At 45.5% G+C, this 132,217-nt stretch overlaps 3 protein-coding genes across 3 annotated transcripts; all 3 read left to right on the forward strand.

The window, feature by feature from the left end:
• Positions 1-14,888: 14,888 nt before the first annotated feature.
• LOC143776980 (E3 ubiquitin-protein ligase TRIM39-like) lies at positions 14,889-16,997 on the forward strand. The gene has a single exon (XM_077266863.1). The coding sequence runs from the start codon at positions 14,897-14,899 to the stop codon at positions 16,700-16,702; it is 1,806 nt and encodes a 601-aa protein (XP_077122978.1). The 5' UTR covers positions 14,889-14,896; the 3' UTR covers positions 16,703-16,997.
• A 13,743-nt stretch (positions 16,998-30,740) lies between these two features.
• Positions 30,741-65,509, forward strand: LOC143775163 (uncharacterized). The gene is made up of 3 exons (XM_077263005.1): positions 30,741-32,847; positions 61,794-61,844; positions 61,919-65,509. Exons 1-3 carry the CDS (start codon positions 30,746-30,748, stop codon positions 63,552-63,554), a joined length of 3,789 nt encoding a protein of 1,262 aa, XP_077119120.1. The 5' UTR covers positions 30,741-30,745; the 3' UTR covers positions 63,555-65,509.
• On the forward strand, positions 50,187-52,726 carry LOC143776981 (uncharacterized). The gene is made up of 2 exons (XM_077266864.1): positions 50,187-51,328; positions 51,406-52,726. The coding sequence occupies exons 1-2, from the start codon at positions 50,827-50,829 to the stop codon at positions 51,444-51,446; spliced, it is 543 nt and encodes a 180-aa protein (XP_077122979.1). The 5' UTR covers positions 50,187-50,826; the 3' UTR covers positions 51,447-52,726.
• Positions 65,510-132,217: the final 66,708 nt, after the last annotated feature.

Consider the following 132,217-nt stretch of genomic DNA (forward strand, 5'->3'; position numbering starts at 1 on the left):
TCCTGCTATTTAACTCCATCTTGTGGCCAAATCACATCAAAACATTACACTCATCAGTATTCTGTTATTGTTTCCCATTCAGTCTCAATCATCCTGTGGTTACATCACACCATTGTATTATGTGCCGCCCTTTATCGCCATATTTTGGGTAATAAATCACATCTATCTATCATGTCCCCCAGTGAGTTTTGTATGTACGTATGTGCACCCTGTGTCCTGGCTTTGCCCCATTGTCTGTATCATTATGTGCCCTGTGAAGTCAAGTTACATGTTTCGTCATGTGTTCCTGATGTCGCAGTGAGTTTGTGTCCTCTTCTATGCGCATGCGTCAAATCATTTCCAGCCACCTCCTATTGGCCATCTCCACTTTTAAATCTGCAGCCTCTTGGGAGACGGCGCCTTCTAACAATGGCATTTTCCGAAACGCGCGTCGAGGTGGACGCCACTCAACCCAGGGAGCTCTTTTATGGTACACAGATCTTCTGGTGCACTGGCACAAACCTATCACTTGGCTGTATACTTGGGTGTGTCTTCCTAGATATCATCTGATACTTATACATCAGAGAGATGACCCAATAGTAATGTTTTATGGTCTATATGACTGCAGCATCTAGGTATACTGGTACTTATGGATTCTTCAATGTACTTTCATTTACTATTGGTTGTGTGCCCCTTTTTTCTTTGGTCTTCCCCTCTTGATCCTTAATACAGTATACATTGCATTTTCCATATTGGTGTGGTTATGTTACTGTAAAAGTCAGAAGGACGGTAAAACCTAGGATTTACCGGTCAATCTGGACATTCACCGAGGCCGTCGGTAAAAGCTCAAAATGAAAAGTAAAATTGGACTTTTACCGGTGAAGTCTTGGTAAATGTTAACATTTCTCAACAGCGTTGGTAAAAGTCAGAAATATCTGGTGTGAAGATGGAACATCTGACTTTAACCAAGCGCAGTTGGTAAATGTGGACATTTACCACGGCTTCTTGGTAAATGTAACTGAGAAGGGTGTTACTTTTACCAACACATGCTGGTAAATGTAAAGATTTACCAAATCGCCCAGGTAAAAGTCCAAAATCGTTCGTTTATATGGAATACATCTGACTTTTACCAACGCTGTTGAGAAATGTTAACATTTACCAAGACTTCACCGGTAAAAGTCCAATTTTACTTTTCATTTTGAGCTTTTACCGACGGCCTTGGTGAATGTCCAGATTGACCGGTAAATCCTAGGTTTTACCGTCCTTCTGACTATTACAGTAACAGTTTGTAACAGTTACATAGACTTTTTGGTTGGTTTTCTATAATTATAAGATGCAGATGATGGTAAAAGAAAATTCCGGATAGACACAGACATCCTTCTCCAAATATCTCTCCAGAGATTACGGTAAGTTTTCCTCTCTATGCAGATTATCCTTTTGAAAAGCGCCTGTATAAAACTTGATCTAATATTCACCCTTCGATTCAAGGTAATAAAGCAAATTAATGCAGTTATTAACATCTGCCTCATTGGGAATTTTTGCCTTCCTATGGATCAACATTTTAGGCCATCGTTAAAACTCGCTGGACTTGTGTCTACTTTCAACCTTAATTGCAATGAAAGGGATATGGTCTTTAAGAGAGGAATTGGTTTACAAAAAAGAAGACATTAATGCCCCACTTTAGCTGAAAAGGCTCCATGCTGAACACCCTGAACACTTCTAGGGCGTCCTAGAAGGAGGGTTCTTGTACTTAGCTGTCATTATGTCAGTGCTGAGCACTGGCTTTCTTCTTCTCGGGCTTTTCAGCCTTCTCTTCTGTGGCAGCGGAAAGGTGAGTACTTGCCGATTGTTATTTTAGGTATTTCACAGAGCTTGGAGCTCTTAGCGGTTCAAATAGTCATCATCCTGCCAAGAAGTTATCGTATTTTTTTGGATTATAAGACGCACTTTTTCCCCTCAAATTTCGGGGGAAAATGGGTGTGCGTCTAATAATGCAAATATACCTTACCAGCCGCGGTGGAACAGGGTCCCAGGGTCGCTGCTGGAGGAGGCAAGAGTGGAACGTTGCTGCAGGCCACAGGCTGGGATGAGGGGGTGTTCGGATGTGTGACACTGCAGGTGTTCGGTGGTGCGGGGGCTCCGGCGACATTTTGTGAAAGCCGGGAGATCCCGCACTTCCATGGTTTATTATGTGGTGGACCCCGGTAAAATGACTGTCGGGGGCGGCGCATGCGCAGATGGAGATCTCGGCGCCAAAATCTCAGGAGATTAGATCTCCGCGCCAAGATCTCTATCTGCGCATGAGCTGTCCGTGGCTGCCAGAGTCCACCGCATAGTAAACCATGGAAGTATGCTTTCACAAAATGTCAGCGGAGCCCCGCACTACCAAACACCTGCAGCATCGCACATCTGAACACCACTGTCTCCAAGTCTTGGGGTCCGCAGCAACCCTGGGACACCCCGCTTCACCACAGCCACCACACCCCGTTAAGCAATAAGACGCATGGATTGTAAGAAGCACCACCATTTTTTTTTAAAGTTTTTTTTTTTTTCCTATTTTTCTCTGCAAAATTTGGGGTGCGTCTTATAAACCACAAAATACTGGAAACCTCCTCTCTGCATCAACGCTGCTATTCCATCCCGGTACTGCTACATCAGTACTGTAACGCTGCTGTTTGGGGCATTGCTTTTCCAGCACTGCGGCATCAGCCATCGATGCTAAGCCAAACAACCCAACCAATGTTAATACCCTCCTTTGTTATGATTCTTTAATGACTCACTGACACATTGCTCATTTTTGAAGGACGGGATTGGACACAGCGTTTATTATTTATCTGGGCAAGTCCGTCTTCATCTCCATCTTTGATTCACCGTGTATACCTACACCGAGCCCCGACCCCCACTTAATAGAAAAAGAGCCTGCTCGACCCCAACCCGAAGACCTGATAAAAATATGTCCAAACCAACGTCATTTAAATGAACACCATCCTGGTCCATAAGACGATGGTTATCCCCTTCCCAAGTATCTGTGTCTTATCTTACCATCCCTGCTTTTGAGCGAATCAAAAGAAAAATGCGTCAATTGACTGTTCTGCGAGCTTTTTCAACTGCCACGGCTTCTCTGGCCCCTTGCCAGGTAATCCGTGGAATTATCTCCGACCACACTAATACCATCTCTCGGATCAAACCGGAAACTTGCTCTAAATCAGCGCGTATTAAAGTCATCATGAGCTCTGCCATTTTCAAAAAACCTAAATCATTGCCCATCGCGTGTGTTACCAGAGTGATCGGAGAGATCGCACTTCTGCTTATTTCCGTAGCTTCAGGAAACACTTGCAACCATTTGAGACCACAAATCCTTTTCCACACTGCTTCGATGTCTCAAAAACCTGAAGTCTTCCCTCCAGGTCTGCAAACAGCCCTCTGAGAGAATAATCTTGCGCCCAAAATGGAGTCTGTTGCAGCCCAACCGAGGCAACAAATTGCTGAACTTCAGACTTTTGGTACCACATACCAAGAAAAATTTTCTAAGTTGCAAACTCATCAGAATTATGATAAATTCCTTCACTCGTCAGATTGCCTAAGGTGTCATACACGTGATGCAGATTTTATCCACATGATCTGGAAGTGCCCTGTAGTCTCTCATTATTGGAAAGAGGTAACGACATTACTAACATCCTTATTATCGATTCCTGTTCCACTTGAGCCATTGACCTGGTTATTTGGAGTGTGGGATGTGGAAACTTGGGATCATTACACTGGGATTTTTCTACGAGAAGCACTTTTTACGGCACGGAAGGTGTTAGCATTAAGGTGGATGAGTGGTTCTCACCCGTCTCTCAGAGCTTGGGTGGATTTGGTGAACTCGATTATCCCGTATGAAAGAACACTGTACCAAAACAGAGAATGTCCAGGTAAATTTGAGAAGATTTGGGGTAGATGGAATTCTTCTCATCATACTCTATAGTCCACACTAATTTAACACTTATGCAAGTGGCTGGATTTATGGCTTCGGGGGCATCACTTAAGGGCGAGATTTGCGTAGAATTTTCTTTGGCGACTTATTATTCTTGGTAGTTAAAGTAGTTAATGTTATACAATAGGTAGTTTGTAAGTGCTAGTGATTTGACACAGTTTGCTATCCTCGTATTACTTGGGATGTGATGTTGCACTGCAATTATTTGTATTTCATGTTATAACTGATAGTAACAAATGCAAATGTGTGTATTGTTTGATTTATTCTGAATTAATAAACGAATTTAAAAAGAATTATGATAAATTACCACCTCAGTACCAGCATTTCTGTCGACAGTAAGAAGTAAGCAAATCAACTGCCTCCTCACCATCCTTACAACTGTCCCATTGAATTACTTCCTGGATAAAGATGTGCGGACACCTGGATGTTCGGGTCTAGCGGGTTCAGGTATCAGAACTGTACCCAGACCTGAACCCGGACCCCATTCACTTGAATGGGGGGCCCAAACATCCAGTGTTTGCTGCACTGTCATGTGCTTCTGATCGGTGGTGAAATGATCCCCGCCATCAGAGAGCCGGGGTTCCCACGCTGTCGAAAGACAGCAGGAGCACTCAGCTGTGATCGGAGGCATAAAGTTTACCTCCGGTCACTGGTGTCAGCTGATGGGACTACAGCTCCCATTATCCGACGCCTGCTGCCACTAATAACCAGCGAGAGCAGGAGCTGCTGATAGGTGTATTCGTGATGGAATATCTACTGAGTCTCCGAGAGAGAATGCAGAAAGCTGGCTCATGAGAATGTGACCCAGACCCAACTAGAAATCAACCAGAAGGTTTTGGATGTTGGTTTGTATGTGGCAGAACAAATTACAGGCAAGCATGGGATGGACCGTATCTGGTATCTAATTGTTTAAATGATGATAACTATGAGTTTTTTATTGACCTCAGTGTACACAATCATGCAACGTTTTGGCCATGCAGGGCCTTTATGCTGTACAGACATTTTAATGGCTTGATAAAGGTCCTGCGTGGCCGAAACGTTGCATGATTTTTCTTTTATTTGTACATAGAAAGTTTTTGTGAAGGAGGATCTTTGGTGCTTTGAATTTTTGGAGTGGACTACTGCCCATCAACGATGGATGATAAAAAGAAACATACAGAAGGTGTCAATGTTCTAGTGACTGGTGGCAGCACATACAAATGGAAATTTGCATTTCTTTAAAATGTTTCCACTTGAATTCCTTTTTGAAAATCGGCCTTGAAATCAGCAATTTCCTTTTTCACATACACAATATTAGTATTAGGGTTCCACTCTTGCACATTTCACCTGATTTCTCTGGTGTTTTCCACTTCATTAGAGGGTTGGTACATTCAGAGCCTTCACTTTGCCCAGACATGGAAACAACCCAAAATGTTTCTATAAAATCCTTCTTAAATATTTTTGTATTAAATTCATCAAGTGACATTATTCCTATGGAACGTAATAAATAATGGCTGATCACTATCTGATTCGTACTAAGGTTGTAGTTCCCTAAATGATCGAACATCAAAGGCACTATTTTATCAGCTTGTTTTCCTACAAAATTTTCAATTTTCCACCCTCCTATATTTGTTACATCCCTTGTGACCTCCTCATATGCGGCTAAGGGTAAACGGATTGTAACCTTTCTTCGCTGCTGTTGTTTTTGGATTTATCTCCTCACCACTAGTGTTGAGCATTCCGATGCTGCAAGTATCGGGTATCGGCCGATACTTGCTGTATCGGAATTCCGATACCGGGATTCCGATACTCTTGTGGTATCGGGTATCGGGTATCGCAACAACATTAATGTTAAAATGTGTAAAAGAGAGAATTAAAATAAAAAATATCGCTATACTCACCTCTCCGACGCAGCCGGGACTTCAGCGAGGGAACCGGCAGCGTTGTTTGTTTAAAATTCGCGCTATTACTTGGTTACGTGAATTCCCGGCTTGTGATTGGTCAGGTCGGCCACGTTGCCGGGACACGGACCAATCACAGCAAGCCGTGACGAAATTACGTCACGGCTTGCTGTGATTGGTCCGCGTCCCGGCAATATGGCCGCCCTGACCAATCACAAGCCGTGACGTCACGGGAGGCTGGACACGCGCCCATTTTAAAATGAGCGCGTCCAGCCTCCCGGCTTGTGATTGGTTGACCGCGGCGCAACCAATCACAAGCCGTGACGTCACGGGAGGCTGGACACGCGCCCATTTTAAAATGAGCGCGTCCAGCCTCCCGGCTTGTGATTGGTTGACCGCGGCGCAACCAATCACAAGCCGTGACGTCACGGGAGGCTGGACACGCGCCCATTTTAAAATGAGCGCGTCCAGCCTCCCGGCTTGTGATTGGTTGACCGCGGCGCAACCAATCACAAGCCGTGACGTCACGGGAGGCTGGACACGCGCCCATTTTAAAATGAGCGCGTGTCCAGCCTCCCGTGACGTCACGGCTTGTGATTGGTCAGGGCGGCCATATTGCCGGGACGCGGACCAATCACAGCAAGCCGTGACGTAATTTCGTCACGGCTTGCTGTGATTGGTCCGCGTCCCGGCAACATGGCCGACCTGACCAATCACAAGCCGGGAATTCACGTAACCAAGTAATAGCGCGAATTTTAAACAAACAACGCTGCCGGTTCCCTCGCTGAAGTCCCGGCTGCGTCGGACAGGTGAGTATAGCGATATTTTTTATTTTAATTCTTTCTTTTACACATTTATATGGTTCCCAGGGCCTGAAGGAGAGTTTCCTCTCCTTCAGACCCTGGGAACCATCAGGAATACCGTCCGATACCTGAGTCCCATTGACTTGTATTGGTATCGGGTATCGGTATCGGATTGGATCCGATACTTTGCCGGTATCGGCCGATACTTTCCGATACCGATACTTTCAAGTATCGGACGGTATCGCTCAACACTACTCACCACTGTTGCTAAGCTGTGAACTGGGACATCGTCTCCAAACAGACTCAGCCCACCATGGTTGCGCCACTGCATTCCCTGCTCTGGCTTTTATATGGGCTATGATATGCTGTGCTATACTATGTGATTGCCGCGCTCCAATGTCATGTGATTGCTTTATTGTTGGTATATACTTAATATTGCACACCACGAAGCCAGACACTCACAACACGCTGTCCCACATAGAAAACATCAAGTCCCCTTCTCCTTCAAGGGTGGTAGGGCTACATACTCTCCTTTCTCTAGCAAAACCACTGTTACCTGTTTTCAAAGCAGGGATAGCTGGTGGAGCAGGGATAGTTTTGGATTGTAGGTATATACGCAGGGTTTATTGTCTTACAGTCCTTCTATATGTATACTGCTGCTTCAACCTAAAAACAAAAAGTCCTTTTCAGGACTACATACTTTCTTTTCCCTATTAATATGAATGTGCAAAGCGTGCGGTAAGGGATGGGGAAGTGGACATAACTTTTAGAGGGTCATCAGGCAGCCCTCACTCATCATTTTTACAAAATGTTTGAGGTCTACCTCTACAGCTCTCCTACATATACAATCAAGGCCAAAAGTGTTGACACCCTTGCCATTTTTCCAAAAATTAAGTATTTCCCCCGGAAAATTATTGCTATTACACACATTTTATTGTCCACATGTTTATTTCCTTTGTTTGTATTGGAACAACACGAGAAAAAAAGCAAATTGGACATAATTTTACACAAAATCCACCAAATGGGCCAGACAAAATTGTGGGCACCCACAGCTGAATATTTTTGCTTGCACACTATTTGGAAAAAATAACTGCAATCAGCTGCTTCCTGTAACCATCAACAAACTTGTTACACCTCTCAAATGAAATCTAGGACCATTCTTCTTTTGCAAACTGCTCCAGGTCTCCAGTTGCCATTTCCCAACCGCAATTTTAAGATCTCTACACAGTTATTCAATGAGATTTAGATCCGGACTCATTGCTGCCACTTCAGAACTCTCCAGCACTTTGTTTCCATCCATTTCTGGAGGCTTCTTGAAATATGTTTGGGGTCATTGTCCTGTTGGAAGACCCATGATCTAGGATGCAAACCCAACCTTCTGACACTTGGCACTACATTGCCACCCAAAATCCTTTGGTAATCTTCAGATTTCATGATGACTTGCACACAGTCAAGGCACACAGTGACAGAGGCAGCAAAACAACCCCAAAACGTCTTTGAAACTCCACCATGTTTGACTGTAGGTACTGTGTTCTTTTTTTTTGTAAGCCTCTTTTGGCTTTCGGTAAACATTAGAATCATGTGCTTTGCCAAAAAGCTCTATCTTGGTCTCATGTGTCCACAAGATGCTTTCCCAGAAGGATTTTGACATTTTTGTCAAACTGCAGTCTATCCTTTTTATGTCTCTGTGTCATCAGTGGGGTCCTCCTGGGTCTCCTGCCATAGCGTTTCATTTTATTCACATGTGGATGGATAGTTCGTGCTAACACTGATGCACCCTGAGCCTGCAGGACAGCTTGAATTTCTTTAACTTGATTGGGACTGCTTAGCTATTCCATTTGAGCGCTGTTTCAATACATTTCAGTGATTTTCCTGCCCCCCCCTCCCCCGTCCTCCTGTTGGGGTCTTCTGGAAAAATACTTGAGTTTCCCATTGACTTCCATTATACTCCTTACTCGAGTTGAGTCCATCCGAGCGTCCGACCTGCTCAATTCGACTACCGAGCACTCGAGCATTTTAGTGCTCTCTCATTACTAACTAATGCTTTAGGTAACTTAAAGCTAGCTTACAAAAGCAATACAGCAATCTTATATACAGATATAGATAGATATTAGATATATAATACATGATAGATACAACCGCCCTACATATTATAAACTTGCACCCTTTAGTGCATTTCATGTGCCGTTTATTCTACAGCTTACATAAAAAGAGAGACATAGAAACAAGACAATGCCCCTCGTTCACAATTTTTTTATAAAATAAAGGTCCCACGCAGGTCTGACGTAGCTTTCCGTTCAAAGTGTATCAAGTATATAGGTTTGTGCAGATATACAGCACAGCCTTAATTGTCATTAATAATAATAATAATAATTTTATTTATATAGCGCCAACATATTCTGCAGTGCTTTACATTATAAAGGGGATTTGTACAGCCAATAGACATTACAGCATAACAATAAACACAGATCAAAACAGATACCAGGAGGAATGAGGGCCCTGCTCACAAGCTTACAAACTATGAGGAAAAGGGGAGACACGAGAGGTGGATGGTAACAATTGTTTTCGTTGTTCGGACCAGCCATATTGTAAGGCTCGGGTGTTCATGTAAAGCTGCATGAACCAGTTATCAGCCTAAGTATGTAGCAGTACAGACACAGAGGGCTATTAACTGCATAAAGTGTATGAGATCATGATGCGAGGAACCTGATTATGGTTTAAGTTTTTTGAATAGGCCACACAGGGATAGTTAGGTTATTGCATAGAGGCGGTAGGCCAGTCTGAATAAATGAGTTTTTAGGGCACGCTTAAAACTGTTGGGATTGGGGATTAATCGTATTAACCTGGGTAGTGCATTCCAAAGAATCGGCGCAGCACGTGTAAAGTCTTGGAGATGGGAGTGGGAGGTTCTGATTATTGAGGATGCTAACCTGAGGTCATTAGAGGAGCGGAGGGCACGGGTAGGGTGGTAGACTGAGACCAGAGAAGAGATGTAGGGTGGTGCTGAGCCATGGAGTGCTTTGTGGATGAGGGTAGTAGTTTTGTACTGGATTCTGGAGTGGATGGGTAGCCAGTGTAATGACTGGCACAAGGTAGAGGCATCGGTGTAACGGTTGGTGAGGAATATGATCCTGGCTGCAGCATTCAGGACAGACTGGAGAGGGGAGAGTTTGGTAAGAGGGAGGCCGATTAGTAGAGAGTTACAATAGTCCAGACGAGAATGAATAAGAGAAACAGTACGAGTTTTTGCAGAGTTGAAAGTAAGAAAAGAGCGAATTCTAGAAATGTTTTGTGATGCAAATAAGAAGAGCGAGCCAGTGATCAGATGTGGGGGGTGAATGAAAGCTCGGAATCAAGGATGACCCCAAGGCAGCGGGCATGTTGCTTTGGAGTAATGGTGGAACCATACACGGAGATGGCAATGTCAGGCAAAGGTAGGTTAGTAGAGGGAGAAAACACGAGTTCAGTTTTTGACAGGTTCAGTTTCAGATAAAGGGAGGACATGATGTTAGAGACAGCGGTAAGACAATCACTGGTGTGTTCTAAGAAGGTCGGCGTGATATCAGGAAAAGTGTATAATTGGGTGTCGTCAGCATAGAGATGGTACTGGAAACCAAATATACTGATTTTTTGTCCAATATGGGCAGTATACAAAGAAAAGAGGAGGGGCCTAGGGCTGATCCTTGAGGAACCCCAACAGAAAGGGGAAGGTGAGACTCAAAAGATACAGTGAAAGAGCGGTCAGAGAGATAGGAGAACCAGGAGAGGTCGGTGTCCTTGAGGCCGATGGAGTGTAGTATAGTGAGGAGGAGCTGATGATCCACAGTATCGAATGCTGCGGAGAGATCCAAGAGAATTAGCATGGAGTAGTGACCATTAGATTTAGCTGTTAGTAGATCATTAAAGACTTTAGTGAGGGCAGTTTCAGTAGCGTGTAAAGAGCGGAAAACAGATTGAAGAAGATCGAGGAGAGTTATCTGAGAGATAGCGGATAAGACGGGAGTGGACCAGGCGTTCGAGGAGTTTAGAGATGAAGGGAAGATTAGAGACAGGTCTATAGTTAGCGGCGCAGTTTTGGTCGAGGGAGGGTTTTTTAAGTAATGGATGTATGATGGCATGCTTAAATGAGGAGGGAAAGATACCGGAAGTGAGAGAGGTTGAATATTTGTCTTAGGTGAGAGGTGACAGCAGGGGAAAGGGACTGGAGGAGAAATGACAGAATGGGATCACTGGTGCAAGTGGTCAGGCGAGAAGATGCAAGGAGCCTGATTACTTCTTCTTCTGTAACTGGTTCAAAGTCAGAGAGTGAGCTAGATGCAGTGGGGAAGGAAAGACAGTGAGTGAGGGGATTGGGAGATAATTTCCTGTAGGATATGGTTATTTTTTTCTTTGAAGTAGTTGGGTAGTTGGCCAGATCGTCAGCGCGGAGATCCGTGGTTGGGGCCTACACTCTTGGGTTGAGTGGGGAACTAAAAGTGTCAAAGAGAAGTTTAGGGTTATTGGACAGTGAGGTGATGAGGGTGTTGAAATAGCTTTGTTTGGAGAGGTGAAGGGCAGAGTTGTATGTTTTCAGCATAAACTTATAATGGATGAAATCTTCGGGTAGGTTAGATTTTGTCCACAGACGTTCGGCGCACCTGGACCACCGCTGCAGGAAACGTGTTTGCAGCGTGTGCCACGGATGTTGCCATCTGTGCTGAGTTGTTCTATGTATAGGAGGTGCAATTTCATCCAGGTCACTTTGCAGGGTTTCATTGTAATGCTTCAGAGCAGAATCAGGACATGAGATGGAGGAGATAGGGGCCAATGATGACTGCAAGTTCTTCATAAGTTTCTGCATGTTAATGGCCTATATCTTTCTATAAGTGTGGAAAGTGGGGGGTGACCTGAGCGGGATTGCAGTTCTTGATAGAGAATGAAAGAAGGTGGTGGTCAGAGAGCGGGAGAGGGGAGTTTGTGAAATCGTCCACTGAGGCGGGAGAAGACCAAGTCGAGGGAGTTTCCATCTTCATGCGTTGGAGAGTTAGTATGCTGCGAGAGGCCAAAAGAGCAGGTTAGAGATAAAAGGTGAGAAGCAGATGGGGAGAGGGGAAAAGCAATGGGGATGTTGAAATCACCCATGATGAGGGTGGGGATGTCACAGGAAAGTGTGGAAGCCAGGTGGCAAAATGATCCAGTAACTGATGATACACCACCGCCACTCATATGGAGAAGGGGATGTAGAGTCTGACAGCATGGACCTCAAAAGATGGGAAGACAAGTGAGGGTACTTGGGGGATAGCTTGGAAGGTAGATTTGGTTGATAGGAGCAGACCAAAGCCTCCACCTGCTCTGTTGTCCGATCTTGGGGTATAACAAAAGTGTAGTCCACTATATGAAAGAGCAGCAGCAGCGGTGGTGTCTGACTTCTGGATCTAGGTTTCAGTGAGAGCCAGGAGGTTAAGAAAATTAGAAAGGAAAAGTCATGGATGAAGGGGAGTTTATTACACACTGAGCAAGAATTCCAAAGGGTACAATTAAGAGACAGAAGGCATGCAGGGAATATTAATAAGGATAGAGGAGTTTCTGAGTGTAGCAGTTGGGAGGTTTGACTGGCTATAACATGGGGGGCTGGGATTGGGAGAGATGTCTCCTGAGACTAGGAGAAGTTGGATAGAAAAAGTGAGCAGATGGTTAAGTGATTTGTGAGAGCGTCAGCTGCATATATATACATGAAAATGTAACACTCAGGTCGGGAGACCCGCCGGCCAGTCTGTGCATTGCATTCAGATCTCGCTCCGATTTATATGGCCATCCGACTGTGGCCTAAGGGCATTACTCTTTTGCCAGAAATGTGTGAGTCAGTCATGGCTATCATGTGAATTATATTTACCACATGGTTTTGATGGATTTTGTAACGCTATAAAGATATTGTGATTTTATTCCTATGGTTGGGCAGCATGGTGGCTCAGTGGATAGCACTGCAGCCTTGCAGCGCTGGAGTCCTGAGTTCAAACCCCACCAAGGACTACATCTGCAAAGAGTTTGTATGTTCTCTCAGTGTTTGCTTGGGTTTCCTCCGGGCACTCCGGTTTCCTCCCACATTCCAAAGACATACTGATAGGGAATTTAGATTGTGAGCCCCATTGGGGACAGTGATGATAATGTGTGCAAACTGTAAAGCGCTGCGGAATATGTTAGCGCTATATAAAAATAAAGATTATTATTATGGTTGTAATTGTCGTGGTTTCATGTCTGAGTGTGGTCTACGGACGCCTTGAGTGATAGCTCAGCTGCCCTATGGGATCTGAAGTGTGCTGGACTGTTTTGTGAGTGACGGTCCAGTCATCCAATCTGATCCTGGGCTTGCTGGGCTGTCAGCATGTGGATTGAGCAGCAGGGCGGTCAATCTGTTCTATCCTGCGGGCATTTCCCAAGGTACCTCCCATCTTTAATTATTTGCAAGCCATTTAGCTGGATTGCTGTCAGCAGTCCAGTGTCAGGTGTAGATTTGCTTAGTTAGATGTGTGCTTGCTCTGTTTCTGGATTTGTTACGACTATTCATATGGACTATCCTTTCTACGCTTGACCCTCTGACTTCAGGTATCTGACCCCGGACTTGGCCTCTGACTATCCATTTGTTGTTCTCCCTGGCCTTGACTTACCTTTCTTGCATTTGACCCCGGACTGTTAATTGACCATGCCCCTCTGTACTACGACCCCCCCTGATATCTGACCTTGGACATCCTGACTACCCTCTCTAAAGGCTTGCTTTAAGTAGTGACTCAGGGGCACAGTCCTGTTCTATCTTTATGATCATTGTGAAATAGACAGTCTACTAGAGAACCAATATTCTTTTATTCCAGATCAGTACTTACTATCCTATAGAGATGTCTGAATATATTTGAGGGGTATTGAATTGTACGTGAATATTACAAGAATTTGCATTTGCCAAAATGTGGATTTTTTTGTAATCTGTTTCCACGCAGATTCAGCAAAACTAATTTTTATGAATTGTACAAGTCCATCAAAATGTTAAAAAATAAGGCCCCTTTCACACATCAGTTTTTTGCTGTCAGTCACAATCCATTGGCTCAACGGATCCGTCACAGATTGTGAAAAACTGGTGTGACTGATCCGTTTTTTTTCAACGGATCCGACTAGAGGGGCTGGCTAAAGGATCCTAAAAAAATCGGAGCATGCTCAGTTAAAAAAAACGGAATCCGTCTCCGGATTCCGTCATTTGACGGATCCGGCGCCCATAGGCTTCCATTCTAGCAAACAACGGACGGCGCTGTCCATTTTTTCGACGCAGACAAAAAACATTACTTAGTCCATCATCTCCGGACACCGTACAAACAATTTTCAACGGAACCGGCAAACGATGGATGAAACGTGAGGCCATCCGTCGCAATCCGTCGCTAATACAAGTCTATGAGAAAAAAAACAACCCGGCGGCATCAGTTGCCGGATCCGTTTTTTTTTTCAAAATTCAACGGATTGCGACTGATAGCAAAAAACTGATGTGTGAAAGGGCCTAATCCTTATGCTCCCCTCACCGCTCACTTCTCCAAACCGTTCGGTCCTCAGGTGCATGAGCAGAACGCTCTCGGGCTTATCAAACCTGGAAGTCTCGGCCTAGTGTAAGAGGCCTGGTGATTCCAGCTCCGCTGATATGATCCAAAGATACAACAAGGACTAGACAGGTGCAGTGAGTAGCGTAGGAGCCGGAAAGGTAAGCAAAGAGGTGAGTATAAGGATTTTTTTAATTTTTTTTTAAGTATTAGAGTTATTATGCTCTGTGATCTAAAAGGACCCCAGGGCATAAGGGATATTCAATTCGAATAACTTCTCCACAAATTGAATTTCTCAGGAACAACCACGCGAACAGGTGAATTCAAAATTTGCCTAAACTGTTCAACTTTAATTCTGTATTATACAGTAGATGTGCTAAGTCCGGTTTAGAAGAGTGAAAGCTATGGAGGAAAAAACTATCATTGAAAATCTCACATCACTTGCGTGTTTTAGAGCTAATCCTGGTTATTGCTTATAAATACCGATGAATTCCAACTAAAATTGTTGATGTGTGACCAAAAGCTAAGGAGAGACAAAGTATAAATGTGGAGAAATCAACTTGATTCCCTGAAATTGTAAGCTGGAGACAGAACATTTGTTCCTATCTGGCTCATTAAAGGGTTAACACAGGGATCTCGGCTGTAGGTTGTGCAATGTGATATATGCAGACACTTTCAGTTTCTTTTCTTGAAAATCCTGAAGTCATGGCGTCTGCAGATGTGAGAGACGATCTGGACTGCGCCATCTGTCTCAACTTGTATAACGATCCTGTAACCCTGAGATGTGGACACAACTTCTGCCGGGTCTGTATTGATCGGTTCCTGAATACACAGGATGGGTCTGGAGCTTATTCCTGTCCTGAATGTAGAGCAAAGTACAAAAATCGGCCTTCACTGATACCGAACATAACTCTACGTAACGTAGCAGAACGTTTCCGGTCCACTCAGCCACATGAGGAGGAGATCATCGGGATCTGCTGCACTTACTGCATTCACGCTCCTGTACCTGCTGTGAAATCCTGTCTACACTGTGAGGCTTCTCTGTGTGATAATCACCTGAAAATTCACAGTAAAGGACCAGAACACGTCCTCACTGATCCTAGCACTTCTCTGGAGAACAAGAAATGTTCTGTCCATAAGGAACTTTTCAAATACTATTGTATTGAGGACGCTGTTTGTATCTGTGCATCCTGCAGTTTGGCTGGACAACATCGAGGACACTGGGTGGAGATGCTGGATGAGGCCTCTGAGAAGAAGAAGGAGAAACTGAAGAACTTTCTCCAGACCCTTATCACAAAGAGAATGAAGACCGAGCAAAGAGTCCGGAGTCTGGAAGAGCAGTGGAGAAAAGCTCAAGAAAAAGCAGATGGAGACTTTCAGAGAGCCACTGCCCTGTTTACAGACAGCAGGAGACGGCTGGATCACCTGGAGAAGAGGGTCCTGAGTGACATCTCCAGGCGGGAAGAGGAGGTGTCACTGTCACTGTCTGATGTGATCCAGAAACTGGAAATAAAGAAGGATGAGCTGTCCAAGAAGATGAGACACATTGAGGAGCTGTGTAACATGACTGATCCACAGACTGTCTTAGAGGAGCGAGACACTGGAGACTTTTGTGATCCGGAGGAGGTGGGAGGTGATGAGGACACAGGAGGACATGATGGAGGTGATGAGGGCAGCGGGGGACTTGATGGAGGTGATGAGGACATAGGTGGACATAAGTCACATGATGTAGATATAGATGTAATTACAGGGATGTTACATGCAGTTTTCTCTAATATAATCTCATATCTACAGAACATCTCATCTGCAAAACCTAAAGAAACGAGTCCTCAACCCACCAGCACCCGATCTCTGTCCAGTATCACACAAGATTTACCTTTATTAGGTGTAAAACATGGAGGTGATGAGGTAATAGTTGGTACTAGAGGGGCTAGAGGGATGGTAGCAGCTGCAAGAAATGGAGGGATGTGTGGGCAGGGCCCTGCAGACATATTAGTGGACGTAAATACAGCAGTTAATAAGTTAACATTAGAAGATCTGAAAACTGCATCCGGGGTGCAAATAAAGCAGAATCGTCCAGAAGCAGCAGAGATATTCCAGAAATATCAGGTGATAAGTGGGAGAAGATTTACCTCAGGACGTCATTACAGGGATGTGGAGATAGGTGGGTCAGAGTTGTGGAGTGTGGGGATGTGTTACCCCAGTATCGACAGGAGGGGAGATCACTCACATGTTGGATATAATAACAAGTCCTGGGGTTTATATGGAGGACAGGGGTCTAAGAAACTGAGTTCAGTGATCCATGACAGTAATCTTATCCCAATACCTCACCAGATCTCCAGTGATAGGTTCAGGATATATCTGGATTATGAGGCCGGGCAGTTGTCCTTTTATGAGCTGTGTGTCCCCATCAGACACTTACACACCTTCACTGCCACCTTCTCCGAGCCCCTTCATGTATTTCGTGGTGGTGTAGAGATATCAGGGGGAGCAACAGGTGGGACAAGTTAAAGAATCATATTGGTGGAGAATTTGAACTGTAGGATACAGCAGTGAGAGGGTTTCACGTTCATGCCCTCGTTACCGTTTTATTTTTTTTATATCAATTATGGGGGATTTCCTAAAATCAGAGTAGAATGATTTCTTCTATTGACATTGGCAATTTATCTTATATTTAGGATCAGGTTAGGTAATGATGATAAACTTTTTTTATGATTTCATGGAAAAGAATGGAACCTCCATAGGGTTCGTTTTTACAGCAGTGGAGGTGACGACATCTTTTGCTATAATTTAAAGGGAACCTGTCACCCCCAAAATGGAAGGTGAGCTAAGCCCACCGGCATCAGGGGCTTATCTACAGCATTCTGGAATGCTGTAGATAAGCCCCCGATGTATCCTAAAAGATGAGAAAAAGAGGTTAGATTATACTCAGGGGCGGTCCCAGTCCGGTCCTGGTCCGATGGGTGTCGCGGTCCGGTCTGGCGCCTCCTATCTTCATCAGATGACATCCTCTTCTTCTCTTCATGCTGCGGCTCTGGCGCAGGCGTACTTTGTCTGCCCTGCTGGTGACGCCCATCGGACCAGAACCGGATCGGACCGCCCCTGGGTGAGTATAATATAACCTCTTTTTATCATTCTTTAGGATACATCGGGGGCTTATCTACAGCATTCCAGAATGCTGTAGATATTCCCCTGATGCTGGTGGGCTTAGCTCATCTTCCATTTTGGGGGTGACAGGTTCCCTTTAAGCTACAACTAGCGAGCGACTTCCTAGCAGAAACTGTGAACGAATTTGCTACTTTTTTTAACCACTTTACGGTTTCCGTAACCTAAAATGGTTAAAATAATTAACAAAAAATCAAATTGTGCACAGCAACGTTGGTTTTACATTGCGGTGCATTATGATAATTTTTTGCTGTAGTTTCGCATCGCTTCTTCAGGTGGGTTCCTGAAATGCATGTGCATGTACCATTAATGGATCTGTCAATGGACTTTACAATACTGTGTATTTTATTGATTAGATCTCTTAGATTTGATGAAATTGGTGAATTTTACATTGACAAATCATTTCAGAATAGCTGAATAATTCAGTGTGAAAGTTTGAGTTCAGGAGGGAGTGAAAAAGCTCAAAAATCCAAATGTATAAATGACCTCAGCTCAAACTCTGCCCTCCAGGCCTGATTAACAAGCGCTCATGTCATTTAGTTGTTGGCCATTTTTAGTTTTGGGATTTGTAACACAAATTTATTTACGCCTGATTGTTCTACCTATAATTTTACTAATAATCATTTCCAACAAAATTGTTTAAAATAATCATATATTGGAAAATTAGATGATAAATTCATACGCTTAGTTTGTAAATTTAGCCTCTTAGAATTATTGCCAAAATTATTTTCAGTGTTTCAGGTTCCACCTCTGTCACCTCAAGAATCTACTAGAAAAGTTACAATGGAAAAGGAGTCGAAAATACAGGAATGCAGTTTGTCAACACATTTCGAATTGTCACACTTCTTCATTAGGGCAAACCACTGTCCTCATGAAGAACTGTGTGATGCTGGTCACTACTCACAGATAAGTCGTGAGGCTGAGTAGTCAAAAGAAGAGAGGAGCCTGGAGACTTCTTCTTCTGTGATTGGATCAAATGTGGTGAGTGAGCCAGAGGAGGTGCTGGGAGGGATGGAAGTCACATTACTTGGTGGCTGGGAGCGGATTTCCTCACGGATATTCTCTATTTTCTCTATAAAGTGGGAGGCCAGATCATCAGCACAAATGTCTGCCATAGGGGCCTATGCTTTCGGACTGAGGAGGGAGTGAAAGGTGTCAAAAAGTTTTATTTCTGTTGTTAGATAGTGAGGAGATCAGGGTGGTGTAGTAGGTCTGTTTGGCGAGGTGAAGGGCAGAGTTATAGGTTTTTAACATAAATTTGTAGTGGATGAAGTCTTCTGGTGTGCAAGTTTTCCTCCATAAGCGTTCAGCACACCTAGAGCATCGCTGGAGGAATCAAGTTTGCGATGTCAGCCAGGGCTGTTTTATTCTGTGTTTGGAGGTTCTGAGGATGAGGGGAGCTACTTGGTCCAGGGTTCTTCTGAGGGTGTCACTGTAGTGGTGTACAGCCAGATCAGGACAGGAAAAATAGCATATTGGGAACAGTGATGAGCGAAGGGTGTCTGTAAGTGAATGAGGGTTAGCGACTTGTAAATTTCTGCAGGAGTGGTAGGTAGGAGTGTGCTGGGATGGTCGAGGATTTGTGAGCATGAAGGAGAGAATGTTGTGGTCAGAGAGGGTTAGAGGTGAGTTAGGCTAGGTTCACATTGCGTTAGTGGGTGATCGCTAACGGACAGCGTTGCACGGCGAAAATGTCGCAATTAACGCCGTGCAACAGGTCCGTTAGCGCACCCATTGACAGCAATGTAAATTTCGCCTGTAGCGCATCACTAGCGCATGCCTTTTTCGGCTCGCACTAGCGATGTGCCGTTCTTTTGTAGCGCGCCTCGGACGCTGCTTGCAGCGTCCGCGGCGCGCCCGAGGTCCGTTCCCCGCTCTCGCAGATCGGGGATCTGCGAGAGCGGGGACGTTAGCGCGACCCCTAAACGCGGCCCCTACAAAAACATTGCGTTAGCGCAATCCGCAAGCGCTAGCGCTAAACGGATTGCCCTAACGCAATGTGAACCTAGCCTTATCGAGGTAGGAGATTGAACAGTAAAACAAAGACCAGATCAAGGGTGTTACCATCTTTGTGTGTCTGAGAGGTTGAGAGGTGTGAAAGGCCAAGAGAAGTGGTTAGAGATGGAAGATGTTGAAGTCTCCCAGGATAAGGGTCGGTAATTCTGAAGACATGAAGTGCGGCAGCCAGGCTGAGAAATTCCCACTTTCCCTTTTCCAGTTGAAAGTTAATTGTTATTGATGTTGCTGAAAAATTATTTTCCCATTGTTAAACTTAATAAAAATCAATTTAAGTAAAATATTTTCATGAAATTGTATAATTAACAATTTATGAGGTCATTATTTTTTATTTTCTCACTTCTATGTAATTAAATTAATTTCCCCCTACCGAGTCATGGTCATCAGGACTGTCCTTAAACCGGACAAATGCCTATCCAGAAATGTATTTTGTGGTCTTCTGTTAGACTTTAGTCTTTGTTTTTATACAAACATTCAGTTAATTTTCTTATATCTGGTAAAAAAATAGTTTTTCTTTTCCAAGTTTTATTTAGCGATCACCGCCCTTTTCCTTCTTGTGCTGTATCATTTTTCTAGATAAGACTCGAATGTCTTTATTTCTAATACGACCCGTCCTTCATCTATTCATTTTACTTGTTGCAGAATTTTGAAGTTTCTATCTTTCTGTTAAACATTATTTTTGCCTATTTTTGCTTGTTTTATATACTACTATTCAATTTCTGATTTCTGATAAATTTCTTTAAATTACGGTACTTTTATTGGGTGGGTGATTTGAAACTGCTTTATAATTCATAGGACTTTGGTTGAAAGTCACTTTATTGATGATTATTTATTTTTGATTCTTATTGCCCATTTGTCTGCTGCTTAATATTGCTCTTGCTCCATTCTTATTCTTGCCTCCCCCATTCTACCTATATTTCCCTTCCCTCCCCTCTAATTTTATTCTTATTCCTCCCATTATCATTTGCGTTTTCAATCCCTTTAAGAAAATGTAAGACCTTAAACTAAAAAGTTATTGGAATGAAAAAAAAAATGTAAGTACCCAAAAATGGCAGCAGTGAAAACTACAACTTGTCATGACAAAAAAAAATACACCTTGATACAACTCTATGGAAAAATAAAAAAAAAAGTTATGGATGTTGGAATAGGGTGAACACCTCCAAAAATATTTTTTTCATTAATTTTTTTTGTGTCAGAATTAAGAATTATTATTGGCAATAATAAATAATAATAATAATGTTAATATGTCAATTAAATTAAGTAGTGAAAAGTCTTTTAAAAGAAAAAAAATCCAGAATTGTTATTTTGAACATTCCACCTTCAAAAAAGTAATCAAATAGTCTTGTGCAGCAGAAAATGGTACCACTGAAAAGTAACGTATTTTTCGGACTATAAGATGCACTGGACCGTAAGACACACCCTAAATGTTGAGGAGGAAAATAGGAAAAAAAATTATGTGAAAAATGGGGGTCCATCTTATAGTCTGAATTTAGCTTACCTGGGGGGTGGGCGTCATTAAGCCGAGATCTAAATCTGCTCATGTGCCGGCTTCGGCGCGATTGTCCCATAGCCCACCACCGGAAGATCAATGTGCACAGTGGGGACGACGGTCCTACCTCACATCGTTGACATTTTTCTGAAGCCCACCACCAGGAAATCAATGGTTCCTGCCTTGCACGTATGGGACATCCCCTCCAACCATTAAAACGAGGGACCGCAGCATCGCCCCATTCCTCCCACCGCCAGTTTCCTGCAGTGGCGACCCCACTCCATCACCTCCTCCGGTAAGCTACATTCGGACTATAAGAGTCACCCCCATTTTCCACCCAACTTTTGGGGAAAAAAGGTGCATCTCATAGTCCAAAAAACCAAACCCTGTACATCTTTTCCTGCTAAAAGTTACAGAGAGACAAAATTGTAAAGCAATAACACAAAAATAAACTGTATAAATTGGGTATTGCCATACTCGTACCGACCCAGAGAATAAAGTCAACACCTTAATGTGCAGCACATGAACAACGGAAAACATAAAACATCATAAAAACAACAGCAGAGAGTTAATAAAAGATAGGTAATAAGTTATTTCATCTCTCAAAATGCTGCTAATGACAAATGTAACTCATCCTGAAGAAAACAAGCCGTCGTACGGCTGCATCAATGAATGGATAAAAATATTACAGCTCCTGAAATGTGACAGTGAAAAAAAATTAAAAACAATGTGTTTTGACCTACTCTGTGTTTGTTTCAAGAATGCATTATATTTTAATTAACTAGATGAAAGGTTACGTTTTATATACCACTCATTTACTATTTCACACAGCTGAATTTCCACGAGTCCCGCACCTCAGTTCACTTGTGTTGTCCCTTTCGTTTCGTTTTTTGTATGCGTCTTTGAAGCATGCGTTTGTCTCTCTTTGGTATGTTAATAAATGTGCAAACATATAGATGTGTGTGTGTGTGTGTGTGTGTGTATATGTGTGTATATATATATATATATATATATATATATAGTAAACAGATAGATAGAAGATAGCTAGATATCCGTGAGATATATAATTAGTGTCGTCTATGTGTAATTTACTGTACATGGATTAACCTAATAAATAAATGATCACACTTATTTTTGTTAGCCAGCCAAGGTAAAACAGACAGCGGTGGGCTTATATTAGGCTGGAAAGGTCGCTGTTTATTGGGCCTGCAGCCATCCCACAATTGGCACATCACATTAGATGCGTCAATTCTAGCGCTTTGCCCGACTCTTCCCGATTGCCCTGGTGCGGTGGCAATCGAGGTAATGGTAGTTAATGGTGGTTTGATGACAGGTGTGATTTGACAAAAAACGCAGCTGTCATCAACCCCTGGGTGTCTATTAAACCGTCATTACTAATGCGGTAATACAAAATAAAAAACCCTACAAAGAGAAAAAACATTGTATTTCAATAAAGACTCCCCCACACTATCCCTCTTTCACCAATTTATTGAAAAAAAACAAATCGAAAAATCCAATGCAGGTCCACAGTAAACCACCGATGTAGTTCTGACAAGGATAACTGAAAAACAAAAAAAGACAGAAATGAAGACCATAGACAGTCCCTCGTTCACCAAATTATTATCCAAAATGTCCCCACGCAGGTCCGATGTACTGCACGTTCCCCGATTCTGTCTACGGCATCTGTAAAGTGTCTGCTATTCACAGGGGCCAGGTAGTGATGCTCTGATCAGCATCGTAGTCACTACTTGGTGCCTGTGAATGGCCCAGCATTAGCTCACACACGGTATAATGGCCCCCACAATAGTCTGGCCCTGCCGCTGGGCATGCCAATACAGCTAAGAGTGGCAGTAGCTAGGGGTGGTCTCCTCTGAGTGGGGCCTGGGGTGACCGCAGCCTCTGGCACACGGTAGTTATGCTACCGCTCCTAGTCAGGGCCGTATTTAGAGTTTCTGCTGCCCTAGGCACTTTTAGTGCTGCCTCCCCCTTTGGTGAGTATGACACTGTTGGCAGTGACTTTAGCAAGAATCGCTGATGTGAAAGTCGCCTTTTGCAGCAGATCCGGCAGTTTTTCTGCATGTGCCGCGTAACGGATCACTTACGGCAACACTGCGTTCGGCCTCATTCATTCCCTATGGGATTTGTGGCACTTATGATCTGGCAAATGCGGTACCATACCTCCCAACTTTTGAAGAAGGTAAGGAGACAGAAAGTGTGCGGCGCGCGTAGCGCGCCGCGGCAAATTTTAGGCCACGCCTCTGACCACACCCATTTCACAACTGGTCACACCCATATCCACGTCCCAACCACAGCCATTTAGCACTGCTGATCACACTGTTTTATATACAATAATTATAAACGAAAAAATATGGCCACAGTGCTCCATTGTTATGACCCCAATGGCGAGGGTCTCAGAGGAACGTGGAAGTCTGCAGAATACAAAAATCCAGCTCATAGGGCAGTGGTAACTGGGTTGACCATATATCTACTCCTAACGCCAACACTAGAAGTAGCCGGGGATTATTCCTACGTTGATTCTAGATGACACGCGCCAGCCGGAGAATCTAGCTACCCCTAGTAGAGGAAAACAAAGACCTTTCTTGCCTCCAGAGAAGGGGACCCCAAAGCTGGATAGAAGCCCCCCACAAATAATGACGGTGAGGTAAGAGGAAATGACAAACACAGAAATGAACCAGGTTTAGCACAGAGAGGCCCGCTTACTGATAGCAGAATAAAGAAAGGTAACTTATATGGTCAACAAAAACCCTATCAAAATCCACACTGGAAATTCAAGAACCCCCGAACCGTCTAACGGTCCGGGGGGAGAACACCAGCCCCCTAGAGCTTCCAGCAAAGGTCAGGATATAGATTTGGAACAAGCTGGACAAAAATACAAAACCAAAACAAATAGCAAAAAGCAAAAGGCAGACTTAGCTGATATAACTGGAACCAGAATCAGTAGACAAGAGCACAGCAGACTAGCTCTGATAACTACGTTGCCAGGCATAGAACTGAAGGTCCAGGGAGCTTATATAGCAACACCCCTAACTAACGACCCAGGTGCGGATAAAAGGAATGACAGAAAAACCAGAGTCAAAAAACTAGTAACCACTAGAGGGAGCAAAAAGCAAATTCACAACAGTACCCCCCCCTTAGTGAGGGGTCACCGAACCCTCACCACGACCACCAGGGTGATCAGGATGAGCGGCATGAAAGGCACGAACTAAATCGGCCGCATGAACATCAGAGGCGACCACCCAGGAATTATCCTCCTGACCATAGCCCTTCCACTTGACCAGGTACTGAAGCCTCCGCCTGGAGAGGCGAGAATCCAAGATCTTCTCCACCACGTACTCCAACTCGCCCTCCACCAACACCGGAGCAGGAGGCTCAGCAGAAGGAACTACAGGCACAATGTACCGCCGCAACAAGGACCTATGAAATACATTGTGAATAGCAAACGACACAGGAAGATCCAGACGAAAAGATACAGGATTAAGGATTTCCAATATCTTGTAAGGCCCAATAAAACGAGGTTTAAATTTGGGAGAGGAGACCTTCATAGGAACAAAGCGGGAAGAAAGCCATACCAAATCCCCAACGCGTAGTCGGGGACCCACACCGCGGCGGCGGTTGGCAAAGCGCTGAGCCTTCTCCTGTGACAACTTCAAGTTGTCCACCACATGATTCCAGATCTGCTGCAACCTATCCACCACAGAATCCACCCCAGGACAGTCAGAAGGCTCCACATGACCCGAAGAAAAGCGAGGATGGAAACCAGAGTTGCAGAAAAAAGGCGAAACCAAGGTGGCGGAACTAGCCCGATTATTAAGGGCAAACTCAGCCAACGGCAAGAATGTCACCCAATCGTCCTGATCAGCAGAGACAAAACACCTCAAATAAGCCTCCAAAGTCTGATTGGTTCGCTCCGTCTGTCCATTAGTCTGAGGATGGAAAGCAGACGAAAACGACAAATCAATGCCCATCCTACTACAAAAGGATCGCCAGAACCTGGAAACGAACTGGGATCCTCTGTCTGACACAATATTCTCAGGGATGCCGTGCAAACGAACCACATTCTGGAAAAACACAGGAACCAGATCGGAAGAGGAAGGCAGCTTAGGCAAAGGAACCAAATGGACCATCTTGGAGAAGCGATCACATATCACCCAGATAACGGACATGCCCTGAGATAGCGGAAGATCAGAAATGAAATCCATGGAGATATGTGTCCAAGGTCTCTTCGGGACAGGCAAGGGCAAGAGCAAACCGCTGGCACGAGAACAGCAAGGCTTAGCTCGAGCACAAGTCCCACAGGACTGCACAAATGACCGCACATCCCTTGACAAGGAAGGCCACCAAAAGGACCTGGCCACCAGATCTCTGGTGCCAAAAATTCCCGGGTGACCTGCCAACACCGAGGAATGAACCTCGGAAATGACTCTGCTGGTCCACTTATCCGGGACAAACAGTCTGTCAGGTGGACAAGACTCAGGCCTATCAGCCTGAAATCTCTGCAACACACGTCGCAGATCCGGAGAAATAGCTGACAAGATAACTCCATCTTTAAGAATACCAACAGGATCAGCGACTCCAGGAGCATCAGGCACAAAGCTCCTAGAAAGAGCATCGGCCTTCACATTCTTTGAACCTGGTAAATACGAGACAACAAAATCAAAGCGGGAGAAAAACAATGACCAGCGGGCCTGTCTCGGATTAAGGCGTTTAGCAGACTCGAGATACATCAGATTTTTGTGATCAGTCAAGACCACCACACGATGCTTAGCACCCTCGAGCCAATGACGCCACTCCTCAAATGCCCATTTCATGGCCAACAACTCCCGATTGCCCACATCATAATTTCGCTCGGCAGGCGAAAACTTCCTAGAGAAAAAGGCACAAGGTTTCATAACAGAGCAACCAGGGCCTCTCTGCGACAAAACGGCCCCTGCCCCAATCTCCGAAGCATCCACCTCAACCTGAAAGGGAAGTGAGACGTCAGGCTGGCACAAAACAGGCGCCGAAGTAAACCGGCGTTTCAACTCCTGGAAAGCCTCCACGGCAGCAGGAGCCCAGTTAGCTACATCGGAGCCCTTCTTGGTCATATCCGTCAAAGGTTTCACAATGCTAGAAAAATTAGCGATAAAACGACGGTAGAAGTTAGCGAAGCCCAAGAACTTCTGAAGACTCTTAACTGACAAGGGCTGAGTCCAATCAAGAATAGCTCGGACCTTGACTGGGTCCATCTCCACAGCAGAAGGGGAAAAAATGAACCCCAAAAAGGGAACCTTCTGTACACCAAAGAGACACTTTGAGCCCTTGACAAACAAAGAATTTTCACGCAAAATTTTAAAGACCAACCTGACCTGCTCCACATGCGAATCCCAATCATCAGAAAAAACCAAAATATCATCCAGATAAACAATCAAAAATTTATCCAGATACTTCCGGAAAATGTCATGCATAAAGGACTGAAAAACTGAAGGCGCATTGGAGAGCCCAAAAGGCATCACCAAGTACTCAAAATGACCTTCGGGCGTATTGAATGCGGTTTTCCATTCATCACCTTGCTTAATGCGCACAAGGTTGTACGCACCACGAAGGTCTATCTTGGTGAACCACTTGGCACCCTTAATCCGGGCAAACAAGTCAGACAACAGCGGTAAAGGATACTGAAATTTGACAGTGATCTTATTTAAAAGCCGATAATCAATACAAGGTCTCAAAGATCCGTCCTTTTTTGCCACAAAAAAGAATCCCGCACCAAGAGGGGAAGAAGACGGACGAATATGTCCTTTCTCCAGAGACTCCTTGATATATGAACGCATAGCGGTATGTTCAGGTACCGACAGATTAAACAGTCTTCCCTTAGGAAATTTACTGCCTGGGATCAAATCTATAGCACAGTCACAGTCCCTATGAGGAGGCAGTGCACTGGACTCAGACTCACTGAAGACATCCTGATAATCAGACAAATACTCCGGAACTTCCGAAGGCGTAGAAGAAGCAATAGACACAGGCAGGGAATCCCCATGAATACCACGACAGCCCCAACTTGAGACTGACATAGCCTTCCAGTCCAGGACTGGATTATGGGTCTGTAACCATGGCAGCCCTAAAACAACCAAATCATGCATTTTATGTAAAACCAGGAAACGTATCACCTCGCGGTGTTCAGGAGTCATGCACATGGTAACCTGTGTCCAATACTGCGGTTTATTTGCTGCCAATGGTGTAGCATCAATACCCCTAAGAGGAATAGGATTTTCTAATGGTTCAAGAGTAAAACCACAGCGCTTAGCAAATGAGAGATCCATGAGACTCAGGGCAGCACCTGAATCTACAAACGCCATGACAGGATAAGATGACAGTGAGCAAATCAAAGTTACAGACAGAATAAATTTAGGTTGCAAATTACCAACGGTGACAGGACTAACAACCTTAGCTATACGTTTAGAGCATGCTGAGATAACATGTGTAGAATCACCACAGTAGTAGCACAAGCCATTCCGGCGTCTATGAATTTTCCGCTCATTTCTAGTCAGGATTCTATCACATTGCATTAAATCAGGTGTCTGTTCAGACAACACCATGAGGGAATTTGCGGTTTTTCTATCACATTGCACCGAATTAGGTGTCTGTTCAGACAACACCATGAGGGAATTTGCGGTTTTGCGCTCCTGCAACCGCCGGTCAATTTGAATAGCCAGTGCCATAGTATCATTCAGACCTGTGGGAATGGGAAAACCCACCATAACATTCTTAATGGCTTCAGAAAGGCCATTTCTAAAATTAGCGGCCAGTGCACACTCGTTCCAATGTGTCAGCACGGACCATTTCCGAAATTTTTGGCAATACACTTCAGCCTCGTCCTGCCCCTGAGACATAGCCAGCAAGGCCTTTTCTGCCTGAATCTCAAGATTGGGTTCCTCATAAAGTAAACCGAGCGCCAGAAAAAACGCATCAAGATCAGCCAATGCCGGATCTCCTGGCGCCAGCGAAAAAGCCCAATCCTGAGGGTCGCCCCGTAAGAACGAAATAACAATTTTTACTTGCTGAGCAGAATCTCCAGATGAACAGGGTCTCGGGGACAAAAACAATTTACAATTATTCACGAAATTCCTAAACTTAAACCTGTCTCCGGAAAACAGTTCAGGAATCGGTATTTTAGGTTCTGACCTAGGATTTCTGATAACATAGTCTTGTATGCCCTGCACACGAGTAGCCAGCTGGTCCACACTTGTAATCAAGGTCTGGACATTCATGTCTGCAGCAAGCATAGCCACTCTGAGGTAAAGGGGAAGAAGAAAAAAAAAAAAACTCAGAATCTTCTTTCTTATAATCCCTCTTCTGCAATGCATTAAACATTTAATACTGGCCTGGCAAACTGTTATGACCCCAATGGCGAGGGTCTCAGAGGAACGTGGAAGTCTGCAGAATACAAAAATCCAGCTCATAGGGCAGTGGTAACTGGGTTGACCATATATCTACTCCTAACGCCAACACTAGAAGTAGCCGGGGATTATTCCTACGTTGATTCTAGATGACACGCGCCAGCCGGAGAATCTAGCTACCCCTAGTAGAGGAAAACAAAGACCTTTCTTGCCTCCAGAGAAGGGGACCCCAAAGCTGGATAGAAGCCCCCCACAAATAATGACGGTGAGGTAAGAGGAAATGACAAACACAGAAATGAACCAGGTTTAGCACAGAGAGGCCCGCTTACTGATAGCAGAATAAAGAAAGGTAACTTATATGGTCAACAAAAACCCTATCAAAATCCACACTGGAAATTCAAGAACCCCCGAACCGTCTAACGGTCCGGGGGGAGAACACCAGCCCCCTAGAGCTTCCAGCAAAGGTCAGGATATAGATTTGGAACAAGCTGGACAAAAATACAAAACCAAAACAAATAGCAAAAAGCAAAAGGCAGACTTAGCTGATATAACTGGAACCAGGATCAGTAGACAAGAGCACAGCAGACTAGCTCTGATAACTACGTTGCCAGGCATAGAACTGAAGGTCCAGGGAGCTTATATAGCAACACCCCTAACTAACGACCCAGGTGCGGATAAAAGGAATGACAGAAAAACCAGAGTCAAAAAACTAGTAACCACTAGAGGGAGCAAAAAGCAAATTCACAACATCCATACTGTATAACGGCCACGCATGATGCTCCATACTGTATAACAGCCACACATGATGCTCCATACTGTATAACGGCCACACATGATGCTCCATACTGTATAACGGCCACACATGATGCTCCATACTGTATAACGGCCACGCATGATGCTCCATACTGTATAACGGCCACGCATGATGCTCAATACTGTATAACGGCCACGCATGATGCTCAATACTGTACAATGGCCACACATGATGCTCAATACTGTATAATGGCCACACAGTTCTCCATGATACTGTATAATGACCCCCCCCTCCTGTATGCATGGCTCATATTCCCCCCTGTATGCATGGCTCACACTCCCCCCCTGTATGCATGGCTCATACCCCCCCCGTATGCATGACTCATATTCACCCCCCCCGTATGCATGGCTCATATACACCCCCCCCCTGTATGCATGGCTCATATACACCCCCCCCCTGTATGCATGGCTCATATACACCCCCCCCTGTATGCATGGCTCATATACACCCCCCCTGTATGCATGGCTCATATACACCCCCCCCTGTATGCATGGCTCATATACACCCCCCCTGTATGTATGGCTCATATACACCCCCCCTGTATGTATGGCTCATATACACCCCCCCCCCTGTATGCATGGCTCATATTCACCCCCCCCCCCTGTATGCATGGCTCATATTCACCCCCCCCTGTATGCATGGCTCATATTCACCGCCCCCCCTTGTATGCATGGCTCATATTCACCCCCCCCCCTGTATGCATGGCTCATATTCACCCCCCCTGTATGCATGGCTCATATTCACCCCCCCTGTATGCATGGCTCATCTCCCCCCTCCCTCCCTGTATGCATGGTGGCTCTGACTTATCTCCCATCCCCCCCTGTATGCATGCATGCATGGTGGCATTGGTGGCTCTGGCTCGTCATCTCCCATCCCCCATGCGTGGCTCATCGGCAGCCTGCCCCGCCGCTCCCCATCTATCTTGTGGCTGCCGCCTGCTGGGCTCCCAGATCCTCCTCCTTCATCCTCCCCGGCTCCCCCCGTCCCTGCCTGTCATCATACTCACCTGGCTGTGTCACCTCACACCGCGCACGGCGCGCAGAAGAACGGGATCCTCCACCTCTGTGCTGTGTCCCGGCGCAGCACCCTCGTCGTCCTGTATGAGCGGTCAGGTGGTACCGCTGATTTAAGGTCATGACCTTAATCAGCGGTACCATGTGACCGCTCACACAGCGAGGGTGCAGTCACTGAGAGCAGACCAGGCGTCGCTGGAGCAGGTGAGGTGAGTATGCATCAATCATAGTGTGTATGGGCAAGGAGGCAGCGGCGGGGGGGCGGCGGTGGCGGCGAGGGGGGGGGGCGGCGAGGGGGGAGGGGCTTAAGCCTTTAGGTGACCCCAGCCGGACCGGACTTTGCATTAAAAAAAAATAATAATAATAAAAAAAGCACACACACCTGCTCAGGTGCCGCCCCCCCCCGCATGGCCCCGCCCTAGGCACGTGCCCTCAAGTGCCTAGTGGCAAATACGGCCCTGCTCCTAGTACTACACAATCAGGAAATCAAACAGAATCATAGGAATCAGGATATCAAACAGAAGTGATAGCTCTGCCCACAAGGAAAACATGGTGGTGTGTTTACCCTCAGTAGCAAACCAAAGAGCAAAGTCTATAATGATAAAGTGTATGCTGGTGCACACCCTGCTTTCTGTAACATTGGTCACACTTCTTTTCTCAGCCATGGCATCTATGGATCTGAGCAACGAGCTGGACTGCTGCATCTGTCTGGACATTTATACCGATCCTGTAACCCTAAAATGTGGACACAACTTCTGCCGGGTCTGTATTGATAAGGTCCTGAATATTCAGGAAGGGTCTAGACTTTATTCCTGCCCTGAATGTAGAGAGGAGTTTAAGAAGCGTCCTGCACTGAAGAGGAACATAGCTCTAAATAACGTAGCAGAACGTTTCCTGTCTACTCAGCCACATCAGGAGGAGAACACCGGGATCTGCTGCACTTACTGTGTGGACTTTCCTGCACCTGCTGTTAAAACCTGTCTGCTGTGTGAGGCTTCTCTGTGTGAGAAACACCTGAGGGTTCACAGCAAAGGACCAGAGCACGTCCTCACTGATCCCATCACTTCTCTGGAAAACAAGAAATGTTCTGTCCATAAGAAGATCCTGGAATATTACTGCACTGAGGACGCTGTTTGTATCTGTGCTTCCTGCAGTTTGGTTGGAGAACATTGGGGACATCGGGTGGAGATGATGAATGAAGCCTCAGAGAAGAAGAAGAAGAAACTGAGAAATGTTCTGCAGAAACTAGTCAAAAAGCGAGGAAAGACTGAAAGAAGAGTCCAGAGACTGGAGGAACGCAGGAGAAAAGGTCAAGAAAAATCATCTGGAGAAGCCGAGAGAGTCACTGCCCTGTTTATAGATATCAGGAGATGGGTGGTCGACCTAGAGAAGAGGATCCTGAGTGAGATCTCCAGGTGGGAAGAGCAGGTGTCATTGTCCCTGTCTGATGTGATCCAGAAGCTGGAAATAAAGAAGGACGAGCTGTCCAGGAAGATGAGACACATTGAGGAGCTGTGTAACATGACGGATCCACTGACTGTCTTACAAGATCCAGACACTGGTGACTTGTGTGATCCTGAGGAGGAGGAAGGTGATGAGACCACAGGAGGACATGGTGGAGGTGATGAGGACTCAGGTGGACATGATGGAGGTGATGAGGACACAGGAGAAAATGATGGAGGTGATGAGGACACAGGAAGACATGATGGAGGTGATGAGGACACAGGAAGACATGATGGAGGTGATGAGGACACAGGGGGACATGATGGAGGTGATGAGGTCACAGGAGAACATGATGGAGGTGATGAGGACACAGGGGGACATAAGGCTCATGGTGTAGATGTGGATGTGATTGCTGGGATATTAGATGCAGGTTTCTCTGATATAATGACATATCTACAAACAGTCTACCCTGCAAAACCAAAAGAAACTAGGCCACAACCCCCTAAGGTTCAATCTCTGCTCCATCACATGGAAGATTTGTCATTCTCAGATATAAAACATGGAGGAGATGATGTTATAGTCAGGACTTTGGGCACTGGAGGGAAGATAAAGGCTGCAGGTAAGGTAGAGGTCTATGGGGAGGGTCCTGAAGACATATTACTGGATGTAAACATGGCTGGTAATAATCTCCTTATATCCGGTGACATGAAAACTGCGACTTGGACAGAAGTAACACAGAATCGTCCAGATTCAGCAGAGAGATTCCTGTATAATCAGGTGATGAGCGGGAGGAGATTTACCTCAGGACGACATTACTGGGATGTGGAGATCAGTAGATCATGGGAGTGGCGAGTGGGGATGTGTTATCCCAGTATGGACAGGAGATGTCAGTCAAACATTGGAGATAATAACAAGTCCTGGTGTTTATATGGAGGACTGGGCTATAGTAATAAGTATTCAGTCAGACATAGCAATAAAGTGCTCAAGATACCTGACCAGACTTTCAGTGATAGACTCAGGCTATGTCTGAATTATGGGTCTGGGCTGCTGTTTAATAATCCGTACTCATCGAGACATGACAGTAAAGTGATCCCGTTACCTCACCAGATCTCCAGTGATCGGTTCAGGATATATCTGGATTATGAGGCCGGGCAGTTGTCCTTTTATGAGCTGTGTGACCCCATCAGACACTTACACACCTTCACTGCCGCCTTCTCCGAGCCCCTTCATGCTGTAATATATGTATGTGATGGTTCTATACAGATTTCAGGGTGGGGATCATGGAGGAACCAAAACCATAGCGGAAATCTACCCAGAAACTGGTGACAGCACAGGGAACAGATATAGAAGACCTTGATTCCAGCAAAGCGACACCTACTGTGCTGCTTGCTGTAATTTTGACACAATCAACAGGAGATTATCGCTAGAGGACTAGTAAACCTGCTTTCCGGTTGACCTTCATATACATGAGCTCTGTATAACCCCGCCCCTACCACTGATTGGCAGCTTTCTGCCTATGCATAGAGTACAATGAAAGCTGCCAATCAGTGGTGTGCGCAGGGATATTCATAATCAGTGGTTTGGTGTGGACGGATTATACACAATGTGGTGTGGGTGAAGTTACACATTTATACATAATTAATGGTTTGGACTAAATCAAATTTTGGGGGAAAATATGGCGGCGTTGGCAAACTCTAATTTCAAAAGACCAACTCATCTCTAGTTATAATGTTTTCTTCCAGACACAGCACCACCGCTGTCCATGGTCTGTATCTAATGTCTTTTATCATCATTTTTAAATAAATGGTTTTCTAATTCTGAACTAACATTTCACAATTTACAAAATAAATTATTGACTCTGCCCCGTCCTGCATTTTTGTTCCCCGTGTTTCCCAACCTTTGTTCACAATTTGTATACAATAATGTGACATCACACGACCTGGCCATCAAGGTTACGTGACATCATGGAATTACTTTTTTTTGTAAAGAGGAAGGCTCTTGAAATTGCAGGGTCAGTAATGTAGTGATACTATCAGAATAAGAGAAAACTCCAATCCCGGAATTTAGAACCCTTAGATCAGTGTTTCGCAAACTCCAGTCCTCAGGGGCCCCAACATATCATGTTCTTGGGATTTCTTTAGCAATGCACAGGCGGCAGAAGTATCATCCAGGCATTACTAATTCTCTTCCCTGTGCAATACTATGGAAATTCTGAAAATCTGACTTTTTGGGGGCCTTGAGGGCTGGAGTTTGGGAAACACTGCCCTAGATGCTGCGATTAATAACAACCCCTATGACAATGAGTCTTTTGAGGATCAAGAAGTTTTTGTACAACTGTACGATGTAAAAAGAGAATTCTTTATTAAATAGAATGATAGAAAACACATCTAAAATTTATAAAAAGGTGCCTGAAACCAAAAGGGTGCCGGCTCAAAGATCCTAATCATATCCCAATGTGTCAGAGAACATACATATAAGCCCTATCAATATAGCGAAAATATATTGTTATTCAATATTGCACTTAATCAATATAGTATACAGAGTCAAATCACTTATTGATCAGTAGTATATGCAAAAATGTATTTCATCAATATACAAAATCACACAATTTATGGGTCATAAGATAAGAATTGAATATCCACTTATCAGCAGAAGCCGTAGTAAAAGATTAATAAATAATCCACGGTAATAATAAATTATTTATGGTATAAATTATCCCTAAATTAATCATTCCACAATACCTACTGCTGACATATCATACCACAATATAATAGCTCAGTGGTAAGTATACTGGCCGAAGTTGAGAAAGGATCTGAGCCACGTCCCTTCACCCCTGGGGGGAACATTGGGATATGATTAGGATCTTTGAGCTGTACCCTTTTGGTTTGTGGAACCTTTTTAATAATTTTTTTGTATTATTATAAATAATTAATAAAGAATTCAGTTTTTACATCACATAGTTGTACAAACAGTTCTTTATCCTCAGAAGACTCATTGTCAGAGGGGTCATTATGGTTCTGATTATTGCGAAGTGATACCGTCTCTATACATGAGAGATGGTTTTTGTGTTTTAATATGTTTATCGATTAATAACAATACGCGGCATCTAAACGGTAAGACAGAGGGAGAGGGTCCATGTCCAGTCCATTATTCCTCAAACTTACAGTAATACGCTTCGATACAGAAGTGATCAAGTGATTGCGTGTTCAGGTCACCTGGTGGGAATCATGTCCACGTGGTTTAGTCTGGTACTGTAGCTCAGCTCCTTTCTCATGAATACCAAACACCAAGGAAGGGTGGCGCTACAGTAGATTTATTTTGTGATAAAAGCTACAGGGACAGAAGAAAGACCTGAGGAGCATCGCCTGCTGGCAGGGGAACATCAGATGATTGGTTGATCCCCCCCAAAAATGATGAGTATCGACAAGATTTATGGCAAAATACAATAACATTTTGGTCTACGAGCTTGATGCTCCATTCCTAAATTACCAAAATGGATGTTGGAAACGCATGAGGAACACGATGGAAAGTCTGAACCACATCTCCTGCTTCTCCGTTTTGTGGGAAGGACCGGTGGTATTGATGACGATGCTGAGTACAAGACTGATTCAAACGTTTCACTTTTTTGGCCATCTTGGTCATGGAGAAACAGATCACTGATCTCATCAGGGATGGTCCAGGTTTTGTCCATCTATTTCACCACCTCTCTAGTATTTTGCATACAAGTGTTGTCAGATCCGTTCCGATGACTGATGGAGAGTCCTTCGTTACTGTTTATCTTCATGTCTTTGATTTGTGTCGGCCATTAAAGGTTTTATATCAAATTCAAATTGAAAGGAACTTTATTGTTAGGACCAAATACACATTGGCATCTCCGAAACATGGAGGAAATAAGGAACGGAGGGCTGGGGATTCTGGGAATGAGTGACAGGAGACATCCAGGATCAAGGCCATAGACCTCCATTCTCACATATTGTACAGGAATGTCTCATCGTCCCATTGCAGAATGAAGATTTTCTTTTCATGATGCATGGAGAAAAGAAAAGACTGGAGAATCACCTTCGCGTTCCTCACTGCTGACTATTTGGTGCAGTGATGCAGGAAATGGGTCTTATTGTCGATGGCCTCCAAGTCGCCGTGTTGGCACAGGCGGTTCCATCTCGGCCTGATTTAATGACCTGCCTGTAGGCAATAATCTACATTATTATTAGCAATAAAGCAAATCTCTTCTAGACACAGGCAACATAGGAACACAGCACGAATACTGCCACCTAGTGGGTGCAAAGCAGATTCACAGAAAAGTTACTGAAACTTTCAAGGTCTTTATTCCTGACAGATGATTCATACACCACAGCATCCATTGTACCAGGCTAAAAAAAGCAGAAAACTGAACGAATAGAATAAAGCAAGTGTGAAAAGGTGTGAGCTGCTTTGACTGCTTCAAATATACACAAAACCATACAGCAGCCTATGTAAGCGCTAAAATGTCTGCAAACATTGAATATGTTGCATTTGGACATCCTTACAATAAAATATACTTAAAAATATGAAGGTACTTAGCGCATAAATTGGACAATTCATGAGCCCATCAACCACGGCAAGGTGACCATTTTTTTTATAGGAACCTAGCCTAATATTTATCACACATTCCTCTCCCAGGCTAAAAGCCTACAAATTTAATAGAGGATACTATGTACTAAGGAACGGTGCTATATATAACAGAGGACGCTATATAATATAGGACAGCATTATAATTAAAACAGGATGCTATATAATACGGGATGCATCGCTCAGTGCTCATAGTTTATTAGCCTATTTAAACAGACAGACTGCAGTAAACGACTACCGATTGGTAACGGTTTATCGATTGGTGGTCATCTAGTGTTGCTGTGTTAACGTACCCCTATACAGAATAAATATTTACATCCAGTATCTTACCGCTGTCTTCTCGTCTGATTACAGCTTCATCTTATCAAACCTTCATATCGATATGCTAATGCAAGGACTCAGACACTGCGCTGATTAATATATATATATATATATATATATATATATATATATACACACAGTATATATATGTTTCCTGAAATTCCCCACCCTGCGCCGCTGAATAGACATGCGCCAGACATTTATATATAATTAACTATTTTGCAACCCACTATTACAAATATAAATTGATCATCCACCACTGTGCCCCTTGTTAACTATAATTAGCCACTTTTCACCCACCCAATAAATATATAAATTAAATTAGCCACTGTACTCTTTCTCCCAATTCATTATCTATCAGTCAGTCTCCTGCGTACTCAACGTCACCCCAAAACTGTTCTCCTCCCGGTCCCCTGATTCATTATGTCTTGTCCTCTCTCCCACCCCCAATTCATTATGATATAATGTCCGCTCTCCCACCCTCCACCCTCAATTCATTATAATTACATCTCTATACGATCTTTTACGGCTCCATTTTTTCTTGTAGCCGGCATCTATATGCTGGCACAACACTAGCGTGATGATGTTATGGCGCACAGAAGGATTCAAGAGTACCCCTGGAGCTGCACTACCATTCCCCTGCCTGGGGATAAGCACTGCCAATCATGGAGTACAAAATATTATACTGAGGGCAATCTGGCCATGTGCCCCTGGAGCCATGGGCATTGGGCGGTAGCTCAAATTGCCCTTATTATAATCCGCCCATGAGTGTAAATGTAAAAGCAACACAGTGATCACCAGTGACATTATACAAATTCTCCACTGTTTCAGCTACCAGAGGTAGCTGAGACCCTGGAGAACATGATCAGGGCTGGTATTCACTGAATAACGGCGATCACGTACATAAAAAAGTGTGCCAGCTGTTAGAAACATATCTCTCTCTTCTGACATGATATACATATCAGAGGAGAGAGAAATTAGATCCCCCAAGCCCCTCCCCCGAATACCCGACTCCATCATCCCCCTCTCCTGCTCCATCTCAGGCCCTCACCAACTCTTCCTGGGAATAAGATGATGGACGCTCCCGACAACGGGGATTTTTCTTATTGGTTAATTTTGATCACTGTGATAGACTCTATCACAGTGATCAAAAGCCAATAATTAGTATTTCACCACCACTACCCCCTCTCCCATGTCATCTCTTAGTCAGATTACACAGCACTAAAGTGGCATAGTTTTCACCAGAGTAGAATAGTATAATGCTGCTCTGAGACTCCTGCCACTACAGGCAACACACAACACGGTGACCCGAAAAAAAAGTCTCCATTTACCAAAAATTTGACTTGTCGTGACTCAGGAGGATGCAAAAGGAATATGATGAATATTAAGTGTTTTAAATAAAACCAAAAAGAGATATTATAAAAGTAACAGCGCTGGACACACCTTCTGATTGTTGTGCCACCAAGGCACTTGTTATTAGCATCAGCAGCCACAGAAGCCACAGAAGCCATGACAAAGGTGTCACAGATGTCAATAACGCAAGATTATTGCAGGACCCTGAAAACTACTACATCGCCTAGTCTTCCCAGTCTGTGAAAGGGGTGCAAAAGTAATTGGAGATCCATGACTTGTTCATCTTGATGAAAGTTAGGCGGTCTACACTTTCAGCAGATAGCTGGATGTGCTTATCCGTCAGGACACCACTAGCAGTGCTGAAGACACGGTTTGAGAAAACGCTGGCTGCCGACCATGAAAAAAACTCCAAGGCGTGACAGGAAACCATTGCCCTAAATCTGCCTGGATAGCTGTCCATAATTCTTGATCTGTATAACTGATCTCCAAGGCATATTGATGTAATCACTGCCTGATTGTGGTGAGCCCTGGCTGTGAAATACAGACATGGGGGGATTCTCTGCACTGATAGCATGTGTCTCATTAAGGGAGAGGTTGAGGGTGCAGGTGGAGGCCCTAGAGGAGGTGGAGGAGGCAGAAGCAGTGGAGGAAGTGTTAGATACAAAAGTTTATCCAGCAAGTCTTGGAGATTTCAAGACTTGTGGAGCAGCGCCTGTCCCCACAGCCACCAGAGTCAGCGAGATGTAACGTCCCTGGCCATGCTTGCTCGTCCAAGTGTCAGTGGTGAAACACACCCTGTCAGACATATTTTTTTCAAGGAACGTGTGATGTCAGCGAAATGCTGGTATAGCACAGGCACAGCTTTCTTAGGGAAGTAGTGGCAAATTGGCAACCTTGTACTGAGGGACTGCGACAGCCATCAGCTTTTGGAAACAGTCTGTGTGTACCAGGCGAAAAGGCAGTATGTCTGTGGCCAACAGATTGGAGATGGTTGAGTTTAAGCTCTTAGCTTTGGTATGTATAGAAGGAAAAAAAATATTTTACTTGACCTAAACTGTGGGACTGAGGACTGGCTGCTATGCTGAGAGAGGGTGGGGTAGGGTGTACATGATAAACTACTGGACTGCTAGTGAGGTGCAGGTGGAAATGTTATGGTGGATTGAGAAAGATGTGGTGGGCTCAGTGTCTGAGATCAGACAAAAACAACAGGCATGTCCACTTCCGTAACAGTTGATGGGCTCTCACTCACCCTAACTGTAGTGGGTAAACAAGTGAAGGTTCTGCAGCCTGAGACCTATGTGAGAACACTTGCCCCGGTGATGGAGGAGAAAGAAGTAGCAGTTGCAGCTGATAGGGCAGTCGGTGGTTGGTGAGGCCCACTAGGCCGCATTTTAGTGCAGTGAGATTCCCACACTAACACATGTTGATCATGCATGTGCCGGTTCATGCATGTAGTACTCAAATTTTTGGAATTTTTGCCTCTGCTGAGTAATTTTAGAAAAAAGTAGGTAGATAATTTGAGTTGGGTCATCCTTTGCGATCTCCAAAAAGGCCCAGGCTATGCAACCCCTGCTGCTCCTGCAAACTGCAGACTCGCGACCACTGCTGTCCACAGCCAGAGTTGTGGCTGAGGATGCAGTGTTTGTTGTGGTAGCATCACTCCATGTCTTTGTGTAACCTCATCTTCCTCCTCCTCTGCTGAGCTACTCAGCTGCGTGCTTCTGGGTTCACACCAAGTGGGATATGCAACCTCATCGTCATCCTCTCTTTTCTCTCACTCCTTGCCCTGAGATTCACCCTCCTCTTCTTTCTGCCCTAACAGAACAGAACAGTCTGTGTGCAACACAGGTATCTGTGTCTCATCAGGATCCCCTCGACCACCGGGGTTAACGTCTAGTGATGAGGGTCTGGATTCTGCTATGAGGCTACTTCGTCCGGCCCCGGATCCAACTGAAAATAATTTTGGACATTGGTGCAGATGCTTTCCTCTTCTTGAGTCTATGAATCTTATGAGCAGACCTCTGATGCCGATGGAATAGAATATCTTATCTACTCTGCAGACTTGCCCATCTGTGGTTCCCCACAGTTAGTTGGGCGGTTGGAGAGTTGTGATGTGGGGGAAACAAGAGTAATTGGGGTGCCACCTGTAAGGGCTGTACTGTGTGATATGTTAAGGTGGAGGAGAAGGAGCCACTTGATTCAACATTTGCTATCCACTGAAGCACATGCTCTTTATGGCCCTCATCTACAAGGAGTACCACTGTTATACTGTGGCTGCCAAAGCAAGGGAGTAGCCCATCCAGTAACAAGTTGTCAGTTGTCTTTGGATAGGACGAACCGGTGTTTATTCAGTAGAGCTTTCAGTAACATTATCACGTACCCAACATACACCTTGAACAACAAGCCTATTCCGCCTTCCACCACGACCTCGCTTTTTCCCACTCATGTTGGATGTACCCTTCCCATCATTTAACCAGCCGTTCACAACCCTAGGCCCAGACCTTTCAGTCACCTGTCACTAAATTAACAATCACTATTTAATGCAAAAGAATACACCAGCGCTACCTCCCCAGAGTCACTGAGCCGCAGGAACCGAGACAGAAAGGGGCCTTTGCTGTCAGATAATGAATGCAAACAACATAAAAACAACTGGGTCCGCGCTACAGTGCTATTGAAACAAATGCAAATGTACACTAAGTGTGTACCGAAATGACTCCACGATACTTCGCTCAAACGATGCACAGTGTAACAGTCAAAATATTACAGAAGGATAAATGCTGCGCTGCCCAGCATAACTAAGGACCACCGTATACCGATCACCACTGATCAGAACTTGGACATGGACCAGGGATATTAGTATGCCTAGAAAGCCAGTGCCAGTAAATAAATTGCGCACTCACCGTGGTGTTGTAGTAGCCCGGTGTATAACGATGGATGTTTGTTGTGAATTCTGTTTTTGGCTCCCTCTGGTGGCTACTGGTACTAGCTTACTTTGGTCTTTTGCTCTCAGCGCACCTGTTTTCATCAGGCACTGGGAGTTTCCTACTTAGGCTGGCTTCCCAGTCATTCTGGCGCCGGCAATCAATGTTATCAGACCGTCTCTGATTTTGTTACCTGCTCCAAGTCTGCAATTCAGCTAAGTTGATCTTTTTGCATCTTGAGATTTGTTTTGTCCAGCTTGCATTTATATTTCCTGTGCGGCTGGAAGCTCTGGTGATCTGAAATTACCACTCCGGTATCATGAGTTGATAAACGGAGTTAAGGTAATTTCAGGATGGCTTTTCAGGGTTTTGAGGTAACCGCGAAGTCCTCTTTTGTATCTTTCGCTATTTAGCTTAGAGGGCCTCGCTTTGCTGAATCTATATTCATACTGCGTTTGTGTTTTCCTCTTACCTAACCGTTATTACATGTGGGGGGGCTACTATAACTTTTGGGGATTCCCTTGAGGCAAGCCAGGTCTGTGTATTCCTCTACTAGGGGTAGTTAGATCTCCGGCTGGCGCGAGGGGTCTAGAATCAACGTAGGTACCCCCCCTGGCTACTTTAAGTTGTGTGTTAGGTTCAGGGTCGCGGTTACCTAAGATACCATCTTCCCAGAGCTTGTCCGTTTTGTCCCTGTTTCCCTGCCATTGGGAAATCATGACAGTATTGCCGGCCATAATATATTAAACGTATTGGCTGAAGAAAGAGAGAAAAAAGAAGTTTCTGACATCATTTTTTTTTTTTTTTTTTTGCTCTGAGACTCTGTCAGCCAAAATTGCAATCTGCTGTGTTTTTTTTTTTTCTCTCCTCTTAACTCCTGAATGGCTTAGATCTCAAGTGCTGAGAGATGGATGTCCAGGGTTTAGCTTCAAACCTAAATGCTCTAGCTTCTAAAGTTCAAAATATCCAAGACTATGTTATACATGCTCCTATATCTGAACCCAAGATCCCTATACCCGAGTTCTTTTCTGGAGATAGATCTCGTTTTTTGAATTTTAAGCACAATTGTAAATTGTATCTATCTCTGAGATCTCGCTCCGCTGGAGACCCCACTCAGCAGGTTAAAATTGTTATTTCCTTGTTGCGGAGTGACCCCCAGAATTGGGCATTTGCATTGGCACCAGGGGATCCTGCGTTGCTCAGTGTGGATGCGTTTTTTCTGGCACTGGGGTTGCTCTATGAGGAACCTAATTTGGAAGTTCAGGCTGAAAAGGCCTTGATAGCCCTCTCTCAAGGGCATGATGAAGCTGAAATATATTGTCAAAAATTTCGAAAATGGTCAGTGCTTACTCAGTGGAATGAGTGCGCCCTGGCGGCGAATTTCAGAGAAGGTCTCTCTGACGCCGTTAAAGATGTCATGGTGGGGTTTCCTACGCCCACAGGTCTGAATGAGTCCATGACTATGGCGATTCAAATTGATCGGCGTTTGCGGGAGCGCAAACCTGTGCACCATTTGGCGGTGTCTTCTGAGCAGGCACCAGAAATTATGCAATGTGATAGAATTCTGTCCAGAAGTGAACGGCAGAATTATAGGCGTAAAAATGGGTTGTGCTTTTACTGCGGTGATTCTGCTCATTATATCAGCATGCTCTAAACGCACAAAAAAGGCTGATAACTCTTTTGCAATTGGCACCTTACAATCTAAGTTTATTTTGTCTGTAACTCTGATTTGTTCATTGTCATCTATTACTGTGGATGCCTATGTGGATTCTGGCGCTTCCTTGAGTCTTATGGATTGGTCCTTTGCCAGACAATGTGGGTTTAGCCTAGAGCCATTGGAAGTTCCTATCCCTCTGAAGGGTATTGATTCCACACCTTTGGCTAGGAATAAACCACAATTCTGGACACAAGTGACTATGTGCATGACTCCTGATCATCAGGAGGTCATTCGTTTCCTTGTGCTGCATAACTTGCATGATGTCTTAGTACTTGGACTGCCATGGTTGCAAACTCATAACCCAGTCCTGGACTGGAAGACAACGTCTGTACTAAGCTGGGGATGTCGGGGGGTTCATGGGGAAGCACCTTTGGTTTCTATTGCTTCATCTACTCCCTCTGAAATTCCAGCATTTTTGTCTGATTTTTCTGATGTTTTTGAGGAGCCGAAAATTGGTTCTCTTCCCCCCCACAGGGAGTGTGATTGTGCTATAGACTTGATTCCAGGCAGCAAGTTTCCCAAGGGTCGTTTGTTCAATCTGTCTGTGCCTGAGCATGCTGCTATGCGGGAATATATTAAGGAGTCCTTGGAAAAGGGACTTATACGTCCATCCTCATCCCCTTTAGGAGCAGGTTTTTTTTTTGTGGGTAAAAAGGATGGCTCCCTGAGGCCCTGTATTGATTATCGCCTGTTGAATAAGATTACAGTCAAATACCAGTATCCTTTGCCACTATTGACTGATTTATTTGCTCGTATTAAAGGGGCAAAGTGGTTCTCTAAGGTCGATCTTCGGGGTGCGTATAATTTGGTGCGGATTAAGCAGGGAGATGAGTGGAAAACCGCATTTAATACGCCCGAGGGCCATTTTGAGTATTTGGTAATGCCTTTTGGTCTTTCTAATGCTCCTTCAGTCTTTCAGTCCTTTATGCACGATATTTTCCGTGAATACCTGGATAAATTTATGATCGTGTATTTGGATGATATTTTGATTTTTTCGGATGACTGGGAGTCGCATGTTCAACAGGTTAAGAAGGTTTTTCAGGTTTTGCGGTCCAATTCTTTGTTTGTAAAGGGTTCAAAGTGTATCTTTGGGGTTCAGAAAATCTCCTTTTTGGGGTATATTTTTTCCCCTTCTTCTGTTGAGATGGATCCTGCTAAGGTTCGAGCTATTTGTGATTGGACGCAGCCTACTTCCCTGAAGAGTCTTCAGAAGTTCTTGGGCTTTGCTAATTTCTATCGTCGGTTTATAACTGGGTTCTCAAGTATTGCTAAACCTTTGACTGATTTGACTAAGAAGGGTGCTGATGTTGCCAATTGGTCCTCTGCGGCTGTGGAGGCCTTTCGGGAGCTTAAGCGCCGCTTTGCTTCTGCCCCTGTGTTGCGCCAGCCTGATGTTTCGCTTCCTTTTCAGGTGGAGGTTGATGCTTCCGAGATTGGAGCGGGAGCAGTTTTGTCGCAGAGAAGTCCCGATTGCTCAGTGATGAGACCATGTGCATTTTTCTCTCGAAAGTTTTCGCCCGCAGAGCGAAATTATGATGTCGGTAATCGGGAGCTCTTGGCCATGAAGTGGGCATTTGAGGAGTGGCGTCATTGGCTGGAGGGTGCTAGACATCAGGTGGTGGTCTTGACTGATCACAAGAATCTGATTTACCTGGAGTCTGCCAGGCGTCTGAATCCTAGACAGGCGCGCTGGTCGTTGTTTTTCTCCCGGTTTAATTTTGTGGTTTCATACTTGCCGGGTTCGAAAAATGTGAAGGCTGATGCGCTTTCTAGGAGTTTTGAGCCTGACTCCTCTGGTGATTCTGAGCCTACTGGGATCCTTAAGGATGGAGTGATTTTGTCTGCTGTCTCTCCAGACTTGCGACGTGCGTTGCAGGAGTTTCAGAATGATAGGCCTGATCGTTGTCCGTCTGGGAGATTGTTTGTTCCAGATGAGTGGACCAGTAGAGTCATCTCAGAGGTTCATTCTTCTGTGTTGGCAGGCCATCCTGGAATTTTTGGTACCAGAGATTTGGTGGCCAGGTCCTTCTGGTGGCCTTCCCTGTCTCGGGATGTGCGTGCCTTTGTACAGTCTTGTGATATTTGTGCTCGGGCCAAGCCTTGCTGTTCTCGGGCGAGTGGATTGTTGTTGTCCTTGCCTATTCCAAAGAGGCCGTGGACGCACATCTCCATGGACTTTATCTCGGATCTCCCGGTTTCTCAGAAGATGTCCGTCATTTGGGTGGTATGTGACCGTTTTTCTAAGATGGTTCATTTGGTACCCTTGCCCAAATTGCCTTCTTCATCGGAGTTGGTTCCTTTGTTTTTTCAGAATGTGGTTCGCTTACATGGTATTCCGGAGAACATCGTTTCTGACAGAGGATCTCAATTTGTGTCTAGGTTCTGGCGAGCATTTTGTGCCAGGATGGGCATTGATTTGTCGTTTTCGTCTGCCTTCCATCCTCAAACTAATGGCCAGACGGAGCGAACTAATCAGACCTTGGAGACTTATTTGAGGTGTTTTGTGTCTGCTGATCAGGATGATTGGGTCGCCTTTTTGCCGTTGGCCGAGTTTGCCCTCAATAATCGGGCCAGTTCTGCCACTCTGGTTTCTCCTTTCTTTTGCAATTCAGGGTTTCACCCCCATTTTTCATCTGGTCAGGTGGAATCTTCGGATTGTCCTGGAGTGGACACTGTGGTGGATAGATTGCACCAGATTTGGGGTCATGTGGTGGACAATTTGAAGTTGTCTCAGGAGAAGACTCAGCAGTTTGCTAATCGTCATCGTCGTGAGGGTCATCGTCTCCGTGTTGGGGACTTGGTGTGGTTGTCTTCTCGCTTTGTCCCTATGAAGGTCTCTTCTCCTAAGTTTAAGCCTCAGTTTATAGGTCCTTATAAGATTTTGGAGATTCTTAATCCGGTATCTTTTCGTTTGGACCTACCAGCGTCTTTCACTATTCATAATGTCTTCCATCGGTCATTGTTGCGGAGGTACGAGGTGCCGGTTGTTCCTTCTGTTGATCCTCCTGCTCCTGTGCTGGTGGAGGGTGAATTGGAGTATGTTGTGGAAAAGATTTTGGACTCTCGTATTTCCAGACGGAGACTTCAATATTTGGTTAAATGGAAGGGATACGGTCAGGAGGATAATTCTTGGGTGACTGCCTCTGATGTTCATGCCTCTGATTTGGTCCGTGCCTTTCATAGGGCGCATCCAGGTCGCCCTGGTGGTTCTCATGAGGGTTCGGTGCCCCCTCCTTAAGGGGGGGGGTACTGTTGTGAATTCTGTTTTTGGCTCCCTCTGGTGGCTACTGGTACTGGCTTACTTTGGTCTTTTGCTCTCAGCGCACCTGTTTTCATCAGGCACTGGGAGTTTCCTACTTAGGCTGGCTTCCCAGTCATTCTGGCGCCGGCAATCAATGTTATCAGACCGTCTCTGATTTTGTTACCTGCTCCAAGTCTGCAATTCAGCTAAGTTGATCTTTTTGCATCTTGAGATTTGTTTTGTCCAGCTTGCATTTATATTTCCTGTGCGGCTGGAAGCTCTGGTGATCTGAAATTACCACTCCGGTATCATGAGTTGATAAACAGAGTTAAGGTAATTTCAGGATGGCTTTTCAGGGTTTTGAGGTAACCGCGAAGTCCTCTTTTGTATCTTTCGCTATTTAGCTTAGAGGGCCTCGCTTTGCTGAATCTATATTCATACTGCGTTTGTGTTTTCCTCTTACCTAACCGTTATTACATGTGGGGGGGCTACTATAACTTTTGGGGATTCCCTTGAGGCAAGCCAGATCTGTGTATTCCTCTACTAGGGGTAGTTAGATCTCCGGCTGGCACGAGGGGTCTAGAATCAACGTAGGTACCCCCCCTGGCTACTTTAAGTTGTGTGTTAGGTTCAGGGTCGCGGTTACCTAAGATACCATCTTCCCAGAGCTTGTCCGTTTTGTCCCTGTTTCCCTGCCATTGGGAAATCATGACAGATGTTGGTCCGGTTTAGAAGGTGGTATCCGTCGGGCGGGTGTGCGGGCAGACAGGCAGGCGAGCAGGGAAGAACAACCGCAGAGCAGCGTACCCCCGTACTTTCCTCAAGCTCAGTGACGTCACACGCTGAGCCCTGTGCCAGCTAGCTCCTCCCTCTGTTGTTTCCCGCTCGTATCCAGGGACGCTACCGGCTGGAGCTGTCCCTGGCTCTACGCAGCTTCTGCACTGCACGCTGCTCTGCGGTTGTTCTTCCCTGCTCGCCTGCCTATCTGCCCGCACACCCGCCCGACGGATACCACCTTCTAAACCGGAACAACATCCATCGTTATACACCGGGCTACTACAACACCACGGTGAGTGCGCAATTTATTTACTGGCACTGGCTTTCTAGGCATACTAATTTCCCTGGTCCATGTCTAGGTTCTGATCAGTGGTGATCGGTATACGGTGGTCCTTAGTTATGCTGGGCAGCGCAGCATTTATCCTTCTGTAATATTTTGACTGTTACACTGTGCATCGTTTGAGCGAAGTATCGTGGAGTCATTTCGGTACACACTTAGTGTACATTTGCATTTGTTTCAATAGCACTGTAGCGCGGACCCAGTTGTTTTTACGTTGTTAACAATCACTATTTATTTGCTGAGATAGTGTGTTTGGACCACAGAATTAGCACAAAAAATGTATATGCTGAAATGTGGATTGGTGGCTGAACCACACATTTAGCCTAAGAATTTATATTCTTCCGTAGAAAAAATGCGGCAGCACTCACCGATCCTGGAGTGATCAAAGTCCTTTATTCAAGCATGTGAAGAAACATCTTTGCGGCTCGGGGGTGTGCAGTGACAGCAATGGACCCGTAGAAGCTCTAGATACAGCGCGAAACGGCCGTCGTCGTCCCCCACACACTCCTGCTGTCACTGCATACCCCCGAGCCGCTAAGATGTTTCTTCACATGCTTGAATAAAGGACTTTGGTCACTCCACGATCGGTGAGTGCTGCTGCATTTTTTCTACGAAAGGATTGTTACACATTGTTTGTTGCATGTGAGCACCCGAAGTCAGCAGTCAGGATTTCAGCTGTTCAAGCACGTATCTTGCTCTATTCCCTTAATACCCAAGCTGTGCTGCTCTATACTTACATTTGCTTACCTTTGGTTTTCTAAGAATTTATATGCTGAAGTGGCGAATGGTTGCTGTTCCACAGAATCGGCAGCAGTATGGATTTATATAATGAAGTGGCGACTTGTCGCTGTTCCACAGAATCGGCAGCACTATGGATTTATATAATGAAGTGGTGACTTGTCGCTGTTCCACAGAATCGGCAGCACTATGGATTTATATAATGAAGTGGCGACTTGTCGCTGTTCCACAGAATCGGCAGCACTATGGATTTATATACTGAAGTGGCAACTTGTTGCTGCACTACAGAATTAGCATTCCAGATTTATATGCTGGAAGGTTGATCTGACACAGGATCCTATCTATCTGAGCTAGCTGAGAATAAACCGCTTAGCTAACTATCTGACTACTTGGAGCAGCAGCCTTACTAAACTATTACACTCCCAAAATGTCGCTGAAGCCATGTTTATATGGAGAGACATTTGACTTCGGCAGCCAATGCCACAACCCTTTGTATCTGGATGTTGTGGATGGTTTCTGAAACCTGGCTGCCGAAATCTCCACACATTAAGCTAATTAAAAAAAAGAATAACAGCCTGCTGCTCCTCTGACCTCTGCCCGGCCCCTTCCCTCATCAAACACGTCCCCCCGCTCATCATACAGCACCACTATCCTAGCCAAAGTCATAACAAAGGCATTAGTGGAAACTCGATCATTTATCAAACTTTGGCCAAATTTTGCCGATTTTGAGGAAACTGATCGTGAATCCGAACACGGATTCGAATGTGAAAGGTTCGTGCCGAATTTGAGATTGGCGAACGTTTTCCGAACAAGTTTGTTTATCTCTAGTTGTGACTGACATAATACTCCATATTTCTCCCACTGTGTGCTCTATTTTCATAACTTTAGTGCAATCTCACAACAGACACAATGGAGCCTTACACCATTGTATAACATTAGTTCTGCTCTATTTGGCTCTATTTGATGAAAAATAAAGTTTGCATAATTATTTATTGCATACAGTATATAAACATATATTCGTGCAGTATGTGTAAGTTTAATCAATATGTCATTTTTTTTCCTGTGAATCACCTAAAATGGTCATCACTGTTTTACACATTTCTGAAGATTGCATCGATCAGAAAAGGATCACATGACCTCAGTCGCAAGAGGACACGTTTCTCCATAATTTCTTGCAACTATCATATCACATTATATCGCAGAGACTATCAGGAGAGTCCACCACAGCTTGAATAAAGCAGAACACAGGATGCAGATGCCATTTTGTGGTAAATCTGGACAGTGAGAGGACGTCACAGCTCAAAGCTTAACCATAGAGATAGGGAGAGAAAGCCATAAAACATTGAAGAAACTGTACAGGTGGCTCATTTTAAAACACAAAGAGAAAGGAAAGTGACATATACAATGTAGTGCGCCACAATGAGTATGTTATTCTCACTCAATCTATTATATGTGCCCACACAGATATATTGCTCTTAGTAAAGCCTATTAGTATTCTAATATACAGTAGAATGGTACACTTTCGTGGCCCCCATAGTGCCCTCAACACACAGTGTGATGTCCCCACAGTACATTCCCCCAAATACAGTATGATGCCCAGAGTATATTCTCCCCCACACAGTATGATGTCCCCACAGTTCTTTCCAACACACGAAGTATGGTGTCTCACAGTACATTGCCCCACACACAGAATCATGTCCTCACACTACATTCCCCAAAACGCAGTATGATATCCTTACAATTCAGTCTCCAAAACACAAAATATCATGTCCACACAGTATATTCTCTCACACACAGAATTATGTCCTCATAGTACATTCCCCCACAAATAGACACATAGTATGACACCCAGAGTACATTCCCCCCCACACAGTATTATGTCACCACATTACATTTCCCCACACACAGTATAATTCCACAGTACTTTCCTCTAACAAATGACGGTGTCCCCACAGTTCATTCACCCACATACAGAACGATGCCTCCATATAGTATTCTCTCCCTCGCACAGTATGATACCCCCACAGTACATTATTCCCCACACACAACATGATGCCCCACAGTTCCCTCACAAAATAATGCACGTAGACAGTATGATGTTCCCACAGCCCCGTACACAATATGGAGTCCCCTTAAGTCCCTCCCACACATGCCCCCATTTAAGCACATCACTGCTCCTGTGTTACTTGCACTCTGCTGCCAGTCTAGATATTTCCTGAAAATGTACCAAGATCTTCAGGTCATGTGACATTTCGGGATCAGGTGATAAATGTCCTTGCAGGACCTTCAGGCTTTGCCTAGTCAGAATTGAAAAGAAGGACCTGTCGGTTCTCTGCAAGACCATTGTACTGGGGCTTAACTGGTACTTAACACAGGAGGATATTGTTACCTTCTGCACTTACACTTTCAGTTGAATCATTGAATTTTGATGGAGTACCTTATACTCAATAACGCCTGAATGCTCTAGCCATGGTCGTAGATTTAGTTGTGATGAATCCTGTTATCTCGGAATAGGGAAGTCTTTTTCACGTTGCCAGCCAACAAATCTTTTTCAGCGTGTAGGGTCTACAAGTCAAAAATGTCTCTCAATCAGTACATAAAGAGGCATTGAAATTACTTTTCTACTAAAAAAAAAAAGAAAATAAAATGTCAAAAGATTTCCTTCTTTCTACTAGAAGCTCTCAGCTGGGCATTGTGCTGTCATATGTGCTAAAACAATAACACACACTTTCACTTTCCTTGCAAATCTGGAAGCCATAGCGTGTGCTGATCTGAGACACGAGCTGCTCTGCTCCATCTGTATGAACATTTACACAGATCCTGTAACCCTAAAATGTGGACACAACTGCTGCCGGGTCTGTACTGATGGAGTGCTGGCTACAGAGGGCGGGTATGGAGAATATTCCTGTCCTGAGTGCAAAGCAACATTTCAGAAGTGGCCTCCATTACAGAGGAACATAACCCTGTGTAATGTCGTGGAGAAAGTCCTGTCTACTCAGCCACATTAGGAGATCATCGGGATCTGCTGCACTTACTGTGTGGACTCTCCCGTACCTGCTGTTAAATCCTGTCTGCTGTGTGAGGCTTCTCTGTGTGGGAAACACCTAAAAGTTCACATCAAAACAGCAGCAGATCACATCCTAACAGACCCCAGCACTTCTCTAGAGACTAGAAAATGTTCCATCCATAAGAAGAATATTCCTGGAATATTACTGTACTGAGGATGCTGCTTTTATCTGTGTGTCCTGTAGTTTAATTGGAGAACATCGGGGACACTGGGTGGAGATGCTGGATGAGGTCTCCGAGAAAAAGAAGACGAAACTGAGAAATGTTCTCCAGAAACTGATCAAAGAGGAAAAGAAGACTGAGGAAAGAGTCCAGAGTCTGAGGGAAAGTTGGAAAAAAGCTCAAGAAAAAACATCTGGAGAAGCCAAGATGGTCACTGGCCTGTTTGTAGAAATCAGGAGACAACTTGATGACCTGGAGAAGAAGGTCCTGAGTGAGAACTCCACGCGGGAAGAGAAGATGTCGCGGTCACTGTCTGATGTGATCCAGGAACTGGAAATAAAGAAGGACGAGCTGTCCAGGAAGATGAGGCACATTGAGGAGCTGTGTAACATGACTGATCCACTGACTGTCTTACAGGATCCAGACATCGGTGACTTGTGTGATCCTGAGGAGGAGGAGGGAGATGTGGACATAGGGGGACATGATGGAGGGGATGAGGACACACGGGGATGTGATGGAGGTGATGAGAGTACAGATGGACATGACGGAGATAATCAAGGTGCGGAGCTGATCTCACACATATCACACACATTATCTGCTATGATAAGAGATATAAATGTGATCTTCTCTGTGCAGGATCCCGCAGACATATTACTGGATGTAAACACAGCTGGTAATAATCTCTTTATATCAGACGACCTGAAAACAGCGACCTGGACAGAAATAACACAGAATCGTCCAGAAACAGCAGAGAGATTCCAGTATTATCAGGTGATGGGCGGGAGGAGATTTACCTCAGGACGACATTACTGGGATGTGGAGATCAGGGGGTCAGGAGATTGGATGGTGGGGATGTGTTACCCCAGTATAGACAGGAGGGGGTGGCAGTTACTCATTGGAAATAATAATAAGTCCTGGGGTTTATATAAAGGGCTGGTGAATAATTTTCAGTATTCAGTGATACATGACAGTAAAGTGATCCCATTACCTCACCAGATCTCCAGTGATCGGTTCAGGATATGTCTGGATTATGAGGCCGGGCGGTTGTCCTTTTATGAGCTGTGTGACCCCATCAGACACTTACACACCTTCACTGCCACCTTCTACGAGCCCCTAGATGCTGCGTTATATGTATATAATGGTTCTATAATGATATCAGAGAGCAGCTGTGAGGCACCATCGTCATAGAAGAAATCTACACAAGATCCGTTAGGTCTAGTATCGTACATGCTTTTTTTAGAGCTCTATAACTATAATGTTTTCTCATTCGGAAATTCAACTAATTTTTTTGTGATGCATGGGGCTTATGTTTATGTCATTTATGTAATGCTGTTTTACTACTGATAACAGGAGAATATGTAATGAAAAATAGGAAATACATGCATATTTCTAATTTTTATTCCTACGACCACAAAGGATCGCTATAAACATTGCTTGATTCTTTTTAGGATCGGAAATGTCTTCATTCTCACATGTTGACGTTAATAAGGTTTCAAGTGATATCATGACAGTAAGGATCTCTATCACTCCTCCACATATATTTTCGAAGCAATTACAAGCTCTCGAGTGTTGAGGTTTGTGCAAAGATTTGTGTTCTGCCCATCTTAATGTGCAGAAAGTTAATTATCCTGTTATTCAAGTTGTGGCCACTGGAGGTCATCAGTTGCCTACTTTTCATGTTGTTTACCAACTTTTTCCTCAAAAGAGCAATGTCTTCTGGGTAGGTTCCGCCCTCATTCTTCTTGTGGAAGACAAGAATCAGTAGCCATTTCTCCTCAGGTCTGAAGAAGAAGCACACATGCTCCTGTCTCACTTACATTCCTACCCCTGTCCTAACGGATCTCGGTACGTTTATAAAGGGTTAAATGCATCTTATGTTCGTGTTAGTATTTGAGCCTTATGTAGCTCCTATAGTCTGATATAGTTAGGCAGATTGTGCTCTGCAGCTTGCAGTTAGGTAATGTTTACTCTGCATGTAGATAGATGCATCTTTGTATAGAATAGGGCAGTGTTGTTAGAATTACTGTGTAATGCACTCTGTACAATTCTTGCTGTAATGTCCCAGTTATTTATGTGATTGCACCTTGTATGTGCATATACTGATATGCTGTTATTCTTTACAGTTTTTCACCAGTCATCCACTATGATTATTCACTGAACATTCACTTTGTACATCAACATCATTCACTATTCGATCATCTACTATGAATACTATCCACCATTGTTGTTCAACGTTATAGTTTATGTTATCATCACCCTAATAAATAAGACTTGAGCTTCAATACAGTCTGTTTAATTGGATGTGGATGAAGGTTTAGCCGTATGTTGGAATCCACACAGCATCCTACGTTGAGGAAGGCAGAACAATTTGCTTTTTTCCTGATCTCACTACAGGCTAAGCACCACTGACACCAATCTACTCCGGGGGTCAGTCTCTGTAGTTACCTGTAAGAAACAAGTAATCCCTTAGACCCCCGCTTAGCGATTTAGTCAGTGTCGATCAGCTTTCATTACTGCCCTGACATCGTCCAGAGGAAATGGACCATTAGAGTTAGTGACAGTGGCTAACGTCCCTGCAAGAGAAGTGAACACTAGAGTCAGTCCCTCCACACACACTATGATGCCTCCACACACAGTATAATGTCACCATATTACATTCCCTCACATACACTAAGGTGTCCGTACAGAACATTTCTCCACACAGAGTATAATGTCCCCCACAATTAATTTCTTCCACACACAGTATGAGATCTCACTACATTTCCCTAAACACAGTATAATAAACCCAACAGTTTGTTCCACCCACACTCAGTATGATCCCCCACAGTACATTTCCCCTCACACAGTATAATGACACCACAACTCATTCCCACATAATAGTATGAAGCCTCCATAGTACATTTCCCTACACATAGTATACTGCCCCCCACAGTAAATTCTTCCACACACAAGATGCCTCTGCAGAGGTTCTCACACAAAGTATTTTGCCCCGAAAGTACATTACTCCACACACATATAGCATAATGCCCCACAAATCCCTTTCATGTTATAATGCCCCTACACAATATGATGTCCCCCATAGTTCCTTTCACACAGTATGATGCACAAGCATCATAACTACACAAACATCACACTCGCCTGTTACATCCTTACTCGCTGCTATTGTGTTAATGGCTTCTGCTGCCAGTCAAGGTAGTGCTCGAAAACCTGCCAAGATCTTTAGATCTTTGAGCATTCAATGGTCAGGTGACCATAATGTCCTGGCAGGACCTCCAGACTTTACCTAGATGGAATATTGATCAAAGACCTGTCGTTTCACTGCGACACCAATATGTTCAACTCCATCGGTGTACTTAGGACAGAGATAAAGTTAAAGGCCAAAACTCCTAGGATAGCTCCCCAAATTCGGGACTATCCTGTTTGATCGAGAATGGTTGGAAGGTATGAGATAGTTTGTCTTACAACACAACAGTGAAGAAAAATTGTGAGAAAAATAAAACACAAATATTTTTGATATGGAGACAGAAGAGCAGCACACGTCAATAAGGCAGGGCCAGGTAGAGCCATATAGATGTCAACTGATGCTGCTTGGGTGGTCATTGTGGTTTTACTCCTGCTTCTGTTATTTTTTTTAATTATGCAGAAGCAAACCGCCAATATTGCTACAAGAATAAAAAAAACATTTCTTGATTGTTTTCTTTTAGGCCTCCTTCACATGTCCATATAAAACGCATAAAATAACGGTACTGGTGTCATCAGAGTGTCCGTTTTTACCATCAGTGTTTTTCCAGTATGGATAAAGAAAGAAAGAAATGACAAAGCTTCTCCTATACTTTGCAATATTAAACACGGGCAGCACACGTATGGCAGGCAGATGCCATTTGTGTGCTGTTCTTGTTTTTCACGATCCCATAGACTTGTAATGACCCTCGTCATCTTTATTAGTCAAATTTGATGTATGTCCATGCCATACTAATGGGTAAATGTACATAGGGATGGCAATAATAGAAAGCTGCTAATTGCAGTTTGCTACAAGCCTCCTAATATAGCTGAACAGGTAGAAGATGAAATGCTGCAACAAATTAAAAAGGCAGAAAACAGTAACAGGGTTCGTATAATGGGGGATTTTAACTATCCAGACATTCAATGGGATATAGAATCTTCTGGTTGTGCTAAAATCTACAATTTCTTATCCACAGTTCAAGACAAATACCTTTCTCAGCTTGTAGATGAACCACCCAGGGGAGGTAAGATGCTGGATCCGGTTCTGTCAAATAGACCAGATACAATTTCAGATGTACAGGTCAGGGAGCATTTGGGATGCAGTGACCATAACATGGTAAGTTTCATTGTAATTTTCAATGAAACATTAAAAAGGGGAAATGCCAAAACCTGGATCTTTAGGTAAGCTGATTTTAACAAATTAAGTGAAGAGCTTAATCATGTAGACTGAGACCACGTTATGGTAACTGGGGATACCAAATATAAATGGGACATTTTTAAGTATAATACTTCTAGAATCTTGCAGAAAACGTATACCCTCTAGTAATAAAATGTCAGGGAATTAAAAATCCTGATTATGGATAAATTAAATAGTACAAAGTTTAATAAGACAAAAACAAAGGGCATTCAGAATCTTGAAAGCCGAAAATACTGAAATAGAAATAGCATTTCAGGAGTATAAAGATCTTAATATGAAATGTATAAAAGAAATCAAGCTAGCAAAGTTATCTACAGAGAAACAAATCACCAAAGACATTAAAATAAATCCACCAAATTTTTTTAAATACATCAATGCCAAAAGAGAAAAAACAGATGGTATTGGCCCCTTAAAAGATGACAATAACAAAATAATCATAGAGGACAAAGGAAAGGCTGAGATATTTAAAGGCCCCGTCTCACATATCGATTTACCAACGATCACGACCAGCGATACGACCTGGCCGTGATCGTTGGTAAGTCGTTGTGTGGTCGCTGGGGAGCTGTCACACAGACAGCTCTCTCCAGCGACCAACGATCAGGGGAACGACTTCGGCATCGTTGAAACTGTCTTCAACGATGCCGAAGTCCCCCTGCAGCACCCGGGTAACCAGGGTAAACATCGGGTTACTAAGCGCAGGGCCGCGCTTAGTAACCCGATGTTTACCCTGGTTACCAAAAAAAACAAACACTACATACTCCATCTGATGCCCGTCAGGTCCCTTACCGTCTGCTTCCTGCTCTGACAGTGTCGCCGTACAGTGAGAGCAGAGCGCAGCGGTGACGTCACTGCTGTGATCTGCTCTCACTGTACGGCCGGATCTCAGTCAGAGCAGGAAGCAGACGGCAAGGGACCTGACGGACATCAGATGGTGAGTATGTACTGTTTTTTTTTTTTTTACATTTACGCTGGTAACCAGGGTAAACATCGGGTTACTAAGCGCGGCCCTGCGCTTAGTAACCCGATGTTTACCCTGGTTACCAGTGAAGACATCGCTGGATCGGTGTCACACACACCGATTCAGCGATGTCAGCGGGACCTCAACGACCAAAAAAAGGTCCAGGCCATTCCGACACGACCAGCGATCTAACAGCAGGGGCCTGGTCGCTGGTACGAGTCACATATAGCGAGATCGCTACTGAGGTCGCTGTTGCGTCACAAAACTTGTGACTCAGCAGCGATCTCGCTAGCGATCTCGCTATGTGAGACGGGGCCTTAACAGGCACTTTTTATCAGTGTGAATGAACTGTCCATTACAGGGAGCATTTAACAAGGCAAAAATCAAAGTTCACAACCTGATATAACTAGTTTAAAGGCCCCGTCTCACATAGCGAGATCGCTAGCGAGATCGCTGCTGAGTCACAAGTTTTGTGACGCAACAGCGACCTCAGTAGCGATCTCGCTATGTGTGACACGTACCAGCGACCAGGCCCCTGCTGTGAGATCGCTGGTCGTGTCGGAATGGCCTGGACCTTTTTTTGGTCGTTGAGGTCCCGCTGACATCGCTGAATCGGTGTGTGTGACACCGATCCAGCGATGTCTTCACTGGTAACCAGGGTAAATGTAAAAAAAAAAAAAAACAGTACATACTCACCATCTGATGTCCGTCAGGTCCCTTGCCGTCTGCTTCCTGCTCTGACTGAGATCCGGCCGTACAGTGAGAGCAGAGCGCAGCGGTGACGTCACCGCTGCGCTCTGCTCTCACTGTATGGCGGCACTCAGAGCAGGAAGCAGACGGCAAGGGACCTGACGGACATCAGATGGTGAGTATGTAGTGTTTGTTTTTTTTGGTAACCAGGGTAAACATCGGGTTACTAAGCGCGGCCCTGCGCTTAGTAACCCGATGTTTACCCTGGTTACCCGGGTGCTGCAGGGGGACTTCGGCATCGTTGAAGACAGTTTCAACGATGCCGAAGTCGTTCCCCTGATCGTTGGTCGCTGGAGAGAGCTGTCTGTGTGACAGCTCCCCAGCGACCACACAACGACTTACCAACGATCACGGCCAGGTCGTATCGCTGGTCGTGATCGTTGGTAAATCGCTATGTGAGACGGGGCCTTAACACAAAAAGAAGTACACCTACATCTGAGCAATTTACATATTGACAAATCCCCCCAGCCGAGATGGATTTCATCCATGGATACTGAGGGAAATGAGCTCAATAATTGATAGACCACTGTATCTCATAGGGCTCATTTCCACTTGCGAGGAAAACGGACGAGTGCAATCCGATAAAAAATCGGATTGTTATTCAACAGGTGTCTTTTCATTTGCGATTTTTTTCTCTGCCGAAATCGGACTACGATTTGCTGCGAGTCTCGGACGAGACAAGCCGTATTCCATCCGTTTTTTATGGATACCTGACCATTCTGTGGCCTAGAACACTGTAAATAGTCCTGTAAATGACTATAAAAATATTTGGCGAGAAAAAAACGGATTGCATACGAATGTCATACGGATGTAAAACGGATGGTGCAATTAAAAATCGCATTGCAATCGCATAACACTCGCATGACAACCGCATACGTTACATCCGTTTTTTCGGTCCAGATCACGGACCGTTTTTTGGCTCCCAAGTGGAAATGAGCCCTCACTCTTAGACTCTCTTGTACCAGGGGTGGTGCCACAGGATTGGAGAATGGACCACGTGGCACCGATATTTAAGAAAGGTAAGAAGATAGATCCAGGCAACTACCACCCAGTAAGCCTGACATCAGTAGTGTGTCAAATTTTTGAGGGCATTGTAAGAGATGACCTGCAGAAATATATTGTAGATAATATAATAATTGACAACCAGCATGGATTCATGAAGAATAAGTTGTGTCTAACTAACATGTTGGGTTTCTATGAGGAGGTAAGTGCAAATCTGGATGTTGGTAATGCAGCTGATGTGATTTATCTGGACTTTGCAAAGGCATTTGATACTGTGCCATATAACAGCCTTATACTGAAGGTCCAGAAGTAAGAACTGGGAGAAACTGTATGCAGATGGGTAATCAATTGGCTAAATGACTGGAAACAAAGAGTCGTCATAAATGGTACATTCTCTAAATGGGATATAGTCAGCAGTGGGGTACCACAGGGATCTGTGCTAGGACCAATTATTTTTATCCTCTTATTAATGACCTTGTGGATTGGATTGAGAGTAAAGTGTCAGTCTTTGTTGACGGCACCAAACTATGTAAGATATTATCTGACCTTCACCATACAATATTGCAAAACAATCTGAATAATATGACTGAATGGGTATAAACACTTGGCAAATGAGGTGTAATGTAGATAAATGTAAAGCAATGCAACCTGGACAGAGTGATCCTATTGCTGCATATACAATAAATGAGAGTATACTTGGGACCATAGAACAGAAGAAGGACGGAGGATTCTGTTTACTATTCAGCTAAGCAGCAGGACTCAATGTCAAGCAGCAGCCGCAAAAACAAACAAGATTTTAGGATACATAAAAATCCTTTGCTAGGTGAAGAGAATGGGGCATCAGACTGCGCTGCTCTCCTGTCAGGATAATGTACCAGAGAAGTCCAAGTAGATGTAACAGAAAATAGACTTTATTTCTACGCGTTTCGTGGTGATCACACCACTTCCTCAGGACAGTCTAGATAGATGCCCCATTCTCTTCACCTAGCAAAGGATCATCACATCGGGGCTTGCAGCAGCCGCCAATGCTAAGTGCAGTCGTTTTGTCTTACACAACCATAATAGGTGAGTGAATTCATACTATCTCTCACGAATATAACCTTTTTTCTCGGATAAGACCCTATTTGCGCTCTATATTCCCTCTAGCTATCCAGGATACATAAAAAGAGAGAGAAAATTTTGTGATCGCAATGTATTATTAACCCCTTATAAATCACTGGTGAGGCCATATCTAGAATATGGGATACGGTTTTGGGCTCCATATTTTAAAAAGGATATTCAGAAGTTACAATTAGTTCAACCACGGGCAACTAGATTATTACAAGGGATGGAGGCTGCTCATATGAGGAGAGGTTGGAAAAGTTGAGCTTGTTTAGCTTAGAAAAAAGACACCTCAGAGGGGATCTAATTTACTTGTGTGGTTAGTACAAAGGACGGCACATGACTTGTTCCTTCCAAAGACCGTACTAAGGACCAGGGGGCACTAATTACGGATGAAAGAAAGGTGATTCTGACAGCTAAATAGGAAAGGGTTCTTTACAGTTAGAGAAGTCAGATTGTGGAATGTCCGACCACAAGAGGTAGTAATGGCTGGCACTATAACAGCTTTTAAAAAAGGGCTGGATGATTTCCTTGATACACATAACATTGCTGGTTATAGTTAAATTAGTGACGAAATGTACAATTGGTAGAGAAAGGTTGAACTTGATGGATCTAGGTCTTTTTTCAATCTATTTAACTACAGTCATGGCCAAAAGTATTGACACCCCTGCAATTCTGTCAGATAATACTCAGTTTCTTCCTGAAAATGATTGCAAACACAAGTTCTTTGGTATTATTATCTTCATTTAATTTGTCTTAAATGAAAAAACACAAAAGAGAATGAAGCAAAAAGCAAAAACTGATCATTTCACACAAAACTCCAAAAATGGGCCAGACAAAAGTATTGGCACCCTCAGCCTAATACTTGGTTGCACAACCTTTAGCCAAAATAACTGCGACCAACCGCTTCCGGTAACCATCAATGAGTTTCTTACAATGCTCTGCTGGAATTTTAGACCATTCTTCTTTGGCAAACTGCTCCAGGTCCCTGATATTTGAAGGATGCCTTCTCCAAACTGCCATTTTTAGATCTCTCCACAGGCGTTCAGTGGGATTCAGGTCTGGACTCATTGCTGGCCATCTTAGAAGTCTCCAGTGCTTTCTCTCAAACCATTTTCTAGTGCTTTTTGAAGTGTGTTTTGGGTCTGACCCATGACCTCTGAGGGAGACCCAGCTTTCTCACACTGGGCCCTACATTATGCTACAAAATTTGTTGGTAGTCTTCAGACTTCATAATGCCATGCACACGGTCAAGCAGTCCAGTGCCAGAGGCAGCAAAGCAACCCCAAAACATCAGGGAACCTCTGCCATGTTTGACTGTAGGGACCGTGTTCTTTTCTTTGAATGCCTCTTTTTTTCTCCTGTAAACTCTATGTTGATGCCTTTGCCCAAAAAGCTCTACTTTTGTCTCATCTGACCAGAGAACATTCTTCCAAAACTTTTAGGCTATGTGCACACGTTCAGGATTTCTTGCAGAAAATTCTGGAGAATTCCGGACATTTTCTGCAAGAAATCCGCAAGAAAACCGCGTGCGTTTTTGCCGCGGTTTTGACGCGTTTTTGCCGCGGTTTTGACGCGTTTTTGCCGCGGGTTTTTCCGGACACTTCCCAATGCATTTTAAGTGGGAAATCCGCAAAAAAAACGCAAAATTAATGAACATGCTGCGTTTTTTACCGCGATGCGTTTTTACCGCGGAAAAAACCGCATCATGTGTACAAAAAGTGCAGAATTCATTAAAAATGATAGGATGCATAATATAAGCAGATTATTTGCGGTTTTATAGCGTTTTTATAGGGAAAAAACGCGAAAAAAACGCGAATAATCTGCATCGTGTGAACACAGCCTTAGGCTTTTTCAGGTAAGTTTTGGCAAACTCCAGCCTGGCTTTTTTATGTCTCGGGGTAAGAAGTGGGGTCTTCCTGGGTCCTACCATACAGTCCCTTTTCATTCAGATGCCGACGGATAGTAGGGGTTGGCACTGTTGTACCCTCGGACTGCAGGGCAGCTTGAACTTGTTTGGATGTTAGTCGAGGTTCTTTATCCAACATCCGCACAATCCTGTGTTGAAATCTCCTGTCAATTTTTCTTTTCCGTCTTTGGTGATGGACTTGTAGCCTTGAGATTGCTCATGCTTCCTCACAATTTGGTTCCTCAAGTCCTCAGACAGTTCTTTGGTCTTCTTTCTTTTCTCCATGCTCAATGTGGTGCACACAAGGACACAGGACAGAGGTCGAGTCAACTTTAATCCATGTCAACTGGCTGCAAGTGTGATTTAGTTATTGCCAACACCTGTTAGGTGCCACAGGTAACTTACAGGGGCTGTTAATTACAAAAATTAGAGAAGCATCACATGATTTTTCCAACAGCGCCAATACTTTTGTCCACCCCCTTTTTTATGTTTGGTGTGGAATTATATCCAATTTGGCTTTAGGACAATTTTTTTTTGTGTTTTTTCATTTAAGACAAATTAAATGAAGATAATAATAACAAATAATTTGTGTTTGCAATCATTTTCAGGAAGAAACTGAGTATTATCTGACAGAATTGCAGGGGTGTCAATACTTTTGGCCATGACTGTATGTAATTACTTCAAGAACACCATCCAATAAACTGTGTGATGATGCAGTATATATTAGGATTTGGGACCCTAGTTTTAATTTAACTAGGAGCACTAAACAGGCCACCATAATAGGCACACGAGGAAGGATAAGCATTTATTCATCAGCATAGTAAAAAGGCATATCGGCCTTCACAGTAAAGATATATTGCTGAAGTAATGATCCTGCCCTTAAGGAAAAACCAGGGAAATATGATGCAAGAAGACAAACAAGCAAAGGGCAAAGTGTATAATGATAAGGAAAATGCTGGAACACACCCTGCTGCCAGTAACATCCATCACATTTGATTTCTCTGCTCTGACTGATCTCAGCCATGGCGTCTGCTGATCTGAGACAGGAGCTAAACTGCTCCATCTGTATGAACATTTATACAGATCCTGTAACCCTGAAATGTGGACACAACTTCTGCCGGGTCTGTATTGATGGAGTGCGGGATACAGATGGCGGGTATGGAGATTATTCCTGTCCTGAATGTAGAGCAACATTTCAGAAGTGGCCTCCACTACAGAAGAACATAACTCTGTGTAATGTTGTGGAGAATGTCCAGTCTACTCAACTACATCATGAGGAGATCACCGGGATCTGCTGCACTTACTGTGTGGACTCTCCTGTACCTGCTGTTAAATCCTGTCTGGTGTGTGAGGCTTCTCTGTGTGAGAAACACCTAAAAGTTCACATCAAAACATCAGCAGATCACGTCCTAACAGAACCCAGCACTTCCCTGAAAAGCAGAAAATGTTCCATCCATAGGAAGATTCTGGAATATTACTGCACTGAGGACGCTGCTTGTATCTGTGTGTCCTGCAGTTCAGTTGGAGAACATAGGGGACACCGGGTGGAGATGCTGGATGAGGCCTCTGAGAAGAAAAAGAACAAACTGAAATACCTTGTTCGGAATCTGACCACAAAGAAAAATGAGACTGTGGAAAAAGTCCAGAGCCTGGAGGAACACAGGAGAAAATCTCAAGAAAAAGCATCTGGAGAAGCCAAGAGAGTCACTGCCCTGTGTACAGACATCAGGAGGCGGGTGGACGACCTGGAGAAGAAGGTCCTGAGTGAGATCTCCAGGCGGGAAGAGAAGATGTCATTGTCCCTGTCTAATGTGATCCAGAAGTTGGAAATAAAGAAGGACGAGCTGTCCAGGAAGATGAGGCACATTGAGGAGCTGTGTAACATGACGGATCCACTGACTGTCTTACAGGATCCAGACACCGGTGACTTGTGTGATCCTGAGGAGGAGGGAGATGAGGACACAGGGGTACATGATGGAGGTGATCGGGATGCTGAGCTGATCTCACACATATCACACACATTATCTGCTATGATAAGAGATATAAATGTGACCTTCTATGTGCAGGATCCTGCAGACATATTACTGGATGTAAACACGGCTGGTAATAATCTCCTTATATCAAACGACCTGAAAACTGCGACTTGGACAGAAATAAGACAGAATCGTCCAGAAACAGCAAAGAGATTCCAGTATTTTCAGGTGATGGACAGGAGGAGATTTACCTCAGGACGACATTACTGGGATGTGGAGATCAGTGAATCAAGTAACTGGATGGTGGGGATGTGTTATCCCAGTATGGACAGGAGGGGGCGTCAGTCATACCTTGGAAATAATAACAAGTCCTGGGGTTTATATAAAGGGCTGGGGAATATTAATCAGTATTCAGTGAAACATGACAGTAAAATGATCCGGTTATATCACCAGATCTCCAGTGATAGAGTCAGGATATGTCTGGATTATGAGGCCGGGCAGTTGTCCTTTTATGAGCTGTGTGACCCCATCAGACACTTACACACCTTCACTTTCACCTTCTCTGAGCCCCTTCATGCTGTGTTATATGTATGTAATGGTTCTGTAAAAATACCAGGAGGAGCAGCTGTGAGGAAACATCAACATAGAAGAAATCTATTCAGAGACTGGTAACATCATAGCGAGCGGAAAGTATGGTAGAACAATCAGCCACTGGGAGGATCCTCGTGACGGATCCGGTTACCTCTAGTATCGTACATGCGCTTTTTAATGTTCTATAATTTTGTCTCTTTCGAATATTCAAATAATCGTTTTTTTTTCTTAGGTATATGGGGCTTGTTTTTCATGTCCTTTTTATATTGCTTTTTTTTTTTACTGATATCGGGAAAATATATAAAAAAAAATAGAAAATATTTGTACATTTCTCACATTTTTTGATTTTTTTATTTTTACGACCTCAAGGGACCACTACAAACATTTACAATTGCATTCCCCTTTCCACAGAAATTATTTTGATGTATTGGACATTTTTGGGTGGAACTGGGCTAATCATAGCGATTTAGCCTGGCATTGCCTTTTTTATGCATTCTTTGATTTTATTATTGCTATTCTTTTTTCATATATTTTATACATTGTGCCCCCTTGCCCCTTGACTAAAACTTTGTGGGGGCATTTTAACATATCACTCCATTATTTTCTTTTGCTGATTTCCCATGTATCATAGGATGGTATGTTAGTTACAGCTACAAGGAAATATCTACCTCCTTGATGCATAGCAAAGATGACTGGGTTTCCTGGGACCCAGCAGCTCCTGTTCCCTCCCTACACCCAGTGATCACATGACCACAGGGTCTGGAGGAGGAAGCACTGTCAGTACTTCCTGATCTGTATACACAGCCCTAGTTCAGAGCTGTGTATACAGAGATGGAGAAGGTAGACATAATAATAAACCATGTTAATCTTCTCTCTGGGAAGTCTGGCTGTGTCTGAGGGCAGTTTTCCTCCCCACAGCTGCATGATCTTGTGAAAGCTGCTTAGACAGCATTTACATTTTAGAATAAGGGGTAAAGCCCGGATGTATAAAGAGTATGGGCAGTGCAGAAGTAGTTAAACTTTCTAACAAACTTCTAGTATTACACTTGTCAAAAGTAAAAGTGTATTAAAGCCAATTTGTCAACAGGTTTTTACCAATTAATCTGAGAGTATCGTAATGTAGGAGCAGAGACCCCGATTCGAGCGTTGTGTCTCTTTCTGGGCTGCTTTCTGTAATTGAAAAAAAAAACAGTTTTATCTTCAGGAGATTATCACTAGACGGCTAGTTTCCATTGCTTCCAGGTAATTCTCCATATGTATGAGCTCTATATAACCCCGCCCCTAGCACTGATTGGCTGCTTTCTACCTATGCACAGCGTATGCAGAAAGCTGTCAATCAGGAGTGTAGGTGGGGATATATAGATCTCAGAATTAGAGAACTGCTGGATCTGGAGCAGTGAAAACTGTGATTTTGTAAAAACTGCAACAAGAGCCCAGTAAGTGACAAATCGTTGAAATCATGGTCTTTGCCCCTACATCTTACTCCTCTCAGATTGGAAAGCAAAAACCTGGTGACAAATTCCTTTCAAAATGAGCAAATATCATTTTTTTTTTTAATTTCTGAGAAAATCCAGATTTGCACAAAACCCAAATATTTTATGATTTAATGAGTCTTATGAAGGGTCTGGTTATCGCTCTTCATATTTATGTGTTGTTTTTTCCATAATTCTTGTAAAATCGTCATAAAACACGACATCCTTACATCAGTCGGTTAATCTTCATCAGAAACTTCTGGTCATAGAACGGTCACAGCAAAATTGGATTAAAAATAGAAGGATTGCAGATTAGTGAATAAATTCGAGGATAATAAAATTTGTTTCGAGTTTCACTAAAATTCAGATTCACCAGAAACCCAATTTTTTTTTAGGATTTTGTTTGTTTTTAGGGCTCAGAATAGTTAAAAAGTAAAAAATAAAAACATTGCACTTACCTCATCCCTGACCTGTTCTGGCGCCGCATCTTCCTTTTTGGTCCTTTGTTGGCTCTAGTCTCCATCTTCCCTCTCCAGCACTGACTAGGCCACAAGTGACGTCATGAAGTGTGTAACCCTGCGACATCGTGCATCTCCTGAGGTAATCGGCAGCGTCCAATAGAAAAGCAGCTTTCCCGTGTGAGCTGTTCTTCTATTGGAGGAGGCAGATGGCCTGATCTGGTCACATGACCCTGCACCAGCAGCCATTTTATGGACAGACGTGCTGTACTGTCTGTGAGGAAAACTGCACTAACAAGAGGAAGCGGCCGAAGCTTCAATGTCCGGTATCAGAGCTCAGCTCCTATCACGTGAGAACCAGACACCTAAAGAGGGCGACCTTATAGATTCTTATTTTCTAGTAACATACAATAAGTCTGTATGATGTCAGCTACAGAGATGAGACCGGTGCTCCTCTTCTCAGTGACCAAAATGGCCGCTGCAGAGGCATGGGGAGAACGACGGAAAGTCTGACTTGTGCATTCCCTGCCTTTCTATTGGTGTGGGAAGGCTCGGCACAAGTGACGACTATTCTGTGCCCATCTGGAGACAGAGAACAAACAGGAGAGGTTTACACTTTCCACAGTTTTCTTCATGATTCTGCACCATCTTGGTCATGGAGAAACAGATCACTGTCCTTCCATTATACTAGCTATTGAGCCCATTCTACTCCCAGGTGGCTAACATTTTTATTGGTACATTTTTATTTTTACAGCATTTTTTGAAGACATTGTGTCTGTGAATTTGCATATACAGTGTCTGCAATAAAATGGCGGTATGCGCATTCGCTGACTCCGGACCCATTTTATTGAAGTAATATAGTATAACAGTGATGGCGAACCTTTTAGAGACTGAGTGCCCAAACTGCAACCGAAAACCCATTTATTTATTGCAAAGTGCCAACACGGCAATTTAACCTGAATACTGAGTTTTAGTTTAGAAAAAGCAACTCATACAGAGAGTGGCCAGGGGCAGCAGAGAGCAGGCAGGGGCAACAAAGTGCAGCCACAGACAGAAATAGGGGTACCAGACTACAGAAATAAGGAATATGCTCTTCCATCCAAGTATATGCTCCCCCCATCCTGCTGGCGCTGCTGTTATTCAATACATAGAAAAAAGAAACAAACATTAAACGCTCATACTCACCTTTCCTCCAGCTCCGGTAGCGTGTATAACCACGTACAGCCCTGGCTAGTTCGGGCGCTGCAAAATACTTCAGCTGCATGTGCATCTGAGGACACATCCGGCTGAAGTAGGGGCTGGTGCCGGCGGCATCTGCTGTACGGTGCTGTTTTACTGAAGACACTCTTTAATAAAATGGCGCCGTAGTACGTTGTGCATATGTTCTGACTACACCACCATACTGCGCAGGCATCGAGGCTTCGGACAGAAGGACACATTTCTGTTTCCATTTTGCTCTATCCAGAGGCGTAGCTGGGGTTTTGGTCCGGGGGGGCGAAGCTTCTGAGTGGGCCCCTAACCAGGTAACCTTGATTACAACTCGATGACGCACCCTAATAGTGGAGGAGACCTCAGCAGATGACCGCGCTATTACTGAAGATAATCTCTATATAACGACCAACATGGATATTACCGCCATATGGTCAGTGGTAAATACCAGCCCTTCAGAACATATACGAGATCACTGCACAGTTACAGATGGTGACTTACCATTGACGTTCTTTATGATGGAATCGTCACTTTTCCCGTCTTTTCCATCTGGCCCAGACCGACATGACAACTTCTTCCGGTAAGGACTCAGCTGCAGGAAATACAACAAAGACACATTTCTCTTCTCACATTCCAGCCATCACCATCTATTCCCAACCTGCACAAACTCCTCATCCTGCTGATATCCCAACACTGAGCCGCTGCTGCCGTATGTGTCCCTATTACTGCCCCTGATACCCCAATACTGAGCCGCTGCTGCCGTATGTGTCCTTATTACTGCACCTGATACCCCAATACTGAGCCACTGCTGCCGTATGTGTCCTTATTACTGCACCTGATACCCCAATACTGAGCCACTGCTGCCGTATGTGTCCTTATTACTGCACCTGATACCCCAATACTGAGCCTCTACTACTGTATCTGTCCCTATTACTGCACCTGATACCCCAATACTGAGCCGCTGATGCCATATGTGTCGCTATTACTGCACCTGATACCCCAGTACTGAGCCGCTGCTGCCGTATGTGTCGCTATTACTGCACCCGATACCCCAATACTGAGCCGCTGCTGCCATATGTGACCCTATTCCTGCACCTGATACCCCAATACTGAGCCGCTGCTGCCGTATGTGTCCTTATTACTGCACCTGATACCCCAATACTGAGCCGCTGCTGCCCTATGTGACCCTATTACTGCACCTACTCTGTGGTTCTCTGTACCCTCTAAATTCTAAAGCACCCCTCTATAATATAGTAATGCCGGGTGCAAGTGCCTTAGAAAACAGAGCCCACATTTTGCCCCCTAGAAAATAATAATGCCCTCTGTGTGCCCCTTTGATAGTCACAGTAACCTGAGTTCCCCTATTACAATAAGTGCCCACTTTACATTTAATAATGTCCTGAGTCTCCCCCCTGTACAGCTCCCCTATACACAGTATAATGCCCCCTAACTGTATAGTACCACCCACACAGTATACTGACCCGTTAGTAGCCTTCAAACTGATGGCTCCAACACTGTAATCCCCACACTGTATGATGGCCCCATAGATAACCTCCATATAGTATAATGTGCCAGATAGTCCTCAATATAGCACAAGGCAGCACCCCTATAGGCAGATCCTGTAGTATAAGGCAGCACCCCCCATAGGCAGATCCGATAGAATAAGGCAGCACACCCCAAAGGCAGATCCTGTAGAATAAGGCACCACTCCCCCCATAGGCAGATCCTGTAGAATAAGGCAGCACTCCCCCCATAAGCAGATCCTGTAGAATAAGGCAGCCCTCCCCCCATAGGCAGATCCTGTAGAATAAGGCAGCACTCCCCCCTATAGGCAGATCTTGTGTATAAGGCAGCACTCCCTCCCCATAGGCAGATACAGCAGAATAAGGCAGTACTCCCCCCTATAGGCAGATACTGTAGAATAAGGCAGCACTCTCCCCCATAGGCATATCCTGTATATAAGGCAGCACTCCCCCCCTATAGACAGATACTGTAGAATAAGGCAGCACTCCCCCCCTTATAGGCAAATCCTGTATATAAGGCAGCACTCCCCCCCTATAGGCAGATCCTGTGTATAAGGCAGCACTCCCCCATATAGGCAGATCCTGTGTATAAGGCAGCACTCCCCCTATAGGCAGATACTGTATATAAGGCAGCCCCCCCCTATAGGCAGATCCTGTAGATAAGGCAGCCCCCCCCCTATAGGCAGATCCTGTAGATAAGGCAGCACTCCCCCTATAGGCAGATCCTGTATATAAGGCAGCACACCCCCCCTATAGGCAGATACTGTATATAAGGCAGCACTCCCCCCCCTATAGGCAGATCATGTGTATAAGGCAGCACTCCCCCTTATAGGCAGATCCTGTAGAATAAGGCAGCCCCCCAGGCAGATCAAGCAGCCCCCCTCCCCCCTGGCAGATCAAGCAGCCCCCCTCCCCCCCTGGCAAATCAAGCAGCCCCCCTCCCCCCCTGCAGATCAAGCAGCCCCCATATAAAACAGTAAAGAAATACTCACCTCTCTTCCTCCTTGTTCCAGCGGCGCTCCCTACTCCTGCTCATCTGGCAGCGGGCGCTGGGCGGTGACGTCATTGCGCTCGCTGTCAGACGGTGTGGGGGATGATGGGAGGAGCGCAGCGCTCCTTCCCTCATCACTGCGGTGAGCTGTATCGGCTAGATGCCGATACAGCTCACCATGCAATGACAGGCGGGGGGCCCACTGCTGGCACCGGGCCCCCGCCGCCTGCTCAGGGGCCCCATAGCGGCAGAGCAGGGGATCGATTCTCCCTGCCGCAGAATGTAACTGCATCGGCGCGCTGCGAGCAGTACAGTTACAGTAGCGTAGCTCCGGGTGGGCCCCCTCAGAGCGCGGGGCCCGGGGCGATGGCCCCCTCTGCCCCCCCGGTAGCTACGCTACTGGCTCTATCTCTCTGTGTCTTTAGATCTGTTGCTCTGCCTGATGGAGGGTCCTATATTGCTTTTATCTTCATGTCTTCGGTTTGTGTCGGTCAATAAAAGGTTTTATTTCAAATTCAAATGAAAAGAATCTTTATTGACAGCACATAATACACATTACCATCGCCAAAACTAGAGAGGAAATAAGGAACGGAGGGCTGGGGATTCTGGGAATGAGAGACAAAGGCGTTTCCAGGGTGCAGGCAGGGCCGGCTCCAGGTTTTTGAGGGCCCTGGGCAAAAGAGTCTGAGTGGGCCCCCCCCCCCTTTAACACATACCACGATTCTTGATGCACAAATACAGCAGAGAAATATAGGTAGAGTACAATGCCAGATTTCACTTCTTACATGAGTAATAGCTATTGTAAATTCTACAATACCATACAGCAGAGGCTTTATATAAGTCAACCCTTTATATGCCAAATTTTGTAACCTACTCCCTCTTCCACAGTTACCAGTAGGCATTTTATTGTTAGCTGAACTTGCTGCAAAGAAAAAACTACATACATTGAATATATGACAATTTTTTAGTGAAAAACTTTTTAAAGTAAACATTAGAAAGTACTAACGTAGAACATTTGTAAAATGCAAAATTGGTAGCCCACGTAGTATATAACACAGCCCACATAGTATATAATATAGCCCACGTAGTATATAACACAGCCCACGTAGCATATAACACAGCTCACGTAGTATATAACACAACCCACATAGTATATAGCACAGCCAAGTAGTATATAACACAGCCCACGTAGCATATACTGTAACACAGCCATGTAGTATATAACACAGCCCACGTAGTATATAACACAGCCCATGTAGTATATAACACAGCCCATGTAGTATATAGCACAGCCACGAAGCATATAACACAGCCCACATAGTATATAACACATACGATGTAGTATATAGCACGGCCACGCAGTATATAACACAGCCCACGTAGCATATAACACAGCCCACATAGTATATAGCACAGCCACGTAGTATATAGCACAGCCACGTAGTATATAACACAGCCTATAATAGTATATAGCACAGCCACATAGCATATAACACAGCCCATGTAGCATATAACACAGCCCATGTAGTCACGTAGCATACAGCACAGCCATGTAGTATATAGCACAGCCCGCATCTCCTCCCCCGAGAATGGCCCCACAGTCCAGTACTCACTGTTATAGCAAACAAAAACACACTCCTCACCTCTCCTCATGCCCGCGCCCCGCTGCTCCCTGCTCCTGTCTCAGCGGCTGCACTGTCTGGCACACAGTGAGTGCGCGATGATGTCATCGCGCACCTGCAGTGTTAGAGGCAGAGGGAATGATGGAAGAGGGAGCTCAGCTGACGTTTTCTCCTCCATTGTTGCTTTGAACTGTACAGACGCCGGTATAGTTCAATGCGCAGGCGGCAGGCGGGCCCCCCTGTCTCACAGGGGCCCCATAGTGGCTGCGTGATGTGCCACTAGCTGAGCGCCCCTTGGGGAGCGGGGGCCCTAGGAAGCTGCCTGCCCCTAATGCCGGCCATGCCTGCAGGTGCCCCCCGGAGCCTCAGTGACCGTATCGTGAATGGGCCCCTTTGTCTCGCCAGGGCGCCAGCACTTGCCCGGGTGCGCCGGGTGCTGACGCCAGCCCTGGGTGCAGGTATAGAAATTCATAGCGTATCAGTCTATGGCCACATTCACACGGTTACTCCAAGGTGGTGTTTTCAGAAATACTGCCAGTGCCACGAGCGTCACTAGAGAGACGGGGGTCTTAGGGAAATAAATAAGTGGCTTAGAAATTGGTGCAGGAAGGAAGGTTTTGGGTTCCTGAAGAACTGGGCCAACTTTTCTGTCGACTACAGCCTCTATGGGGAGGGTGCAACTGTGTTTGGGTAAAAAATGGTAAGATGGATGGAGGAGCTCTTAAACTAGGATCTGGGAGGAGGAAGGGTAGTTGTGCTAATAAGGGGAAAAATAGAGGCAACAGAGAGAGTGAAGCAGTATGGGTAAATGAGGATTTAGGGGGCTGGGATATGTAAGGAAAGCAGGGAGCTGAGTATGAGTAACAAATATGCTAATATTATTAAATGTCTGCTGGCAAATGCAAGAAGTCTTGCAAACAAAATGAATGAACTGGAGACTCTTACGATGGTCACAGAATACGATGGGCAGGGCCGTATTTGCCACTAGGCACTTGAGGGCACGTGCCTAGGGCGCCAGGATGCGGGGGGTCACCGCCCGCCCATACAAGATGGGAGGAGGGGGAGCCGAGCCATGCATACAAGATGGGAGGGGGGAGCTGAGCCATGCATAAAAGGATGGGAGGAGGGGGAGCCGAGCCTTGCATACAAGATAGGAGGGAGGGAGCCATGCATATGCCGCGCCCCAGGGTCCTGGTCGTCACAGTGGTATTGCTTTCCTCTCGGGGAGAGTGATGCTACGTTTGGAGGAAAAAAAGGATAACTGCATCCAGGTATCACAAACATGCAAGACATTCACAGAGCTGTAGCTCCCAGAAAGAGACATTGAAAGGCAGAATTGTATTGCAGCAAGCATGAAGGAAAGCAAAGCAAAGGAGAGGATACCAGAAGGGGACCAGCCCTGTTGTGATTTTGCTTTTTGCTCCCTCTAGTGGTCATTAGTGATTTGACTCTGGAGCGTCTGTCTTTTCCTATATCCTCACCTGGGCCGTTAGTTCAGGGGCGTTGCTATATAAGCTCCCTGGACCTTCAGTTCTATGCCTGGCATCGTTGAAATCAGAGCTAATCTGCTGTGCTCTTGTCCTCTGATCCTGGTTCCTGTTTTTCAAGCTAAGTCTGCTTCTTTGCTTTTTGCTTTTGTTTTGTTTGGTATTTTTGTCCAGCTTGTTCCTATCTGTATCCTGACCTTTGCTGGAAGCTCTAGGGGGCTGGTGTTCTCCCCCCGGACCGTTAGACGGTTCGGGGGTTCTTGAATCTCCAGCGTGGATTTTTATAGGGTTTTTGTTGACCAGATAAGTTATCTTGCTATATTCTGCTATTAGTAAGCTGGCCTCTCTTTGCTGAACCTGGTTCATTTCTGTGTTTGTCATTTCCTCTTACCTCACCGTTATTATTTGTGGGGGGCTTGTATTTTGCTTTGGGGTCCCTTTCTCTGGAGGCAAGAGAGGTCTTTGTTTTCTTCTCCTAGGGGTAGTTAGATTCTCCGGCTGGCGCGAGTCATCTAGCGATCACCGTATGCATGATCCCCGGCTACTTCTAGTGTTGGCGTTAGGAGTAGCTATTTGGTCAACCCAGTTACCACAGCCCTATGAGCTGGATTTTTGTATCTTGCAGACTTACACGTTCCTCTGAGACCCTGTCCACTGGGGTCATAACAGTATGCCAGGCCAGTATTAAATGTTTAATGCATTGCAGAAGTGGGATTATAAGAAAGAAAATTTTGAGTTTTTTTTTTCCCTCTCTCATTTTTTTTTTTCTTTTCCCCTTTACCTCAGAGTGGCTTAAGCTTGCTGCAGACATGAATGTCCAGACCTTGATTACAAGTGTGGACCAGCTTGCCGCTCGTGTGCAGGGTATACAAGATTATGTTACCAGAAATCCTAGGTCTGAACCCAAGATTCCGATTCCTGAACTGTTTTCAGGAGACCGATTTAAGTTTAGGAATTTCAGGAATAATTGTAAATTATTTTTGTCCCTGAAACCTTGTTCGTCTGGAGACTCTGCTCAACAAGTAAAAATTGTTATTTCATTCTTACGGGGTGACCCTCAGGATTGGGCTTTTTCGTTGGCGCCAGGAGATCCGGCATTGGCTGATATTGATGCGTTTTTTCTGGCGCTCGGTTTACTTTATGAGGAACCCAATCTTGAGATTCAGGCAGAGAAAGCCTTGCTGGCTATGTCTCAGGGCCAGGACGAGGCTGAGGTGTATTGCCAAAAATTTCGGAAATGGTCCGTGCTGACACATTGGAACGAGTGTGCACTGGCCGCTAATTTTAGAAATGGCCTTTCTGAGGCCATTAAGAATGTTATGGTGGGTTTTCCCATTCCCACAGGTCTGAATGATACCATGTCCCTGGCTATTCAAATTGACCGGCGGTTGCGGGAGCGCAAAACCGCAAATTCCCTCATGTTGTTGTCTGAACAGACACCTGATGTGATGCAATGTGATAGAAAAACCGCAAATTCCCTCATGGTGTTGTCTGAACGGACACCTGATTTGATGCAATGTGATAGAATCCTGACTAGAAATGAGAGGAAAATTCATAGACGCCGGAATGGCTTGTGCTACTACTGTGGTGATTCTACACATGTTATCTCAGCATGCTCTAAACGTATATCTAAGGTTGTTAGTCCTGTCACCGTTGGTAATTTGCATCCTAAGTTTATTCTGTCTGTAACTTTGATTTGCTCACTGTCATCTTATCCTGTCATGGCGTTTGTAGATTCAGGTGCTGCCCTGAGTCTTATGGATCTCTCATTTGCTAAGCGCTGTGGTTTTATTCTTGAACCATTAGAAAATCCTATCCCTCTTAGGGGTATTGATGCTACGCCATTGGCAGAAAATAAGCCGCAGTATTGGACACAGGTTACCATGTGCATGACTCCTGAACACCGCGAGGTGATACGTTTTCTCGTTCTACATAAAATGCATGATTTGGTTGTTTTGGGGCTGCCATGGTTACAGACCCATAATCCAGTCCTTGACTGGAAGGCTATGTCAGTGTCTAGTTGGGGCTGTCGTGGTATTCATGAGGATTCCCTGCCTGTGTCTATTGCTTCTTCTACGCCTTCGGAAGTTCCGGAGTACTTGTCTGATTATCAGGATGTCTTTAGCGAGTCCAGGTCCAGTGCATTGCCTCCTCATAGGGAATGTGACTGTGCAATAGATTTGATTCCAGGCAGTAAATTTCCTAAGGGAAGACTGTTTAATCTGTCGATACCTGAACATACCGCTATGCGTTCATATATCAAGGAGTCTCTGGAGAAAGGACACATCCGTCCGTCTTCTTCCCCTCTTGGTGCGGGATTCTTTTTTGTGGCTAAAAAGGACGGATCTTTGAGGCCTTGTATTGACTATCGGCTTTTAAATAAGATCACTGTCAAATTTCTGTATCCTTTGCCGCTGTTGTCTGACTTGTTTGCCCGGATTAAAGGTGCCAAGTGGTTTACCAAGATAGACCTTCGTGGTGCGTACAACCTTGTGCGCATTAAGCAAGGGGATGAATGGAAAACCGCATTCAATACGCCCGAAGGTCATTGTGAGTACTTGGTGATGCCTTTTGGGCTCTCTAATGCCCCTTCAGTTTTTCAGTCCTTTATGCATGACATTTTCCGGAACTATCTGGATAAATTTCTGATCGTTTATCTGGATGATATTCTGGTTTTTTCTGATAATTGGGACTCGTGTCATGATTCTCAATGGCGAGAGAACATAGCCCAGCATATATGAGAACTAGCTCTTGGAAGATGGAAACTATACTGACCATGAACTAAACCTGCCGCACAACTAGAAGTGGCCGGGTAGCATGCCTACGTTTTTTATCCCTAGATGCCCAGCGCCAGCCGGAGAACTACCTAATCCTAGCAGAGGAAAAGACAGTCCTGGCTCACCTCTAGAGAAATTTTCCCAAAAGGCAGACAGAGGCCCCCACATATATTGGCGGTGATTTTAGATGAAATGACAAACGTAGTATGAAAATAGGTTTAGCAAAATCGAGGTCCGCTTACTAGATAGCATGAAGACAGAAAGGGCACTTTCATGGTCAGCAGAAAACCCTATCAAAACACCATCCAGAAATTACTTTAAGACTCTAGCATTAACTCATAACACCAGAGTGGCAATTTCCGCTCACAAGAGCTTTCCAGACACAGTAACGAAACAGCAGCTGTGAACAGGAACAAAATGCAAAAACACACAAGGACAAAAGTCCAACTTAGCTAGGAGTTGTCTGGTAGCAGGAACATGCACAGAAGGCTTCTGATTACATTGTTGACCGGCATGAAACTGACAGAGGAGCAAGGTTATATAGCGACTCCCACATCCTGATAGGAGCAGGTGAACAGAGGGGATGATGCACACAAGTACAATTCCACAAGTGGCCACCGGGGGAGCCCAGAATCCAATTTCACAACAGTACCCCCCCCTCAAGGAGGGGGCACCGAACCCTCACCAGAACCACCAGGGCGATCAGGATGAGCCCTATGAAAGGCACGGACAAGATCGGAGGCATGAACATCAGAGGCAGTGACCCAAGAATTATCCTCCTGACCGTATCCCTTCCATTTGACCAGATACTGGAGTTTCCGTCTGGAAACACGAGAGTCTAAGATCTTTTCCACAACGTACTCCAACTCACCCTCAACCAACACCGGAGCAGGAGGCTCAACGGAAGGCACAGCCGGTACCTCATACCTGCGCAACAATGACCGATGAAAAACATTATGAATCGAAAAGGATGCAGGGAGGTCCAAACGGAAGGACACAGGGTTAAGAATCTCCAATATCTTGTACGGGCCGATGAACCGAGGCTTAAACTTAGGAGAAGAAACCCTCATAGGGACAAAACGAGAAGACAACCACACCAAGTCCCCAACACAAAGCCGAGGACCAACACGACGACGGCGGTTGGCAAAAAACTGAGTCTTCTCCTGGGACAACTTCAAATTGTCCACCACCTGCCCCCAAATCTGATGCAACCTCTCCACCACAGCATCCACTCCAGGACAATCCGAAGATTCCACTTGACCGGAGGAAAATCGAGGATGAAACCCCGAATTACAGAAAAACGGGGACACCAAGGTGGCAGAGCTGGCCCGATTATTGAGGGCGAACTCCGCCAAAGGCAAAAAAGCAACCCAATCATCCTGATCCGCAGACACAAAACACCTCAAATATGTCTCCAAGGTCTGATTAGTCCGCTCGGTCTGGCCATTAGTCTGAGGATGGAAAGCAGACGAAAAAGACAAATCTATGCCCATCCTAGCACAGAATGCCCGCCAAAATCTAGACACGAATTGGGTCCCTCTGTCAGAAACGATATTCTCCGGAATACCATGCAAACGAACAACATTTTGAAAAAACAGAGGAACCAACTCGGAAGAAGAAGGCAACTTAGGCAAGGGAACCAGATGGACCATCTTAGAGAAACGGTCACACACCACCCAGATGACAGACATCTTCTGAGAAACAGGCAGATCCGAAATAAAATCCATCGAGATGTGCGTCCAAGGCCTCTTCGGGATAGGCAAGGGTAACAACAATCCACTAGCCCGAGAACAACAAGGCTTGGCCCGAGCACAAACGTCACAAGACTGCACAAAGCCTCGCACATCTCGTGACAGGGAAGGCCACCAGAAGGACCTTGCCACCAAATCCCTGGTACCAAAGATTCCAGGATGACCTGCCAACGCAGAAGAATGAACCTCAGAGATGACTCTACTGGTCCAATCATCAGGAACAAACAGTCTACCAGGTGGGCAACGATCAGGTCTATCCGCCTGAAACTCCTGCAAGGCCCGCCGCAGGTCTGGAGAAACGGCAGACAATATCACTCCATCTTTAAGGATACCTGTGGGCTCAGAATTACCAGGGGAGTCAGGCTCAAAACTCCTAGAAAGGGCATCCGCCTTAACATTCTTAGAACCCGGTAGGTAAGACACCACAAAATTAAACCGAGAGAAAAACAACGACCAGCGCGCCTGTCTAGGATTCAGGCGCCTGGCAGACTCAAGGTAAATTAAATTTTTGTGGTCAGTCAATACCACCACCTGATGTCTGGCCCCCTCAAGCCAGTGACGCCACTCCTCAAAAGCCTACTTCATGGCCAAAAGCTCCCGATTCCCAATATCATAATTCCGCTCGGCGGGCGAAAATTTACGGGAAAAAAAGGCACAAGGTCTCATCACGGAGCAGTCGGAACTTCTCTGCGACAACACCGCCCCAGCTCCGATTTCAGAAGCGTCGACCTCAACCTGAAAAGGAAGAGCAACATCAGGCTGACGCAACACTGGGGCGGAAGAAAAGCGGCGCTTGAGCTCCCGAAAGGCCTCCACAGCATCAGGGGACCAATCAGCAACATCAGCACCCTTCTTAGTCAAATCAGTCAATGGTTTGACAACATCAGAAAAACCAGCAATAAATCGACGATAAAAGTTAGCAAAGCCCAAAAATTTCTGAAGACTCTTAAGAGAAGAGGGTTGCGTCCAATCACCAATAGCCTGAACCTTGACAGGATCCATCTCGATGGAAGAGGGGGAAAAAATGTATCCCAAGAAGGAAATCTTTTGAACCCCAAAAACACACTTAGAACCCTTCACACACAAGGAATTAGACTGCAAAACCTGAAAAACCCTCCTGACCTGCTGGACATGAGAGTCCCAGTCATCCGAAAAAATCAGAATATCATCCAGATACACAATCATAAATTTATCCAAATAATCGCGGAAAATGTCATGCATAAAGGACTGGAAGACTGAAGGGGCATTTGAAAGACCAAAAGGCATCACCAAATACTCAAAATGGCCCTCGGGCGTATTAAATGCGGTTTTCCACTCATCCCCCTGCTTGATTCGCACCAAATTATACGCCCCACGGAGATCAATCTTAGAGAACCACTTGGCCCCCTTTATACGAGCAAACAAATCAGTAAGCAGTGGTAACGGATATTGATATTTAACCGTGATTTTATTCAAAAGTCGATAATCAATACACGGCCTCAAAGAGCCGTCTTTCTTAGACACAAAGAAAAAACCGGCTCCTAAGGGAGATGACGAAGGACGAATATGTCCCTTTTCCAAGGACTCCTTTATATATTCTCGCATAGCCGCGTGTTCAGGCACAGACAGATTAAATAAACGACCCTTAGGGTATTTACTACCCGGAATCAAGTCTATGGCACAATCGCACTCCCGGTGCGGAGGTAGTGAACCAACCTTGGGTTCTTCAAAAACGTCACGAAAGTCAGACAAGAATTCAGGAATCTCAGAGGGAATAGATGATGAAATGGAAACCAAAGGTACGTCTCCATGAGTTCCTTTACATCCCCAGCTTAACACAGACATAGCTCTCCAGTCGAGGACTGGGTTATGAGATTGCAGCCATGGCAATCCCAGCACCAAAACATCATGTAGATTATACAGCACCAGAAAGCGAATAACCTCCTGGTGATCCGGATTAACACGCATAGTCACTTGTGTCCAGTATTGTGGTTTATTACTAGCCAATGGGGTGGAGTCAATCCCTTTCAGAGGTATCGGAGCCTCCAATGGCTCCAAATCATACCCACAGCGTTTGGCAAAGGACCAATCCATAAGACTCAAAGCAGCGCCAGAGTCGACATAGGCGTCCGCGGTAATAGATGACAAAGAACAAATCAGGGTCACAGATAGAATAAACTTAGACTGTAAAGTGCTAATTGAAACAGACTTGTCAGGCTTCTTAGTACGCTTAAAGCATGCTGATATAACATGAGTTGAATCACCACAATAGAAGCACAACCCATTTTTTCGTCTAAAATTCTGCCGCTCGCTTCTGGACAGAATTCTATCACATTGCATATTTTCTGGCGTTTTCTCAGTAGACACCGCCAAATGGTGCACAGGTTTGCGCTCCCGCAGACGCCTATCGATCTGAATAGCCATCGTCATGGACTCATTCAGACTCGCAGGCACAGGGAACCCCACCATAACATCCTTAATGGCATCAGAGAGACCTTCTCTGAAAATCGCCGCCAGGGCGCACTCATTCCACTGAGTAAGCACAGACCATTTGCGGAATTTTTGGCAGTATATTTCAGCTTCATCTTGCCCCTGAGACAAGGACATCAAGGCCTTTTCCGCCTGAAGCTCTAAATGAGGTTCCTCATAAAGCAACCCCAAGGCCAGAAAAAACGCATCCACATTGAGCAACGCAGGATCCCCTGGTGCCAATGCAAAAGCCCAGTCCTGAGGGTCGCCCCGGAGCAAGGAAATTACAATCCTGACCTGCTGTGCAGGGTCTCCGGCAGAGCGAGACTTCAGGGACAAAAACAATTTGCAATTATTTTTAAAATTTTGAAAGTGAGATCTATTCCCCGAGAAGAATTCAGGCAAAGGAATTCTAGGCTCAGACATAGGTGCATGAACAACAAAATCTTGCAAATTTTGTACCTTTGTGGCGAGATTATTCAAACCTGTAGCTACACTCTGAAGATCCATTTGAAACAGGTGAACACAGAGCCATTCAAGGATTAGAAGGAGAGAAAGAGAGGAAGGCTGCAGCATAGGCAAACTAGCAAGTGATTCAATTAAGAGCACACTCAGAACTAGAGGGAAAAAAAAAAAAAAAATTGTAGCAGACTTCTTTTTTTTTCTCTCCTTTCTCAGCCAGTAATTTAACCCTTTTTTGGGCCGGTCAAACTGTCATGATTCTCAATGGCGAGAGAACATAGCCCAGCATATATGAGAACTAGCTCTTGGAAGATGGAAACTTGTTGTGAATTTGGATTCTGGGCTCCCCCGGTGGCTACTGGTGGAATTGAACTGGTGTTTTCATCTTCTCTGTTCACCTGTTCCCATCAAGATGTGGGAGTCGCTATATAACCTTGCTGCTCTGTTAGTTGCTTGCCGGTCAACAATGTTATCAGAAGCCTCTCTGTGCTTGTTCCTGCTCCTAGACAACTACTAGATAAGTTGGACTCTTGTCCATGTTTGTTTTTGCATTTTTGTTCCAGTTCACAGCTGTAGTTTCGTTACTGTGTCTGGAAAGCTCTTGTGAACAGGAATTGCCACTCTGGTGTTATGAGTTAATGCCAGAGTTTTAAAGTAATTTCTGGATGGTGTTTTGATAGGGTTTTCAGCTGACCATGAAAGTGCCCTTTCTGTCTTTCTGCTATGTAGTAAGTGGACCTCAAATTTGCTAAACCTATTTTCATACTACGTTTGTTATTTCATCTTGATTCACCGCCAATACATGTGGGGGGCCTCTGTCTCCTTTCGGGGTATTTCTCTAGAGGTGAGCTAGGACTAATATTTCCCTCTGCTAGCATTATTTAGTCCTCCGGCTGGTGCTGGGCATCTAGAATCAACGTAGGCATGCTACCCGGCCACTGCTAGTTGTGTGTTAGGTTTAGTTCATGGTCAGCTCAGTTCCCATCTTCCAAGAGCTAGTTCCTATATATGCTGATGCTATGTTCTCTTGCTATTGAGAACATGACAGTCCTATATATGCTGATGCTATGTTCTCTTGCCATTGAGAACATGACAGTTTGACCGGCCCACTAAAGGGTTAAAATCCTTGGCTGAGAAAGGAGAGAAATAAGAAGTCTGCTGAGAATTTTTTTTTTTTTTTTTTCTCCTTCTAATCTTTGAATGGCTCTGTGTCCACCTGTTTGTAATGGATCTTCAGAGTGTAACTGCAGGTTTGAATAATCTCGCCACGAAGGTACAAAATTTGCAAGACTTTGTTTGTCATGCACCTATATCTGAGCCGAGAATTCCTTTGCCGGAATTTTTCTCGGGGAATAGATCTGGGTTTCAGAATTTTCGAAATAATTGCAAATTATTTTTGTCCCTGAAATTTCGCTCTGCCGGAGACCCTGCACAGCAGGTCAGGATTGTGATTTCCTTGCTCCGGGGCGACCCTCAGGACTGGGCTTTTTCATTGACACCAGGGGATCCTGCGTTGCTCAATGTGGATGCGTTTTTTCTGGCCTTGGGGTTGCTTTATGACGAACCTCATTTGGAGCTTCAGGCAGAAAAAACTTTGATGTCCCTATCTCAGGGGCAAGAGGAAGCGGAAATTTACTGTCAAAGATTCCGTAAATGGTCTGTGCTTACTCAGTGGAATGAGTGCGCCCTGGCGGCGACTTTCAGAGAGGGTCTCTCTGATGCCATTAAGGATGTTATGGTGGGGTTCCCTGTGCCTGCGGGTCTGAATGAGTCCATGACAATGGCTATTCAGATCGATAGGCGTTTGCGGGAGCGCAAACCAGTGCACCATCTGGCGGTGTCCACTGAGAAGTCGCCAGAGAGTATGCAGTGTGATAGAATTCTGTCCCGAAGCGAGCGGCAGAATTTTAGACGGAAAAATGGGTTGTGTTTCTATTGTGGTGATTCTACTCATGTTATATCAGCATGCTCTAAGCGCACTAAAAAGCTTGATAAATCTGTTTCCATTTGCACCTTACCGTCTAAGTTTATTCTATCTGTGACCCTGATTTGCTCTTTGTCATCTATTACCACGGACGCCTATGTCGACTCTGGCGCCGCTTTGAGTCTTATGGATTGGTCCTTTGCCAAACGCTGTGGGTATGATTTAGAGCCTTTGGAGACTCTTATTCCTCTGAAGGGGATTGACTCCACCCCATTGGCTAATAATAAACCACAATACTGGACACAAGTAACTATGCGTATTAATCCGGATCACCAGGAGATTATTCGCTTTCTGGTGCTGTATAATCTACATGATGATTTGGTGCTAGGATTGCCTTGGCTGCAATCTCACAACCCAGTCCTCGACTGGAGAGCTATGTCTGTGTTGAGCTGGGGATGTAAGGGGGCTCATGGGGATGTACCTGTGGTTTCCATTTCATCATCTATTCCCTCTGAAATTCCTGAGTTCCTGTCTGACTATCGTGACGTATTTGAAGAATCCAAGCTTGGTTCATTACCTCCGCACCGAGAGTGCGATTGTGCCATAGATTTAATCCCGGGTAGTAAATACCCAAAGGGTCGTTTATTTAATCTGTCTGTGCCTGAACATGCTGCTATGCGAGAATATATAAAGGAGTCCTTGGAGAAGGGACATATTCGTCCATCGTCATCTCCCTTAGGAGCCGGTTTTTTCTTTGTGTCAAAAAAAGACGGCTCTTTGAGACCATGTATCGATTATCGGCTTTTGAATAAAATCACTGTAAAATATCAATACCCATTGCCGTTGCTGACTGATTTGTTTGCTCGCATAAAGGGGGCCAAGTGGTTCTCTAAGATTGACCTTCGTGGGGCGTATAATTTGGTGCGAATCAGGCAGGGGGATGAGTGGAAAACCGCATTTAATACGCCCGAGGGCCACTTTGAGTATTTAGTGATGCCTTTTGGTCTTTCTAATGCTCCGTCAGTTTTCCAGTCCTTTATGCATGATATTTTTCGCGATTATTTGGATAAATTTATGATTGTGTATCTGGATGATATTCTGATTTTTTCGGATGACTGGGACTCTCATGTCCAGCAAGTCAGGAGGGTTTTCCAGGTTTTGCGGTCTAATTCTTTGTGTGTGAAGGGTTCTAAGTGTGTTTTTGGGGTACAGAGGATTTCCTTTTTGGGATATATTTTTTCTCCCTCTTCCATTGAAATGGATCCTGTCAAGGTTCAAGCTATTTGTGATTGGACGCAGCCCTCTTCTCTTAAGAGTCTTCAGAAATTTTTGGGCTTTGCTAACTTTTATCGTCGATTTATTGCTGGTTTTTCGGATATTGCTAAGCCATTGACCGATTTGACTAAGAAGGGTGCTGATGTTGCTGATTGGTCCCCTGACGCTGTGGAGGCCTTTCGGGAGCTTAAGCGCCGTTTTTCCTCTGCCCCTGTGTTGCGTCAGCCTGATGTTGCTCTACCTTTTCAGGTTGAGGTCGACGCTTCTGAGATCGGAGCTGGGGCAGTGTTGTCGCAGAAAAGTTCTGACTGCTCCGTGATGAGGCCTTGTGCCTTCTTTTCCCGTAAATTTTCGCCCGCTGAGCGGAATTATGATGTTGGGAATCGGGAGCTTTTGGCCATGAAGTGGGCTTTTGAGGAGTGGCGCCATTGGCTTGAGGGGGCCAGACATCAGGTGGTGGTATTGACTGACCACAAAAACTTGATTTATCTTGAGACCGCCAGGCGCCTGAATCCTAGACAGGCGCGCTGGTCATTATTTTTCTCTCGGTTTAATTTTGTGGTGTCATACCTACCGGGTTCTAAGAATGTTAAGGCGGATGCCCTTTCTAGGAGTTTTGAGCCTGACTCGCCTGGTAACTCTGAGCCCACAGGTATCCTTAAGGATGGAGTGGTATTGTCAGCCGTTTCTCCAGACCTGCGGCGGGCCTTGCAGGAGTTTCAGGCGGATAGACCGGATCGTTGCCCACCTGATAAACTGTTTGTTCCTGATGATTGGACCAGTAGAGTCATCTCTGAGGTTCATTCTTCTGCGTTGGCAGGTCATCCTGGCATTTTTGGTACCAGGGATTTGGTGGCAAGGTCCTTCTGGTGGCCTTCCCTGTCACGAGATGTGCGAGGCTTTGTGCAGTCTTGTGACGTTTGTGCTCGGGCCAAGCCTTGTTGCTCTCGGGCTAGTGGATTATTGTTGCCCTTGCCTATTCCTAAGAGGCCTTGGACGCACATCTCGATGGATTTTATTTCTGATCTGCCTGTTTCTCAGAAGATGTCTGTCATTTGGGTGGTGTGTGACCGTTTCTCTAAGATGGTCCATTTGGTTCCTCTGCCCAAGTTGCCTTCTTCTTCCGAGTTGGTTCCTCTGTTTTTTCAAAATGTTGTTCGTTTGCATGGTATTCCTGAGAATATCATTTCTGACAGAGGGACCCAATTCGTGTCTAGATTTTGGCGGGCATTCTGTGCTAGGATGGGCATAGATTTGTCTTTTTCGTCCGCTTTCCATCCTCAGACGAATGGCCAGACCGAGCGGACTAATCAGACCCTGGAGACATATCTGAGGTGTTTTGTGTCTGCTGACCAGGATGATTGGGTTGCTTTTTTGCCATTGGCAGAGTTCGCTCTCAATAATCGGGCCAGCTCTGCCACTTTGGTGTCCCCGTTTTTCTGTAATTCGGGGTTTCATCCTCGATTTTCCTCTGGTCAGGTGGAATCTTCGGATTGTCCTGGAGTGGATGCTGTGGTGGAGAGATTGCATCAGATCTGGGGGCAGGTGGTGGACAATTTGAGGTTGTCCCAGGAGAAGACTCAGCTTTTTGCCAACCGCCACCGTCGTGTTGGTCCTCGGCTTTGTGTTGGGGATTTGGTGTGGTTGTCTTCTCGTTTTGTCCCTATGAGGGTCTCTTCTCCTAAGTTTAAGCCTCGGTTCATCGGCCCGTATAAGATATTGGAGATTCTTAACCCTGTTTCCTTCCGTTTGGACCTCCCTGCATCCTTTTCTATTCATAACGTTTTTCATCGGTCGTTATTGCGCAGGTATGAGGTACCGGTTGTGCCTTCCGTTGAGCCTCCTGCTCCGGTGTTGGTTGAGGGTGAGTTGGAGTACGTTGTGGAGAAAATCTTAGACTCTCGTGTTTCCAGACGGAGACTCCAGTATCTGGTCAAGTGGAAGGGATACGGCCAGGAGGATAATTCTTGGGTGAATGCATCTGATGTTCATGCCTCTGATCTGGTTCGTGCCTTTCATAGGGCCCATCCTGATCGCCCTGGTGGTTCTGGTGAGGGTTCGGTGCCCCCTCCTTGAGGGGGGGGTACTGTTGTGAATTTGGATTCTGGGCTCCCCCGGTGGCTACTGGTGGAATTGAACTGGTGTTTTCATCTTCTCTGTTCACCTGTTCCCATCAAGATGTGGGAGTCGCTATATAACCTTGCTGCTCTGTTAGTTGCTTGCCGGTCAACAATGTTATCAGAAGCCTCTCTGTGCTTGTTCCTGCTCCTAGACAACTACTAGATAAGTTGGACTCTTGTCCATGTTTGTTTTTGCATTTTTGTTCCAGTTCACAGCTGTAGTTTCGTTACTGTGTCTGGAAAGCTCTTGTGAACAGGAATTGCCACTCTGGTGTTATGAGTTAATGCCAGAGTTTTAAAGTAATTTCTGGATGGTGTTTTGATAGGGTTTTCAGCTGACCATGAAAGTGCCCTTTCTGTCTTTCTGCTATGTAGTAAGTGGACCTCAAATTTGCTAAACCTATTTTCATACTACGTTTGTTATTTCATCTTGATTCACCGCCAATACATGTGGGGGGCCTCTGTCTCCTTTCGGGGTATTTCTCTAGAGGTGAGCTAGGACTAATATTTCCCTCTGCTAGCATTATTTAGTCCTCCGGCTGGTGCTGGGCATCTAGAATCAACGTAGGCATGCTACCCGGCCACTGCTAGTTGTGTGTTAGGTTTAGTTCATGGTCAGCTCAGTTCCCATCTTCCAAGAGCTAGTTCCTATATATGCTGATGCTATGTTCTCTTGCTATTGAGAACATGACAGTCCTATATATGCTGATGCTATGTTCTCTTGCCATTGAGAACATGACAGAAACTATACTGACCATGAACTAAACCTGCCGCACAACTAGAAGTGGCCGGGTAGCATGCCTACGTTTTTTATCCCTAGATGCCCAGCGCCAGCCGGAGAACTACCCTAGCAGAGGAAAAGACAGTCCTGGCTCACCTCTAGAGAAATTTTCCCAAAAGGCAGACAGAGGCCCCCACATATATTGGCGGTGATTTTAGATGAAATGACAAACGTAGTATGAAAATAGGTTTAGCAAAATCGAGGTCCGCTTACTAGATAGCATGAAGACAGAAAGGGCACTTTCATGGTCAGCAGAAAACCCTATCAAAACACCATCCAGAAATTACTTTAAGACTCTAGCATTAACTCATAACACCAGAGTGGCAATTTCCGCTCACAAGAGCTTTCCAGACACAGTAACGAAACAGCAGCTGTGAACAGGAACAAAATGCAAAAACACACAAGGACAAAAATCCAACTTAGCTAGGAGTTGTCTGGTAGCAGGAACATGCACAGAAGGCTTCTGATTACATTGTTGACCGGCATGAAACTGACAGAGGAGCAAGGTTATATAGCGACTCCCACATCCTGATAGGAGCAGGTGAACAGAGGGGATGATGCACACAAGTACAATTCCACAAGTGGCCACCGGGGGAGCCCAGAATCCAATTTCACAACAGACTCGCATGTGGAGCAGGTCAGGATGGTCTTTAAAATTTTGCGTGAAAATTCTTTGTTTGTCAAGGGCTCAAAGTGTCTTTTTGGTGTACAGAAGGTTCCCTTTTTGGGGTTCATTTTTTCCCCTTCTGCTGTGGAGATGGACCCAGTCAAGGTCCGAGCTATTCTTGATTGGACTCAGCCCTCGTCAGTTAAGAGTCTTCAGAAGTTCTTGGGTTTCGCTAACTTCTACCGTCGTTTTATCGCTAACTTTTCTAGCATTGTGAAACCTTTGACGGATATGACCAAGAAGGGCTCCGATGTGGTTAATTGGGCTCCTGCTGCCGTGGAGGCTTTCCAGGAGTTGAAACGTCGGTTTACTTCGGCGCCTGTTTTGTGCCAGCCTGATGTCTCGCTTCCCTTTCAAGTTGAGGTGGATGCTTCAGAGATTGGAGCAGGGGCCGTTTTGTCGCAGAGAGGCCCTGGTTGCTCTGTTATGAGACCTTGCGCCTTTTTCTCTAGGAAGTTTTCGCCTGCGGAGCGAAATTATGATGTGGGCAATCGGGAGTTGTTGGCCATGAAATGGGCATTTGAGGAGTGGCGTCATTGGCTCGAGGGTGCTAAGCATCGTGTGGTGGTCTTGACTGATCACAAAAATCTGATGTATCTCGAGTCTGCTAAACGCCTGAATCCTAGACAGGCCCGCTGGTCATTGTTTTTCTCCCGTTTTGACTTTGTTGTCTCGTATTTACCAGGTTCAAAGAATGTGAAGGCCGATGCTCTTTCCAGGAGCTTTGTGCCTGATGCTTCTGGAGTCGCTGAACCTGTTGGTATTCTTAAGGATGGTATTATCTTGTCAGCTATTTCTCCTGATCTGCGACGTGTGTTGCAGAGATTTCAGGCTGATAGGCCTGATTCTTGTCCACCTGACAGACTGTTTGTGCCTGATAAGTGGACCAGCAGAGTCATTTCCAAGGTTCATTCCTCGGTGTTGGCAGGTCACCCAGGAATTTTTGGCACCAGAGATCTGGTGGCCAGATCCTTTTGGTGGCCTTCCTTGTCTAGGGATGTGCGGTCATTTGTACAGTCCTGTGGGACTTGTGCTCGAGCTAAGCCTTGCTGTTCTCGTGCCAGCGGGTTGCTCTTGCCCTTGCCTGTCCCTAAGAGACCTTGGACACATATCTCCATGGATTTCATTTCTGATCTTCCGGTGTCTCAGGGCATGTCTGTTATCTGGGTGATATGTGATCGCTTCTCCAAGATGGTCCATTTGGTTCCTTTGCCTAAACTGCCTTCCTCTTCCGATCTGGTTCCTGTGTTTTTCCAGAACGTGGTTCGTTTGCACGGCATCCCTGAGAATATTGTGTCAGACAGAGGATCCCAGTTCGTTTCCAGATTCTGGCGATCCTTTTGTAGTAGGATGGGCATTGACTTGTCGTTTTCGTCTGCTTTCCATCCTCAGACTAATGGACAGACGGAGCGAACTAATCAGACTTTGGAGGCTTATTTGAGGTGTTTTGTCTCTGCTGATCAGGACGATTGGGTGACCTTCTTGCCGTTAGCTGAGTTTGCCCTTAATAATCGGGCTAGTTCCGCCACCTTGGTTTCGCCGTTTTTCTGCAACTCTGGTTTCCACCCTCGTTTTTCTTCGGGTCATGTGGAACCTTCTGACTGCCCTGGGGTGGATTCTGTGGTGGATAGGTTGCAGCGGATCTGGAATCTTGTGGTGGACAACTTGAAGTTGCCACAGGAGAGGGCTTAGCGCTTTGCCAACCGCCGCCGCGGTGTGGGTCCCCGACTACGTGTTGGGGATTTGGTGTGGCTTTCTTCCCGCTTTGTTCCTATGAAGGTTTCCTCTCCCAAATTTAAACCTCGTTTTATTGGTCCTTACAAGATATTGGAAATTCTTAATCCTGTATCCTTTCGCCTGGATCTACCTGTGTCGTTTGCTATCCACAACGTGTTTCATAGGTCCTTGTTGCGGCGGTACGTTGTGCCTGTGGTTCCTTCTGCTGAGCCTCCTGCTCCGGTGTTGGTTGAGGGCGAGTTGGAGTACGTGGTGGAGAAGATCTTGGATTCTCGTCTCTCCAGGCGGAGGCTTCAGTACCTGGTCAAGTGGAAGGGCTATGGTCAGGAAGATAATTCCTGGGTAGTCGCCTCTGATGTTCATGCGGCCGATTTAGTTCGTGCCTTTCATGCCGCTCATCCTGATCGCCCTGGTGGTCGTGGTGAGGGTTCGGTGACCCCTCACTAAGGGGGGGGTACTGTTGTGATTTTGCTTTTTGCTCCCTCTAGTGGTCATTAGTGATTTGACTCTGGAGCGTCTGTCTTTTCCTATATCCTCACCTGGGCCGTTAGTTCAGGGGCGTTGCTATATAAGCTCCCTGGACCTTCAGTTCTATGCCTGGCATCATTGAAATCAGAGCTAATCTGCTGTGCTCTTGTCCTCTGATCCTGGTTCCTGTTTTTCAAGCTAAGTCTGCTTCTTTGCTTTTTGCTTTTGTTTTGTTTGGTATTTTTGTCCAGCTTGTTCCTATCTGTATCCTGACCTTTGCTGGAAGCTCTAGGGGGCTGGTGTTCTCCCCCCGGACCGTTAGACGGTTCGGGGGTTCTTGAATCTCCAGCGTGGATTTTTATAGGGTTTTTGTTGACCAGATAAGTTATCTTGCTATATTCTGCTATTAGTAAGCTGGCCTCTCTTTGCTGAACCTGGTTCATTTCTGTGTTTGTCATTTCCTCTTACCTCACCGTTATTATTTGTGGGGGGCTTGTATTTTGCTTTGGGGTCCCTTTCTCTGGAGGCAAGAGAGGTCTTTGTTTTCTTCTCCTAGGGGTAGTTAGATTCTCCGGCTGGCGCGAGTCATCTAGCGATCACCGTAGGCATGATCCCCGGCTACTTCTAGTGTTGGCGTTAGGAGTAGCTATTTGGTCAACCCAGTTACCACAGCCCTATGAGCCGGATTTTTGAATCTCGCAGACTTACACGTTCCTCTGAGACCCTGTCCACTGGGGTCATAACACAGCCCCACTCAGGCTGCCTCCTTCTGAGGCGCAAAATCCCGGTAGCCGGAACACCGAGGGAATAAGGACCTCTACACCTTATTTCAGAGACCGGCAGGACAGCTAATGGCAGGTTACCTGTCCACACCTACACCCAGGAGGCACGGTGACACCTACAGAGCTGGGTTATCTAAGAGACCCTATAAACAGGCTCAAGTCACCAGTCATACGGGTTTTGTCCTATCCTATATGGGGGACAGAGAGAACGAAACAGCACATCTGTAAGACTGTCAGGACTCTGAACATTTTTTACCTTTTGTGCATTACTGCCCTTTTCCAAGATGGTGTCTTTGGTCTCATGTGCACTGTGTCTTCCTGCTATAAAACTCCACCCCAGCCTTCAGTCTGTGCTAGAGTATTCTGCCTTGCATCCAGCTCCTGACCTCTGATTACTCCCTGGCTATACACCTGCTCCTGTTAACCTGTGTGGTGATCCTGCTACTCTGCTCTGAGTTCCTGCTGCATACACAAGTTTCCAGTAATCCTCCTTCATCTGCTGCTCGTGTTTACTTCCATCTGCACTTGCTAGACATGTAAGCTGTTTCTGCTTTGCAATAACCTGAGACTATTAACCAGGCCTCCCTGGTTGAGCTAAGATATGATTTGAACTGCCTAATAAGCATATCTATCTGTGTCTGGACTAAGACAAGGATTTATTCGTGTCAAGTATCCTCAAGAATAACTGTGCTTCATCTTCATAGACTTTCTGCTTGATTCCTCTGAAGTTTCCTATAGACTGCTAAGCTGCGTTTATTATTTGCACCTAGTGTTGTGGACTTGAGTTTCTCTCTGCACCTGTTTGAATCACCGTGTGATAATATAGACTTTACCACTTATAAAACTGTGTCCTGTAGTTGTCTTGTTCCATGCAAAGAGTCTCCTGAGTTATCCCCTATAATTATTACAGGATACTCTAGCCTAAAAAAAAAGGAGACTACTGGAACAATGATTGCCGAAAGCAGATTAGAGCAGGTGTTTTCCATAATTAGATCACTGCAGAAAGATGTGGAAGGTCTGCAAAAGAAGTTTGGAAGCCTTGAACACAATCAACAAGTGTTTGGACAAACTTTGCAGGACTTGAGCAACCGCATGGCAGCCCAGGAAAACAAACTTGCTGGCATAGAGTCCCAGTATGGACGGGCTTTTCAGGACATAAGCACGCAAATAGCTGCACAAGTGACTTTACCCTCTGGGCAACCGCCACCAGCTAGCCCACCTAAGTTGCCCCCATTCAGATTTAATGGTGATCGCGACAAATTTCGTGGCTTTGTGAATCAATGTATGCTATATTTTGATGTGCATGCTGACCGTTTTCCTACTGATAGATCCAAAGTATTGTGTGTAATAATGCTACTGACCTCACGAGCGCTCACCTGGGCGAATCAGATGATTGAGTCTCGTGACCCACGGTTAAATGATTTCTTGGCCGCTATGGCATTAATGTTTGATGACCCTAATTGCCGTGCAACCGCTGAATCTGCTTTGTTGTCTTTACGCCAGGCTAAACGTTCTGTTATTGAGTATGCCACTGAATTCAGGAGATTGGCCGTAGATACCAATTGGGACAGTTATGCACAATTGCCTATTTTTAAAAGGGGTCTGTCTAGTATTGTAAAAGATTAACTAGCCCGCTCTGAGTCACCACAAGAGCTAGAGACATCTATACAGCATTGTGTGCGCATAGACATTCGCCTTACTGAGCGTAGGCAGGAGAAATTTGCTGCATACAACCGTGTTTCTGACTTTTCACTTCCTTCCAAAGAGCCTGCAGGTAAAACCTCTCGGGAGGTGGAGGAGGTGCCCATGCAAATTGATTCCATTCAGAGGCGTGAGATCAATGAGCGCCGGGAGCATCGCCTTCGTGAAAGTCTATGTTTCTACAGTGGCCAGTCTGACCACTTCTTGATCAATTGTCCTAAGTGTACTAGACGGCCTAACAAGGTGCTAGCAGCAATAGGGGAGTATGACAACTGTGATGATGAATCTGACATCTCTGAATGTAGCCTGCCTTTAAACGCTGTATTCCATTCACTTTCTATGACTTCACCCCCCAAGGAGCTGAAGGAAAAGAACTCTCACTGCTGTTCTCTCCCTATTAAGATCCTGTGTTCAGGACAGTGGATTTCCAGTTCAGCTATGATTGACTCTGGTGCAGGTGGCAATTTCATGGATATCGCATTTGCCAAGGAACATGGTATTAAAATTCAGCAAAGAGCCTCTCCAATTACCATGGAAACAGTGGATGGGTCACCTTTAATCTCTGGGCCTGTGGATCAGGAGACCGTACCCCTTGAAATTTTGTTGGAGCCTAATCATCAGGAGCAACTTTCTTTCTTGCTAATTTCTTCTCATTTTCCTGTGATTTTAGGCATTCCTTGGTTGCGTTCTCAGAACCCAATTATCAACTGGGAGACCAAGGAGATTATCTTCCCAACAAGGAGCAACTCAGCGTTAACAGAAGCTGTCCCTGAGTCCACGGCTACGGAACCACATGTACAGGTATTTTCTTTACCTCCAGCTTATAAAGAGTTCTCTGACATCTGTGACAAGAAGAATGCAGATTAGCTTCCTCCACACAGGAATTATGACTGTCCCATTGAGCTGCTTCCCGGGGCAGCCATTCCTTTTGGTAACATATACCCTTTGGCGGCACCTGAGCTTCAAGCCTTAAAAGAGTATATTGATGAAAATCTGGCCAAAGGCTTCATACATCCTTCTTCCTCACCAGCAGGGGCACCTATCTTTTTTGTAAAGAAGAAGGATGGGACCCTGAGTTGACTATCGAGAACTCAATAAGGTAACCATACGAAACCGTTACCCTTTGCCTCTGATTCCCGAATTACTGGAGTCCGCCATGCTAAGGTGTTTTCTAAACTGGATCTTCGTGGGTCTTATAATTTGGTGAATATTCGTCCAGGGGATGAGTGGAAGACAGCATTAAGATGCCGGTATGGACACTTTGAATCTCTTGTGATGCCCTTCGGTCTTTGTAACGCCCCTGCAACATTTCAACACCTTGCTAATGACATTTTCTGAGATTTGTTGGACCAGTTTGTAGTGATCTATTTGAACGATATACTAATCTTTTCTGACTCTCTACAGGAACATGAAGAACATGTCAAAACTGGTTTAAGACGTCTGAAAGAGAACCATCTGTATATTAAGCCGGAGATATGCGAGTTCCATCGTTCTGAGATACAGTTCTTAGGTTATATCATCTCTCCCCAGGGGCTGAACATGGAATCTGGTAAGATTCAGGCTATCCTTGACTGGCCGGTACCCAAGAACGTTAAGGAGGTCCAATGTTTTATTGGTTTTGCAAATTTCTACAGACGCTTCATTCGAAATTTTTCTGATATTGTCCGTCCCATTACTTCCTTGACAAACAAGGAAAAGCCCTTTAAGTGGTCATCACAGGCTCAAGAAGCTTTTGATCAACTTAAGATCTGTTTCACATCAGCACCGTTGTTAATACACCCAGATCCAACACTTCCTTTCATTGTGGAGGTGGACGCTTCTGATAATGCTTTGGGGGCTATTCTCTCCCAAACAACTGGAGAGAAGGGTCTGCTACATCCTTGTGCTTTCTTTTCCCATAGACTAACCTCAGCAGAGAAGAATTACGACATGGGAGACAAGGAATTGCTGACTATTATTGCGGCTTTCAAAGAATGGAGGCATCATCTGCAAGGAGCTGCACAACAGATCATAGTGCTAACTGACCATCGCAATCTAGAGTTCCTTAGATCCGCTAGATGTCTTTCTCCTCGTCAGGCTCGTTGGAACTTATTTTTAAATCAATTTAACTTTGTTATCTCATACCGTCCAGGTTCTCGTAATGGGAAGGCTGATGCTTTATCCCGAATCCATGCTGCGGATTCCGTACCTGGAGCCCCGTCCAAGACCATTCTATCTGATGCCAATTTCATCGGAGTTATCCACGATCAGGACTTGTGGAAGGAGTGCAGGGAGGCCTATGAAGGTGATGTATTTCTGGCCAACCCACCTGTGGATATTAATCTTGTCTTTAAGGGTGGCATGTGGTTCAGAGATCGACGTATCTACGTGCCGGAGGTCGTCCGTCTGCAGATCCTCAAGTTGGTACATGACTCCAAGTTGGATGGTCACAGGGGGGTACAGAAGACACAGGAGTTCCTGAGCTGATTATTCTGGTGGCCAACTTGCCTGAAGGATACAATGTTGTCTCTTGCGAGGTATGTGCCCATTACAAGACTCCTCATGTGGCACCTACGGGTCTTCTACAACCAATACCTGTTCCGTCCCACCCTTGGGGGTCTATATCAATGGACTTTATTGTGGAGCTGCCTACATCGGGGGGCATGAATACAAACATGGTGATAGTTGATCGCCTGACTAAAGCTGCTCATTTTGTTCCGTGCACCGGCCTCCCCTCAGCTAAAGATACAGTGAACTTGGTAATACAGAATGTCTTTCGGTTGCACGGGGTTCCGATTGAGATCATCTCTGACCGTGGAGTACAGTTCACTTCAAGATTCTGGAAGGGGTTTTGCTCTGCACTCAATATTAATGTCTGTCTCTCTTCTGCTTACCATCCCCAGACAAATGGTCAGACTGAGCGTACCAACCAGACGCTGGAACAATATCTAAGATGCTATGTCAGCCATCTCCAGGATGATTGGTTGGAGTTGTTGCCGTTAGCCGAATTTTCATATAATAATTCTCAGAGCGCCTCCACTAAATTTACACCTTTCTTTGCCAATCTGGGTTATCATCCGTGCATTTTACCTAGGTCTCCAATTAATTCTCCGGTTCCGGCAGTGGAGGAAAGGCTGACTGCGATGAGACAAAATCTGGAGGTTCTGAAGGAATCCCTGACCACAGCTCAAGAACGTTATAAGTAGTGTTGAGCGATACCGTCCGATACTTGAAAGTATCGGTATCGTAAAGTATTGGCCGATACCGGCAAAGTATCGAATCTAATCCGATACCGATACCCGATACCAATACAAGTCAATGGGACTCAAGTATCGGACGGTATTCCTGATGGTTCCCAGGGTCTGAAGGAGAGGAAACTCTCCTTCAGGCCCTGGGATCCATATTAATGTGTAAAATAAAGAATTAAAATAAAAAATATTGCTATACTCACCTCTCCGACGCAGCCTGGACCTCACCGAGGGAACCGGCAGCGTTCTTTGCTTAAAATGCGCACGTTTCCTTCCTCCTGTGACGTCACGGCTTGTGATTGGTTGCGTGCCGCCCATGTGGCCGTGACGCGACCAATCACAGCAAGCCGTGACGTAATTTTCAGGTCCTGAATGCCGAATTCTAGGCATTCAGGATTTTAAAATTACGTTCCGGCTTGTGATTGGTCGCGTCGCGGTCACATGGGCGACGCGACCAATCACAAGCCGTGACGTCACGGGAGCCAGGAAACGCGCGCATTTTAAAATTACGTCACGGCTTGTGATTGGTTGCGTGCCGCCCATGTGGCCGCGACGCGACCAATCACAGCAAGCCGTGACGTAATTTTCAGCTCCTGAATGCAGAAATAGGCATTCAGGACCTGAAATTACGTCATGGCTTGCTGTGATTGGTCACGTCGCGGTCACATGGGTGGCACGCAACCAATCACAAGCCGTGACGTAATTTTAAAATGCGCGCGTTTCCTGCCTCCCGTGACGTCACGGCTTGGATTGGTCGCGTCGCCCATGTGACCGCGACGCGACCAATCACAAGCCGGAACGTAATTTTAAAATCCTGAATGCCTAGAATTCGGCATTCAGGACCTGAAAATTACGTCACGGCTTGCTGTGATTGGTCGCGTCGCGGCCACATGGGCGGCACGCGACCAATCATAAGCCGTGACGTCACGGGAGGAAGGAAACGCGTGCATTTTAAGCAAAGAACGCTGCCGGTTCCCTCGGTGAGGTCCAGGCTGCGTCAGAGAGGTGAGTATAGCAATATTTTTTATTTTAATTCTTTATTTTACACATTAATGTTGTTTCGATACCAATACCCGATACCACAAAAGTATCGGATCTCGGTATCGGAATTCCGATACCCGCAAGTATCGGCCGATACCCGATACTTGCGGTATCGGAATGCTCAACACTAGTTATAAGAGATCGGCTGATAGATTCCGTAAACCTGCACCCATGTGCAAGGTAGGAGATTCCGTGTGGCTAGCAACTAAGAATCTGAAGTTAAACATTCCTTCACAAAAACTTGGACAGAAATTCATTGGCCCTTTCAAGATCAACGGTATTGTGAGCTCTGTGGCCTGCCGGCTGAAGCTGCCTAGGACAATGAAGGTACACCCAGTTTTTCATGTATCTTTACTAAAGCCTGTATCTCCTAATACCTTCCAGGGACGTGTTGTGCCACCTCCGCAGCCTGTGGTGATTGATGGGCAAGAACAATTTGTGGTGGAGGAAATTATTGATTCCAGGATTCGCAGGAATCGGCTCCAATATCTGATAAGATGGCAGGGATATCCCCCTGAGGAAGACTCTTGGGAACCTGTGGAAAACATCAATACCCAACAGAAGATTTCTCGTTTTCATCAGAGATTCCCTGAGAAACCAGGTCCAGGATCGTCCTGAGGCCGCTTCTAAGGAGGGAGTAATGTCAGGACTCTGAACATTTTTTACCTTTTGTGCATTACTGCCCTTTTCCAAGATGGCGTCTTTGGTCTCATGTGCACTGTGTCTTCCTGCTATAAAACTCCACCCCAGCCTTCAGTCTGTGCTAGAGTATTCTGCCTTGCATCCAGCTCCTGACCTCTGATTACTCCCTGGCTATACACCTGCTCCTGTTAACCTGTGTGGTGATCCTGCAACTCTGCTCTGAGTTCCTGCTGCATACACAAGTTTCCAGTAATCCTCTTTCATCTGCTGCTCGTGTTTACTTCCATCTGCACTTGCTGGACATGTAAGCTGTTTCTGCTTTGCAATAACCTGAGACTATTAACCAGGCCTCCCTGGTTGAGCTAAGATATGATTTGAACTGCCTTATAAGCATATCTATCTGTGTCTGGAGTAAGACAAGGATTTATTCGTGTCAAGTATCCTCAAGAATAACTGTGCTTCATAGACTTTCTGCTTGATTCCTCTGAAGTTTCCTATAGACTGCTAAGCTGCGTTTATTATTTGCACCAAGTGTTGTGGACTTGAGTTTCTCTCTGCACCTGTTTGAATCACCGTGTGATAATATAGACTTTACCACTCATAAAACTGTGTCCTGTAGTTGTCTTGTTCCATGCAAACAGTCTCCTGAGTTATCCCCTATAATTATTACAAAGACCCTTATGTGAAGCCATAGGCACTAAGGGACTGCACCACCACAACGCAAGGGAAGGCTATTGATTTCCTCCTGGACAAGGGAACTCTGGACTTGCCTCCAAACCAGCCAGATTCTGCCTGCCCTGTGATCTGGTGCTCTGGACTGTGGATGCTGAAGCCTACAGTAAAGGTAAAGAGACTGCAACCTTGTGTCCTCGTTCTTCTCTGCGCCTCTCACCATACCACCATCTACACACCGGGAAGCTCTGGGGACATACTTCACCTGTGGGAAGGTATACCATCTAGCTGCCATAACATCACCCCAGCGGACCCCTTAAAGCAGCGTCGGTCACCCTGACCAAAAACCACAGGTGGCGTCACGAACATAAACTCTATCCCTTTAAAGACCTTTCCCTTTTACATGGGTGACCTGGGCCATGGACTGGGTCGTAGCCACCGTGACACCCCCTGTGAACAGTAGGACCCGGTACCGAGTACTTCTTGCCCGCGGGGCGACTCACATACAAGATGGGAGGGGGGAGCCATGCATACAAGATGGGACAGGGGAGCCATGCATACAAGATGGGACAGGGGAGCCATGCATACAACATGGGAAGGGGGGAGCCATGCATACAAGATGGGACAGGGTAGCCATGCATACAAGATGGGACAGGGGAGCCATGCATACAAGATGGGACAGGGGAGCCATGCATACAAGATAGGACAGGGGAGCCATGCATACAAGATGGGACCGAGGGAGCCATGCATACAAGATGGGAAAGGGGAGCCATGCATACAAGATGGGATGGGGGAGCCATGCATACAAGATGCTATGGGGGAGCCATGCATACAAGATGGGAAGGGATAGCCATGCATACAAGTATGGGAGGGGGAGCCGAGCCATGCATACAAGATGGGACGGGGGGAGCTATGCATACAAGATGGGACAGGGGAGCCATGCATACAAGATGGGCCGGGGGAGCCATGCATACAAGATAGGACAGGGGAACCATGCATACAAGATGGGATGGGGGTAGCCATGCATATAAGATGGGACGGGGTGAGCCATGCATACAAGATGGGACAGGAAAGCCATGCATACAAGGATGAGAGGGGGAGCCGAGCCATGCATACAAGATGGGACCGGGGGAGCCATGCATACAAGATGGGAGCGGGGGAACCATGCATGCAAGATAGGACAGGGGAGCCATGCATACAAGATGGGACCGAGGGAGCCATGCATACAAGATAGGACCGAGGGAGCCATGCATACAAGATGCGAAAGGGGAGCCATGCATACAAGATGGGATGGGGGAGCCGTGCATACAAGATGGGATGGGGGAGCCATGCATACAAGATGGGATGGGGGAGCCATGCATACAAGATGGGATGGGGGAGCCATGCATACAAGATAGGACAGGGGAACCATGCATACAAGATGGGATGGGGGTAGCCATGCATATAAGATGGGACGGGGTGAGCCATGCATACAAGATGGGACAGGATAGCCATGCATACAAGGATGGGAGGGGGAGCTGAGCCATGCATACAAGATGGGACCGGGGGAGCCATGCATACAAGATGGGAGCGGGGGAACCATGCATACAAGATGGGACAGGGGGAGCCATGAATACAAGGATGGGAGGGGGGAGCCGAGCCATGCATACAACAGGGGGAGCCATGCATACAAGATGGTACGGGGGGAGCCGAGCCATGCATATAACAGGGGGAGCCACACAGAGCAGGACAGGACGGGGGGAACCATACATACTGGGATAGGAATGAGGGGACAATGCATACCCGGCTTATACTCGAGTCAATAAGCTTACCTAGTTTTCTGTGGCAAAATTAGGTGCCTCGGCTTATACTTGGGTTGGCTTATACTCGAGTATATACAGTATGTAATATATACACATGTATGTGTGTGTGGCTATATACCAAATATATATAGCTTTGTCACCATAAAAGGAGGGGGCCCAGACACAGTTCTTGCACAGGGGCCCCAAGCTGTCAGTGTCCGCCCCTGCCCAGGGATCAATTGTACTCGCATTTTACAGAAGTGAGTACAATTGAGGCTCTGACTGCCGGGTCAGAGCGACGTGAACAGCATGATCAGATCATGTGCTCATACTGCTGACGTCGCTCACTCGCGCTGCAGAGGCGAACATTGGTGGTAAGTGCTTCAGTGGAGCAGAAGACACCAAAGATTAAGTGCACGGGGGGGGGGGGGACAATTTGAGTGGAGATGGGGGATTTATTATGTGCGCAAACAACAAAGGGTAGATTTACACTGTGTTCCAAATTCTTATGCACAAAGAGTTTAGGAGTGATAAGGTTACAATTTTTTTGTTTGTCATTTAAACTCATTGATGGTGATGTGTGTCAGGGCTCTTTATATCACTGAAAGCAATTGCAGATACCTGTGCAAATTAGTTTGGCAGGTGTTTCCAAATAAAGGCAAGACTATTTAAGAAGGCTGTTCCACATTATTAAGCAGCCTACATTTTTTGCCAAAATGGGAACGAAAAAGGATGTGTCGGCTGCTGAGAAGCAACAAATTGTGGAGTATTTAGGTCAAGGCATGACTACAATCAACATTGCCAAGACACTTCATCGTGATCATCACACAATCAAGAAGTATGCAGCTGAATCCCAGCACACACGTGTGCGTGCTGATAAGGAAAAATTGAGGACTCTTTCCAACAGGCAATTGCATAAGGTTAAAAGAGCAGCTGCAAAAATGCCTTGTCATAGCAGCAGACAAGTTTTTGAAGCTGCTGGTGCCTCCAACGTCCCTAGAACAACAAGATGCAGGGTCCTTCAGAGGTTTGCAGCTGTGCGTAAGCCATCCTGTCGACCACCTCTATCCACTGCACACAAGCAGAAACGGCTCCAGTGGGCCAAACGATACATGAAGACTGACTTCCAAACTGTTTTGTTCACCGATGAGTGCCGTGCAACGCTCGATGGTCCAGATGGATGGAGTGGAGGATGGCTGGTTGATGGACACCCCATGAAAACACGGCTAAGGTGCCAACAAGGAGGAGGTGTAGTAATGTTTTGGGCTGGAATCATGGGGAGAGAGATTGTCGGCCCCTTTATGATCCCTGAAGGGGTAAAGATGAACTCCATAATCTATGTGGAGTTTCTAAAACAACACTTCCTGCCATGGTTCAAGAGGAAGAACCATGCTTTCCGCAGCAAGATCATTTTCATGCATGATAATGCACCGTCTCATGCTGCAAAAAACACATCTGCATCTCTGGCTGCTATGGGCATAAAAGAGGACAAACTTATGGTGTGGCCACCAGCTTCCCCTGACCTCAACCCCATTGAGAACCTCTGGAGCATCATCAAAAGGAGTGTCTATGATGGCGGGAGGCAGTTCACATCTAAGAAACAGCTCTGGGAAGGTATTCTGTGAACATGCAAAACAATTGAAGCAGAAACCATCCAAAAACTGACAAATTCAATTGACGAGAGAGTTCAGAAGTTTCTTTAGAACAAGGGGTCCTATGTACAAATGTAACATCACTATAAATAAAGTTTTCACTTGAAAACTGTTTGATTTCATTTTGTAATAAGCTGATAATGCTTGTAACTTCACAATTGACCATTTTTTTTGTTCAAAATAGAAAAAAAGGTTGAAAACTCTGCCGTGCATAATAATTTGTAACATGCATTTTGAGTGTTTATTTTTTTTTTTAAAGATACTGTTTTCATAGGCATAGGAACAACCAAAACATTGCAATTATACTAGAATAGTAGATGACAGGAAAATAACAATGACTGCAATTCAGATAGGTAATTTAGAGAAAATATGAGGAAATATTATTTGCATAATAATTTGGAACACAGTGTATTGGAAGGCAAGGAATGAAGTGGATGAGAAAGATGCAAACAGGGGTATGCAATGGCAAAAGATAATTTACAAGAGTTATATTCTTCAGGTTGTCCGTAAAATAGCACGGTGCTCCAACTGTTACAGACTCAATATATGTCACACAAGTAAATGCAAACAATAAACAAAATGATACTACTCTACGTATAACCTTCCTGGCCTTAACTAAGCAGGCCTCAAGGCTGCCATGTTCTGACTATTGAAGCCTACACTAGGCCCTGACATGTGCACAAAACAGGAACAAACTCAGGGTGATGTTGGGGACTCAGATCCAGTCCCGGAGGCCCTCCACAGTCTAGTACGGTGGTGCGCATGGCTTTCTGTCAGCTCCATGAAACGTGGTCTTCTCCTTGCTTCTGGGTCCTGGAGGTGCTCTGTTGTGATCCTAATGGCAGAGGATCTCAGGGTCTTCAGCAAAGTCTGCAAACATAAAAACTAGCTCATAGGGAGGTGGTAACTGAGCTGACCGCATACCTGATCCTAGCCCACAACTAACAGCAGCCGGGGAACGTACCTACGTTGGTTCTAGACGTCTCGCGCCAGCCGGAGAACTAACTAACCCTTTCAGAGAAAAACAGACCTCACTTGCCTCAAGAGAAAGGTACCCCAAAGTAGATACAGGCCCCCAACAAATAATAACGGTGAGGTAAGAGGAAAAGACAAACGTAAGTATGAACTAGATTCAGCAAAGAGAGGCCCACTAAATAATAGCAGAAATATAGAAAGCGGACTTATGCGGTCAGCGGAAAAACCCTACAAAAATATCCACGCCGAATATCCAAGAACCCCTGCACCGACTAACGGTGTGGGGGGAGAATATCAGCCCCCTTAGAGCTTCCAGCAAAATCAGGAATCACATTATGAACAAGCTGGACAAAAAACAGAAATATACAAATAAACAAAAACAAGAAAGCAGGACTTAGCTTATGTTGCAAAAATCAGGACCAGAAGACAGGAGCAACCAGACAAGGACTGATTACATTGATGCCAGGCACTGGACTAAGACTCCAGGAAGTTTAAATAGGAACACCCAGGGACTAACGAACCAGGTGACTACCAACCTGGGGAAAGAATATCCAAGAGCCATACCGCTAGTGACCACAAGAGGGAGCCAAAAAGTATAGTTCATAACAGTGCTCCTGGAAACTGTAAATCCCTTTCTCGGTATCTTTGTGGCTCCTCGAACTGACACAGGACAGCCACCCTCGCTGCACCTGGAAAAGTCAGTCAAATCTTACAAGTCCACTCCGTTACATGTTGGGGGTCCTCTCTTGCAACTATATCAGGACACAGTTCTCCTCTCTTGCAGCTATCAGCACAAAGTTCTCTCTGCAGCACCCTCAGCTCACACACGCTGTTCAGGCTCCACCCCTGCCATCTGCACAGTCCAGTTCATTCACACAGTCTATTGCACGGGAGAAGCAGAACATTCCATCCTGCCAGACAAGGGGGTGCAGTCTCTTAAAGTAAAAGCGTGTTCCTTACTGTCCATAAGATAACCACCCTCCTACATATGGACAGAGTACGGGGAGTGAGGGTGATGGGATATGTGCAGACACAGAATGGGGAGTCAGGTGAGCAGGCAGTATAGAAAGTGAGGGGGTAAATATATGAGAAGACAGTATGGTAAATAGGAGGGATGTGTGAGGAGACAGTATGAGGAGGGAAGGGAATAGTGTGAGGAGACAGTATGGGGGAGAAAAGTGAGTGGGCACAGAATAGAAATTGAGTAGTGGGTTCGTAGCATGGGGGTACAGTGTAAGGGCACAGCCAGGAGGGGACAGTATACCAAGGAGGGGGAGTGTGATGAGAGAGTACAGTATAAATACTGGGCCCTATAGGGGGGACACAGTGTGAGAGGACAATGTGAAGAGGGGGCCGGTATGGAAAGGAGAGGTCAGTGTGAAGAGCATGTACCATAAGAGGGACAATGTAGGGGTCATATTTTGTGCAGACAATATAGTGAGGGGCAATTTTTTATTCAGGAGCATTATAATGACAATTGTATCTATAAGGGCATCATGTGGAGATTTTCTGCAAAAGAGCGGAGAAGATGGAAGTCTGCAGAGACGGCTGTGGATGAGAAAACTCGTCATAGGGTCTGGACAAGATGAAGAAAAGAAGGAGAATGACTCAAGAGACGACGTCATTTATAAGGTACCTGGATTTAAATGTTATTTGTCATACTAACTAACTCTCATGTTTTTATTTATGTTAGGAGCATTAAAGGGGTTGTCCAGGTCTGTAATGAATCTGCAGTCCTTCTTTGTGACTGCAGACTTCTGAATTCTCACAGTTCGCCCTGCACTCAGTCAGGATTCTCTCATGCTGGAGATTAACATTCATGCAATCACATGCTAACTAGGCATCCGTGGTCTCAGTCAATGAAAATGAACTGAGCGAGGCCAGGCACGTCTAGACGGAATGTGGTCAGAAGTATACAAATCACATACTTGTGCTGACATGACTGTCCACCGGCAAGGGAGAATCCTAAAAGTGTGCAGTAAATTAGTTGGAAAATTCAGAAGCCTGCGATGTCAGGATTCAGCCCTGCAGGTTCCAGTAGTCATCACATGGACACTTCACTCATATGCAATTTTCATACTTATGGTCCTGTGACAACGAGCTTCTCTTCCTGCTTCTCTCAGTTTTTCACTGAACATTGAGAGAGCATTAAGCAGAGGAGCTCGTGGGTACATAACTAAGTGTGCAGATCGCATGTGTGCTGGGGGGGGGGGGTGGCACCCCAGGTCCTGGTCGTCACAATAGTATTGCTTTCCTCACGGGGAGAGTGATGTTACGTTTGGAAGCGATGAAAGATAACTCTCACCAGGTAATCACAATGCACACAACATGTTCACACTACAGGCCACAAGGGGGAGCTTTTGATCCTATTTACTAAGTGACTCCCCTATATACATTGTGGTTTGGAGGGAAAGAGAGATCAGATTGTCAGAGAGACAAAAGAGAGCAGATGGACCTAGAGGGTCAGAATGTCTGAAGGCCATGTGGTCTGAAGTACCACAGCTCCTGAAAATAGACATAGAAAGCTGAAGATTGGTCAGTGAGCGTGCAGGAGAGCGAAGCACAGGAGAGTGATATCAGGGGAGACCAGCTAAGATCAGGATGCCTCCCTCTGAAGTGCAGTTATCCAGTAGCCGGAACACCGAGGTTGTAAGGATCTCTACGACTTACAGCAGAAACCGGCAGGACAGCTGAACTGCACGTTACCTGTCCGCCTTAATACCCAGGAGGCACGGTGACACCCTTAGAGCCCGGGGCATGCTAGAGTCCCTATAAACAAGCTCAAGTCACCAGTCATACGGTTTATGTCCTATCCTATATGGGGGACAGAGATAAGAACTGTAAGGACCTTATGTGAAGCCATAGGCAGTAAGGAACTACACACCACAGCGCTATAGGAAGGCTTTTACCTCCACCTGGAAAAGGGGGACTCTGGATTCGCTTCCAAGCCGGCTGGACCCTGCCTGCCCTGTGAGCTGGTGCCCTGACTGTGACTGCAACGGACTTCAGTAAACAAGGTAAAGAGACTGCAAACCCGTGTCCTCGTTTTTTACTGCACCTTCCACCATCTTCCATCTACACACCGGGAGCCCTGGGGATACACTTCACCTGTGGGAAGTTATACCATCTAGCTGCCATAACATCACCCCAGAGGACCCCTTAAAGCATCGTAGGTCCCCACTGACTAAATACCACAGGTGGCGTCACGAACATAAACTTTATTCCCTTTAAAGACCTTTCCCTTTTACATGGGCACCAAGGGCCACAAACTGGGTCACCACCGTGACATCCCCCTGTGAAACACCGGACCCGGTACCGAGTACCCCACGGCCCACGCGGGGCGACTCATCTTGGCATCACGAACAGGATGGACTGGTAGCAAATTGGGTCATGTGCGGCTAAAAGACTGCCTAAACTGTGATTTATTGAAACTGCATTGTGAAGTACCACCAAAACTGCCGCCATTGTAGCGCCAAAAGGAGCGCTGAAAAAGACAAGTGCGCCATCATGGGCGGGGACTAACTGAGGAGTGCGAAAATAATGGCCGCCCAATCTAAGTATTACTGTACCATGCGGAAATGTCTATCAGCAACAGAGATCTGCCTCCTGATCCTGAATGGCGGAAGGAAGAGAAAGAAGAGGTTCCGCCCCAAAGGAGAGAGCGGGAAAGAGATCTGGACAAAGAGAGCCACGTGGAGGATGCCATGGCCAGCAGCCCTGAACTTGAGCGTGGGGTGGAAGCAGAGGACTCCCCCAGCAACCTGGAAGGAAGCCGCGGTGACCCCGCACCAGCCGTCTATGGACTCCTGCAGACTGGAGTGGAGGAGTTAATCGACCAGCTCCGGCGAATGCAGCTGGACAGGGAAACCACGTGCAAGGCGGCGCCAGCAGGGGAACTGCAAGAACTGCGTCCCGTCCAACAGCCCCGGCTGGAGCCCGGCACCGGAGATGCTGTGGAAGGTAGGAACAACAACCCTGCCCCAGTAGCTGAAGACCTCTTAGTGGGCCCCGTAGCTGCACCACCCCGTTATGGGTCAGCCCGCCTCCAGATCTTAGGGGAATAGGACCAGGCCACGGGGATGGAGCACTTCATGAAAGCCCCGATCCAGCCCACCACCTTCCCAGGTTAAATTTATGTGGAGAAACCGTTTACTGCTGGGTGAATCCTGGGCCAGACCTTATGGGGTTTCCCGGGACAACTCAGAAGGAAGGAGAGACTCTGGAAGTCTTAAGCTGGGACGAATATGGAGCGGCCCCCAGACGCAGGACAACGGAGTACTCGGATCCGGGTCTCTCGGTTCTGAGGATGTCACGGTGGCCCGACCCGGTCTGTTGTCCTGCTAAGGGGCGCCCAATAAAAGGTGTAGGTGGTAGTGTAGGTCGCAGTAAATAACGAGGACACAAGGTTGCAGTCTCTTTACCTCTTTACTGAAGGCTTTGGCATCCGCAATCCAGAGCACTGCTAACAGGGCTGGCTGAGACCGGCCGGTCCGAAAGCACATTTAGAGTTCCCTTTGCAGGTGGAAATCAGTGCCTACCTACTAGCGCCTGGGTGTTGTAGTACTTCCCTGCTGAGCACCACGGGATAGTCCTCACAACTGTCATGTATGTTTCTGTTCTTTCTCTCCGTCCCCCAGATGATATGGATAGGACGCACCCTTATGACGGGGTAGGCCTGGAGTTATTTTATAGGGACCCTAGAGACGCCCCTCTCCCACAATTGCCTCCATTGTCTTCATTAGGTGATTAAGGTGAGGCAGCCAACCTAAACTTAACTGCCCTGCCGTTAGTTTGAAGTAATGGGTAGAGCCCAATACTTCCTCGGCGTTCCGGCCACCGGCTACGCGCCTCAGTAGGATGTTGCCGATCTCGGGGCACGACTCCTACTGGTTCTATCGCCTTTGTGCTGTGATCTCGTTTCTCACTTCTCCACAATATACTTCGCTTTGTGTCCTTTCTTAAGATGCCGCCGCAATGAAGTGCAGGCGCGGCTCCGTAACGACCTGTCCTTTCGCTAGGCCTCTGTCAGGATCCCACCCCTGACAGGGACCCCCCCTGGATCTTCCCAAGCAACGCTCTTCTCTCACTAGATGTTACCTGTCATGTTCCCAATGGCAGGGAATCTGAACAACCGAACACGGGCAAAAACAGGACAAGCTCTAGGGTGATGGAACCTGAGCTGACCGCGATCCTGAACCTCAACACACACAACTAACAGCAGCCGGGGAGCGTTCCTGGGGGGACTCTAGACGCCTCGCGCCAGCCGGAGATCTAGCTTCCCCTAACAGAAGAATCACAGACCTCGCTTGCCTCTAGAGAAATATTCCCACAGAAATAGCAGCCCCCCACATATAATGACAGTGAAATGAGAGGAAGGCACACACGTAGTTATGAAAATAGATTCAGCAAATTTGAGGCCCGATAAAAGCTAGATAGCAGAGGATACAAAAGGTGAACTGCGCGGTCAGCTTAAAACCCTTCAAAATACCATCCTGAAATTACTTTAACTCATGTGCCAACTCATGGTACATGAGTGGTAATTTCAGCCCACTAGAGCAACCAGCAGCAGAGGATTACATATCTGCAAGCTGGACTAAAAACATGAAAACAAACAAGAAACAGGGAAATCCAGACTTAGCTTGTCTTTGCAGACTTTAGGAGCAGGTAGCAAAGGTAACAGATACTGTTGTGAAATTGGATTCTGGGCTCCCCCGGTGGCCACTTGTGGAATTGTACTTGTGTGCATCATCCCCTCTGTTCACCTGCTCCTATCAGGATGTGGGAGTCGCTATATAACCTTGCTCCTCTGTCAGTTTCATGCCGGTCAACAATGTAATCAGAAGCCTTTCTGTGCATGTTCCTGCTACTAGACAACTCCCAGCTAAGTTGGACTTTTGTCCTTGTGTGTTTTTGCATTTTGTTCCTGTTCACAGCTGCTGTTTCGTTACTGTGTCTGGAAAGCTCTTGTGAGCGGAAATTGCCACTCTGGTGTTATGAGTTAATGCTAGAGTCTTAAAGTAATTTCTGGATGGTGTTTTGATAGGGTTTTCTGCTGACCATGAAAGTGCCCTTTCTGTCTTCCTGCTATCTAGTAAGCGGACCTCGATTTTGCTAAACCTATTTTCATACTACGTTTGTCATTTCATCTAAAATCACCGCCAATATATGTGGGGGCCTCTGTCTGCCTTTTGGGAAAATTTCTCTAGAGGTGAGCCAGGACTGTCTTTTCCTCTGCTAGGATTAGGTAGTTCTCCGGCTGGCGCTGGGCATCTAGGGATAAAAAAACGTAGGCATGCTACCCGGCCACTTCTAGTTGTGCGGCAGGTTTAGTTCATGGTCAGTATAGTTTCCATCTTCCAAGAGCTAGTTCTCATATATGCTGGGCTATGTTCTCTCGCCATTGAGAATCATGACAGTTTGACCGGCCCAAAAAAAAAAAAGGTTAAATTACTGGCTGAGAAAGGAGAGAAAAAAGAAGTCTGCTACAATTTTTTTTTTTTTTTTTTCCCTCTAGTTCTGAGTGTGCTCTTAATTGAATCACTTGCTAGTCTGCCTATACTGCAGCCTTCCTCTCTTTCTCTCCTTCTAATCCTTGAATGGCTCTGTGTTCACCTGTTTCAAATGGATCTTCAGAGTGTAGCTACAGGTTTGAATAATCTCGCCACAAAGGTACAAAATTTGCAAGATTTTGTTGTTCATGCACCTATGTCTGAGCCTAGAATTCCTTTGCCTGAATTCTTCTCGGGGAATAGATCTCACTTTCAAAATTTTAAAAATAATTGCAAATTGTTTTTGTCCCTGAAGTCTCGCTCTGCCGGAGACCCTGCACAGCAGGTCAGGATTGTAATTTCCTTGCTCCGGGGCGACCCTCAAGACTGGGCTTTTGCATTGGCACCAGGGGATCCTGCGTTGCTCAATGTGGATGCGTTTTTTCTGGCCTTGGGGTTGCTTTATGACGAACCTCATTTAGAGCTTCAGGCGGAAAAGGCCTTGATGTCCTTGTCTCAGGGGCAAGATGAAGCTGAAATATACTGCCAAAAATTCCGCAAATGGTCTGTGCTTACTCAGTGGAATGAGTGCGCCCTGGCGGCGATTTTCAGAGAAGGTCTCTCTGATGCCATTAAGGATGTTATGGTGGGGTTCCCTGTGCCTGCGAGTCTGAATGAGTCCATGACGATGGCTATTCAGATCGATAGGCGTCTGCGGGAGCGCAAACCTGTGCACCATTTGGCGGTGTCTACTGAGAAAACGCCAGAAAATATGCAATGTGATAGAATTCTGTCCAGAAGCGAGCGGCAGAATTTTAGACGAAAAAATGGGTTGTGCTTCTATTGTGGTGATTCAACTCATGTTATATCAGCATGCTTTAAGCGTACTAAGAAGCCTGACAAGTCTGTTTCAATTAGCACTTTACAGTCTAAGTTTATTCTATCTGTGACCCTGATTTGTTCTTTGTCATCTATTACCGCGGACGCCTATGTCGACTCTGGCGCTGCTTTGAGTCTTATGGATTGGTCCTTTGCCAAACGCTGTGGGTATGATTTGGAGCCATTGGAGGCTCCGATACCTCTGAAAGGGATTGACTCCACCCCATTGGCTAGTAATAAACCACAATACTGGACACAAGTGACTATGCGTGTTAATCCGGATCACCAGGAGGTTATTCGCTTTCTGGTGCTGTATAATCTACATGATGTTTTGGTGCTGGGATTGCCATGGCTGCAATCTCATAACCCAGTCCTCGACTGGAGAGCTATGTCTGTGTTAAGCTGGGGATGTAAAGGAACTCATGGGGACGTACCTTTGGTTTCCATTTCATCATCTATTCCCTCTGAGATTCCTGAATTCTTGTCTGACTTTCGTGACGTTTTTGAAGAACCCAAGGTTGGTTCACTACCTCCGCACCGGGAGTGCGATTGTGCCATAGACTTGATTCCGGGTAGTAAATACCCTAAGGGTCGTTTATTTAATCTGTCTGTGCCTGAACACGCGGCTATGCGAGAATATATAAAGGAGTCCTTGGAAAAGGGACATATTCGTCCTTCGTCATCTCCCTTAGGAGCCGGTTTTTTCTTTGTGTCTAAGAAAGACGGCTCTTTGAGGCCGTGTATTGATTATCGACTTTTGAATAAAATCACGGTTAAATATCAATATCCGTTACCACTGCTTACTGATTTGTTTGCTCGTATAAAGGGGGCCAAGTGGTTCTCTAAGATTGATCTCCGTGGGGCGTATAATTTGGTGCGAATCAAGCAGGGGGATGAGTGGAAAACCGCATTTAATACGCCCGAGGGCCATTTTGAGTATTTGGTGATGCCTTTTGGTCTTTCAAATGCCCCTTCAGTCTTCCAGTCCTTTATGCATGACATTTTCCGCGATTATTTGGATAAATTTATGATTGTGTATCTGGATGATATTCTGATTTTTTCGGATGACTGGGACTCTCATGTCCAGCAGGTCAGGAGGGTTTTTCAGGTTTTGCGGTCTAATTCCTTGTGTGTGAAGGGTTCTAAGTGTGTTTTTGGGGTTCAAAAGATTTCCTTCTTGGGATACATTTTTTCCCCCTCTTCCATCGAGATGGATCCTGTCAAGGTTCAGGCTATTGGTGATTGGACGCAACCCTCTTCTCTTAAGAGTCTTCAGAAATTTTTGGGCTTTGCTAACTTTTATCGTCGATTTATTGCTGGTTTTTCTGATGTTGTAAAACCATTGACTGATTTGACTAAGAAGGGTGCTGATGTTGCTGATTGGTCCCCTGATGCTGTGGAGGCCTTTCGGGAGCTCAAGCGCCGCTTTTCTTCCGCCCCAGTGTTGCATCAGCCTGATGTTGCTCTTCCTTTTCAGGTTGAGGTCGACGCTTCTGAAATCGGAGCTGGGGCGGTGTTGTCGCAGAGAAGTTCCGACTGCTCCGTGATGAGACCTTGTGCTTTTTTTTCCCGTAAATTTTCGCCCGCCGAGCGGAATTATGATATTGGGAATCGGGAGCTTTTGGCCATGAAGTGGGCTTTTGAGGAGTGGCGTCACTGGCTTGAGGGGGCCAGACATCAGGTGGTGGTATTGACTGACCACAAAAATTTAATTTACCTTGAGTCTGCCAGGCGCCTGAATCCTAGACAGGCGCGCTGGTCGTTGTTTTTCTCTCGGTTTAATTTTGTGGTGTCTTACCTACCGGGTTCTAAGAATGTTAAGGCGGATGCCCTTTCTAGGAGTTTTGAGCCTGACTCCCCTGGTAATTCTGAGCCCACAGGTATCCTTAAAGATGGAGTGATATTGTCTGCCGTTTCTCCAGACCTGCGGCGGGCCTTGCAGGAGTTTCAGGCGGATAGACCTGATCGTTGCCCACCTGGTAGACTGTTTGTTCCTGATGATTGGACCAGTAGAGTCATCTCTGAGGTTCATTCTTCTGCGTTGGCAGGTCATCCTGGAATCTTTGGTACCAGGGATTTGGTGGCAAGGTCCTTCTGGTGGCCTTCCCTGTCACGAGATGTGCGAGGCTTTGTGCAGTCTTGTGACGTTTGTGCTCGGGCCAAGCCTTGTTGTTCTCGGGCTAGTGGATTGTTGTTACCCTTGCCTATCCCGAAGAGGCCTTGGACGCACATCTCGATGGATTTTATTTCGGATCTGCCTGTTTCTCAGAAGATGTCTGTCATCTGGGTGGTGTGTGACCGTTTCTCTAAGATGGTCCATCTGGTTCCCTTGCCTAAGTTGCCTTCTTCTTCCGAGTTGGTTCCTCTGTTTTTTCAAAATGTTGTTCGTTTGCATGGTATTCCGGAGAATATCGTTTCTGACAGAGGGACCCAATTCGTGTCTAGATTTTGGCGGGCATTCTGTGCTAGGATGGGCATAGATTTGTCTTTTTCGTCTGCTTTCCATCCTCAGACTAATGGCCAGACCGAGCGGACTAATCAGACCTTGGAGACATATTTGAGGTGTTTTGTGTCTGCGGATCAGGATGATTGGGTTGCTTTTTTGCCTTTGGCGGAGTTCGCCCTCAATAATCGGGCCAGCTCTGCCACCTTGGTGTCCCCGTTTTTCTGTAATTCGGGGTTTCATCCTCGATTTTCCTCCGGTCAAGTGGAATCTTCGGATTGTCCTGGAGTGGATGCTGTGGTGGAGAGGTTGCATCAGATTTGGGGGCAGGTGGTGGACAATTTGAAGTTGTCCCAGGAGAAGACTCAGCTTTTTGCCAACCGCCGTCGTCGTGTTGGTCCTCGGCTTTGTGTTGGGGACTTGGTGTGGTTGTCTTCTCGTTTTGTCCCTATGAGGGTTTCTTCTCCTAAGTTTAAGCCTCGGTTCATCGGCCCGTACAAGATATTGGAGATTCTTAACCCTGTGTCCTTCCGTTTGGACCTCCCTGCATCCTTTTCGATTCATAATGTTTTTCATCGGTCATTGTTGCGCAGGTATGAGGTACCGGCTGTGCCTTCCGTTGAGCCTCCTGCTCCGGTGTTGGTTGAGGGTGAGTTGGAGTACGTTGTGGAAAAGATCTTGGACTCTCGTGTTTCCAGACGGAAACTCCAGTATCTGGTCAAATGGAAGGGATACGGTCAGGAGGATAATTCTTGGGTCACTGCCTCTGATGTTCATGCCTCCGATCTTGTCCGTGCCTTTCATAGGGCTCATCCTGATCGCCCTGGTGGTTCTGGTGAGGGTTCGGTGCCCCCTCCTTGAGGGGGGGGTACTGTTGTGAAATTGGATTCTGGGCTCCCCCGGTGGCCACTTGTGGAATTGTACTTGTGTGCATCATCCCCTCTGTTCACCTGCTCCTATCAGGATGTGGGAGTCGCTATATAACCTTGCTCCTCTGTCAGTTTCATGCCGGTCAACAATGTAATCAGAAGCCTTTCTGTGCATGTTCCTGCTACTAGACAACTCCCAGCTAAGTTGGACTTTTGTCCTTGTGTGTTTTTGCATTTTGTTCCTGTTCACAGCTGCTGTTTCGTTACTGTGTCTGGAAAGCTCTTGTGAGCGGAAATTGCCACTCTGGTGTTATGAGTTAATGCTAGAGTCTTAAAGTAATTTCTGGATGGTGTTTTGATAGGGTTTTCTGCTGACCATGAAAGTGCCCTTTCTGTCTTCCTGCTATCTAGTAAGCGGACCTCGATTTTGCTAAACCTATTTTCATACTACGTTTGTCATTTCATCTAAAATCACCGCCATTATATGTGGGGGCCTCTGTCTGCCTTTTGGGAAAATTTCTCTAGAGGTGAGCCAGGACTGTCTTTTCCTCTGCTAGGATTAGGTAGTTCTCCGGCTGGCGCTGGGCATCTAGGGATAAAAAAACGTAGGCATGCTACCCGGCCACTTCTAGTTGTGCGGCAGGTTTAGTTCATGGTCAGTATAGTTTCCATCTTCCAAGAGCTAGTTCTCATATATGCTGGGCTATGTTCTCTCGCCATTGAGAATCATGACAAGATACACACTGATACATTGATAGCCGGCGAGGTAATGACAGGAAAGCCAGGTTAAATAGGAAACACCCAGCCTCTGATGGACAGGTGGGAACCAGAAACCGCAACCCACCAAAGTCACCCAGTACCAGTTGTAACCACCAGAGGGAGCCCAAAAACAGAATCCACAACAGTACCCCCCCCCCTTGAGGAGGGGTCACCGAACCCTCACGAGAACCCCCAGGGCGATCAGGATGAGCTCTATGGAAGGCGCGGACCAAATCAGTCGCGTGAACATCAGAGGCGACCACCCAGGAATTATCCTCCTGACCATAACCCTTCCACTTAACCAAATACTGGAGTCTACGTCTGGAAACACGAGAATCCAAGATCTTCTCAACAACATACTCCAATTCTCCCTCCACCAGCACCGGAGCAGGAGGCTCAACCGAAGGAACAACGGGCACCTCATACCTCCGCAATAACGACCAATGGAACACATTATGAATAGCAAACGATGCTGGGAGATCCAAACGAAAAGACACAGGGTTAAGAATCTCCAAGATCTTATAAGGACCGATGAACCGAGGCTTGAACTTAAGAGAAGAGCCCTTCATAGGGACAAAACGAGAAGACAACCACACCAAGTCCCCAACACCAAGTCGGGGACCCACGCGGCGACGGCGATTAGCAAACTGCTGAACCTTCTCCTGAGACAACTTCAAATTGTCCACCACCTGATTCCAAATCTGATGCAGCCTGTCCACCACCACGTCTACTCCAGGACAATCCGAAGGCTCCACCTGACCAGAGGAAAAACGAGGATGAAACCCTGAATTACAAAAGAAAGGAGAAACCAAAGTAGCAGAACTAGCCCGATTATTAAGAGCAAATTCCTCCAGTGGCAAAAAGGCAACCCAGTCATCTTGATCAGCAGAAACAAAACACCTTAAATAAGTCTCCAAGGTCTGATTAGTTCGCTCCGTCTGGCCATTCGTCTGAGGATGGAATGCAGACGAGAAAGACAAATCAATGCCCATCTTGGCGCAAAACGTCCGCCAAAATCTAGACACAAACTGGGATCCCCTGTCAGAAACGATATTCTCCGGAATCCCATGCAAACGAACCACGTTCTGAAAAAACAAAGGGACCAACTCAGAGGAGGAAGGCAACTTAGGTAAGGGTACCAAATGAACCATCTTAGAAAAGCGATCACACACAACCCAGATAACGGACATTTTCTGTGAGACAGGAAGATCTGAAATAAAATCCATGGAAATGTGCGTCCAAGGCCTCTTCGGGATAGGCAAGGACAACAACAACCCACTGGCCCAAGAACAGCAAGGCTTAGCCCGAGCACACACTTCACAAGACTGCACAAAGGTACGCACATCCCTTGACAAAGAAGGCCACCAAAAAGACCTGGCCACCAAGTCTCTAGTACCAAATATTCCAGGATGACCAGCCAACACAGAAGAATGGACCTCGGAGATGATTCTACTGGTCCAATCATCCGGAACAAACAGTCTTTCTGGTGGACAACGATCAGGTCTATCCGCCTGAAACTCCTGCAATGCACGTCGCAAGTCTGGGGAGACGGCGGACAATATTACCCCATCCCTAAGGATACCAGTAGGCCCAGAGTCTCCAGGAGAGTCAGGCACAAAACTCCTGGAAAGAGCATCTGCCTTCACATTCTTTGAACCTGGCAGGTATGAAACCACAAAATTGAAACGAGAAAAAAACAATGACCAACGAGCCTGTCTAGGATTCAGACGCCTGGCAGACTCAAGGTAAATCAGATTTTTGTGATCAGTCAAGACCACCACACGATGTCTAGCACCCTCAAGCCAATGACTCCACTCCTCAAATGCCCACTTCATGGCCAAAAGCTCCCGATTACCCACATCATAATTGCGCTCGGCGGGCGAGAATTTTCTAGAAGAGAACGCACATGGCTTCATCACCGAGCCATCGGAACTTCTCTGTGACAAAACTGCCCCCGCTCCAATCTCGGAAGCATCAACCTCAACCTGAAAAGGAAGTGAAACATCTGGTTGACATAACACAGGAGCAGAAGAAAACTGGCGCTTAAGTTCCCGAAAGGCCTCCACAGCCGTAGGAGACCAATTAGCAACATCAGCACCCTTTTTATTCAAATCAGTCAAAGGTTTAACAACACTGGAAAAATTAGTAATGAACCGACAATAAAAATTAGCAAAACCCAAGAACTTCTGAAGACTCTTAACAGATGTAGGTTGTGTCCAGTCACAAATAGCCTGAACCTTGACGGGATCCATCTCAATAGTAGAAGGAGAAAAAATGTACCCCAAAAAAGAAATCTTCTGGACTCCGAAGAGACATTTTGAGCCCTTCACAAATAGAGAATTGGCCCTCAGAACTTGAAACACCTTCCTGACCTGTAGAACATGAGACTCCCAGTCATCAGAAAACACCAAAATATCATCCAAATACACAATCATAAACTTATCCAGATATTCACGGAAAATATTGTGCATAAAGGACTGAAAGACTGAAGGAGCATTAGAGAGTCCAAAAGGCATTACCAAATACTCAAAATGGCCCTCAGGCGTATTAAATGCGGTTTTCCACTCATCACCCTGCTTTATCCGCACAAGATTATACGCACCACGAAGATCTATCTTAGTGAACCACCTAGCCCCCTTAATGCGAGCAAACAAATCAGTCAGTAAAGGCAATGGATATTGATATTTGACTGTAATCTTATTCAGAAGGCGATAATCTATACAAGGCCTCAGGGAACCGTCTTTTTTAGCCACGAAAAAAAAACCTGCTCCCAGAGGAGACGAAGATGGACGAATATGTCCCTTTTCCAAGGACTCCTTAATATAATTCCGCATAGCAGTATGCTCTGGCACTGACAGATTAAATAAACGACCCTTAGGGAACTTACTGCCAGGAATTAATTCTATAGCACAGTCACAATCCCTATGAGGAGGGAGTGAATTGAGCTTAGGCTCCTCAAAAACATCCCGATAGACAAAAACGCAGGGACCTCAGAAGGAGTAGATGAAGCGATTGAAATCAGAGATGCATCATCATGAACCCCCTGACATCCCCAGCTTAACACAGACATTGTTTTCCAATCCAGGACTGGATTATGAGTTTGTAACCATGGCAGACCAAGCACTAGTACATCATGTAAATTATACAGTACAAGGAAGCGAATCACCTCCTGATGAACGGGAGTCATGCGCATGGTCACTTGTGTCCAGTACTGCGGTTTATTCATAGCCAATGGTGTAGAATCAATCCCCTTTAAAGGAATAAGAACTTCCAGAGGCTCCAGACTAAAACCGCAGCGTTTGGCAAATGACCAATCCATAAGACTCAGGGCAGCGCCCGAATCCACATAGGCATCGACGGAAATGGATGACAGTGAACAAATCAGAGTTACAGACAAAATGAACTTAGACTGCAGAGTACTAATGGCAAAAGATTTATCAACCTTTTTTGTGCGTTTAGAGCATGCTGATATAACATGAGCTGAATCACCACAATAAAAACACAATCCATTTTTCCGCCTATAATTTTGCCGTTCACTTCTGGACTGAATTCTATCACATTGCATAGTCTCAGGTGCCTGTTCAGAAGACACCGCCAACTGGTGCACAGGTTTGCGCTCCCGTAAACGCCGATCAATCTGAATGGCCATAGTCATAGCCTCATTCAGACCTGTAGGCGCAGGGAACCCCACCATAATATCCTTAATGGCCTCAGAAAGACCATCTCTGAATTTTGCAGCTAGGGCGCACTCATTCCACTGAGTAAACACCGACCATTTCCAAAATTTTTGACAATATACCTCCGCTTCATGATGCCCCTGAGAGAGGGCTAATAAAGCCTTTTCAGCCTGAATATCCAGGTTAGGTTCCTCATAGAGCAATCCCAGTGCCAGAAAAAATGCATCCACACTGAGCAATGCAGGATCCCCTGGTGCCAATGCAAATGCCCAATTCTGAGGGTCGCCCCGCAGGAAAGATATCACAATCTTAACCTGCTGAGCAGGGTCTCCAGAGGAGGGAGATTTCAAAGAAAGAAACAATTTGCAATTGTTCCTGAAATTCAGGAAGGTAGATCTATCTCCAGAAAAAAACTCTGGAATAGGAATTCTAGGTTCAGACATAGGAGTGTGAATAACAAAATCCTGTATGTTTTGAACTTTAACAGCGAGATTATTCAGGCTGGAAGCCAAACTCTGGACATCCATGTTAAACAGCTAAGGTCAGAGCCATTCAAGGGTTAAGAGGAGGTAAGAAGCAGCTAGACAGCAATTAAGGGCTAGGCAGCAAAACTCTGAGGAGAAAAAAAAAAAAAATTTCTCCTCAACACTTCTTTTTCTCCTGCTTCAGCCCAAACAATTAACACTTTGTGGGCCGGCGATACTGTCATGTTCCCAATGGCAGGGAATCTGAACAACCGAACACGGGCAAAAACAGGACAAGCTCTAGGGTGATGGAACCTGAGCTGACCGCGATCCTGAACCTCAACACACACAACTAACAGCAGCCGGGGAGCGTTCCTGGGGGGACTCTAGACGCCTCGCGCCAGCCGGAGATCTAGCTTCCCCTAACAGAAGAATCACAGACCTCGCTTGCCTCTAGAGAAATATTCCCACAGAAATAGCAGCCCCCCACATGTAATGACGGTGAAATGAGAGGAAGGCACAAACGTAGTTATGAAAATAGATTCAGCAAAATGAGGCCCGCTTTAAGCTAGATAGCAGAGGATACAAAAGGTGAACTGCGCGGTCAGCTTAAAACCCTTCAAAATACCATCCTGAAATTACTTGAACTCATGTGCCAACTCATGGTACATGAGTGGTAATTTCAGCCCACTAGAGCAACCAGCAGCAGAGGATTACATATCTGCAAGCTGGACTAAAAACATGAAAACAAACAAGAAACAGGGAAATCCAGACTTAGCTTGTCTTTGCAGACTTTAGGAGCAGGTAGCAAAGGTAACAGATACACACTGATACATTGATAGCCGGCGAGGTAATGACAGGAAAGCCAGGTTAAATAGGAAACACCCAGCCTCTGATGGACAGGTGGGAACCAGAAACCGCAACCCACCAAAGTCACCCAGTACCAGTTGTAACCACCAGAGGGAGCCCAAAAACAGAATCCACAACAGTTACCTGGGCAAAACCCAGTCAGCTTCTCTCTAACTTCCTATCCAACCCCTAGTTTTACCAGAGTGTGAGGAGTGGCCTAATACATAGAACCCTTTGCTCCCCCTGGTGGCCGGAGTGTGAAGGGTAATGTGTGACTGTGATACCTGGTCAGGTGAACTCCTTTGGTGCCATCAAACGTACCATCACTTCCCTTAGTGGCGGAGCGACAGTACTGCAACGACCAGGACTCTGGGGCACTGCAAATACCAGCAGCAACTCACCCTCAAATGGGAGGCTAAGGAGGAGGAGTCTCAGACCAGGCACAAAGCCTTTGACCAGCGAGACTTATGTGTCAAGGCCCAGGCCCGCAAGGACCGCTATACCAACTAGGCCCTGCTGAAGCAGGTCACAGTGATAGACTTTAGACTGAAAAGAGGCTGGGGTTTTATAAAGGAGTCTGGTCTCTATGCGGAGATCTTTGATAACAAGAGGGATGTGGATTCCCACCTCTGGGAAGGTGACAGCTTAACTTACACCAGGCATCTTGGTGAAAAAGGGTGGTACGCCTTGAATGTGCACAAACACAGACGCTGGTCCAATACTAGCTAAAACAAAGGCACCAGTAGCGCCACCTAGCGCAAAAATAGCTACCACCACTACCAATCACACTGTAACCCCAGCTTGCACTACCACCAAAACAACAGTGTGCACCATCACCACCACAGAGACAGCAGTAGCTGCTTCACCAGCTCTAAAATTACGCAAACTGAACTGGTAACTACGTGTAGCTGCACTCAGACCCGCATAGTGGGAACTGACAAGATCTACATCATAACTGGAATCAGACTAGAGCCTAACATGAGTGAGCGCAGCGTCCAGGTGCTACAAAAGGAACCCTACAACCTGAAACACAAAAAAACTGTGAATAGTTAACAAGTTTAAAAGTTTGTTTTACCTGGCCAAGGTTTTGCACTAAAGAGTTTTTGCACAACAGTTTGATCGTTTACAGAACTGAGAATCATGAACTGAGCATGGTCAAAACTTTCCACTTTATTTAGTTGGCACCTATTTATGTGCTTCCTACTAGTTTTACAAAGAAGCTTTAAAGAGACTGTTTCTAATATTGCTGTGAAAGTTGCTTTGTTTACAGAGACCTGAAGAAAAACCCATTTGGTGCGACAGGATTCCGGATCTGGATACTTGCCTTGTAGCCCGCCTAACCCAACGTGGGGGGTTAATGACGGGTCCCTCGCTTCATTGCTGCTGTTCTAAAGTATTGATTGACTTGAGTATTAAATTGCACTACTTCAGTATTAAAAGACTTGAATGTTGTTTGCACCCTTAAATGGCATGTTAACTTGATGCACGTTGCTGAACTAGTATCCAAAGTTAGTTAAAGTTTTACTATATATGTGGAGCGCCCCCACCGTCGCAGGGCCGTGGGGTACCCGGTACCGGGCCTCTCTGTCTTGGTTCTGGGAATGTCACGGTGGCTAGACCCGGTCCGTGACCCTGCTAAGGGGCGTTCAGTGAAAGGTGTGATGGTGGTGCGTGGTGCAGGGTGCGATGAATAACGAGGACACAGGGTTGCAGTCTCTTTACCTCTTTACTGAAGGCTTCAGGATCCTCAATCCAGAGTACGGTTAACAGGGCTGTCTGAGACCGGCCGGTCCGATGGCACCTCCAGAGCTCCCTTTACAGGTGGAAATCTGTGCCTTCCTTCTAGCGCTTGTGTGTTGTAGTCCTTCCCTGCTGAGCACCACGGGATAGTCCTCACAACTGTTGTGTCTGTTTCTGATGTTCCCTCACAACTGATTCTGATGTTCTTCTCCGTCCCCCAGATGATATGGCTAGGACGCACCCGTATGACGGGTAGGCCTGGAGTTCTTCCGGGACCCTAGAGTCGCCCCTCTCCCACTGTTGCCCCCTATGTCTGCTTAGGTGATTTAGGTGAGACAGCCCATCTATAACTGACTGTCCTGCCGTTGGTTTGAAGTAAGGCTTGGAGCCAGTACTTCCTCGGCGTTTCCGGCCACCGGCTACACGCCTCAGTAGGATGTTGCCTCGATCTTACAGCACGACTCCTACTGGCATTATCTCCTTGTTGCTTTGATCTCGTTTCTCACTCTTCACAATAAACCTCGCTTCTTGTCCTTTCTTGGGGTACCGCCGCGATGAAGTGCAGGCGCGGTCCCGTAACGTTCTTTCTGTTCGCTAGGCCTCTGTCAGGATCCCATCCCTGAGAGGGACCCCCCTGAATCTTCCCCTGCAACACCCTCTGCCACAGGATGTTGCCTGGTTCCAACCCAGTCAGCTTTCTGTCTAACTTTCTATCTAACCCCCAGTTTTACCAGATTGTGAGGAGTGGCCTAATACATGGTGCCCTTTGCTCCCCCTGGAGGCCAGACTATGAAGTGTATTGGTGTCTGTGATACCTGGTCAGGTGAACTCCTTCAGTGCCATCAGACGTACCATAGCCCCCCTTAGCGGCGGAGCGATGTTACTGCAACGACCAGGTCTCTGGGGCGCTGCATATGCTAGAAAGTTAATATATTAAAGAGTTAATATAGTGAATCAAAATAAAATTGAAACTTGAAGTTAGATAGTGTTATGTGCAGGAAGCAGTGAAAATGTCTAATGTTGCACTTTTGAATCAGTTGGACTTGATGTAGCATACCCATAGGAGTAGTCTCCGTTGCTAGAAAAGTTCTGCACTTTGAATAAAGAAAATGTTTGTTTTGCACTTTGAAGCCTTAAGATAATATACCCGTAGCGGGTAATAGCTTTCCATAGTTAATTAATTATTATAATGTTCTATTAACTAGTTCTATTCCTAAAAGTAAACCTACAATGTAAATATGTTCTTGTAACGTTCAAGTGTCCACACCTCCCATAAAGGGAAGTTTTAGTTTATAATATTAACTTGTTTTATATGTTAATAGCATTTCAAAAATGTGTATGTCTTTTGCTAAAATATTGTTCTTCTTTTCCCAGTCCAGGAGTGCTGGATTTAAGGGGGGGGGGGGGGAAGAGTGTGGCGCCCCTGGGTCCTGGTCATCACAGTAGCATTGCTTTCCTCACGGGGAGAGTGATGTTATGTTTGGAAGCGATGAACGATAACTCTCACCAGGTAATCACAATGCACACAACATGTTCACACTACAGGCCACAAGGGGGAGCTTTTGATCCTATTTACTAGGTGACTCCCCTATATACATTGTGGTTTGGAGGGAAAGAGAGATCAGATTGTCAGAGAGACAGAAGAGAGCAGATGGACCTAGAGGGTCAGAAGGTCTGAAGGGGCCGTGTGGTCTGAAGTACCATAGCTCCTGGAAAGAGACATAGAAAGCCGAACATTGTTCAGTGAGCGTACAGGAGAGAGAAGCACAGGAGAGTGATATTAGGGGAGACCAGCTAAGAGCAGGATGCCTCCCTCTGAAGCGCAGTTATCCGGTAGCGAGAAAACCGAGGTTGTAAGGATCTCTACGACTTACAGCAGAAACCGGCAGGACAGCTGAACTGCACGTTACCTGTCCGCCTTAATACCCAGGAGGCACGGTGACACCCTTAAAGCCCGGGGCATGCTAGAGTCCCTATAAACAGGCTCAAGTCACCAGTCATACGGGTTATGTCCCATCCTATATGGGGGACAGAGATAAGAACTGTAAGGACCTTATGTGCAGCCATAGGCAGTAAGGAACTACAACACCACAGCGCTACAGGAAGGCTTTTACCGCCACCTGGAAAAGGGGGACTCTGGATTTGCTTACAAACCAGCCGGACCCTGCCTGCCCTGTGATCTGGTGCCCTGGACTGTGGCTGCCACGGACTTCAGTAAACAAGGTAAAGAGATTGCAAACCCGTGTACTCGTTCTTTACCTCACCTTCCACTATCTTCCATCTACACACTGGAAGCCCTGGGGATACACTTCACCTGTGGGAAGGTATACCATCTAGCTGCCATAACATCACCCCAGAGGACCCCTTAAAGCATCGTCAGTCCCCGCTGACCGAATACCACAGGTGGCGTCACAAACATAAACTTTATTCCTTTTAAAGACCTTTCCCTTTTACATGGGCGCCCAGGGCCACGGACCAGTTCGCCACCGTGACATCCCCCTGTGAAACACCGGACCCGGTACCAAGTACCCCACGGCCCAGGCAGGGCGACTCAGGGGCGCCAAAATGAATTCTTTCCCCGGGTGCCAGAAACCCTAGATACACCTCTGCCGGTATGCTACTGCGAACGGCGATTACCAGGTCCGGTGGAGGGAGGTCTGTGCACAGTGCAGCACAGGCAGTGAGGCAGGGACTGAGGGTGTGCACAGAGAGAATGGAGACCCGGAGACTGCCGTCCTTGACTATACTGTAGCCTGGAGCCCTCATTATAATAGGAATATGTCAGTTAATAAATTGCTTTTCTAAAGCTTTATAGTGTAGTTTTAGGTCAGAGGGATGGTTAGGGATGAGCTAGCAGGGTGAAGGGACAGGTAGTGATGGCTACTTGCGGACATGTGCGGCACTTGCGGTGAGACAGAAAAACACTGCTAGCAGCGTGTTTTTTCCATTGCTGCAAGTACCGCATTTGCCAGATCGCGGCAAAACCGGAAGTGCTGCACATGTCCGCAAGTCCCATAGGGAATGAATGAGGCCGAACGCAGTATTGCCGTAAATGATCTGTTATGCGGCAGATGCGGAAAAACTGCTGGATCTGCTGCAAAAGGCGACTTTCACATCAGCGATTTTTGCCAAAGTCACTGCCGATAGTGTCATACTCACCAATGGGGGAGGCAGCACTAAAAGTGCCCACGGCAGCAGAAGCTCTAAATATGACCCTGACGATGGGGTGGGCATTACGGAAACCTGGCTTGAAGAAAGCCATGACTGGGTAACAAACATAGAGAGTTACACTATATTTAGAAAAGACAGGATAAATAGAAAAGGTGGAGGGGCGTGCATCTTTGTAAAATCAAAATTAAAACGTGTTCAATGAAGACATTGGGGGGAGTTACAGCAATGTAGAGTCACTATGGGTAACATGTACATGGGGACGGCAATAATGGAAAGCTGCTAACTGGAGTTTGCTACAAGCCTTCTAATATAGCTGGTAGAAGATGAAATGCAACAAATTAAAAGGCAGAAAACAGTAACAGAGTTCTTATAATGGGGGAATTAACCTATCCACACATTCAATGGGACATAGAATCTTCTGGTTGTGCTAAAAGCAACAATTTCTTATCCACAGTTCAGAACAATTACCTCTCTCTGCTGGCAGGTGAACCAACCATTGGAGGTAATCTGCTGGATCTGGTTCTGTCAAACAGACCAGATCCAATTTCAGATGTGCAGGTCAGGGAGCATTTGGGATGAAGAGATCATAACATGGCTAGTGTTGAGCATTCCGATACCGCAAGTATCGGGTATCGGCCGATACTTGCGGGTTTCGGAATTCCGATACCGAGATCCGATACTTTTGTGGTATCGGGTATCGGTATCGAAACAACATTAATGTAATAATGTGTAAAAGAAAGAATTAAAATAAAAAATATTGCTATACTCACCTCTCCGATGCAGCCTGGACCTCACCGAGGGAACCGGCAGCGTTCTTTGCTTAAAATTCGCGCGTTTACTTCCTTCCGTGAAGTCCCGGCTTGTGATTGGTCGCGTGCCGCCCATGTGGCCGCGACGCGACCAATCACAGCAAGCCGTGACGTAATTTCAGGTCCTTCAGGATTTTAAAATTACGTTCTGGCTTGTGATTGGTCGCGTCGCGGTCACATGGGCGACGCGACCAATCACAAGCCGTGACGTCACGGGAGGCAGGACACGCGCGCATTTTAAAATGCGCGCGTTTCCTGCCTCCCGTGACGTCACGGCTTGTGATTGGTCGCGTCTCCCATGTGACCGCGACGCGACCAATCACAAGCCAGAACGTAATTTTAAAATCCTGAAGGACCTGAAATTACGTCACGGCTTGCTGTGATTGGTCGCGTCGCGGCCACATGGGCGGCACGCGACCAATCACAAGCCGGGACTTCACGGAAGGAAGTAAACGCGCGAATTTTAAGCAAAGAACGCTGCCGGTTCCCTCGGTGAGGTCCAGGCTGCGTCGGAGAGGTGAGTATAGCAATATTTTTTATTTTAATTCTTTCTTTTACACATTAATATGGATCCCAGGGCCTGAAGGAGAGTTTCCTCTCCTTCAGACCCTGGGAACCATCAGGGATACCGTCCGATACTTGAGTCCCATTGACTTGTATTGGTATCGGGTATCGGTATCGGATTAGATCCGATACTTTGCCGGTATCGGCCGATACTTTCCGATACCGATACTTTCAAGTATCGGACGGTATCGCTCAACACTAAACATGGCACGTTTCAATGTAATGTTCAATAAAACATTAAAAAGTTGAAATGCCAAAACCTGTAACTTTAGGAAAAGCTGATTTCAATAAATTAAGGGAAGAGCTTAATCATGTAGACTGGGACCACATCATGGTAACTGGGGAGACCAAACATAAATGACGCATTTTTAACCCCTTAATCTCATATGACATACTATCCCGTCAAGGTGACCTGGGACTTAATTCCCAGGGAGGGGATAGTACATCATAGCGATCGGCCGCGCTCACGGGGGGAGCGCGGCCAATCGCGGCCGGGTGTCAGCTGACCATCACAGCTGACATCCGGCACTATGTGCCAGGAGGGTCACGGACCGCCCCCAGCACAGTAACCCCCGGCACACTGCGATCAAACATGATCGCAGTGTTCCAGCGGTATAGGGAAGCATCACGCAGGGAGGGTGCTCCCTGCGGGCTTCCCTGAGACCCTCGGTACAAGGCGATGTGCTCACCTTGTACCAAGCGTCTCCTTCCTGCAGGCCCCGGATCCAAAATGGCCGCGAGGCTGCATCCAGGTCCTGCAGGGAGGTGGCTTACCAAGCGCCTGCTTAGAGCAGGCGCCTGTAAACCAGGAGCAGTGCACGTCAGATCGCTGATTTGACACAGTGCACAACAAAGTGTCAGATCAGCGATCTGACCTTATATCTTGATGTCCCCCCATGGGGCAATGTTATAAAGTAAAAAAATATATATTTAGATGTGTAAAAAAAATAAAAAAAAAAATTCCTAAATAAAGAAAAAAAAATTGCTCCCATAAATACATTCCTTTGTCTAAATAAAAAAAAAACAATAAAAGTACACATATTTAGTATCGCCACGTCTGTAATGACCCTACCTATAAAACTGTCCCCCTAGTTAACCCCTTTAGTGAACACCGGAAAAAAACAAAAAAAAAAAACGAGGCAAAACACAACGCTTTATTATCATACCACCGAACAAAAAGTGGAATAGCACGCGATCAAAAACACAGATATAAATAACTGCTGAAAACGTCATCTTATCCCGCAAAAAAACGAGCTGCCATACAGAGCCACCAGCGTCATCAGCGAAAAAATAAAAAAGTTATAGTCCTCAGAATAAAGCGAAGTAAAAATAATTATTTTTTCTATAAAATTGTTTTTATCGTATAAAAGCGCCAAAACATAAAAAAATGATATAAATGAGGTATCACTGTAATCGTACTGACCCAAAGAATAAAACTGCTTTATCCATTTTACCAAACGTGGAACAGTATAAACGTTCCCCCCCCCAAAAGAAATTCATGAATAGCTGGTTCTTGGTCATACTGCCTCACAAAAATCGGAATATAAAGCTATCAAAAAATGTCACGTGCCCGAAAATATTACCAATAAAAACGTCAACTCGTCACGCAAAAAACAAGACCTCACATGACTCTGTGGACCAAAATATGGAAAAATTATAGCTCTCAAAATGTGGTAACGCAAAAAAATATTTTTTGCAACAAAAAGCGTCTTTCAGTGTGTGACGGCTGCCAATCATAAAAATCCACTAAAAAACTCGCTATAAAAGTAAATCAACCCCCCCCTTCATCACCCCCTTAGATAGGGAAAAATTAAAAAATTAAAAAAATGTCTTTATTTCCATTTTCCCATTAGGGTTAGGGCTAGGGTTAGGGCTAGATTTTGGGTTAGGGCCATGGTTAGGGCTAGGGCTAGGGTTGGGGCTTGGGCTGGGGCTAGGGCTAGGGTTACGGCTAGGGTTAGGTTTGGGGTTAGGGTTAGGGCTGGGGTTAGGGCTAGGGTAAGGGCTAGGGTTAGTGCTAGGGTTGGGGCTAGGATTGGGGCTAGGGTTGGGGCTAGGGTTAGGGTTAGGGCAAGCGTAAGGGCTAGGGTTAGGGTTAGGATTACATTTACAGGTGGGATTAGGGTTAGGGGTGTGTCAGGGTTAGGGGTGTGGTTAGGGTTATGGTTGGGATTAGGGTTAGGGGTGTGTTGGAGTTAGGGGTGTGGTTAGGGTTGGGGTTAGGGATGTGATTGGGATTAGAGGTGTGTTTGGGGTGGGTTTCAGTTAGAATTGGGGGTTTCCACTGTATAGGCACATCAAGGCTCTCCAAACGTGACATGGCCTCCGATCTCAATTCCAGCCAATTCTGCGTTGAAAAAGTAAAATAGTGCTCTTTCCCTTCCGAGCTCTCCCGTGTGCCCAAACAGGGGTTTACCCCAACATATGGGTTATCAACGTACTCAGGACAAATTGGACAACAACTTCGGGGTTCCAATTTCTCTTGTTACCCTTGGGAAAATAAAAATTTAGGGGGCTAAAAAACAATTTTTGTGGGGAAAAAAATGATCTTTCATTTTCACGGCTCTGCGTTATAAACTGTAGTGAATTACTTGGGCTTCAAAGTTCTCACAACACATCTAGATAAGTTCCTTGGGGGGTCTAGTTTCCAATATGGGGTCACTTGTGGGGGGTTTATACTGTTTAGGTAGATCAGGGGCTCTGAATTTATATATCCTTAAATTACAGAGATATGTGACAAAAAATACTTAACAAGTAACATTTTCCACATGTCTACTTTACATCAGCACAATTTTGGAATCCAAATTTTTTTTTTCTTAGGGAGTTATAAGGGTTAAAAGTTGACCAGCAATTTCTCATTTTTACAACACCATTTTTTTTTAGGGACCACATCACATTTGAAGTCATTTTGAGGGGTCTATATGATAGAAAATAAACAAGTGTGACACCATTCTAAAAACTGCATCCCTCAAGGTGCCCAAAACCACATTCAAGAAGTTTATTAACCCTTCAGGTGTTTCACAGGAATTTTTGGAATGTTTAAAAAAAATGAACATTTAACTTTTTTTCACAAAAAGTTTACTTCAGCTCCAATTTGTTTTATTTTACCAAGGGTAACAGGAGAAAATGGACCCCAAAAGTTGTTTTACAATTTCTCCTGAATATGCCGATACCACATACAGGTCCTTCTCAAAAAATTAGCATATAGTGTTAAATTTCATTATTTACCATAATGTAATGATTACAATTAAACTTTCATATATTATAGATTCATTATCCACCAACTGAAATTTGTCAGGTCTTTTATTGTTTTAATACTGATGATTTTGGCATACAACTCCTGATAACCCAAAAAACCTGTCTCAATAAATTAGCATATTTCACCCGTCCAATCAAATAAAAGTGTTTTTTAATAACAAACAAAAAAACCATCAAATAATAATGTTCAGTTATGCACTCAATACTTGGTCGGGAATCCTTTGGCAGAAATGACTGCTTCAATGCAGCGTGGCATGGAGGCAATCAGCCTGTGACACTGCTGAGATGTTATGGAGGCCCAGGATGCTTCAATAGCGGCCTTAAGCTCATCCAGAGTGTTGGGTCTTGCGTCTCTCAACTTTCTCTTAACAATATCCCACAGATTCTCTATGGGGTTCAGGTCAGGAGAGTTGGCAGGCCAATTGAGCACAGTAATACCATGGTCAGTAAACCATTTACCAGTGGTTTTGGCACTGTGAGCAGGTGCCAGGTCGTGCTGAAAAATGAAATCTTCATCTCCATAAAGCATTTCAGCCGATGGAAGCATGAAGTGCTCCAAAATCTCCTGATAGCTAGCTGCATTGACCCTGCCCTTGATGAAACACAGTGGACCAACACCAGCAGCTGACATGGCACCCCACACCATCACTGACTGTGGGTACTTGACACTGGACTTCAGGCATTTTGGCATTTCCTTCTCCCCAGTCTTCCTCCAGACTCTGGCACCTTGATTTCCGAATGACATGCAAAATTTGCTTTCATCAGAAAAAAGTACTTGGGACCACTTGGGACTGGTTCAAAAGTGGCTTTACCTGGGGAATGCGGCGCCTGTAGCCCATTTCCTGCACACGCCTGTGCACGGTGGCTCTGGATGTTTCCACAACAGACTCAGTCCACTGCTTCCTCAGGTTCCCCAAGGTCTGGAATCGGTCCTTCTCCACAATCTTCCTCAGGGTCCGGTCACCTCTTCTCGTTGTACAGCGTTTTCTGCCACATTGTTTCCTTCCAACAGACTTACCATTGAGGTGCCTTGATACAGCACTCTGGGAACAGCCTATTTGTTGAGAAATTTCTTTCTGGGTCTTACCCTCTTGCTTGAGGGTGTCAATGATGGCCTTCTTGACATCTTTCAGGTCGCTAGTCTTACCCATGATGGGGGTTTTGAGTAATGAACCAGGCAGGGAGTTTTTAAAAGCCTCAGGTATCTTTTGCATGTGTTTAGAGTTAATTAGTTGATTCAGAAGATTAGGGTAATAGGTCGTTTAGAGAACCTTTTCTTGATATGCTAATTTATTGAGACAGGTTTTTTGGGTTATCAGGAGTTGTATGCCAAAATCATCAGTATTAAAACAATAAAAGACCTGACAAATTTCAGTTGGTGGATAATGAATCTATAATATATGAAAGTTTAATTGTAATCATTACATTATGGTAAATAATGAAATTTAACACTATATGCTAATTTTTTGAGAAGGACCTGTATGTGGGGGTAAACCATTGTTTGGGCGCATGGCAGAGCTCGGAAAGGAAGGAGCGCCATTTGACTTTTCAATGCAAAATTGACTGGAATTGAGATGGGACGCCATGTTGCGCTTGGAGAGCCACTGATGTGCCTAAACATTGAAACCCCCCACAAGTGACCCCATTTTGGAAAGTAGACCCCCTAAGGAACTTATCTAGATGTGTGGTGAGCACTTTGACCCACCAAGTGCTTCACAGAAGTTTATAATGTAGAGCCGTATAAATAAAAAATAATATTTTTTTCACAAAAAATGAACTTTTCACCCCCAATTTTTTATTTTCCCAAGGGTACCAGAAGAAATTGTACCACAAAAGTTGTTGTGCAATTTGTCCTGAGTATGCTGGTGCCCCATATGTGGGGGTAAACCACTGTTTGGCTGCATGGCAGAGCTCGGAAGGGAAGGAGCGCCATTTGACTTTTCAATGCAAAATTTACTGGACTTGAGATGGGACACCATGTTGCATTTGGAGAGCCCCTGATGTGCCTAAACATTGAAACCCCCCACAGGTGACACCATTTTGGAAAGTAGACCCCCTAAGGAACTTATCTAGATGTGTTGTGAGAGCTTTGAACCCCCAAGTGTTTCACTACACTTTATAACGCAGAGCCGTGAAAATAAAAATTCCTTTTTTTTTCACAAAAATTATTTTTTAGCCCCCAGTATTGTATTTTCCCAAAGGTAACAGGAGAAATTGGACCCAAAAGTTGTTGTCCAATTTGTCCTGAGTACGCTGATGCCCCATATATGGGGGGGGGAACCACCGTTTGGGCTCATGGCAGAGCTCAAAAGGGAAGGAGCACCATTTGGAATGCAGACTTAGATGGATTAGTCTGCAGGCGTCATGTTGCATTTGCAGAGCCCCTGATGTACCTAAACAGTAGAAACCCCCAACAAGTGACCCCAATTTGGAAACTAGACCCCCAAGGAACTTATATAGATGTGTTGTGAGAACTTTGAACCCCCAAGTGTTTCACTACAGTTTATAACGCAGAGCCGTGAAAATAAAAAATCTTTTTTTTTCCACAAAAATTATATTTTAGCCCCCAGATTTGTATTTTCCCAAGGGTAACAGGAGAAATGTTGATCCCAACTCTAACCCTAACCCTAACCACACCCCTAACCCAAACATGCCCCTAACCTTAATCCCAACCACACCCCTAACCCCAACCACACCCCTAACCTCAACACACCCCTATCCCTAATCCCAACCCTAACCACACCCCTAACTCCAACACACCCCCAACCCTAACCCTAACTTTAGCACCAGCCCTAACCCCAGCTTTAGCCCCAACCCTAACTGTAGCCCTAACCCTAGCCCTAACCTCAACCCTAGCCCTAACCCTAGCCCTAATCCTAGCCCTAACCGTAGCCCTAATCCTAACCCTAGCCCTAACCTTAGCCCTAACCCTTACCCTAGCCCTAACCCTAGCCCTAACCCTAACCCCAGCCCTAACCCTAGCCCTAACCCTAGCCCTAACCCTAACCCTAATGGGAAAATAGAAATAAATACATTTTTTTAATTTTATTATTTTTCCCTAACTAAGAGGTTGATGAAGGGGGTTTGATTTACTTTTATAGCATGTTTTTTAGCGGATTTTTATGATTGGCAGCTGTCACACACTAAAAGACTCTTTATTGCAAAAAAATAGTTTTTGCATCTCCACATTTTGGGAGCTATAATTTTTCCATATTTTTGTCCACAGAGTCATGTGAGGTCTTGTTTTTTGCAGGACGAGTTGATGTTTTTATTGGTAACATTTTCGGGCACGTAACATTTTTTGATCTCTTTTTAATCCGATTTTTGTGAGGCAGAATGTCCAAAAACCAGCTATTCATGAATTTCTTTTGTGGGGGGCGTTTATACCGTTCCATGTTTGGTAAAATGGATTAAGCAGTTTTATTCTTCAGGTCAGTACGATTACAGCGATACCTCATTTATATCATTTTTTAATGTTTTGGCGCTTTTATACGATAAAAAATATTTTATAGAAAAAAGAATTATTTTTGCATCGCTTTATTCTGAGGACTATAACTTTTCTATTTTTTCGTTGATGATGCTGTATTGCAGCTCGTTTTTTGTGGGACAAGATGACGTTTTCAGCGGTACCATGGATATTTATAGCCGTCTTTTTAATCGCGTGTTATTCCACTTTTTGTTTGGCGTTGTTTTTTGCCTCGTTTTTTTTTTTTTTTTTTTTAACGGTGTTCACTGAAGGGGTTAACTAGTGGGACAGTTTTATAGGTCGGGTCGTTACGGATGCAGCAATACTAAATATGTGTACTTTTATTGTTTTTTTTTATTTAGATAAAGAAATGTATTTATGGGAACAATATATATTTTTTCTTTATTTAGGTTTTGTTTTGTTTTTTTACACATCTAAATATTTTTTTTTTACATTAGCACTTTGTCCCAGAGGGGGACATCACTATATAGTGACAGATCGCTATTTTGGATCCGGGGCCTGCAGGGAGGAGACGCTCGGTACAAGGTGAGCACATCGCTTTGTACCGAGGGTCTCATGTTTGATTGCAGTGTGTCGGGGGTTAGGGTATGTGCACACGTTCAGGATTTCTTGCAGAAATTTCCTGACAAAAACCGGACATTTCTGCCAGAAATCCGCATGCGTTTTTTTCGCGTTTTGTTGCGCGTTTTTTACTCGTTTTTTGCGCGTTTTTTTTTCGGAGCTTTCCCAATGAAGTAAATAGCTGGAAAAACGCAAAAAATCCACAATATTAATGAACATGCTGCTTTTTTTTACCGCAATGCGTTTTTTTCACGGAAAAAAACGCATCATGTGCACAAAAATTGCAGAATGCACTCTAAATGATAGGATGCATATGTATGCGTTTTTAATGCCTTTTTTATCGCGTTTTTATCTCGGAAAGTCCTGAACGTGTGCACATACCCTTAATGTGCCAGGGGCGGTCCGTGACGGCTCCTGGCACATAGTGCAGGATGTTAGCTGCGATAGTCAGCTGACACCTGGCCGCGATCCGCCGCGCTCCCCCCGTGAGCACGGCCGGTTGCTTATGACGTACTATCCCGTCACTGGGAATTAAGTCCCAGGTCACCTCGACGGGATAGTACGTCATATGGGATTAAGGGGTTAATGTAGATAAATGTAATCCTTTTGCTGCATATACATTAGATGGGAGAATACTGGGGACTAGGGTTGAGCGACTTTTATTTTTATAGGATCGGGTCGGGTTTGACGAAACCCGACTTTCTCAAAAGTCGGGTCGAGTGAAATCGGCCGATCCTATAAAAAAGTCAGGGTCAATGCAGTGCAATGGGATACTATGGTTCCCAGGGTCTGAAGGAGAGGAAACTCTCCTTCAGGCCCTGGGATCCATATTTAAGTGTAAAATAAAGAATTAAAATAAAAAATATTGATATACTCACCCTCTGAAGCGCCCTGGTAGTAACCGGCATCTTCCGGTCCTAAGAATGGCGCTTGAAAGACCTTTCGAATGCTTCCCGGCTTGTGATTGGTCGCGGCGGCCCACGTGACTGCTGAGCGACCAATCACAACAAGCCGTGACGTAATTCTCAGGTCCTAAAATCCTCATTCTAGGAATTTAGGCCATGAGAATTACGTCACGGCT

The sequence above is a fragment of the Ranitomeya variabilis genome, chromosome 5 (genome assembly GCF_051348905.1).
Source record: "Ranitomeya variabilis isolate aRanVar5 chromosome 5, aRanVar5.hap1, whole genome shotgun sequence".
Lineage (NCBI taxonomy): Eukaryota > Metazoa > Chordata > Amphibia > Anura > Dendrobatidae > Ranitomeya > Ranitomeya variabilis.

What these genes read in the sequence shown, in the direction of transcription:
- LOC143776980 (XM_077266863.1), top strand. Translation starts at nt 14,897, where the DNA reads ATGGCGTCTGCAGATGTGAGAGACGATCTGGACTGCGCCATCTGTCTC.
- LOC143775163 (XM_077263005.1), top strand. Translation starts at nt 30,746, where the DNA reads ATGGCATCTATGGATCTGAGCAACGAGCTGGACTGCTGCATCTGTCTG. An exon ending in GGAAATCTACCCAGAAACTG is followed by an intron (nt 32,848 to 61,793) that starts GTGACAGCACAG and finishes CCTGCCCTTAAG; the next exon opens with GAAAAACCAGGGAAATATGA. An exon ending in AAACAAGCAAAGGGCAAAGT is followed by an intron (nt 61,845 to 61,918) that starts GTATAATGATAA and finishes TTCTCTGCTCTG; the next exon opens with ACTGATCTCAGCCATGGCGT.
- LOC143776981 (XM_077266864.1), top strand. Translation starts at nt 50,827, where the DNA reads ATGCTGGATGAGGTCTCCGAGAAAAAGAAGACGAAACTGAGAAATGTT. An exon ending in ACATGACGGAGATAATCAAG is followed by an intron (nt 51,329 to 51,405) that starts GTGCGGAGCTGA and finishes TTCTCTGTGCAG; the next exon opens with GATCCCGCAGACATATTACT.